The 139,755-nt window shown below is 47.3% G+C and overlaps 7 protein-coding genes across 11 annotated transcripts in view; 2 read left to right on the top strand and 5 right to left on the bottom strand.

Annotated features, from left to right (window-relative positions):
• The window catches only part of B9D2 (B9 domain containing 2), a 6,348-nt gene extending 361 nt beyond the window's left edge, over nucleotides 1-5,987 (bottom strand). The window contains exons 1-3 of the mRNA XM_070949797.1: nucleotides 5,749-5,987; nucleotides 4,515-4,640; nucleotides 1-196 (exon numbers count right to left, since the gene is read on the bottom strand). The exon at nucleotides 1-196 is cut by the window's left edge and continues 361 nt beyond it. Of these exons, the coding sequence (XP_070805898.1) occupies nucleotides 1-196; nucleotides 4,515-4,640; nucleotides 5,749-5,836 (410 nt within the window). The 5' untranslated portion in view covers nucleotides 5,837-5,987. The remainder of the gene's footprint in view (nucleotides 197-4,514; nucleotides 4,641-5,748) is intronic.
• A 17,125-nt stretch (nucleotides 5,988-23,112) lies between these two features.
• On the top strand, nucleotides 23,113-40,630 carry TMEM91 (transmembrane protein 91). Its single transcript, XM_070949870.1, has 4 exons — nucleotides 23,113-23,194; nucleotides 35,529-36,004; nucleotides 38,350-38,493; nucleotides 39,957-40,630. The coding sequence occupies exons 2-4, from the start codon at nucleotides 35,588-35,590 to the stop codon at nucleotides 40,113-40,115; spliced, it is 720 nt and encodes a 239-aa protein (XP_070805971.1). The 5' UTR covers nucleotides 23,113-23,194; nucleotides 35,529-35,587; the 3' UTR covers nucleotides 40,116-40,630.
• A 9,332-nt stretch (nucleotides 40,631-49,962) lies between these two features.
• EXOSC5 (exosome component 5) lies at nucleotides 49,963-69,280 on the bottom strand. Its single transcript, XM_070949588.1, has 6 exons — nucleotides 69,133-69,280; nucleotides 67,266-67,379; nucleotides 63,971-64,092; nucleotides 61,507-61,647; nucleotides 59,020-59,109; nucleotides 49,963-51,261 (listed from the first exon to the last, which is right to left on the bottom strand). Exons 1-6 carry the CDS (start codon nucleotides 69,278-69,280, stop codon nucleotides 51,169-51,171), a joined length of 708 nt encoding a protein of 235 aa, XP_070805689.1. The 3' UTR covers nucleotides 49,963-51,168.
• Nucleotides 69,281-70,968: 1,688 nt separating this feature from the next.
• BCKDHA (branched chain keto acid dehydrogenase E1 subunit alpha) lies at nucleotides 70,969-88,067 on the top strand. The gene is made up of 9 exons (XM_070949441.1): nucleotides 70,969-71,064; nucleotides 75,607-75,783; nucleotides 77,513-77,599; nucleotides 78,648-78,756; nucleotides 81,872-82,033; nucleotides 82,505-82,711; nucleotides 83,888-84,029; nucleotides 84,147-84,318; nucleotides 85,877-88,067. The coding sequence occupies exons 1-9, from the start codon at nucleotides 70,969-70,971 to the stop codon at nucleotides 86,045-86,047; spliced, it is 1,323 nt and encodes a 440-aa protein (XP_070805542.1). The 3' UTR covers nucleotides 86,048-88,067.
• Nucleotides 88,068-88,517: 450 nt separating this feature from the next.
• Nucleotides 88,518-110,844, bottom strand: B3GNT8 (UDP-GlcNAc:betaGal beta-1,3-N-acetylglucosaminyltransferase 8). Of its 5 annotated transcripts, XM_070949820.1 has the most exons (3): nucleotides 99,459-99,556; nucleotides 98,674-98,817; nucleotides 88,518-91,914 (listed from the first exon to the last, which is right to left on the bottom strand). In XM_070949820.1, the coding sequence occupies exon 3, from the start codon at nucleotides 91,902-91,904 to the stop codon at nucleotides 90,630-90,632; it is 1,275 nt and encodes a 424-aa protein (XP_070805921.1). In that variant the 5' UTR covers nucleotides 91,905-91,914; nucleotides 98,674-98,817; nucleotides 99,459-99,556; the 3' UTR covers nucleotides 88,518-90,629. The 5 variants fall into 5 exon arrangements, with proteins under 5 accessions (XP_070805921.1, XP_070805922.1, XP_070805925.1 ...); XM_070949821.1 differs by lacking the exons at nucleotides 98,674-98,817; nucleotides 99,459-99,556 and adding an exon at nucleotides 110,272-110,844; XM_070949824.1 differs by lacking the exons at nucleotides 98,674-98,817; nucleotides 99,459-99,556 and adding an exon at nucleotides 109,724-109,752.
• Nucleotides 110,845-110,985: 141 nt separating this feature from the next.
• Nucleotides 110,986-119,988, bottom strand: DMAC2 (distal membrane arm assembly component 2). The gene is made up of 6 exons (XM_070949850.1): nucleotides 119,938-119,988; nucleotides 116,941-117,128; nucleotides 115,810-115,890; nucleotides 115,252-115,391; nucleotides 113,504-113,666; nucleotides 110,986-111,242 (listed from the first exon to the last, which is right to left on the bottom strand). The coding sequence occupies exons 1-6, from the start codon at nucleotides 119,953-119,955 to the stop codon at nucleotides 111,056-111,058; spliced, it is 777 nt and encodes a 258-aa protein (XP_070805951.1). The 5' UTR covers nucleotides 119,956-119,988; the 3' UTR covers nucleotides 110,986-111,055.
• Nucleotides 119,989-125,160: 5,172 nt separating this feature from the next.
• Nucleotides 125,161-139,615, bottom strand: PRSS16 (serine protease 16). The gene is made up of 12 exons (XM_070949992.1): nucleotides 139,549-139,615; nucleotides 136,163-136,356; nucleotides 134,985-135,084; nucleotides 133,737-133,866; nucleotides 132,448-132,571; nucleotides 131,772-131,849; nucleotides 131,521-131,568; nucleotides 129,614-129,886; nucleotides 127,777-127,918; nucleotides 127,290-127,469; nucleotides 126,368-126,513; nucleotides 125,161-125,543 (listed from the first exon to the last, which is right to left on the bottom strand). Exons 1-12 carry the CDS (start codon nucleotides 139,613-139,615, stop codon nucleotides 125,493-125,495), a joined length of 1,533 nt encoding a protein of 510 aa, XP_070806093.1. The 3' UTR covers nucleotides 125,161-125,492.
• Nucleotides 139,616-139,755: the final 140 nt, after the last annotated feature.

Raw genomic sequence — 139,755 nt, 5'->3', positions numbered from 1 at the left:
CTGCTGATGAGCTGAGGGCCCCCTCCCACGAAACACTGGGACAGCTGCTCCTGCCAAGAGCCCAGCGGGCGCCAGGTGACGCAGTCCAGCTGGTGGAAGCCGGGGCTGGAGGGCACGTGGCAGAAGCCGTAGCCGTACAGTTCGATGCGCCCAAAAGCATCCTGGTGCCACACCTGGACATGGAGCTTGGGCCAACCTGCCAGAGAACGAGAAAAAAAAACAGACTGCCCGTCATGTCAGTTTTTAGGTTAGGTTTAAGTTTAGGTTTATTTGATTTGTATACCGCCCTACTCCCAAAGGACTCAGGGCGGTGAACAGCCAACAATAAAATACATAAATACAAAAAATTTAAAAACCAAATAAAATCAAATTAAATCATTTTGGCCCAGACAGATTAAAACACCCCAATAATTTAAAAACAGATTAAAATTTACATATTTAAAAAAGGGAAGAAATTAGGCCAAGCCCGCCTGATGGAATAAAAAGGTCTTCACAGCACGGCGGAAGGAGCGCAGATCCGGGATTCTCCGTATCTCCGGGGGGAGCTCATTCCAGATGGTAGGTGCCCCCACAGAGAAGGCTCTCCCCCTAGGGGCCGCCAGTCAACACTGTTTGGCTGACGGCACCCGGAGGTAATTGTAAACTTTTTTATTCTGATTTTGATGGCTTTTTAAAGCACGCTTGAACTTTTATTATGTTGTAAGTTGCTGACAATTGCCGTATTGGTGGGATGGGTGGCTTAGAAATTCAAGAAAGGAAGGAAGGAGGGAAGGAAGGAAGGAAAAGGAGGGAGGGGGGGAGGGAGGAAGGAAGGAAAAGGAGGGAGGGGGGGGAGGGAGGGAAGGAGGAAGGAAGGAGGGAGGGAGGGGAGGAACAAAGGAAGGAAGAGTGAGGGAAGGAAGGAACAAAGGAAGGAAGAGGGAGAGAGGGAAGGAGGAAGGAAAAAGAGGGAGGGAAGGAAGGAGGAAGGAAGGAAAGCGAGGGAGGGAGGGAAGGAAGAAGGAAGGAAAAGGAGGGAGGGAGGGAAGGAAGGAAGGAAAGGAGGGAGGGAGGAAGGGAGGAAAAGGAGGGAGGGAAGGAAGGTGGAAGGAAGGGAGGAAGGAAGGAAAAGGAGGGAGGGAGGGAAGGAAGGAAGGAAGAGGGAGGGAGGGAAGGAACAAAGGAAGGAAGAGGGAGGGAGGGAAGTAGGAAGGAAAGGAGGGAGGGAAGGAAGGAGGAAGGAAGAAAAAAGAGGGAGGGAAGGAAGGAAGGTGGAAGGAAGGAAAAGGAGGGAGGGAGGGAAGGAGGGAGAGAGGGAAGAAAGAAGGAAGGAAGGAAGAGGGAGGGAAGAAAGGAACGAAGGAGGGAGGGAGGGAGGGGAGGCACCATGCTGACTGGGGAAGTCTGGGAATTGTAGTCCACACGTCTTGAAGTGGTTAAAGCTGAGAAACTCTGGTTCAACCACTTCCACAAGGCAGACTTTCAAGACAAGCAGTGGCTGATAACAACAAAAACCACAACGACCCCCATCCACGGGCCATTCAGCGACAACTTCAGCTTCTTCTGTCTTCTCAGCCAAATTTCCTTGGGCCCACCCCCGTCCTCTCCCCTTCCCATTTCTCGTTCAGCTCCTCTTTCATAATTAGGACCATTTAAATATATATATATATATATATTTACAGTTTTTTCTTTGACATACACGAGTGCTTGGTGAACAGAGCATCGTCTTGTTCAGTTTACTTTACAGACAATACTAATAACAATTAATTGGATTTTAATATTGTTTTAAATTTTGTATCTGTGTATTTTATTTGCTGGCTGTTCACCGCCCCGAGTCCCTCGGGAGAGGGGGGCGGTATATAAATATAATAAACTAACTAACTAACTAACTAACTAACTAACTAACAATGATAATACTGCTTTAAGTATACACAATAATAACCTTTCAACTTGGAACATTTACGTATACATTGTAGTTAAAATGTAGTCCATTATGTAGCAGTACACAGAGTAGTATTTCCCCAAATTTCTACTTTCTACCTCTTTTTTTTTTATTTTATTTGATTTGATTTATATGCCGCCCTTCTCCGGAGACTCAGGGCGGCTTACAATGCGTTAAGCAATAGCCTTCATCCTTTTGTATATTTTTATACAAAGTCAGCTTATTGCCCCCACAAACTGGGTCCTCAATTTACCCACCTTAGAAAGGATGGAAGGCTGAGTCAACCTTGAGCCTGGGGAGATTCGAACTTACAATAATTGCAGGCAGCTGGTGTTAAATTACAGAGCTCTGTCTGTTGAACTATCCAGGCTCTTTTTCTAACCCCTAATGAAGCAATTCCCCTATTGAGAGGTATTATGTCTCTATCCATCATCTCTTGCCCTTTTTAGTATTTCAACTCTTTATTAACTTTTTGACAAATCTCCCCGTCTTCTCCCTTTCCCATTTCTAGTCCGGTTCCTCTTTGATAATTAGAACCAATTTTAGGGGGTTTTTTTTGATTCACTGGCACAAAATGTATCATCTTCCCCAAGCACGACGTCCCCGAACAAATAAAGGGGACTGCAGAGGCCAGTTTTAATTATTGTGCATTGTCCATTCAGCTAGGAAGAAAAAAAGGCAGTTTTTTATTCATCTGTTGAAAGGAAGAGTCAAAAAAGTCATTTTTTTGACTCCAGATGTCCAAGGAAAGGCCTGGCTCCCCCTTTTTTTCTAAACCTGCCTTGTGCCGACAAACAGCTTCAAAATCAAACTCCCCCAAAGACAAACAGCTCTGCCATTGGGCTCACGCTGAGAAACTTAATTTGGAAGCTGCTTGCCTCCAGATTTATAATCCCTTTGCAATATTTATTGCATCGGTTGTTTTATTCCACGCCTGTGCCGCGCTTCGTATTAAGCACCTAATAAATAAAACCATTACGAATGGCCGCTACTAACTTCAGGGATCTGATGCCACCTGGATGCCTGGAATTAATAACGGAATGATGGAAGGGCCTTTGAAGGGGGAGGGGGGGAAATGGGGCCTCTCTGTGCCAGTGCAGTCTACCTTTGAATTCCAAAAGGAGGGGGGGCTTTCTATATACCCCCTTTTGGGACTTTTTCTGAAGCCATGTACTGAAAAAGAGCACCAAGGAACCCATACTTCGATGATGCCATTGGGATATTTTTTAAAAAAATTGTATCCTGCTTTTATTATTTTTACAAATGACTCAAGGCAGCAAACAAATCCTACACACTTTCCTCCTCTTATTTTCCTCACAACAACAGCCCTAAGAGGTAGGTTGGGCTGAGGGGGAAGGACTGGCCCAAGGTTCCCCCAGCTGGCTCTCCTGCCTAAAGTGGGACTAGAACTCCCAGTCTCCTGGTGAACGACCCAAAGTCACCCAGCTGGCTTTCCTTCCTAAGGCGGGACTAGAACTCCCAGTCTCCTGGTGAAAGACCCAAAGTCACCCAGCTGGCTTTCCTTCCTAAGGCGGGACTAGAACTCCCAGTCTCCTGGTGAACGACCCAAAGTCACCCAGCTGGCTTTCCTTCCTAAGGCGGGACTAGAACTCCCAGTCTCCTGGTGAAAGACCCAAAGTCACCCAGCTGGCTTTCCTTCCTAAGGCGGGACTAGAACTCCCAGTCTCCTGGTGAAAGACCCAAAGTCACCCAGCTGGCTTTCCTTCCTAAGGCGGGACTAGAACTCCCAGTCTCCTGGTGAAAGACCCAAAGTCACCCAGCTGGCTTTCCTTCCTAAGGCGGGACTAGAACTCCCAGTCTCCTGGTGAAAGACCCAAAGTCACCCAGCTGGCTTTCCTTCCTAAGGCGGGACTAGAACTCCCAGTCTCCTGGTGAAAGACCCAAAGTCACCCAGCTGGCTTTCCTTCCTAAGGCGGGACTAGAACTCCCAGTCTCCTGGTGAAAGACCCAAAGTCACCCAGCTGGCTTTCCTTCCTAAGGCGGGACTAGAACTCCCAGTCTCCTGGTGAAAGACCCAAAGTCACCCAGCTGGCTTTCCTTCCTAAGGCGGGACTAGAACTCCCAGTCCCCTGGTTTTTAGCTTGGCACCTTAATCCCTAGACCAAACTAGGCTTGCAAGTACAGTGTTTCCCCGAAAATAAGACCCTGTCTTATATTTTTTTTTTGAGCCCCGAAATAAACGCTTGGTCTTATTATTATTATTATGCCGCCCAGAGTCCTCGGAGAGTGGGCGGCATAGAAATATGACTAATAAATAAATAAATAAAATAAATTTCGGGGCGCGTGGAGCAAGACTGGGGCTCCTCTTGCCGTCTTACCTGATTTCCATCTCTGTCTCCCTAACCCTAACCAGAGGAAATGGCCGGGACCGGCTAGGCATGCAGTTAAATATTTGGGGGGGAAGGGGCTTATTTTAGCGCATGCACTCAAAAGCCCGATTGGGCTTATTATCCGGGGAGAGGTCTTATTTTCGGGGAAACAGGATAACCAGGATGTCATTCACGGCTATCAGCCACGGTCATCCAGAAATATAAAAATATATCACTCTCCCCTCCCACTCCCTCCTCCTTACCTTGCAGGCCTTTGGTGGCGAAGTGGACATCGATGGGGTGGCACCAATAAGCCACGTCGTCTATCTGGGGATGGTCAACCTGGGTCTGCCCTTCCCGAAGACCTGACAGCAGTTTCCAGGCTCCCCCTGAGAGAGGCACCCAGCAGTCGTTAAAGAGAGCAACAAGGATCCCCACAAGCCAACCTGACATTCCTTTTTCTTTTGGCAATCTTAGCCTTTAAGAATAACAGAGTTGGAGGGGGACCTCAGAGGTCTTCTAGTCCAACCCCCATCAGACCCCCCCCCCCACTGCTTTCGTTCACCGAGTTGCAGATCTCTTGATCACAGGAAAAGAGAAAGGGGCTTTTTTCTTGGGGTGCCTTTCAGCTCCCCAAAGGGGGCCTTTCCTGGTAGTCTCCCATCCAAGTCCAGGATGCCTGCATACCCTGCCCTGCTTCCAGCATTGGAGGGGACCTCAGAGGTCTTCTAGTCTAGGCCCCCCCCCCCGGCACTTTCATTCACCAAGTTGTGGATGTCATGATCGCAATACAAGAGTAAGAGTTGCCCTTCAGCCCCCCCAAAGGGGCCTTTTCTGGTGGTCTCCCATCCAAGTCCAGGATATTAAGGAGTAAGGGCTCTTTTCTTGGGGGTGCCTTTCAGCTCCCCAAAGGGGCCTTTCCTGGTGGTCTCCCATCCAAGTCCAGGATATTAAGGAGTAAGGGTCTCTTTTCTTGGGGGGCCTTTTAGCTCCCCAAAGGGGCCTTTCCTGGGGGTCTCCCATCCAAGTCCAGGATATTAAGGAGTAAGGGTCTCTTTTCTTGGGGGTGCCTTTTAGCTCCTCAAAGGGGCCTTTCCTGGTGGTCTCCCATCCAAGTCCAGGATGCCTGCATACCCTGCCCTGCTTCCAGCATTGGAGGGGACCTCAGAGGTCTTCTAGTCCAGCCCCCCCCCCCCCGGCGCTTTCATTCACCAAGTTGTGGATCTCTTGATCGCAATACAAGAGTAAGAGTTGCCCTTCAGCCCCCCCAAAGGGGCCTTTCCTGGTGGTCTCCCATCCAAGTCCAGGATATCCCTGCCCTGAATCTAGCGTTTCCCTTCCCCACTGAATACCCAGCCCTCCCTTTCTTGGGGGAGGGGCCCTGCAAGCGGGGACCCCCCCCTCCCAAAACTCACAAGGGCTGCACCTTTCCCCTCCCCACCTGTGTGTCTCCCCCCCCACAGAGAGACCCCCCCGCTTCCCCCCCCCCGCACACACCTGTGTGGATCCCCCATTTGCAAAACAAGGAACTGCTGGGGAATCCACTGGCTCCCACGATCTGGCCAATGACGTGCACTTCGGCCATGGCCCTTGGCGGGTTGGAGGGGCTGGTGGGGGGGGAGGCCGCCGGATTGCAGAAACCGGGCTTGGCACCGGCCTTTAGATGAGGCGGGCTAACCCGGGTTAGGATCGGTCCGGAACCCGCTTCGGAGCGAGAATTGCACGGATTTGCAACGGTTTCAGACGGCGCAGCGACGGTGAGAAGGGCGGGGGGGGGGGGAGGGAGGGAAGAGGGGGCGGAGCCTCCCCGCGGTAGTCAAGACGCCTCGCCCTTCCCGCCTTCCTGATTGGCACGTGGGGTAGGAGGCGTGGCCGAGAGGGGGGTATAAATACAGGGGCCGGCGGGCGGTGTTTGGGCAGAAGGCGTGGGCGGCGCTGGAGTGAGGGCTGCGTTTATTTCATTTTTTCCCTCCCCCCTCTTCTTCATTGAATGGGTAATTTCCCTCCTTCCTTGGGTTTAGGGAAGTAGAAATCAGACTGCAGCCTATTTCTTTGTGAAGTTTTGAGGCTGCCCATCTCACTCCCAGAGGGACCACAATTAAAAACACACACACACATATATATAAAATAAATCAATATAAAATTGAAATATAGAGAGATAGATAGAGGTAGATGATTGACAGATGATATAGATATGATAGATTAGAGATAGAGAGATTTTATATATATATATATATATATATATAATAGATGATAGAGATAGATCAAGATAAGAGATAGAGATTACAGATAGATGTTATTTATTTGTGAAGTTTTGAGGCTGCCCATGTCACTCCCAGAGGGACTGCAATTAACCAAGACACTTCCAATTTTACGTGGGAGAAGACCCGAATAACCAAAGACCTACATACAAACACCCGCGAAAACCTGAGAAAATATATATATATATATATATATATATATATATATATATATATATATATATATATATATATATATATATATATATATATATATATATATATATAATAGATGATAGAGATAGATCAAGATATAGATAGAGATTATAGATAGATGTTAGGGATATAAATAGATAAAGATACATGAATTTCAATCTATATTTCAAAAGCTTGCTTTCTCTCAAATGCGGGAAGGTACCAAGATAGATAGATAGATAGATAGAGATATGTAGAATTTGTATGGAAAGATACTCGCACAAGTACGAAGCCAAAGACGCCAGCCTGAAGATGACGAGTGGGACCTCGTCGAAACGTCACCAAGATACTCTCAATCTTACACGGAAAAAGACCCGAATTCAAATTGGGTTGTTTGTGTCCCGATTGTGCCCTGCTTCACCCACTTGCAAGGAGAAGCGGATGCTTTCTTTTCCCATATAAATGTAATAAAGAAATGAATAGAGAGAGTCCTTGACTTAACAAGAGTTTGTTTAGGGACCGTTCAACGGCGTTGAAAAAAAGCGACTTGGGACTGTTTTTCACACTTAACGACTGTCGGGGGGGGGCGTCTCTGTGATCACATGATCAAAATTCAGAGGCTTGGCAGCTGACTCATATTTATGACTGTGGCAATGTCCCGGGGTCACTTTTTGCGACCTCTTAATTTAATTTAATTTAATATTTAAATTTACATACTGCCTTTCTCCCGAAGGACTCAGGGCAGTGAACAGCCAGAAGTAAAAAACATCAAAAACAAAATATAAAAACAATTTAAAAATGAATTAAACAATTTGGCCCGACAGTTAAAATCCCCCATTAAAAATCCAAATTAAAATACACAATTGGAGAGATTAGGCCAGCCCGACTTGATGAAATAAAAAGGTTTTAAGGGCCCGACGGAAAGTACGTAAGTCCGGGATCGTCCGTATCTCCGGAGGGAGCTCGTTCCAGAGGGCAGGTGCTCCCACAGAGAAAGCTCTCCCCCTGGGGGTCACCAGTCGGCATTGTTTGGCTGACAGCACCCGGAGGAGCCGCTCTCTGTGGGAGCGTACTGGCCGGTGGGAGGCTCTCGGTGGCAGAAGGCGGTCCCGTAAATATCCCGGCCCTAAGCCATGGAGCGCTCTAAATGTGGTCACCAACACCTTGAATCGCACCTGGAGGACCACCGGGAGCCAGTGCAGCTCACGCAGGAGAGGTGTTACATGGGAGCACCATGACGCTCCCATAATCACCCGCGCGGCCGCATTCTGCACCAGTTGGAGCCTCCAGGTGCTCTTCAAGGGGAGCCCCATGCGGAGAGCATTGCAGTAGTCCAGGCGGGAAGTGACGAGGGCATGAGTGACCGTGCGTAAGGAGTCCCGATCCAGAAAGGGACGCAACTGGCGAATCAGGCGAACCTGATAAAAAGCCCCCCTGGCCTCAGCCGTCAAGTGCTCTTCTAAAGACAGCCGTGCATCCAGGAGGACGCCCAAGTTGCGAGCCCTCTCCGTGGGGGCCAACGACTCGCCCCCAATAGTCAGAGATGGCACCAACTGACTATGTCGGGATGCCGGAAGCCATAGCCACTCTTGACAAGCAAAGTCAACAGGGAAGACAGATTTCACTTAACAAACATTTTACTAACTTAACTGCAGTGCTTCGCTTAGCAACTGGCAGGAAAGGTCGTAAAACGGAGCCGAAATTCACTGTCTCGCTTAGCGACAGAGATGTTAGGCTCCATGGTGGTCATATGTCAAGGACTACCGGTATATTTCCTTGTCCTTTTGGCCCCGCGTGGAGCTGAGCTGGGCCGTAGGAGGGGTCAGGATGCACCTTTGGTGGCTTTTCTGCGGAGAACAATTTCAATTTTGTCTTCAGCTCCTGAGTTCTTGTGATTTTTTTTTTTTTTTACACTTCAGGCACTTGAGAGGCGAGCGAGAGGCTCGGATTTTTATCTCGTGGATTCGGTTTTATTTAGAAAAACGTGGGAGTTGATCCAAAAAACCCTATGCGTTTAAATGTCAGTGGCTTTTTGCTGTCCTGGCGCAACCATGGGGGCAGCTTCCAGAGACAGCAATGCGGTTTGATTTACCGAGATGCATCTCGGCGCCTTCATTTTTGCACAATTCAAAAGCAGGGGGCATAAAATATTGAGATTTTTTTTTTTTTTAAATTATCCCCATATGCTGTTGCATCTTGCAGGAATACTGGTTCCTAGGTGACAGGAAGAGGCTTCTGAGTTGGATGTATTTTAAGCCTCTAAAAAAACCATGCCAAAATAAAAATGTATATTTACTGTAGAAAATGTGTTTGCTTTTTTTTTTTAAAGGTTGAAAAAGAACGGGAAGCCAAACACTTGATCCTGATGGGAAATCAAGATGATTTCTTGATTTATGATCTCGTGTGGAGTTTAAAAAGCAGCCGGAAGCGATTGAGAGGAAGAGCTCATCGTCAACATTGACAGATTATTTTGTGAAATTGGAGAGCGAGGAAAATCAATTACGATTGTTACTTCAGCAGGGATGTTTTTTTGGCATCTTTCTCGCCCCATTAAAGCTCGCAACAACATCAAGTGAAGGCTTTGCATGTCAATATTGTTGAATTAAGAGGTCGGCGGATTTCAAAGCCCCTCCCCCATCCTCAAACCAAGATAAAACGAATCCACAGGAACCCCTTGACTTAACAGTCACAGATTTCTGTCGCTAAGTGAGAGACCGTTGTTAAGCGAGGTTGGCCCTACTTGATGACCATTCTGGCCACACTTGTCAAGTGAGTCCCTTGCAAATGTTAAATTAGTAACCTGGTTGTTAAGTGAATCTGGGTTTCCTCGTTGACTTTGCTAGTGAGAAGACTGTAAAAGACGGAGGGGCGGGAATCACAGCATCCCTGGGACACGGCAACCGTCGTAAATATGAATCGGTGGCCAAGCCTCTGAATTTTGATCATGTGACCACGGGGATGCTGCGACGGTCGTAAGTGTGAAAAAACGATCCTAGGTCACTTTTTTCGGCGCCGTTGTGAATTCGAATGATTGGAAAAATAATTACCACCTTCCTGATTATTATTTCCTAACATAGCCTTACACAGCTAGCCTTTGACAATATACGCTTCTGTTTCCCTATCAGTTCGCAAACATGAGTGCATCACGCATGTGCCTAGCCTTCCGCACATGTGCTTAGCTCACTCACACGCCTTCCGCACATTCACCCGGCTTCAAAAATGTGCCTAAGTAGAATGGCATAGAGCCAGGGTGGGTTTCTGCTACTGGTTAAGACCGGTTTGACTGAACCGGTTTGGACCAGTTTGCCTGAACCGGTTTAGACCGGTTTGACCGAACCAGCTGAATACGATCTCTGTTCTGTGGGTCTGCAGAAGGAAAACAGCAGATTAATTATGCAACCTTTTTCTCAACTTCAGCAATTTTAAGGCGTATGAACTTCAAAAACATGTTGGCTGGGGAATTCTGGGAGTTGAAGTCCACCGGTCTTTAAGTTGCCGAAGTGGAGAAATTCTGGCCTAATGAAGAATCGAAAACATCTTTTCTCTGCCTCTTTGGAGGTTTTTTCCTCAGGCTTGGAGAGCTTAAATGTCCCGTGTTTGTTCTTTCTTCCTCTCTACTTTCTTTTTTTTCACTCTTTGTTCTAATTGCTCTGCAGAAAAGCAGAGAGGCAGGATTGAAGCGGAAGACAAGGTGTGGGAAAAGTCATTTATCAAAGCACTCAGCAGCTACTCTAAGGCCAGATAGGAAGGAAAAGTGGAAATCTTTAAGGAGGTGACGTTTAATCAACACCAGGACAGGTGGGGGCTTTTAATGCAGAAGGAATTGCATCTTATTGTCATTCTTCAACTCTTCGTCTTATTATTAAGTATAATAATTGGGCCAGTTACTCTGACTCTGTCTCTCACTAGAATCCTGTATCCAGTTTTGGTCACCGCACTATAAAAAAGATGTGGAGACTCTAGAAAGAGTGCAGAGAAGAGCAACCAGGATGATGAGGGGACTGGAGGCTAAAACATACGATCAACGGTTGCAGGAACTGGGCATGGCTGGTCTAGTGAAGAGAAGGACCAGGGGAGACAGGAGAGCAGTCTTCCAATACTTGAGGGGCTGCCACAGAAAGGAGGGGGTCAAGCTGTTTTCCAAAACACCCGAAGGCCAGACAAGGAATAATGGATGGAAACTGAACAAGGAGAGATTCAACCTAGAAATAATGAGGAATTTCCTACAGTAAGAACAATCAACCCATGGAACAGAAGTTGCCTTCAGAAGTTGTGGGAGCTTCATCACTGGAGGCTTTTAAGAAGAGACTGGACTGCCATCTGTCAGAAATGGTGTAGTAGGGTCTCCTGCTTGGGTGCGGGGTTGGACTAGATGACTTCCAAGGTCCCTCTGTTATTTTATTCTATTTTGTCAACCCAATCCACTGCACAGGGCTGTTATTGTGGGGAAAACAAGAGGAGGAAGTTTGTGCTAGATATCTTAGCTGCCTTGACTTGCGACTGGTCCTCATACCTACGACTGTCGCAGCACCTCTGTCATCAAAATTCAGGTGCTTGGCAACAGGACAGGTACTGATAAAGGTTGTAGCATCCCGGGGTACGCTGATCGCCATTTGTGATCTTGCCAGCAGGCTTCCGACAAGTAAAGTCTTGGTAGTACAGTGGTCTAAAGCACCCTGTTATTAAGACCAGCTGCCTGCAATTACTGCAGGTTCGAATCTCACCAGGCTCAAGGTCGACTCAGCCTTCCATCCTTTCTAAGGTAGGTGAAATGAGGACCCAGTTTGTGGGGGCAATAAGCTGACTTTGTATAAATATACAAAAGTATGAAGGCTATTGCTGAGCACATTGTAAGCCCCCCTGAGTCTCCGGAGAAGGGCGGCATATAAATCAAATTAAAAAAAAAAAAAAAAGTCAACGAAGGCAGCTGGATTCATTTAATGACCACACGTTTCATTTAACAACTGCAGCAATTCACTTCACAGCCATGGCAAAGAAGGTCGGAGAAGCGGGCACGATTCGCCTCGCTTAACAACAGAAATCCCAGTTCCCGATTCTTTGTCGTAAGTCAAGGACTTGTTTCTATCTTGCTAAATGTATTTGGTCCGAATGCCTGGGGCACAATTCGAACTCAGTTCAGGGCTGTGGGTTGTGTGCCTTTTGGGTGGCTGAGACAAGCCGCTTTTCCAGCCAAGAGACTTCGGGTGCCAATGTCAGTGATTATAAAACAAAACTAAAAAAAAAAAATCCAACAACTCCAAAAAAAAATAAAAATCCAGAATGTAATTGCCCTAAATCACTCACGCATTCGCTGCACTACTAGATTGTAGAACAAAATGCTCGGTGTTTTACAAAACAGCATCAAGAAAGGAAAGGGGGAAAAATACAATTTTACAAAACAACATCAAGAAGGGAAGAGGGGGGAAAAAAATACAATTAAGGCTCAGGCCAAGAAATTTACAATTTAAATCAGCACCACCTCATTAAAACCGGAGCCTCTCTTCCTCCATGGATTCTGATTTTCCCCCTCTCCAGCTTCTGCGATGCAGCATCCGATGAATATGAAATTCAGAATTTCAGTCACGTCCAGCTTCTCCGGGGGATGCCAGTCTGAAATCAAAAAACACAGGTAACAGATGGGGGGTTCCATCTGTCCTTTATCCTTTCCTACCTGGGCAGTAATCGAGTGTAATCACCTTGGGCGCTCGTAAAGTGAGTTTTCTATATGGGATTTTTTTCCCCCCCAGCCTTTAGTTCATGGCCCTCAATTAACCGAAACTTTTTCTTGGTTCAGATAAACATGCTGTAAAAAAAATATATGAGCCTTCTGGTGTTACTTGAAGCCCTTGGCTCTGACTGACCCCGTTCGACTCTTATTTCGAAGACTGGGCTTATGGGTTTTGTTAGGTACATTTCTTAATTGGTAAAATATCCTAATTAAATGTCAGGGGTTAAACCCCAAAGAAGAGGAGGGGGGGTGTCAACCTATTCTCCAAAGCCCCAGAAGGCAGGACAAGAAGCAACAGATGGAAAATAACCAAGGAGAGAAGCAACATGGAATTAAGGAAGAATTTTCCTGCCAGTGAGAACAATTAATCAGTGGAACGACTTGCCACCAGAAGTTGTGGATGCTCCAACACTGGAAGTTTTTATGAAGAGATTGGACAACCATTTGACTGAAATGGGGTTTATTCCGATTATTTTTAAAACAAGTATTTCTGAACCGTCTCAGCTGATGAGAGAAAGACATGCTGTTTTTTTTTTCCCCCAGCAATAAGGTCTAGAAACTTGATCCTTGTCAAATCAAAATAACTACCCAAAGGCAGATTAAGCTACCATGCCTTGTTTTATTTTGATTCTTAAGTCGTGTTTCCAAATGCCACAAGGCTTGGTGCTTAGCTAACTTTCTGAGTTGATGGGGAAATAGAAAATATATCTTGAGCCTACTCAAATCTCCATTTGGTAACCGATATTATGAATGCTCAAGGAAGAGCCTTTTGTGTTTAAAACAATAAAGGTAAAATTATTGAGTCAGACTCAACTCCTGAAGAATTAATGCTATTTTCTTGGCAGACTATTATATCTTCTTTATTTTATTTTTTAAAAAATTTCTCCTGTTCAGTCGGGTCTAATTCTCGGAGGAAAAATCCATGCAATTTTCTTAGCAAGGTTTTTCAGAAGTGGTTTGTCATTTGCTTCCTTCCTAGGGCTGAGAGAATGTGGCTGGTCCAAAGTCACCCGGCCAACTTTGATGCCTAAGACAGGACTCGAACTCCCAGTCTCCTGGTGATTGGCTCAAAGTCACCCAGCCAGCTTTGATGCCTAAGGCAGGACTAGAACTCACAATCTCCTAGTGATTGGCCCAAAGTCACCAACTAGCTTTCATGCCTAGGATGGGACTAGAATTCACCATATCCTGGTGATTGGCCCAAACTAGCTTTCATGCCTAAGGCAGGACTATAATTCCCAGTCTCCTGGTGATTGGCGCAAAGTCATCCAGCCAACTTTGATACCTAAGACAGGACTAGAACTCACCATATCCTGGTGATTGGCCCAAAGTCACCAACTAGCTTTCATGCTTAAGGTGGGACTAGAACTCCCAGTCTCCTGGTGATTGGCCCAAAGTCACCCAACTGGCTTTGATGCCTAAGGTGGAACTAGAACTCACAGTCTCCTGGTGATTGATCCAAACTCACCTATCTGGCTTTCATGCCTAAGGCGAGACTAGAACTCACAGCCTCCCAGTTTCTGGCCCACTACACATAACGTAACATCTCCACCCTCTTCAACTTTCCATTCTCCTCCACAACCCTGGAATTTTTGAGGGTCCCCCACTCCTCATCCAAACAGCAGCCACGTCGGACCTTCCTTCTTCGCCTTTCGAAGCCGGCCAAAGGCAGGGAGATGCGCTGACTCAGCAGCACACCTGTCCCAGGTACGGTACCTGCGCTCCCTCCCTCCCAGCCTATGACTTCCTTGACTCCAAAGTTTGCACCTAGCCTCAAACAGACTGATGGTGGCCCTCTGGGACTCGCGGGTTCTTTCGTTGCTCGAAACGAACGCGGCGCAGCACTTCTCAACCTTTTAACGGGTCCCCGTGTTGTGATGACTCTCCAGTTTTCTGGATGACGCCCCCACCCTGCTCCGCTTTGCCAGCCCAGCTGCCGCAGAGGCACAACAGAGACAGCGGCGTCAGCACAATCTCTCCAGCGGCAGCATCTTCCAAAATTACTACCTTTAATTACGCCCGCACAATCATTTTCCAGGACACGGACCCTGTCGCTCTCCTGCAGAGCCTCCAGGGGGCGCTGCGTTGGCGTGTCAAAAACCTAATTGGGAAGATTGGATTTTCGCATCGATTTTTTTCTTTTCTTTTCTTTTTTTTCTTCTTTCTGTCTGGGTCTTCACTGGGTTGGGAAAAAAGAAAAGACTTAAGGTCAGATCGTTCCTGCTACTGATCTTCATTTCTCCGGCACATCCTAAGAAACGTGGGGGACTTTGTTTATTTGTTTATTTATTTATTTTATTTCTATACTGCCCTTCTCCCGAAGGACTCAGGGTGGTGTACAGCCTGATTAAAAGCACAAAGACAGACAAAATTTAAAAATAATTAAAATTATTAAATGATAGGTTCAATTTTAAACCCCAAATTTAAAATCCCGTTTAAAATTTCCATTTCTTCCACAGGTGAAGGGGAAAAACGAAACAGGTTTTTTTCCAGGTGATAGGCCATAAAGAAGCTGCTATCAAAGGATCTGATTTATTTTCAATTTCAAGGATCTGCAAGCAGAATCCTGGAAGCCTGTCCCTCTGTTGGGTATGTCTAGTGAAGAGAAGGACCAGGGGAGACAGGAGAGCATCTTCCAATATTTGAGGGGCTGCCCAAGAGAGGAGGAAGGGCGTCAAGCTATTTTCCAAAGCACCTGAAGGCCAGACAAGGAATAATGGATGGAAACTGACCAAGGAGAGATTCAACCTGGAAATAAAGGAGACATTTTCCGACAGGGAGAACAATCAACCCATGGAACAGAAGTTGCCTTCAGAAGTTGTGGGAGCTTCATCATTGGAAGCTTTCAAGAAGAGACTGGACTGCCATCGGTCAGAAATGGTGTGGGGACTCCTGTTTGGGCAGTGGGGTTGGACTAGATGACCTACAAGGTCCCTTCCACCTCTGTTCATCTGTTAAAGAAGAGGGGGTCAACCTATTCTCCAAAGCACCCACAACTTCTGAAGGCACAACTTCCACCGATGAACTGTCCTCACTGCTAGGAAGTTTCTCCTTAATTCCAGATTGCTTCTCTCCTTGATTCGTTTCCGTCCCTTGTTGGCCAGGAGGATGCTAGGATGGTTGTAAGTGCGGAAAACGGTCATAAGTCACTTTTTGCAGTGCCGTTGAACGGTCACAAAACAAATCGTTGTAAGTCGGGGACTATGTGTATTCACAAAAACACTGCTTGTTGTCACCGAGGCGTCGGGAAAATAAGATAAACGACTGGCCCGTGAGAGCAGAAAACGTCTTGCTCGTGGCCTCTGTATGGCCCACAAGTTTCTAGTCCTCTTGAGAGGGTAGAAATGCCCGAGAACCGTAAACAGGGTTACCTGCTTCTCAGGGGTTGTCTGAATGAGACAGAACACTTGCATTTCTCAACGGGAACAAGGAGATGCTTGCAATAACCTTTAACATCATGGCAAGGATCGGTGTCTGAATGTATCCGGTCCTCTCACCTGCCTGCCTCCAACCTCCATTATTACTCATTGCTGAATACAAGAGTTTGTATTCCACTCAGGGCTTTCCAGAGATTTATAACCCATGACAAGGCGTGTTTCTTTCAGTGAGGGCAGGATATAATGGCCCTGCAATAAGTTAGCCACCGTTCTTTTGACGGGAGAGGTGTGAAAAACCTGCCCTGGAGACCAAAGAATCGATCTTCAGAATCCAGCCTAGCCAAGAAGTCTTCTTCTTCTTCTTCTTCTTCTTCTTCTTCTTCTTCTTCTTCTTCTTCTTCTTCTTCTTCTTCTTCTTCTTCTTCTTCTTCTTCTTCTTCTTCTTCTTCTTCTTCTTCTTCTTCTTCTACTTCTTCTTCTTCTTCTTCTTCTTCTTTTTCTTCTTCTTCTTCTTCTTCTTCTTCTTCTTCTTTTCCTCCTCCTCCTCCTCCTGTTCTTCCTCTTTTTCTTCTCCTTGTCCTCCTCTCCTCTTCTTCCTCTTCTTCTTCTTCCTCTTCCTCTCTTCTTCTCCTCCTGCTCCAGCTCCTCCTCTTTTTTCTTCTTCTTCCTCTTCCTCTTCTTCTTCTCTTCTTCTTTTCCTCCTCCTCCTCCTCCTGTTCTTCCTCTTTTTCTTCTCCTTGTCCTCCTCTCCTCTTCTTCTTCTTCCTCTTCCTCTTCCTCTCTTCTTCTCCTCCTGCTCCTGCTCCAGCTCCTCCTCTTTTTTCTTCTTCTTCCTCTTCTTCCTCCTCTCTTCCTCTTCCTCTTCTTCTTCTTCTCCTCTTCTTCTCCTCCTCCTCTTCCTCTTCTTCTCCTTCTTTTCTTCTTCTCCTCCTGCTCCTGCTCCTCTTTTTCTTCTTCTTCTTCTTCCTCTTCCTCTTCTTCTTCCTCCTCTCTTCCTCTTCTTCTCTTCTTCCTCTTCCTCTTCTTCTTCTTCTCCTCTTCTTCTCCTCCTCCTCTTCCTCTTCTTCTCCTTCTTTTCTTCTTCTCCTCCTGCTCCTGCTCCTCTTTTTCTTCTTCTTCTTCTTCCTCTTCCTCTTCTTCTTCCTCCTCTCTTCCTCTTCCTCTTCTTCTCTTCTTCTCCTTGTCCTCTTCCTCGTCCTCCTCCTCTTCTTCTTCTCCTTCTTCTTCCATATCCATCATTGGACATTGGCAATCATGTTGGCGATCCTATTTTTATCAACAGCTGCACGAAAAAGTGCTGCTGAGTTTGTCCAAATCAGTCGCTTTGATTTTTAAGCCATGATGTTCTTCTGCCTGGACCTCGATTGCCTTCAATCTTTCCCTGGAGGAATAAGTGAAGGATGCCATATTTTTCCGAGTGTCGCATCACCTGTCCGAAATATTCTAACATCTGCTTTTTAATGGTTTTGATGATTTCGCTTGCCTTTCCCAGGCGGCTTATCCCCTCCTCCTTTCCGATTTTGTTAACCCAGCTTAGACGTAAAAGCCGCCTGTAAATCCACATTTCAAATGCTTCTGGTCTCTTCAAGTGGCTTTCTGCCAAGAGCCCAACTCTCCCCTCCGAAGAGGTACCGTCCGAACAGCTTTATTATTCACGCCTTCACAAATCAGGTGGAAGGGGAAATGGGAAGAGAAAAGGAACCGGCGAGACATGAGTTTGGATCTGGTTTGAAAAGCTACCGTTTAATTTGCCCATTACGTTTAATTTGCCCATTAAGTTTAATTTGCCCATTACATTTTGTTATTAATGACCAAATTACTTGCCCGCCAAAGAGTTCACTCTTCAGATTTGTACGTGGAGAGTTTCTTGAAGGTGGAGAAATTAATAGAATAGAATAGAATAGAATTAGGAATAGAATTAAGAATAGAATAGAATAGAATAGAATAGAATAGAATAGAATAGAATAGAATAGAATTAGGAATAGAATTAAGAATAGAATAGAATAGAATAGAATAGAATTAGGAATAGAATTAAGAATAGAATAGAATAGAATAGAATAGAATAGAATAGAATAGAATAGAATAGAATCAGAGTTGGAAGGGACCTTGGAGGTCATCTAGTCCAACCTCCTGCATAGGCAGGAAACTCTACACCACTTCAGACAAATGGTTGTCCAACATCTTCTTAAAAACTTCCAGTGTTGGAGCATTTACAACTTCTGGAGGCAAGTTGTTACACTAATTAATTGTCCTAATTAATGGCATGAAAAGACAGGTCGTTTTCATGCCAGTCTCTATTAGGTCTGCCTTTCCAATAGGATGTGACAAGAGGGGGCACACTCTGGGGCCTGTCTGTTAAACAGGGTCATCTATTTTTTTTTTATTGAAAAGTTTTATAAGAAATACAAACATTTCCCCCCCACACCCTTTCCCCCTCCCCTCCTTCCCCCCACCCCCCTCCCTAGACTTCCCAGAACAGGCACAGGGTATAGCATTCACAAACATAAAGCTAAAATATGCTAACAAATTAGCATGTCTACGGCCTTGCTTCTGACAGACAGGTAAGCCCTTCCCCCCTCCCTTCTTTCCTTCCTTTTTCTCTTCCTCCCTCTTTTCCTTCCTCTCTCCTTCCTCTCGCCCTTTCTCTCCTTCCTTTTTTCTTCCTCTCTCCTTCCCTTCCTCTCGCCTTTTCTTCCTCCCTCTTCTCTCCTTTTTTCTCTTCCTCCCTCTTTTCCTCCCTCTCTTCTTCCTTCCTCCCTCCCTCTTTCCCTTCCTCTCTCCTTCCTCCCTCCCTCCTTTCCTTCCTTTTTTCTTCCTTCCTCCTTCCCTTCCTCTCCCCTTTTCTTCCTCCCTCCCTTTTCTCTCCTTTTTTCTCTTCCTCCCTCTTTTCCTTCCTCTGTTCTTCCTTCCTTCCTCCCTCCTTTCTCTCCTTCCTTTTTTTCTTCCTCCCTCCTTCCCTTCCTCTTGCCTTTTCTTTCTCCCTCCCTTTTCTCTTCCTCTTTTTCTTCCTCTCTTCTTCCTTCCTTCCTTCCTCCCTCCCTCCCTCCCTTCTTTCTCTTCCTTTTTTCTTCCTCCTTCCCTCCTTTCTCTCCTCCCTCCCTCCCTCCCTCCCACTCTCCCTCTCACTCTCCCTCTCTCCCTTTTCACAACATCAGTTCTTCAAACCAGACCTAAAAGGGAAACACTCCCCAGCCAGATCCCATAAAAGAAACATCCCAGTCTCTTTCCACGAACAAATGAAAACTCCCTTCTCTTGCTCGGCTGCAATCCCATCGTTTCTCTCCTCTTCCTCTCAAACAGGAGCTGCTCCCACCCACCCATCCACCCCCACCTCCAAAGGATGCAGTCAGCAATTCTCCTTATTTGCCCTCCTGCCACGGCAAAGAAACTTCCAGAAGTCTCATCAATCCCACCCACCTTGCAGTTAAGAGCTGCATTAACACCCCGGCCACCCACACACTGAGCTGAAACCTAGTTTTGGCCAAGACAAGACACCTCAGCTCACGATAACAAGCTTCATCATCACACCTCTCTCCTTTTCTTTTTTTTTTTCACGCAGGGTTTATTTTATTCTTGTTTTCTTTTTTGTGACACTCTGGTTCACACCAAATTGACCCCCCCCCTCCATCCGCCTTTGGGGGTGCAAACAAACTCCAGCGCGAAGCCACCGAAGGGTGTGAGCCCCCTCCAAGGTTTTTTATTTTGCCTTTGTCATTTCGGTCAAGTTGTCAACCCATCCGCCAGACAAGAACATTGGGGAGAGAAAAACCATCTGAATTGTCAGCGAGAGAACATGTTGCACACTACACGAAGCAAAGAACAAACCCATAATACAACGCACATCATTTTGGTTTTTTTTATATATATATATATATATACAGCAAGCTGCAAATGAGCTCCTGAAGAACGTACGTTGCGTCACCGGTAGCATATTGTCAGGAAAGAAATGATTTTACAAACGCTTTTGTTTTGCGGCTTGGATTTTCACGTTTCCCTCCCCCCACCTTATCTTCACCCATGCCAACTTTAAAATATATTGCAAACCCCAGATAAGAGGAAGCCTGAATCTCCTGAGCCTCCGAGCTTTAAAATCGTGAAATAGAGCTTGGGCCATCTGAGCTGACTCTGAATACAACTTCTGCTGAAATAAAAATCCATGGATAATTAAGACAGCCTTTTGCAACCTGGTGTATCCCTGCTCTGTATCTTTATGGAACAATGGCTCCCCAAATTTGCCTGCCTGCAGCAGCCGTCGATTTCCAACACCCTGTCTCACAATTAAAGCCTTCAAGCTGCAAAAAGCTTGATTTTTTTTTAATACGGGCGTTGGATGGAAACTTTCACTGTGGGATTCCCAGAAATAAAATGGCTGGTACTGAATTGAGATCTCTTAAAACCCACGGAATAATGGGGCAAACTTTTTCCCAGCTTCGAAACATATTATTGGGCCAGCAAAGCAGAGAATGAGGGCTCTGGATTGGTCTTTCCTAGCCTGCCCACGGTCTCCATCACAAGCCCCCACGGCTGTTCTGGGTTCTCCAAAACAACAGGAAAAGGTTCGGGAAGAGAAAATAAAGAGAGAACGTTTTGGAAAGGCACGGCCGGAAGAGAATATTTGTAGTTCGGGGTTGGACTGTGGGGTCCTTGGTGCTCTCTGAGCTTGGTGGTTTTTCTGGCAGACGTTTCATGACCCAGTTAGGGAACATCATCAGTGCTAGAAGGGAGTGGGGTTTGTAGAGAGGAGGAGGAGGAGGAGGAGGAGGAGGAGGAGGAGGAGGAGGAGGAGGAGGAGAACTGTGGGGTCCTTGATGCTCTCTGAGCTTGGTTTTTTTCTTGCAGACGTTTCATTACCCAGGTAGGGAACATCATCAGTGTTAGAAGGGAGTGGGGTTTTCTCTCTGTTTATATACAGTCCCTTCTTGCACTGATGATGTTCCCTAGTTGGGTCATTAAATGTCTGCAAGAAAACTACCAAGCTCAGAGAGCGCCAAGGACCTCACAGTCTTCCTTCCTTTTCCTCACTTCATTCCTTCTTACTCTTACTCTTTCCCTCCTCTTCCTCCTCCTCCTCCTCTCCACAAACCGCCCCAGCCCTGATGATGTTCCCTAGTTGGGTCATGAGACGTCTGCCAGAAAAACCACCAAGCTCAGAGACCACCAAGGACCCCTGCAGTTCATATGAACATTCTCTTCTATTGACATCCCTTCCTCCCTGCGAATCGAAAGGGATGCTGGTTTGTCTCCTGCTGGCTACAACCGCAAACCACAAAGATTGGCACCCAAGGAACCCAGATATCTGCAGGTATTCACCACAGGGAGTGGGGCTCTCTCTCTCTCTGTCCCCTTCCTTCCTCCATTCTCCAGGGCTCCGAAAGAGATGCCCTGCTTGGGGGGGCAGTCAGTGGGCTTGGAAAGGAAGAAAGGAGCTTTGGGAAGGACCAGGCTGGCATTCTTGGCTCCTTGAAAGCCAAACCGGAGATTTGAGTCACCCAGAGCCGCGCAGGCAGAAAAGTAGGTCATGATGAAGGATTAATAAGTCAGGACGAATGGAAGAAGGGAGGCTACGGGTGAGGAGGGAGGGAAGTGGGATTGGAGAGGGAGAATGGAGGGAAAAAGCCAAACGTCTCAGAAGAGTCTGTCTTTCCCTCCCCCCTTCCCTCCCCCCCCCTCTACTGTCTAAGCAATCCTGGTTACCTCCAGGCTGTGTCGGCCCTGCGCTGGGATAGATTTTATCCGAAGCACAATGTTGGGTTATTATTATTATTATTAAAATTATTATTAAATTTATTTTATTTAGTGTAGGGTTGGTCACACACAGTATTAAAGCACTTCATTTTTTACAGGTTTAAAAAACAATTAAAACAATAAAAAAAAAGCAGTAAGGAAACCTAAAAGGAAAACAGAAATAACATTTCAAAGTTTAATGTCGAGTTTGGAGAGCCAGTCAGTAGATTTTTTTTTATTATTTAAAAAAAAAAGAGGAAAGAGTCACCTCCCATTAGGCTCCCCGATAGACATCACGTCAGAAAGAAAATGGGGAGGGTGCCTCCTTTCTGGATTTCTTCAAACTTCCCCGACGGGATTTCTGGGTGGTCTCCTTTCCCCTCCTACGGTTTGAAATGCGTAGGCCAGCCCAAGCCTCCCCGATGCCGGGATTGCAAGGGGTTTATTTAACCCCTCAACATACACACATCCCTACCCCACCTCCGCCTTTTTTCCTAGACTTTTCCCAAGCGGGTCGAAGGAACATGGGAATCGGTCCCCGTTTTGACTCGGAGCCTGCGAGGGAAGGGCGAGGGTTTGGGGGGAGGGGGAAGGGGGTGGGAAAAAGGGGTCGAAAGGATCCGGCGCTTCATTTCCCACGTCTGCCCTAGTTTAAGAAACCTCACCCGGGGTGGATCGCTCCTGCTCGATCCCAGCTAAACTGGGCAAGGATCCTTGGGCAAAGAGCCTTGATAGTACAGGGGTTTAGTGCACCCTGTTATTAACACAGCTGCCTACAATTACTGCAGGTTCGAATCTCACCAGGCTCAAGGTTGACTGAGCCTTCCATCCTTTCTAAGGTAGGTGAAATGAGGACCCAGTTTGTGGGGGCAATAAGCTGACTTTGTATAAATATACAAAAGGATGAAGGCTATTGCTTAACGCATTGTAAGCCCCCCTGAGTTTCTGGAGAAGGGCGGCATATAAATCAAATTTAAAAAAAAAAAAAGATCCCTTCGGGTCGAGAAGCCTGGAAGGGGGCAACGAAGTCTGGTTAGAGGTGTGGGGGGGGGGGGAGGCGTCTCTACTCTCCCTCCCTTTCCATCCTCGGGTAGGGATCCATCCCCAGGTTGCTTATCGCAGGCAAACAGACTTCTCCTCCCCCCCCCCCAAGAAAGGGAGGGGCCGCAAAGAAAGGCTGGGAAAAGCGACTCCGTCGTTGTGCCTCCCTTCCTGGCTCGGAGCCGAGCGAGCCTTTCTTTCCCCCCCCCCCCCACCCACGACCCTTGCCCGCCCCAGATCTTGGGGGGAGGGGAGGCTCCACCCTCCCTCCCTCCTCCTCCCCCCTTCCCTCCCCACGCGCATCTGAGCCGCGGGCGCCAGGTTGCCGGAAAGGAAGGCGGTGGTGGTGGGTGCTTGGCCGAAGAGGGCGAGGGACCCCCCTCCACACACCTGGCCGCTGGCTGGGCGCAGAGAGGGAAGGGAGGGAGGGAGGGGAGAGACCCCCGCCGCCGCCTCCCCCCCCTCCTCCCGCCACGGCGTCCTCCTTCCCCGCCAGCAGCAGGCTGGAGGTGGGGGGGGGGTCTCTCCACGCAGCTGCCGACCCCCCCTCCGAGCCGAGGGAGATGGAGCCCGCTGCCCCGCAGGCGGACAAGCGAAGACTTACCTGGCCACACCTGGACGCCGCCGGCAACTAAGCGGTGAGTGCCTCCCCCCTCCTCCCCCCAGGCTCAGCCCGGGTTACAAGCCCCCTGCGTGCGACCCCCCTTTCCTGGCGCCCTCGGACTACAACGCCCAGGCTCCCCCGCCAGCCGACTACAACGCCCAGGCTCCCCAGCCGTTCCCGGAGCTGATGATCTCCCACGCGCCGCGTCTTCCCGGCGTTTCCAAACTCCGCTTCGCACGATCGGGGGTCTCTCTCGCGCTCTCCGGCGGCCACAGCAGCGAGACGAAGCCCCGGGAGGCTCACGAGTGGATCCGTTCGGATCCTTTCCTCTCCTCCCCCACACACAAGAAAGCAGAAGCCCCAGGCGATCACGAATGGATCCATTTGGATTCTTTCCTCTCTCCCCACCTCCAAGAAAGCAGAAGCCCCGGGTGGCTCACGAGTGGATCCATTTGGATCCTTTCCTCTCTCCCCACCCCCAAGGAAGCAGAAGCCCCGGGTGGCTCACGAGTGGATCCGCCTGGATCCCTTCCTGTCGTGACCCCCCCCCCCCATCCCGAGAAAGAAGAGGGAAGCGGTTTCTCTCCTTTGCTCGATTCCCTCTCTCCATTCACACGTTCCCCGGGATCCCCCCCTCCCACCCACCTTGACTCGGGGGTTCCTCCGTCACCGCCTCCCTCCCTGGTGGGAAAGTCGCCACGGGGGCTCCGTCGGGCGCGGAGTGGACCAAGCTCCGCCGTTTGTCCCGAGGAGGCGGGTGGGTTGTGTGAATGCTGGCCGGCTGGAGCGAAAACGCAGCCACGCGGTTCCGCTAAACCCGGGTTAGCAACCGCGCGTGGAACTCCGGCTGGAGCGGGCAGGAGAGGGAGACCGCGGTGAGTTTTGCGCGTCTTGGCGGGTCTGTGGGGAAACGCTCCGGGATCGGTTTGGATGCCCTCCGTCCACCTCGTGTCCCCCACCCCTTTTGTCACCAGAGACCCCCTCCCCAATTAGCCCACCCCGAAACCCGCTGACCGCTAGGCTGGCCGGTCAAAGCAGAGCCGCCAAGCCGCGTCTTTGCTACCTCGGGAGATTTTGACACTCTCCAAGCAGATGGGGGGGCTCAGAAGGATGGGGGGCTGAGGAGGATGGGAGACGGGGGTCTCTCTCCCCGTTTCCCCAAATTCTTGGACTTGGCTTCTTCCCTGGGGGAAGGAACCCACACTTGGGATCTTCTTGGAGCAAGAAGGCTCTGGGATGGCCCCATATTAAGCTAAGGGAGCAGGCAGGGGTATACTGAGGTCATCTATTCCACTCCCCCTTTGGGTGGTGATCCGTGGAGGATCACAAGCAAGGATTCTTCTGGGTTGATGAAGATGAGCAGCTTGGGGAGTCCTGGAGAACTGAGGACCAGCAGGGACTCTGTAGTCTCTCTGACCCAGCATGGACCAGTTTTTGGGGAAGGGGAAAGTGATACCCCCCCCTCAGTTTCCTTCCCTAAAATGACCCAAAAGCCCATTTCTCTTGGGCTTTTCATATCCTCTACCTATGCTCATTACAGCCAGCCCCATTTCACACAAACCCCCCACCCCATTCTTAGAATTTATTTATTTATTTATTTATTGGTTCCATTTATATGCCACCTTTTTCCCGAGACTCAGGGCGGCTTACAATGCATTAAGCAATAACCATCATACTTTTGTATATACCTGCTTAGTAGGGCTTTCACCCCCCCCCCCCCCGAGCGGTGTTCTTTTTTATACAAAGTCAGCTTATTGCCCCCACAATCCGGGTCCTCATTTTACCTACCTCGAAAGGATGGAAGGCTGAGTCAACCTGGAGCCTGGTGAGATTTGAACTTGCAGTATTTGCAAGCAGCTGGTGCTACTTAACAGTGCTTTAGTCTGCTGCGCCACCAAGGCTTCTTGCCAATTCTTGCCACCAAGAAATGGCAAGGGGTTTCCGTCGGAAGGTCTTTTAACCCTAAACCGATGAACAGCCAGCCGGCGGAACAGGCTGCCACTGGATAAGGCGAGGTCTTCTTCAATGGAGACCTTCGGTGGAGAGGCTGAATGGGCCATTTGTCGAATCCTGCCCGGAGCAGGGGTTGGACTAGATAACCTCTAAGGTTCCCTCCGACTCGGCTTTTATCCTTTCCCTGCTCCGGCTTGGATTGCAACTCCCTTTTTGCCCAGAGATGCCGTTGGCCATAAGGAATTTCAAGAGGTTGTTTTAATCGCCAGAGTGATCAGAAAAAGGCTATCTCATTTTAAGACTTGTGTTTGTTTGTTTTTGCAATATTTATAAAGTTTAAATGTATGTTTGTGACTGTTTTTTTCCTCCTTTGGCACTAATGCTGTTCACCAACGGTGCATGGGGGGGGGGGAGGGAGCTGCTTAAGGAGAAAACATCTCAAACTTAACTTTTTTGTTTTTTTTAAAACCCCTCCAATCATATCCCAAACTAACCTAAATGAAATCTGTACGGCCTGCAAAATCAACCCATTGCAACAACTAGTGACTAGTGTTATCATTTTAAGCCAGCATTCCTAGTCAGAAACGAGGTCTAACTGATGCTAGTCAGAAACGAGGTCTAACTGAGCTGCCCCATTCCTAGCCCTGTCAACATGACTAGGTGGCTCAGTGGCTAAGACACTGAGCTTGTCGCTCAGAAATGCCTTGGTGGTACAGTGGACTAAACTACTGTTAAAGTAATATTTAGCTGCCAGCTGCCTGCAATTACTGCGAGTTCAATTCTCACCAGGCTCAAGGTTGACTCAGCCTTCCATCCTTCCGAGGTAGGTAAAATGAGGACCTGGTTTGTGGGGGCAACAAGCTGACTTTGTATAAAATAGAACACCGCTGGGGGGGGGTGTGCAAAAGCCCTACTAAGCAGGTATATACAAAAGTATGAAGGCTATTGCTTAAAGGCACTGTCAGCCGCCCTGAGTCTCCGGAGAAGGGCGGCATATAAATCAAACTAATAAAACAAATAATAAATAATAAATAAAAGTTGGCGGTTCGAATCCCTAAGTACAGGCCTCTTGCCTGAGCTGGGGGTTGGACTAGATGACCTCGAAGATCCCTTCCAACTCTGTTCCTGACATAAATCTGAGTTTATTTATTTTAAATTTATATACCGCCCTTCTCCCTGAGGACTCAGGGCGGTGTACAGCCAGAATTAAAAAACATAAAATACAAATATTAAAAAACAATTAAAATATATATAAATTTGGCCCCAAATTAAAAATACAAACCAATTAAAACATTTAAAATTTCTTCTTTCGTGTTACGTCGGTGCTAGGATTGACTTTGGGTTGTTTTATTTTATTATTTTTTTGCCCCTGAGCAAATGACAACTATCTTTCACACTCTTAACGTTTTCACACAACCTCTTGTGCCGAGGGAGAAGTACCTTCGTGTGAATGGGGGTGGAGGAGAGTTTGGTTCCGGCTACGCCAAACAAATTTGTGACCCAACGCAGGCCGGCTAGGCTGCCCTGAAAACATTTGATTCAGACAAGCCTACATTGCTTGCCACGCGACGCCCCAAACTGCTATTCTCAGATCTATCCTGGTTTGATATTCCGGTTAGCAAATGACTTGCTTTGGAAGTTGATCCTCGCATCCGGTTTGATGGACCCACAAGCTCTCTTTCTCTAGATAGCGACAGGTGTTAAGGGAGGGGAGGGGGGGGGACAGGCGGTGGGGGAGGTTTTAACAACCCAACAAATACCCCGGCGTGTTTTTGGCACGAAGCCAAGAGGTTTTTGTCCTATTTTTACTTCTGTGAAATAGCTGCCGTACTCTGAAAAGCGGGAGGAAAAAAATCCGCTGAATACGTAAGCGCAATTAGCGATGCTGCAGGGAAGTGGGGAAGAAGAAAGAATAATAATAATAATAATAATAATAATAATAATAATAATAATAATAATAATAATAATAATGCCTTGGAGAAATTGCTGGCGATGAAGAGATGGCGGGGGGGGGGGGGAAACAAAACACTCCACAATTCGGCTTAATTCTCCCAGGAAATGATTTTCTGATGACTCACAAATTCCGCTCACCCTCCTCCTTTCTGGGCCTCTTAAGAAGTCAACTTACGGCCTGTGCCTCCTCCGGTGGCTCAGCTACCTGTAGCCCCGTCGCCAGGTGGCCGTGGCTTGATAGGTGCTTTACATACAGACACACACACACACACACACACACACACACACAGCCCCAACACAGAAAAACACACACGCAGACACACACTTCTGAAGGCCCCCCCCCCAGACAGTAAAAAGCAGGGGAGGTTATTGAATCAGATTTTGCTGGAGAGCAGATGGTTTCTGCTCACCCCCACGGATATTCCCAGAGAGCTTGGCTAGGCAAAGTAATTTTTCTATCTATCTATCATCCATCCATCTATCTATCTATCATCTATGCATATCTATCTATCCATCCATCCATCCATCTATCCATCCATCCATCATCTGCCTGCCTGCCTGCCTGTCTCTCTCTCTCTCTCCCTACCTATCTATCATCTCGATTTCTCTCTTTACCTACCTACCTACCTACCTACCGTGTTTCCCCGAAAATAAGACCATCTTACATTTTTTTGAACCCTGAAATAAGCGCTTGGCCTTATTGCCATGCACTCAAAAGTCCGATTGGGCTTATTATCAGGGGATGTCTTATTTGGGGGGAAACAGGGTATGTATCCATCATCTACGCATATCCATCCATCCATCCATCCATCCATCCATCCATCCATCCATCTACCTGCTTAGTAGGGCTTTCGCCCCCCCCAAGCGGTGTTCTTTTTTTATACAAAGTCAGCTTATTGCCCCCACAATCCGGGTCCTCATTTTATCTACCTCGAAAGGATGGAAGGCTGAGTCAACCTTGAGCCTGGTGAGATTTGAACTCGCAGTCATTGCAGGCAGCTGGTGCTACTTAACAGCACTTTAGTCTGCTGCGCCACCAAGGCTCTTAAATTTCCTAATGGTGAGAACAGTCGACCAATGGAATAGCTTGCTTTCATTTTATTTCATTGTACTTATTTTATTTTATTGTACTTATTTTATTTTATTGTGCTTATTTTATTGTACTTATTTTTTTATTTTATTTTATTTTATTTATTCATTCATTTATTATTTTATTTTATTTATTCATTCATTTATTATTTTATTTTATTCATTCATTCATTCATTATTTTATTTTAGGGTAGGTCTGATTTAATGAAAAGAAGGACCAGGGGTGAGAGGATAACAGTGTCCCAATATCTCAGGGGTTGCCATAAAGAAGAGGGGGTCAACTTATTCTCCAAAGCACCGGAGGGCAGGACAAGAAGCCACGGATGGAAACTAATCAAGGAGAGAAGCAACTTAGAACTAAGGAGAAATTTCCTGACAGTTGGAACAATTAATCAGTGGAACAACTTAGAACATAGAATAATAAGGGTTGGAAGGAACTTTGGCGGTCTTCTATTCCAACCTCTTGCTCGAACAGGAGACCCTAATACCATATGGTTGTCCCATCTCTTTTTGAAAGCAGACAAGACACTGTAATTTAACACCAGCTGCCTGCAATTACTGCAGGTTCGAATCTCGCCAGGCTCAAGGTTGACTCAGCCTTCCATCCTTTCTAAGGTAGGTGAAATGAGGACCCAGTTTGTGGGGGCAATAAGCTGACTTTGTATAAATATACAAAAGGATGAAGGCTATTGCTGAGCGCATTGTAAGCCGCCCTGAGTCTCCGGAGAAGGGCGGCATATAAATCAAATTTAAAATAAGTAAAAAAGCCTGCAGCAATGGAGCATCCACAACTCGGCTGCTCCATCAGCCATTTGTTCAGAATGCTATAAGCTTTACTGCTCAAGCAAAGGGTTGGACTAGAAGATCTCCAAGGTCCCTTCCATTATTATTCTATGTTTTGTGCTTCTTCTCCCAGCGTTCAGGCCAAGCCGAAGGAAAAGATTTTTCCAAAGCGTTGAGGTGTTGTTTCCTTGGCCAGGGCTTTGCACGGAAGCGAAGCTAAAATGAACATTCTCCAGGAACTACTCCAGATCCAAGCTGGCTGTTAATTCCTTTTTTTCTCTCCCTTCCCCTGTGCTATAATTTAAAGCCCTCTAGGAGTCCCACAGGAACAAAGTTGCACAGCTTGTACTGAGAAAGTTGAATTTTAATTTAACTGGATTTTGGCTTTGTGGGGGGGGGGAGCAGTGATGGCCAGGATTTGATTGCGACAGTAAATATATCTGTCCTTGTTTTGGGGACCAGCAGTGGGTATCATGGTTAGCCTATAATGGATTGTAATTTTAGTATAGTTAGACCAGTGATGGCTAAACTTTTCCGGACCGAGTGCCCAAAGCGCACGCCCGAACCCCAAAATGCAGTGCGCGCGTGGCCTCCTGTGCATGTGCCTCGCCCCCTGCGTGCACCCCGCCCCCGTGCATGCACACATGCCTCCCCACGTATGCCCTATGCATGCACAGCAGAGACCTGAAGACCAGCTCATTGGCGGGCGGTGGCCGCACATCAGTGGTGAAATCCAAATTGTTTTACTACCGGTTCTGTGGGCGTGGCTTGGTGGGCGTGGCAGGGGAAGGATACTGCAAAATCTCCATTCCCACTCCACTCCAGGGGAAAGGATATTGCAAAATCTCCATTCCCACCCCACTCTGGGGCCAGCCAGAGGTGGTATTTGCCGGTCCCAAGCTGGCTGGGGAATTCTGGGAATTGAAGTCCACAGGCCTTAAAGTTCCCAAGCTGGCTGGGGAATTCTGGGAATTGAAGTCCACAGGCCTTAAAGTTCCCAAGCTGGCTGGGGAATTCTGGGAATTGAAGTCCACAGGCCTTAAAGTTCCCAAGCTGGCTGGGGAATTCTGGGAATTGAAGTCCACAGCTCTTAAAGTTGCCAAGATGGCTGGGGAATTCTGGGAATTGAAGTCCACAGCTCTTAAAGTTGCCAAGATGGCTGGGGAATTCTGGGAATTGAAGTCCGCAGGCCTTAAAGTTCCCAAGCTGGCTGGGGAATTCTGGGAATTGAAGTCCACAGCTCTTAAAGTTGCCAAGGTTGGACTCCCCTGCTTTGGGGAACCACAACTGTAGTTCCCCACCCTTGGTTTAAATTTCCAGAATCCCCCTGACTTCAGAGGAATTCTGGGACTTGGAGTTTTGAACAGCTGGAGAGCACCAGATTGCAGGAAGTTGGTCGCGGTATTTTGGCAACCTGATGGTGCACTGCAGGATCTGTGTGTCAGTGCGAATGCGGCCAAGAAGGACTGAGATCTTGTGATGCCCGGGTGTGTATTTTTTGGCGTCGTTCTTTCAAGTGTGCTCTTTTCTCGTTTTTCACACAGCTGTCCTTTAGTGCTTAACCAAAGGTTAAGCATGTGAGTATGTGGGTCCCCCACTTCGTTGTCTCTGATGCTAGATTGATTTAATAATTTCTGGGCTTCCTCCCCCCTTCCTTTGTTTAAAAAAAGACAGTCTCCCTCCCCATACATCCCGCAGCTCTTTTGCTGCAAGGGAATCAATCCGTTCTTGATTGAGGAAAAACAAAATCAAAGGAAGGAACTCGTACGAGGAACATAAAGCATAGGAATTAGGGCCAAAACGGTTGAGCCGGAGATAATTAAAAGGAGCAAAGGGGGGGGGGGGTCTGGGGACAGGAAAAATAACTCATTCCTTAAGATGATCAGTAGCCAGAATACCTACAAAAACCGGAGGGAAACAAAAGAGCTTGCTAATCGATAAATTGCACTACTCAGTGTTAATTCTGCAAAAAAAAAAAAAAAAGCCATTTGGCTTCACATTTTCCATCTCATTTACCGGCTCGAGATAAGCACTTTGAAATGACTTAATGCAAACTGTTTGTAACTTCTGTTAGCAAGAGGCTCAGTTGGGGCTCATTAAATTCTCGAATCCGGTCTCTTTCTCGCCCCTGGTATTGGCTGTATGCTAGCATTCTCAGCAGCCTGTTTGAGAGAACAAAGCCCAGAGCTCACTTTTTAAATTTAGATTTATTTATTCATTGGCATCCTGCCTTTATTGTTATTAGAAATAACTCAAGGCAGCAAACATATGCGATACACCTTTCCGTCTGGTCCACAACAACATCCCTGTGAGGTAGGTTGGACTGAGAGAGAGAGGGGGGGACTGATCTGAATTCATCCGGTTGGCTTTTGTGCCTAAGGCGGGACTAGAACTCACCGTCTCCTGGTGATTGGCTCAAAGTCACCCAACTAGCTTTCATGCCTAAGGCAGATCTAGAATTCACCGTCTCCTGGTGATTGGCCCAAAGTCACCCAGTAGGCTTTCAGGTCTAAGGCAGATCTAGAATTCACCGTCTCCTGGTGATTGGCCCAAAGTCACCCAGTAGGCTTTCAGGTCTAAGGTGGGACTAGAACTCACTGTCTCCTGGTGATTGGCCCAAAGTCACCCAGTAGGCTTTCAGGTCTAAGGTGGGACTAGAACTCACTGTCTCCTGGTGATTGGCCCAAAGTCACCCAGTAGGCGTTCAGGTCTAAGATGGGACTAGAACTCACCGTCTCCTGGTGATTGGCCCAAAGTCACCCAGTAGGCTTTCAGGTCTAAGGTGGGACTAGAACTCACCGTCTCCTGGTGATTGGCTCAAAGTCACCCAACTAGCTTTCATGCCTAAGGCAGATCTAGAATTCACCGTCTCCTGGTGATTGGCCCAAAGTCACCCAGTAGGCTTTCAGGTCTAAGGTGGGACTAGAACTCACCGTCTCCTGGTGATTGGCTCAAATTCACCTAACTAGCTTTCAGGCCTAAGGCAGATCTAGAATTCACTGTCTCCTGGTGATTGGCCCAAAGTTATCCATCCGGCTCTCATGCCTAATGTGGGACTAGAACTCACAGTCTCCTGCTTCCTAGTCTGGTGCCTTAACTACTAGACCAAACTGATTTTCAAGAAGCCATGATACCACCATGGTCATCTACAAATATAAAGGGGAACCCTTTCCCAGATTGCTGGCTGGGGAATTCTGAAGAGTTTGAAGTCCATCCATCTTAAAGTTCCTGAGGTTGTGAAACACTGATTTACCTGATTTATAATGGATTTATAATTTATAAACACCGATTTATAATGGACGTTATAACCGTTGTGAACCAGTAGTAAAGGTAAGTAGAACTCACCCCTGATGCATAAGCGTCTGCAGTTCGTCAGCCCTCAAGATACTCTGCGCAGGCTCAGAGGTTAGATCCTCGCCCTCAAATCACAATTTAGGCAAATGGGGGCCTCCTTTCCCTAAAATTCGTAACTCCACACTTCAAACATGCCGCAATTTAAGCGCTGTTTTTAAAAGGGCAATTCGGTTGAAGAGCATCGAGACTTAATGAGATCCTGGCCTGACTGCCTACATGCACGGTTGAGTTACAAGCCATAATGGCTTGCTAAAGGAGAGCCCATCCCTACAAGTTGTTCTGTCCATCTCTATCGCTCCCACCACTGCAGGCAAAGGGAATGACGCAATCTCCACCCACCCCCAACTTGTCAGTTGCAATTAAACCATCATCTGTGCAAGTCAAACACAAGGCAGGCATGATTAAATACTGTACTGCCAGCACACACACACACACCACACACAAAAAATACACACGCCAGCCTCCCCCTTGGTGAATTAGGCGGAAAAGTCAGAATAGCAAAATAACAAGAGTTGGAAGGGACCTTAGAGGTCTTCTAGTCCAACCCCCTGCCCAGGCAGGGAAACCCTACACCACTTCAGATAAAATGGTTATCCAACATCTTCTTAAAAGCATCCAGTGTTGGAGCATTCACAACTTCTGGTGGCAAGTTGTTCCACTGGTTAATTGTCCTCACTGTCAGGAAATTTCTCCTTAGTTCTAGGTTGCTTCTCTCCTTGGTTAATTTCCACCCGTTGCTTCTTGTCCTGCCCTCAGAATCAGAGGTGGGTTTCAGCAGGTTCTGACCAAGTTCTGGAGAACCAGTAGCGGAAATTTTGAGCAATTCAGAGAACCGGTAGTAAAAATTCTGACTGTTGCCCCTACCCCATCTATTCTCTGCCTCTGATCGGGAGGAAAATTGAGATTTTGCAATAACCTTCCCCTGGATTGGGGAGGGAATGGAGATTTTACAGTATCCTTCCCATGCCACGCCCCCCCAAGCCACACCTACAGAATCGGTAATAAAAAAATTTGAAACCCACCACTGCCTCAGATGCTTTGGAGACTAGCTTGACTCCCTCTTCTTTGGGGCAGCCCCTGAGATATCGGAAGACTGTTATCATGTCTCCCTTAGTCCTTCTTTTCATCAGACTAGACATACCCAGTTCCTGCAACCGTTCTTCATATGTTTTAGCCTCCAGTCCCCTAAATTCATTTCTCAATATAAGCATTCACCAGTTGAACCCACTGGAATATTGGGGAGGGGGGGAGAAGCTTTTATTTTTGCTGGCAGGACCTTCGAAGACTTCTTAGTTTCCCCACAAATTCTTCGATCAGCAAAGCTGCATTTTCCTTCCCGGGAAGAAGAGGAGCTGGAGGTGGGTGGAAAGCAGCTCCCCCAACCCTCACCAGCAGCAACTCTTGTCCGTGATTTGGGTGCAAAAGGCAAGAGAGATTTTCCTGGGCCTTTTGTGTTTGCAAGGGGGTCTTGTTACACACCCACGCAAACCCATTTACACTCACTGCCACGTCCTCACTTGGACAATAATCTCCGAGCAGCATCTCCCATCCTGGCTGGTCTTTTCTCCGGTAGAGTCAGTTGTGGTGCAGGGTTTTAAGGATTCACAAGACCAACCACAAGAGGGGGAATCTGATAGGCCTTGTGACGGAGAAGCTGGGCAGGGGGAGATCAATCAAAGGGAGAGGGGTCTCTGTAGATGGAAGGGGGGGTTAAGAGATTTCTTTAATGGGAAGTGAATCATCTCCTCTCCTGGGGGGGGCGGATGAGTGTATCAGTTGCAAAGCAGAAGAGAGAGAGAGAGAAAGGGGAAAAAATTCTTTCTTATGGAGATTAGATCCCTTTTCGCCTTCGCAGAAGCTTAGCTTGCCTCTGAAATAGCAAAATAGAAAATCGAAACTCGGGGGACTCGGTGTTGTTTATGGATGGCTACGACGTGTTGCAACAAACGGAGCCCGATATATATATATATAATTCCCAGAACTCCCTGCTGGCTGCTGTTGGAAGAAATGTCCATCTGGGTTCAGTTCCAAGCGGGGAGAAAGACACTGGAAATACGGAGGCTGCTTGGAACGATGGTTTAATGGTGGATAGGACCACATGGTTTTAAGGTCCTGGGCAAAAAAAGCACATGGGTGAGAGAGAGAGAGAGAGAGAGGGAGAGAGAGGGAGAGGGAGAGGAGAGAGAGAGAGAGAGAGAGAGAGAGAGAGAGAGAGAGAGAGAGAGAGAGAGAGAGATATTTATACCCTCTGATGGACTTTGAGTTTGAGCTTGTATTCTGATTGGGTGTCAGACTCCCATGGGGCCATGCAGGGGTACCTTTGTAGGTTGTCTGTGTCCCAGGCTTAGTTGAGCCTTGCTAGGTGATGCAATCTCTCCAGGTGCCATGTGGTGACTTCTGTTGCTAGATAGGTAGAGGGCTAATCCTATCTTTTTTGAATCTTGGATGAGGGCATTTGTTTATGAATAGACCTAGCTATCTTTTTATCGTTTAAGTGCTGACATCTGCTGTGGGCTATTGAGGAGCGTGGGAGCTATTAAGAGTGAGTCTGCTTCCTGCCTCAAAAAACATGTTTCTCCATTTCTCATCCAGGGAAATATAATATTTTGCCTTTTAAATATTTCCTAGAATATTTCATTCTTCTAGGAGAGGGGTGGGTGCTAACTTCCTACACTGCGACTCGCAGAATTACTGCTATAAATCAAGAGGATGAATATGGATAATACTCTCCCTTTGAGGTGAGTTGGACTGAGGGACTAGTCCAAAGTCACCCAGATGGTTTTTATGGCTAAGGTGGAACGCACCGTTTACTGGTGTTTCATCCAAAGTTAACTAGCTGGCTTTTATACCCAAAATGGAACTAGAACTCACCATCTCCTGGTGATTGATCGAAAGTCACCCAGCCGGCTTTCATGCCTAAGGCAGGACTAGAACTCACCGTCTCCTGGTGATTGACCCAAAGTCACCCTTTGGGCTTTCATGCCCAAGATGGAACTACAACTCACTGTCTCCTGGTGATTGACCGAAAGTCACCCAGCTGGCTTTCACGAGTACAGCAGGACTGGAACTCCCTGTCTCCTAGTTTCTAGGCCAGCACCTTCTATAAGTGAAATAAGTCAGTTATAGCTGTACCGGCTAGGAATTCTGGGAGCTGTAGTCCCGGTGCTTCCAGAGGATGCCAGATTGGGGAAGGTTGGCCCTTTGCAACGGATGTCTCTTTCAAATTGCTTTTCCAGGTAACCGAAGGGCGAGGAGGACCACTTAAGCAAGAAGCACCCAGAATTTCCCCCACACAATGGAGAATATCCACGAACTACAACATCCGCTCCTGGGAAACCCCCCGAGCAAAACCCTGCTCCCTGGAGGGATGCTCAGCTGGGCCAGTCCCCAGGATCCCTCTGGATTGCTGTCCCACCGCATGCCATCCAACCTCTCCTGGCTCTCCCCTGGCACTGATCTTCTTCCCAAGCAGCTCCTGAATCCCCGCAGCCTGTCCAGGACCATCGTCCCCTCCTCCAACCTTCCTGAATCGAAGCTCTACCCAGAACTGTGGAAATGCAGCAACCCCCAAAACTGGAGGAAGAAAGATTATATCGAAACTGCCTTCGGGGACAGCAAAGCAGCGGGCGAACTGCCACGCAAGATCGCCCTCGAGACGGATATTCACACGGTTTGCTACGAGGTGGGGGACATGGAGCTGCCCGAGGTGGAGGTAGGAGCTGGGAGGGAGACGGGTCTATGACAATTCAGCATGGACAACTCTACCATGGCCAACTCCCCATGGCCAATTCCCCATGGCTAACTCCCCACGGCCAACTTCCCATGGCCAACTCCCCATGGCCAACTCTCCATGGCCAACTTCCCATGGCCAACTCTCCATGACCAACTCTCCATGGCCAACTTCCCATGGCCAACTTCCCATGGCCAACTCTCCATGACCAACTCTCCATGGCCAACTTCCCATGGCCAACTCCCCATGGCCAACTCCCCTTGGCCAACTTCCCATGGCCAACTTCCCATGGCCAACTCCCCATAGCCAACTCCCCATGGCCAACTCCATGGCCAACTCCCCACGGTCAACTTCCCATGGCCAACTCTCCACAGCCAGCTCCCCACATCCAACTCCCCACGGCCATAGTCAATCTTGCCCTTTCAGCGAACTCCCATGAACTTCTGCAGCCATTCGTCTATAGCAGGAATCAAAGCCTCCTTTCATTTTTGCGCATAGTCATCTGACAGGTTTTCCGAGCAATCCCCCTTCCTGTGCAAACGACCAATGTTTCGGTGGGTCCTAATTTTAATTTTAATTTTATTAATGCCGAATCGCTCTGATGAAAAGCCATTTATTCAGGCGGCTTTGTTATCTCGGTGATATTTTGCGAGGCTGACCTACTTCGGTTCGAGGGAGTAGCATTGGTGAAAAGTATTTTGGCTCGGCTTTTCAAGTTATCTGGCTTCCAGTTTGGAGAGGGGAGGGCCGTTTTGCTTAAGTGGGTTCTGTGCCCTTATTCGATTCTTTGCGCAAAAGGGAAACTGAGGCGTCAAACCCTCTCCCTCGACAAGAGGGGCAGGCCAGAAGGGGAGGAGAGGGGAAACGGGGCTCTGGTTCACAGGAGTATTGCAGTAATATTTCTTTTCTTTCCCCACCCCAGTCATTTTTAAAAATTAGTTTATAGTATAAAGTAATAAAGGTAGTCCTCAATGTACGACTGAAATTGAGCCCAAAATTTATGTTGTTGAGTGAAAAAAATCCACAACATCTGGAGGCAAGTTCTTCTGTTGATGAATTGATTCATGAACAACTTGCCTCCAGAAGTTGTGAAGTCTCCAACGCTGGAAGTTTTTAAGAAGAGATTGGACAGCCATTTGTCTGAAATGGTACAAGGTTTCCTGGTTGAGCAGGGGGTTGGACTAGAAGATCTCCAAGGTCCCTTCCAACTCTTATTCTATTCTATTCTATTCTATTCTATTCTATTCTATTCTATTCTATTCTATTCTATTCTATTCTATTCTATTCTCTATGTTCTATTCTCTATTTTCTCTATCTCTCCTCTTCTCTATATTCTTTTCTATATTCTATTCTATATATTCTATTCTATATTTTCTATATTCTATTCTATTCTATTCTATTCTACTCTATTCTATTCTACTCTATTCTATTCTATTCTCTATGTTCTATTCTCTATTTTCTCTATCTCTTCTCTTCTCTATATTATTTTCTATATTCTATTCTATATATTCTATTCTGTATTTTCTATATTCTATTCTATTCTATTCTATTCTATTCTATTCTATTCTATTCTATTCTATTCTATTCTATTCTACTCTAATTCTATTCTATTCTCTTTGTTCTATTCTCTATTTTCTTTATCTCTTCTCTTCTCTTCTCTTCTCTTCTCTTCTAAATTGTTTCACCATCAGGAAATTTCTCCTTAGTTCTAGGTTGCTTCTCTCCTTGATTCGTTTCCATCCGTTGCTTCTTGTCCTGCCTTCAGGGGCTTTGGAGAATAGCTTGACACTCTGTCCTCTTCTTTGGGGCAGCCCCCTTTCCTGGGTCATGTTCCAAATTATGCTCACAAATTGCTTTTGGAAATGAAAGTGTTCTTTAAAACGAGTGGAGCAGCAACTTGTTTTATTGACCAAGCCTTTGCTGCGAATCCCAAAGGATGACTCGGGGCTGATGATGTCATCAAAGGGTGACTTGGGGGCTGATAATGTCATCAAAGGATGGCTTGGGACTGATGACATCATCAAAGGATGGCTTGATGTCATCAAAGGATGTCTTGGAGGTGATGACATCATCAAAGGATGTCTTGGGGGCTGATGATGTCACCAAAGGGAGACTTGGGGCTGATGATGTCATCAAAGGGTGAATTGGGGGATCAGTGACATCATCAAAGGATGACTTGGGCTGATGACATCATCAAAGGGTGACTTGGTGGCTGATGACATCATCAACCCAAATTGCTATGACGTCATCGCACGCAGCATTTACACGAGGTCATCGTTACGTGGGGGTCCTCACTGAAAATCCGTGTCCTCCCCACCCCTCTCCAGAACGACTCCTCGAGCGACAGCGACACCGAGAGCGAAAACAGCTTCTCCATGTTGCAGCCTCAGGATTATCTGGGCCTGGCGGTTTTCTCCATGCTGTGCTGCTTCTGGCCACTAGGCATTGCTGCCTTCTACCTGTCGCAGAAGGTGAGTGTTAAGGACCGGGAAGGAAGAGAGAGGACAGAGGAGCTTCGGGAGGTGGACAGGACATCCAGACTGGGACCAAATGGGAGAGATCGGTCCTTCTAATCAAAGTTAAACCTGGAAAAGGGTAGATTATGAGTAGAAATTGCTAAACTGGGGGATATAATAATATTATTATGCTAAATTAGGAGTTATTATATAATGTTACAGTTGAATGTTATTTTGAAATGTATAGTATAAGGGGGATATAATAATATTATTAGAAAGAAAAGGTCAGCGTATGGGGGTGGAGCAAAGGGATGGTAAAGTATTATATAATCTGTTATGAATTTGGGTTTTATTTTGGAGAAGCCACAGGGGGAAGGGAGGGAGGGTGAGGGGGGGGGTTAGGGAGGAGGGGGGAAAAAAGGGGGAAAAATTTGTATTTGAAAAACTTTTTCAATTAAAAAAAAAAAAAAAGCTAAACCTGGAGGCCACATATCTCCACGAAGCTCCAGCAGAAATATTTTCTTCATTTATTTCCATCCCATTTTTCTTTCTTTTTTACAAATAACGCGAGGCGTCAAACATATCCGACACACCGTCCTCCTCCTCTTTTCCCCAGAACAACACCCTTGTGAGGTGGATTGGGCTGAGAGAGAGAGAGGGGATTGGCTAAAGATCACCCAGCTGGCTTTCATGGCTAAAAGCAGGACTAGAACTCACAGTCTCCTGGTTTCTAGCTGAGGTGCCTTCACCACTAGACCAAAGTGCCCAGGGGAAGCTGCAAAATAGGGATCTCAACTGTCAGGTCCTTGGTGCTCTCTGAGCTTAGTGGTTTTCTTGCAGACGTTTCATGGCCTAAGTAGGTAATATTATCAGTGCTAGAAGGCACTGGGGTTTGCAGGGAGGAGGAGGAGGAGGAGGAGGAGGAGGAGGAGGAGGAGGAGGAGGAGGAGGAGGAGGAGGAGGAGGAGGAGGAGGAGGAGGAGGAGGACAATGATGACGACAACTGTGGGGTTCTTGATGCTCTCCGAGTTTGGCGGTTTTTTCCAGACATTTTATTATCAAACTAGGTATCAACATCAGTCCTAGAAGGAGGAGCAGAAGGAGAAGCAGGAGGTCCTTAGTGTTCTTTCAGCTTGGTTATCTTTCAGACATTTCATGACCCAACTAGGTAACCTCATCAGTGCTAGAAGGCAGCGGGGTTTATAAACAGAAAACAAACCTCACTCCCTTCTAGCACTGATGAGGTTATCTAGTTGGCTCATGCAATGTCTGCAAAGAAAGCCACCAAGCTCCGAAAGCACCAAGGACCCTCTCGGTTCAATCCTGAGCCACAAATATTCTGACAAATGAATACCAATCCAAATATTCTCTTATATTGGAGAACTCAACGTCTGGACTCAACTCTTCTATTGGAGAACTCAACATCTGGACACTAACTTGACGTTCTTCTTTCTCTCTCCCCTCCCTACTCCTTGCAGACCAACAAAGCTTCAGCCATAGGCGATTATCCCAGAGCGTGGACCGCCTCCCGTCAAACGTTTGCCCTGGCGGTCTTGTCCATCATCCTTGGCATTTGCACCTACATCGGTGCCGTGGTGGCACTCATTGCCTATCTCTCTAACAAGGCCCCCACCTAACCCTTTCTCCCCACCCCCTCAACGAGCCACCCGTCACCCTGTTCCTTGCCTCCCCATGGAGTAGGAAAGGGAAGGGGGTGACCGAATGCAGACATTATTACGACATGAAGACCTACTCCCATACCCTGGTCTTGTGAAGAAGGAAACCAACCCAACTGGGTTGAGTTGAGACGGACCATTTCTTGGACCCGAGAGGACACGGTGGCAGGTTCGCTTGCAAGAAACCGAAAAATGGACCGAGGAGGCTAGCAGAAACTTGGAAAAGAGCAGCTGTTGAGCTGAGGTTCAACTTCATGGGACCTCTCCAGTTGAGAGGCATCAACCAGTCCTTGGAGCTTTGAGGAGGGACTGTCCAGCCGAGGAGAACTCAAGGGACTTTGAAGAAGCAGGTTGAGCATTGATCTGGAGGAGGGCATCAGCTTAGAGATGTTTGTTTCGCTTGCCCGGACCCCCTTACGAAGCCCCCAATTATCTGTGCCCCTCGGTCATGCCTCCTTTTCTACTGAGCTACTCAATCCGCCATGCCTGTGATGGTCTGATCATCAGGGCTTCTCAATAAAGGGTCGAAGCCCTGCTCCCCCCTTTCCCAGTTCAGTGTCCTCGTTGTGCCGAGCAACACCCACAAAGCAAAATCTCTAGGGCCGTGATGGCGAACCTATGGCACGCGTGCCACCGGTGGCACGTGGAGCCATATCGGTGGGCACGCAAGCATTGCCCTAGCTCAGCTCCAGCGCACATGTGTGTGTCAGCCAACTGATTTTTGGGTCTTCCGGGCCCACAGGAAGTCAGGAAACGGGGGAAGGCTGTTTTCACCCTCCCCAGGCTCCCAGAAAGCCTCTGGAGCCTGGGGGAGGGCGAAAAACGGGCCTTCCGGTCCCACCATGCCATCGTGTGAAAAAGCGGGGGGAGCACGGAGGTGGGTTCGTATGCTCATGTGTGGGGGGGGAGCAGGGAGCATTGAATTATGGGTATGGGCACGCGCACACATGATCCCCCCACGCTTCCCCCGTTTTTGGCACGCGACGGCAAAAGGTTAGCCATCACTGGTCTAAGGCAAGGATGTCAAACTCAATTCCCGCGGGCCGGATCCAGATTACCGGGTGCTTAAATCTGGCCCTCAAGGCCAGCCTGCAACGCTGGCTGGGGGATTCTGGGAGTTGAAGTCCACCCATCTTCAAGCTTCCTAGGTTGAGAAACACTGGTCTAAGGGCTATTGCTATGAGTTTTGCCCTATTTTATGACCTTTCTTGCCAAGTTGTTAAGTGAATCACCGCAGTTGTGAAATTAGCAAGATGGTCATTAAGTGAATCTGGCTTCCCCCCTTGACTTCTCTCGTCACAAGGTCGCAAAAACCGATCATGTGACCCCGGGATACTGCAACTGTCATAAATAGGAGTCCGTTGCCAAGCGTCTGAATTTTGACCATGTGGTAATGGGGAATGCTGCAACGGTCGTGACTTATGACCGTTTTCCACAATTATGACCATTGCCGCACCCCAGGGTCACGTGATCAAAATGGAGACACTTGGCCATGGATTCCTATTTATGACGGTTGCAGTGTTCCCGGCGACCTTCCGACTAGCAAAATCAAGGGGGGAAGCCAGATTCGTTTAACGACCGTGTCACTAACTGAACAACTGCAGTGTTTCGCTTCAGAGGTTTGGCCCAGAAAGGCCGTAAAACGCGACGAAAACTCGCTTAGCAAAAGTCTTGCTTAGCAACAGTAATTTTGGCCTCGATTCTGGTCGTAAATCGAGGACTACCTGTAAGTAGGTCAGGAAGAAGAATCAACCCGATTCCTTCCAGGGGGATCTCATTCCTGCTGGGCCAGCTGGACGTGGTGAAGCCACCTAGGCAGAGCCAAAATCTCTTCCCCCTTTCTGTCTCCTTTCCTCCCTCCCTCCCTCCCTCCGTTCCGTTCCTTCCTTGTTCTCTCGCTTTTCTCCAAAACAGCTATGAATTATTAAGGTTGCTTTATGACGTATTTATGCAGGGTCCCCGAGCAGCTTTCTCTAGAACGCACAATCGTTTCCGTCACTGCTCAGATGAAAAGACGGGGGTATAAGGACAGAAAGCAAGAGGTCACCTTTTTTGGGGGGGGGTCTTCGGAGGGGGAGGCCGGCTGTTCTGACCCAGCTCCCCAAACACGACAAATCCTCTGTAGCTGAAGCAATGATTCCTTTATTAGGAGCGCCAGCAGCCCCCGGCAAAAAGTTTCTCACCGCAGGCTAACAAGTCTGTCCGGCAGGGGAGATGAATCGTTGTCTGCCACATCTATTCATCTCTGCCCCCTGCCTTTTATCCCCAGAGGTAGGGTGGGGTTTTGCTAGCAGCGGTGGCTCTTCCGTCCCAAGGACCGGCTCAGAGATTTCCACTGCTCTCCTCTCCTCTGTTGTCTCGCATCTGCATGTCAGGCACTGGACTCAGCTGTTTCTACTCTTCCTCATCCTCATCAGCCACCTCCAGACCTGGGGGCTGTTGACTCTCCATCTGTGTTCTGTCCCCGTCCCACTCACGCACCCCCACAGACGGCCCGGAGTTAATAAGCCGCACGACAAAATTCTTTGAAAATAAAGCTGGCAGCAACCCAGTGGCTAGCTGCCAATTCAGACTTTACTCACACAAAACAAAGATTAGACTGCCAGCATTCTGAAAAAACAGGCAGAGTGTCAACAATACAAGGATTAATCCAAATGCAGTCTGATAAAGCAGGCAAAGTCCAGTAACGCAGAGATCATGGAGTATTTCTAGTTTTTGCTCGTCACAAACTGAACCGGCCACCACACCCACATTTATACCCTGTGGCGTGTGGTCCAGTGACTCAGCTAATCTCTGGCACGTCTTCCCCTCTGCTGCGCACGCTTCTCCCTGCGCCTCTGGCAAGGGTCCAGCCAGCACTTATCTCCTTCATCGCTGTCCACCTGTAGCTGCGGGGACGTGCTTGGCTCTGAGCCTATCTTTTGGCCTTCGGTGTCCTCCGGAGACATTGCCAGAGAGGAGGGTCCTGGAGAGGGAGGCCTTGCCAACTCCTCTTCCTCACTCTCAGAGTCTGCATCTGTCGATAGCCCAGGCTCAGGCAACGGAGCCACAACAATCTGAGGGCTGACGGACGGCCCAGGCTGAGCCTCTGTCTCTCTCTCTCTGCCAGCTCCATTCCCTCTTCCTCCTCAGAGCTCTCAGGTTGCCTTGATGCTGACCCTGTCTCCCACGCCTCCTCCTCCTCCTCTGATTCGGCTGCTGGGGGGCTGGCAGCCAACAGACCATAACATCAACTTTTAATTTTGGGGGTTGAACATGTTAAAAGTGACCAAGGTCAAGAAACAACGGAATAGATAGTCTGAATGTGAGAAGGGAGCCACAGCTCATCAATGTTGATGCCTTTAAATCAGGGGTCTCCAACTCCGGGGCCAGGGCCCAGCAGCGGGCCACGGCATGCCAAAAACCAGGCAGCGCAAAGAAGCGAAGCCCCATCCGTGGGATGCAGGCAGCACGTGAAACCACGGCCCTTCCGATCCACTGAAAAACCGCTTTGCACGGAACTGGTCCCTGGTGCCCCGAAAGTTGGGGACCGCTTGCTTTAAATGGTATTTGAAAGAAGGCTGCCACTCGCCCGCCTGGTTTTTGCCAAGGTTGTTGCCCGCATACCCGCTACCGATTGCTCCAGACTCGCGTAGTTTAGGTTTCGTTCATTTAAATCTCCGTTATTGCTCTGCGTCAGGATGCAGCGGGCAGCGTTCACGGCGGCGATGGGCCAGACTGGATGCGAAATGATTTCATGCGACTGGATGAGATGATGCATTCGAGAAACGGCAGGGCGGGAAGACTCACAAACTAAATCTGGGTTTTGTTTGGGGATGGAAAGGGACAAGGTCACCCCGTCCTTTAATTGCGTGCAGGGTAGAAGGAACAAGTGGCTGGGCACACGCACACGTGAGGCTCTGTAAGAAGTGTTTCTGGCACCCCTGGCACCTGTAAAATGCGTGGATTTCAACTCCCACAAGTCCACACAGATGCCATGCTGGGAGCTGAAGCCCACGCAGCTTAAAGCATGCTGGCTGGGGAATTCTGGGAGTCCAAAGATCTTAAAACATGCAGACTGGGGAATTCCGGGAATTGACATCTATGCACCTTAAAACACGCTGGCTAGGGAATTCTGGGAGCTGAAGCCCATGTAGCTTAAAGCATGATGGTTGGGGAATTCTGGGAATTGAAGTCCATCCATCTTAAAACATGCTGGCTGGGGAATTCTGGGAATTGAAGTCCATGCAGCTTAAAGCATGCTGGTTGGGAAATTCTGGAGTTGGAGTTGGAGTTGCAGTCCATAGATCTTAAAACACGCTGGCTGGGGAATTCTGGGAGTTGAAGTTGCAGTCCATAGATCTTAAAACACGCTGGCTGGGGAATTCTGGGAGTTGAGCTCCACCCATTTTAAACATGCAGACTGGGGAATTCTGGGAATTGAAGTCTATGCAACTTAAAACACGCTGGCTGGGGAATTCTGGGAGTTGAAATTTCTGCATCTTAAAACACGCTGGCTGGGGAATTCTGGGAGTTGAAGCCCACCCCTCTGAAAAAGTTCCAAGGTTGAGAAACCCAACTTGTCCTTGTGAAAGAAACTTTGCAACGAGGTCAAAGCTGGCTTCAGCGCAGGAAAAACAGCTCTAATTTCATCCGTGCCGTGAGACTCATTAATTAAAAGCAAAGGATGGCTCGCCTCCCCTGGCCAGCTATGAAGGTGACAAGACGTTCAGGACTCTGAGAAGCAAACAGAGGTGGGGAGGGAGGGGGGAACGATGGGGAAAGAGAGATAAACAAGCTTGCCAGGGAGCTCTTGCAAGCCTGCCCCGGAGGTGAGGAGCTGTCAGTTTTAAGGCAAATGAGAAATGATATGCTTAACCAGAAGCTGCTGCAATCCGACACGGTTGCAGACGATATTCTACGCTTTAATGCAAGCGTATCTGTCGCACGACAGCCGAATTCTCCCTTTTTGGAATAGGGTAGAATAACAAGAGTGAGAAGGGACCTTGGAGGTCTTCTAGTCCAACCCCCTGCTTAGACAGGAAACCAGGGGTGAAATCCAGCAGGTTCTGACAGGTTCTGGAGAACCGGTAGCGGAAATTTTGAGCAGTTCGGAGAACCAGCAAATACCACCTCTGGCTGGCCCCAGAGTGGGGTGGGAATGGAGATTTTGCAGTATCCTTCCCCTGGAGTGAGAATGGAGATTTTGCAGTATCCTTCCCCTGGAGTGGGGAGGGAATGGCGATTTTGCAGTATCCTTCCCCTGGAGTGGGAATGGAGATTTTGCAGTATCCATCCCCCAGGAGTCGGGAGGGAATGGGGATTTTTACAATATCCTTCCCCTGGAGTGGGGTGGGAAATGGAGATTTTGCAGTATCCTTCCACTGCCACGCCCACCAAGCCACGCCCACAGAACCGGTAGTAAAAAAAATTGGATTTCACCACTGCAGGAAACCCTACAGCACTTCAGACAAAATGGTTATCCAATCTCTTCTTTAAAACTTCCAGTGTTGGAGCATTCACAACTTCTGGAAGCCAAGTTGTTTTGAGCAAGACTTTCCTCTTAAGGATTTGGGTTTGATGATTTGTGGCGGGTAGTGTCATCTTTAGCAAGCCATCATCGCTTGCCCGAGCCCTGCTGGCAGTCCTTGACTTACAACTGTCTGCTTAGTGACCGTTCAAAGTAATGACATCACGGAAAAAAGTCATTTTTTCACACTTATGAAAAGCACTGCTTCCCCACGGTCACGTGAATCAAAATTCAGACGCTCGGCAACCGGTTCGCACTTACGACCGTCGCAATGTTCCCAAGGTCACGCAATCCCCTTTCACAACCTTCCGGTGAGCAAAGTCAACGGGGCATTCACGGATTCCCTTCACATCCGGTGTGACTAACTTAACGGGAGCGATTCGCTTAACGACAGGGTCGTAAACATGGGACAAACCTCCCCGAACAAAATGTCTCGCCTAACGACAGAAATGTTGGGCTCCCTCGCGGTCGTAAGTCGAGGACTATCTGTATTTTTTCTTTTTGAGAAAAATCAAAAGGCCAATCAAAATCCAGGCTTCTCTTTTAAGGTCGAGGATGCTCGGTTTTGGGGCAAGGACTTCCCAAAACGGCTCTTAGAAGGAATGCAGAGAGGTCCAATCTTTCTACCGTCCAATGAAGTCTCTTGCAACTTTATTGCGGGGTGGGTAGGTGGTGATAAAGGGGTGGGGAGGGAATAATTAAAAAGCTAAAATGCTGCATTCAGCTAATTATTAAGAAAACATCCCTCCCCCTTCCTGGAAGGAGGAAAATATTCTTCTTTTCTAAAATCCGCAGTCCTGGAATTCAGGAAGGAGGCATTTTAGCTCTCCCCAAAACTCTAGCAGCGATTGGGGGGGGGGGGAGGCTGAAATATCGGATTTAATTCTTGGGGGAGGCGCCAGAGGGGTGGGTGGGTGGGAGTCCTTTGGGAGATCACAATTGCTTTCCTAGCTGCCCCTACCCCAGCCGTTGCCGCGTGCCAAGGCCATGATTGCAAAGCGGATTGCTCGTTGGCAACCGGCCCCCACGCTCTTCGCGCCCTGCTTGCCAAAAATGCCAAATTAAAAAAAAAAAAAAACCACACACAAGCTGGAAAGTTCCAGAGAATAATAATGAGCCAAATACGGTACAGAGATTCCAGACACTCCATCACAACTCACGGTTTTGTCATCAAGGTGACAAAGGGAGGGAGGAAGAGAGGGAGGGAGGGAGGGAAAGCTGGAGGAAAAATCTTCTGTCGGTGAATTGCAACAGCCGGATCAAAGCCACGAAGCAGATTCCAAACTCAGCAACGGATGAAAGTTGCGTTTGCAGGTTTCATGTTGACATCCAGGTAGTCCTCGACTTACAACCGTTCATTTAGCGACCGTCCAAAGTTACCATGGCACCGGGGAAAAAAAGGGGCTTATAGAATAGAATAGAATAGAATAGAACAGAACAGAACAGAACAGAATAGAATAGAATAGAATAGAACAGAACAGGACAGGACAGGACAGAACAGGACAGGACAGGACAGGATAGGATAGGATAGGATAGAATAGAATTCTTTATTGGCCAAGTCTTGGTGCCTATGCTCTCAGTATACATAAAAGAAAAGATACGTTCGTCAAGAATCATAAGGTACAACACTTAATGATAGTCACAGGGTACAAATAAGCAATCAGGAAACAATATCAATATAAATCTTAAGGATACCAGCAACAAGATTACAGTCATGCAGTCATTAAGTGGGAGGAGATGGGTGATGGGAACGATGAGAAGATTAATAGTAGTGCAGACTTAGTAAATAGTTTGACAGTGTTGAGGGAATTATTTGTTGAGCAGAGTGATGGTGTTCGGGAAAAAACTGTCCTTGTGTCTAGTTGTTCTGGTGTGCAGTGCTCTATAGTGTCGTTTTGAGGGTAGGAGTCGAAACAGTTTATGTCCAAGATGCGAGGGGTCTGTAAATATTTTCACAGCCCTTTTTTTGACTCGTGCAGTATACAGGTCCTCCATGGAAGGCAGGTTGGTAGTAATTGTTTTTTCTGCAGTAAAAAACTGCAATAGCACTTAAGACTTATATACCCCTTCATAGTGCTTTTACAGTCTAAGCGGTTTACAGAGTCAGCCTATTGCCCCCCAACAATCTGCGTCCTAATTTGACCCACCTCGGAAGGACGGAAGGCTGAGTCAACTTTGAGCCCGGTGAGATTTGAACTGCCAAATTGCAGGCGGTCGGCAGTCAGCAGAAGTAGCCTGCAGTACCGCACTCTTAACCACTGCGCCACCGTGGCTCATACCTTTTTTGTGGGACTGTCGTGGATACCAAACACATGAGATGAGAAAGAAATCAAGCTTCTCATCCTTGGGCTATTAGTCCTGAATTTATTTTGCCTTGTTTTCTGTAATCCTCGACTTACAACAATTTGTTTAGTGACCTTCGAAGTTACAACGGCACTGGAAAAAGTAACCCATGGCTGTTTTTCACACTTACGACCACATCACAGGATCAACATTGGCGACCGACTCGTATTTATGACGGTTGCAGTCCCCATTTTGCGACCTTTTGACAAATCATGGGGCAAGCCGGGTTCGCCTTCACAAGCGTGGCGAGAAAAGTCGTAAAATGAGGGCAAAGCTCACTTAAGAAATGTCTCGCTGAAGAACAGAAAATTTGGACTCGATTGGCGTCGTATGTCGAGGATTCCCTGTACTGAATTATCCTAATTTCAGGCATTTGGCCATTGCACAGAACTCTGCAGCAACCAAACAAGGTGGATTTGCATAAGGTGGTCAGCCAGAGAAAAACAAGGTAAAATGAAGAAAGCTCTCGCGGGAACCGGTTGCTGATAGATCCTTAAATAAACCCTGAAGGATAAACACAATCAGTGTCGGAATTCATGCATCACATCCCATCACAATTATGTTCTGCTCACAGCTTAGGGCAACGTTTCCCAACCTCAGCCACTTTAGAATAGAATAGAATAGAATAGAATAGAATAGAATAGAATAGAATAGAATAGAATAGAATAGGAGTGGAACTGAATTGAATTAGAGTGGAACAGAATAGGATAGAATGAAGAATTAGAGTAGAATAGAATAGAATAGAATAGAATAGAATAGAATAGAATAGAATAGGAGTGGAATTGAATTGAATTAGAGTGGAACAGAATAGAATAGAATGAAGAATTAGAATAGAATAGAATAGAATAGAATAGAATAGAATAGAATAGAATAGAATAGGAGTGGAATTGAATTGAATTAGAGTGGAACAGAATAGAATAGAATGAAGAATTAGAGTAGAATAGAATAGAATAGAATAGAATAGAATAGAATAGAATAGAATAGAATAGAATTGAATTAGAGTGGAACAGAATAGAATAGAATGAAGAATTAGAGTAGAATAGAACAGAACAGAACAGAACAGAACAGAACAGAATAGAATTAGAGTGGAACAGAATAGATTAGAATAGAATAGAATAGGAGTGGAACAGAATAGAATAGAATGAAGAATTAGAGTAGAATAGAATAGGAGTGGAATAGGAGTGGAATAGGAGTGGAATAGAATAGAATAGAATAGAATAGAATAGAATAGAATAGAATAGAATAGAATAGAATAGAATAGAATAGAATAGAGAGTGGAACAGAATAGAATAGAATGAAGAATTAGAGTGGAACAGAATAGAATAGAATGAAGAATTAGAGTGGAATAGAATAGAATAGAATAGAATAGAATAGAATAGAATAGAATAGAATAGAATAGAATAGAATAGAATAGAATAGAATAGAATAGAATGAAGAATTAGAGTGGAACAGACTAGAATAGAACAGATGCTTTTTAAAAGAAAAAAAAAAGCCTCTGATGATCGTGCGACTCAGCTGAGCATGGTGGTGGGGCACAGGGATTTTTGCTACCGGTTCTCCTAACCACCCGCCGCCATCGCTACCAGATCGGGCAATCCGGTCCGAACCGGGAGCTTTTCACCCCTGCTTCGGGGATATGGACTTAACAGACTATAACAAACGAGCGGTCCGAAGAGATTTCCGATTTATTTGTATGTTGGGGGGGATGCTGCAGTTCCTCTTTGGCGCGTGAGGGTCTCTGCGGAGAGCGGTTCAAAAAAAGGCAAGATGGCAGACCCGACATGTGACGGAGGCCCTGCCCCCCCCTTTTTTTAATGTGTCGTCATGTGTATAAAATGTGCACCACCACCATCACTTGATCTCACCCACCGTCGATCTGCCGTGGTCCGCAAAATCTTTCCAAGAGAACAAAGTTTCACTCCAAAAAATACAACAGGGCTGAGCTGAGATTTCCTCTTTGCTATTTTATTTGTGACATTCATTTCTTTACAGAGGCAGCAAAAGTCCAGAGTCCTCAATCAACGGCAGTTTTTTTTTCCTTCATTAATAGAGGGAGTCACAGGCCTGAAATTCTTCTGTTGGTGTTACAGCTCCCTCTACCGATTAGGAAAAGCTTTTTTTAAAAAATTGGAATTGGGGGGGAAGAGAAACAAAACTTAACAGGTCATTCTTGAAGTCCTGTTATCTGTTTCTCCCACCTTCAATAGCCCAAAATTTATTTATTTTTTTAAAAAATGGCTTGGAGATTTACGTCTCGAAAAGGGGTGCGAGCAAGATGACGTTTTTGCACAGAAACTGGCCCTTTCCAGGTGATCCATTCAAGGCTGGTGAACCTTGGCCCAGCATGCTGCTTCTCCAACCAAGTGGAATAGAATAACAGAATAAAGGAAGGGACCTTGGAGGTCTTCTAGTCCAACCCCCTGCCATCAAACCGGCCAATCAAAATTGGTAGTTTCCGGTGATGTATGAGCTAGACTAATAACTGACATGCAAGATATAAAAAAAAAAATGGCGAGCATTAAGCAAACGAGGATGAATTCTTCCTTTAAGCAAACCAGGATAAATTAAGGAAATCTTGATAAATTCTTCCTTTAAGCAATCCAGGATGAATTTTTCCTTTAAGCAAACCAGGATAAATTCTTCCTTTAAGCAATCCAGGATGAATTTTTCCTTTAAGCAAATCCAGGATGAATTTTTCCTTTAAGCAAACCAGGATGAATTTTTCCTTGGCTTCTTCCTGGTCATGGCAGGGAAGATGACGATGTGTGGCTGGCTTTGCCAAAACCCAGCCTGATAATTTCAGGCAGGAGACAAGGAGAAAAGAGAAATAGCGAAGAAGAGAACAGGATGGGCCGAATCAGTTGTGCAGAAAAAAATGTAGATAAAATCGAGCAAGAATCGAACTGGATCCGGAAACATTTTCTGGAGACAGGAAGGGGAGGTTTAACATGCGTTTTGGAAATCCTGGATGCTGAGGTTCGTCGGTGTTGGCCAGCATTCCTAGCTTGTTGGCGTCCCACCTGCCAGCTGCTTCTCCAACCTGGGTTAACAGCAGCCCACGCACATCTGGAAAGCAAAGTCCGCTGCTGGAAAGGTTTTGGGTGCGTTAGCCCCTCCTCTTTAGGAATGTCCCATTGCACTGGTGATGGTGGTGGGGAGCAGTTACCACTTCGAGTACTTCCTGCACGCGGCATCTCGGTAGAAGCGGAAGATGGTTTCAGCCGCTCGCTGCGCGGTGGCGATGCATTGCTGAAGCTGCAGAGATCAAGGGAAGGGGAGATGGTTAAAAGCAGGAAAGAGGGAAGGAAAAGACCCCTTCCAAACAGATTTGGGGTGGGGGCAGCACAGGCCATGCTCACTGCCTCTCCCTGATAGGACCACCGTCCCAGGTCTCAATTACGTCCATGGCACAGTCTTCAATTAAAGAGATAGTCCTTGCCCTACAACCGTTCAAAGTTTCAGCTGTCTTGGGAAAAGGGACTTACGACTGTTTTTCACACTTAACGACCATTGCAGCCTCTCCCACGGTCACGTGATCGAAGTTCAGATCACCTGACCCTATGAGTTGGTCACGAAGCATCTGATTTTTGATCACATGACCACGGAGAGACTGCAACAGTCTGGTGAAAAATGAGCACAAGTCGCTTTTTTCAGGGCCGCGGTCACTTCGAACGGTCGCTAAACGAACTGTTGCAAGTCAAGGACTACCTGTATGCAAGAACGGCCTCGGGAAACAGACAGATGCAGCCTCGCGTATGGTAAGATAAAAGGAGCCAGAAGCCCTCAGCTGCATAACAGACAGAGGAAAAATAAAACTCAGAAAAGATTTCCCTTTCCTAATCAAGTGATAAAAAGAAGAGTGGCGCAGTGGCCTAGAGGTGGAGCTCTCGCCTCACAATCAGGAGGCTGTGAGTTCGATCCTAGGTAGAGGCAGATATTTCTCTCTTTCTCGGCACCATGAGAAAATCTCTGCTGAACAAAAACTCCGCACTGGCGACAGGAAAGGCATCCGGCCATTAAAAAAAACACTCTGCTAGCTTCACTCAGTTGCCCAGTCTCTACCCCGCAATGATTTATGGGGTCGTTAAAAGATTATGATGATGGTGATGATAAAAAGAGACTTGTGGGAGATTGGTACTTTCAGGCTTGCAAGTTCTGTTAATGCAGCCTGACCATAAAGGACAATTAGCTCATCTTTTCCAATTTTCTTATCTGGTCTACTCGCCAGGCTGTGTTTTAATTAGTCAATTTATATGCAAAGGAAGCCATCCATTCTCCCCACTCCCACCTCCACCCCATGTATGGAGGGAACTAGCAATCCAGTTCTCCGTGCCACCCCCATCCTCCTCCTCCTCTTCCTCCATGTCAGCCAACGTGGAGCTGTCAAAAACTGTCTAGCTCGCTTACGCCTTTTCAGCTCAATTACCAGCGGCACACGGCATGGCCGGAGTGCGTGAGTCCGCAGCCGGCGGGAAGGCTGACAAGCGGCTACAAATAAGGAATCAGTTCAGCCCTCCTGCTCAATTCAACGGGCCATCAATCTACTCGGGTGCACGCGCCAAACAGGTGCGGTGATGCGGGAACCATCGCGGGTAAACGGAGAATTCTCCTCGCCGATCGGTCCTGCTCGGTCTTGGCCAAACCGAAATAATAATTGAAAAATCTCTGGAAGAAAACATCTTCCCGAGCGCAGAATTTTTTTTCTTTCCTATCCCATCCTCTTTGTCTTGTCGAGGCCGATGTGGTTTTTAACATCTCCGAAGATGGGTTTGAAACTATCCACATGAATTCCGGAAATTACGTTTCTGCGCAAAACCAGAATGGAAGAAAACTTGTGTGTTTCCACCGTGTCTCCTTTGGCTATGTTTTCCGATGTTTTTCTTACTGGATCAAATCTGGCAAGTAGGGATGAGTGGAGGGGTGAAATCTACTTACCTTCCTTACCGGTTCGGAAGAGACACTCTGCGCATGCACAGAGGGTAAAAAACACATTACTTCCTGGTTAAAACCAGGAAGTAACGACACCCAGGTGGGTGGGCGGAGCCTCGCACCGCCATCGCTACCGGTTCTCCGAACCACCTGCCACAATCGTTACCGGATCGCCCGATCTGGTCTGAATCGGGAATATTTCACCCCTGGATGAGCTGTAATACCCCTTTTGCCAACAGAGGAGAATATTTGTAGCTCGGGGTTTGAATTCTTTAAGTGTGCTTTTCAGACATTTCATGACCCAACTAGGTAACATTGTCAGTACTAGAAGGAAGTAGCGTTTACTCTCTGTTAATAACCCCCCCCTTCCTTCTAGAGCTGATGATGTAACCTAGTTGGGTCATGAAATGTCTGGAAGAAAATTATCAAGTTCAGAGAACTCCAAGAATCCCTCAGTCCTCCTCCTGCTTCCTTCCTCCACCTCCTCCTCACCGCAAAACCCATTCCCTTCTAGCACTGATGATGTTACCTACTTTGGTTGGGAAACTTCTGCAAGGAAACAACCAAGCTCGGAGAGCACCAAGATTATATCTTTGCCTTGGGAACACAAAGAGAGCATTTTGACACCCGAGGACAGCCAATGTCCGTGCATCGCCGCGAGATCACCAAACCAGAGTTTGCGGAACCAGAGTCCCATGAAAATACTGAAACCTCAACCCGCAGCTTCCCAACCACAGTGGAGTCAATTCACACAATACCCTTAATTGTGTAATAAACACGATGCAAACCGACTCTGGGCCCAGCACCTTGGTGGGTGAGACCACAATCCCGTGCTCAAAACTTTCCCAGCTGGCTTCTGACCAGCAAAGTCAGTGGGGGACAAAGCTGGATTTGCTTAACAACCGTGTAATCTGCTTAACGACTGTACCATTCAGTTAATGATCCCGGTTTTAAAAAAAAAAAAAAGAGCATAAAAAGATCATAAAATCAACTACATCGCTTAGCAAAACATGTTCCAGACTCAATTGTGGCTCCTGAGTCAAGAACCACCTAATCTAATATCCCCACGATTTGGGCAATGACTTTCCTCCAAGCAAAGGTTCGATAAAGCAGCAAAAACCTTGCACCATGTTGCATCAAGGGGTAAAATGCTCCCGGTTCGGACCGGATCGCCCAATCCGGTAGCGATGGCAGCGGGTGGTTCGGAGAACCGGTAGCAAAAATTCCGTTCCGTTTGGGAACGGAAGCTGTGACAAAAGCACATATTTTTGTGCCTTCCAGATAATGGGCAATTGCAGAAGCCAAATTAAATGTGCTGTGAAAAGCAATCCACCGTGTCCAGCCACCGGTTACCCCCCCCCCGTCCCCATTCCCCCCCCCCCACACACACTCCCGGCCCAAGGGCTTTGGCGTGGTCGTCTGGAACACCAGGCAGCCATGGAAGGAAACCCATTTCAAATAGCTTTGCAATTTGCAATTTGCACGAATGCTTTCCTCAACCCTCCGTGAGGGAGAAAACAGCCTACCCTGGAATCTGTAGGCCCCTCCAAAGGCTGGAAACGGGCCCATTTCCAGACTTCCAGAACTTCTGGGAGGCCCATTTTTCGTCCTCCCCAGCCTTCAGAGGGGATGGGGAAAATGGGGGGGGCGTAAATGTAAAACCGAGGCCAGACCTCAGACGCAGGGCGATGTTTGTCAGGCTTCCGCGGAGCCTGGCCTGATTAAAATGGACGCGTAGTTGTGCCCCCTCCGCTCTCCGTCACCTAAGTGCCGATTTTAGCCAGAGGCGCTGGAGGTTGTGATGAATGCTTAAAGAGGTGGAGACAATGCTGGCGAAGACCCCCAAAGGTGAGCTTCTGCTAAATGGGGGTGGGGGTGGGGGGGGAGAGAGGAAACATTACAGCAGGGCTCACATCAAGCCTGAAAACAATTTTTTTTAAAATAAAAAAAAAATCAAAGACCCAGCAGCATGAAAGCAGACAAATGGAGCAAAGCACGAAAGAACTGCAGAGTTTGACATTCATCGACAGCAGGGAAATCTTCCAGCTGATAGGCACAAAAAAAAAAGAAAACAACACTTTCACGAGAAAAACTACAACGGGTCCTTGATTTATGACCAAAATTGAGCCGGGAATTATGGCCGTAAGTCTACGGCAGTCATTAAGTGGATCACACCGCGTGATCAAGCTCAATTTTACGTCTTTATTAAAATTAGGAAGAAGAAATATTATGGTAAAAAAAAAAAGAATGTATAAAACTGCGTCAAAGATGAACACAAATTTGTAAACCTGTATGATTCAGAAAAGATGCATTGTATGTTGGTTTGTGTGTTTTAAAAATAAAAAAAAAACTTTTATTAAAAAAAAAAAAGCTCAATTTTATGTCGTCGTCACGCAAATGCAGTGGTTGTTAAGTGAGCACAGCTGTCATTAAGTGAGATTCCGGGCATTTTTTTTTTTTGCTGAAAACTATAAGCAATTCGGAAGGGGGGAATGGGGACTCTACTGCTGGCTGGGGAATTCTGGGAGAAGGAACAGGCCAACCTCAGCCCAAGAGGAACCTGATTTGATGTTCTTCCTAGGCTGCTGGCCAATAATTCTGTTTTTTTCAAGAGCCCCGATTTATTACAATTCAGCCCGAAATGAAAACGCAGCCATCTCCACCCTGACACTGGATCTAATTAATGGCGCCTGGCCACCTGCGCCGTTCAATAGCGCATTAACGTTCCTAATTGTCCCTTCGGAGGAGGACGGGCTCGGTGTTCGGGGCCATTTGCCGAGACGGTAATGAGAAATGACTCGGCGCGCCTCGCGTGGAATGCTAATGGCCTTTGGTCGATGTGTAGCCACAAGGGTACAAAAAAACACCACCACCACCACAAAAACCCCAGAACAGAATAACTGAGTTGGAAGGGATCTCGGAGGTCTTCTAGTCCAACCCTCTGCTCAGGCAGAAATATTATACCATTTCAGGCAAATGGTTGCCCAGTCTTTTCTTGAAAGCCTCCAGTGATGGAGCACCCACAACTTCTGGTGGCAAGCAGTTCCACTGGCTAATTGTTTTAACTGTGAGGAAATTTCTCCTTAATTCCAGGTTGCTTCTCTCCTGGATTAGTTTCTATCCGTTGCTTCTTGTCAGGGTGGATAAAAATAAATGATTTTTTTTAAAAAAAAATCAAAAAAATCGGATTTTTTGGATTTAAATCGGATTTTTTTGATTTAAATCGGATTTTTTTTAATTTTTATCGAATTTATTTTAATAAAAAACTTTGGGGGTAAAAATCTATCGTAAGATAGTTTTCTATTTAAGATACATAAACAATTTAGTTTATTCAGCATGAAATGGAGCTTAGTTATGGAGCAGGAGGCTGTCTATTCTGCAACACTGGGACTATCGGTGAGTCAACAGCGGGTCAAAGGAGGAGCAGAGATGACAGTTGCTCTTTAAAAATTATGATTTAAATCGAGTTGATTTAAATCAAGCCTTTTTACTAGTGATTTAAATCATGATTTAAATCGTGATTTAAATCGAGTTGATTTAAATCAAATCCACCCTGCTTCTTGTCCTGCCTTCAGGGGCTTTGGAGAATAGGTTGAGGCCAAGATGGCCTCCGTGACGGTGGAGGATGATTTTTAGGGGGTCCAGACTTGTGCTGAAGGCTTCGTTTGGCTAGGCCAGGGGTGTCAAACTCAGGGCCCAGATCCGGCCGGTAGAGTGCTTAGATCTGGCCCGCAGGGCTGTCCTAGAAACAGCGAAGGAACCGGCCCACGGTGGCTCTGCCAGTGAAAACGGAGCTCTGTTTTCGGCTGTGATGCCCTCCTGCAACCCTCTGCCAGCGAAAATGGCGCTTGGGAGGGCCACCACAAGCATCCCTGACATGAATTACGTCCATCTGGCCGTGCCCACCTGGCCTCCAGAGGTCAAACGCAACCTTGATGGCAGCCCTCAATGAAATTGAGTTTGACACATCTGGGCTAGGCAAAACCTCAAATCGGCTGTTCACCGCCCTGAGTCCCTAGGGGGAGAAGGGCGGTATATAAATTCAAATATAAATAAATAAAAAATAAATAAAAATCAAAACAAACGCCCCAAAATCAATTCAATTCAGAATCGTCTTCTACTCCCAACCCGCTGCTCGAGCATGAGACGCTATTTCAGACAAGTGTCTGTCCAGTCTCTTGTTAAAAAGCCTCCAGGTGATGAAGTACCCGCAACTTCTGGTGGCAAGTTGTTCCATTGGCTAATTGTTTTGAAATTTCTCTTTAATTCCAGGTTGCTTCTCTCTTTAAGTTTCTTAAGATTAAGTTAAGTTTCCATCCCGTTGCTTCTTGCCCTGCCTTCGGGGGCTTTGGAGAATTAGGCTGAGGTCAAGACGACCTCAAAACGGCGCAGGTTGAAACTTCGCCTGACTTTTAGATGCTCTTGTCTTGATATTAAAAAAAAAAAATCAAGAGCACCTAAAAGTCAGGCGAAGTTTCAACCTGCACCGTTTTTTTTAACCGTGCCCTACAGATATCCCTGACACACATAACGAGATTGGCGGATCAGTCCTCAAAGAGGCGATCATGAGCTGATGGATGGGGTGGCGCAGGTACTTCAGCCGATTCGGATGGATACCCCCAATTAAGGGGGTTGCCAGCAAGCTGAGACGCTTGCCAGAAAAACACACGGTCGGAGGGCGGTTGGAGGGGGGACGGAGGCGTTGTTGGAGGAAGAGAAATATTGACAAATTGCTTTGTCAAGCAACCTCGTCGGCGTGTCCAATATCCACAGTAACCACACACCTCCTTGTGCCAGGCGCTGATTTATTATTATTAATATTATTGAAATTATTTTGGCCTGCTTCTTCATATGAAGCAGCTTCTACGCCAGTGTTTCTCAACCTTGGCCGCTGGACGATGTGTGGACTTCAATTCTCAGAATTCCCCAGCCAGCAGAGCTGGCTGGGGAATTCTGGGAGTTGAAGTCCACACATCGTCCAGGGGCCAAGGTTGAGAAACACTGTTCTACGCAGTCGGAAATCCTTCAAAAACACACCCAGAGGAAAGGATTACGGAGGGAAATCCATTCACGATCCCACTGGTGTACAAAAACCCAGATTACATTTAAATCCTCATTTAAAAAAAAAATAAAATAAAAATTACAACACGTCTTTGGCCTTGCGGTTTCAACTGAACTGGCTTGTTTTTAAAAATTGGCCTAGAGATTTTTCCTCGCTTTGATTTTACACAGTTTTCCCAGCTCTGAATCCCTCAGCAATTGAAGAGCTGCGTTTTCTCACAATCGCGCGCTGTTTGGAGTGACAACGGCGCTCAAAAAATTGATTTATGACCGTTTTTTTAAAAAACCCTTACGGCCGTTGCAATGCGACCCATGGTCGCGTGATCGAAATTCAGGCGCTCGGGCAACCGACTTGCAGTTATGACGGTTGCAGTGTGATTTCCCCTTTTGTGACCTTCTGAGGAGCCAAGTCAATTGAGGAAGCTGGATTCACTTAAACAACCGTGGCAAGAAAGGTCGTAAAAATGGGGCAAAACTCACTGAACAAATGTCTCGCTTAGCAACAGAAATGTTGGGCTTGTCCGAAGGTCGCAAAAGTGGGTGCCATGAGCCCGACACACTGCCACCGTCATAAATGTGAATCAGCTGTCAAGCATCCGAATGTAAGGTAGGTGACCATGAGGATGCTGCGACGGTCATAAGGGTGAAAAACGGTCATAAGTTACTTTTTTTCAGTACCGTGTCAACTTCGGTCACTATCAGTGAACTGTTGTAAAGTGGAGCATTACCTGTACTTCTAGATTTTCGAGTTTCTGCAAACAGCACCTGAACTAATACACCTAATACAATGAACCTACATACACCTAATAATTAATTAATATAATAATAATTAATACACCTAATAAAATGAACTAATACAGTCCTTGACTGGACTACCTCGCAAAGCTAACCTCCAGCGACGCTGATGAAAAATTTGCAGGAGACAAAACAGATGTTGAAAACAAAACGCTCAACTAACACCCCCCTCAGACAAACGGGGGTTGAAGTCCAGATTTGGCCATACCCATCGGCCGTCACCCTCACCTGTTCTTCGGAACACGTCCCCTTCATGGTGGACATCAGGATTTTCTTCTCAACACTGTCGATGGCGAAGGTCAACACCGCAGGGGCGTCCTGCAGAAAGAAAGAACGTCGTATTCACTGAGGCCAAAGAATGTCTTAATTTCGATATCAGTTGGAACTGGACTTCCCAACCCTGGCCTGCTACAACACCCCTAATTCTCAGGAAAGCTGGGAACCATGAAAAATGCAGCTAAAATAATTAGGGTTATGTACGCGGTGGCTCAGTGGCTAAGACGCTGAGCTTGTCGATCTAAAGGTCAGCAGTTCAGCGGTTCGAATCTCTAGAGCTGCGTAACGGGGTGAGCTCCTGTTCCTTGTCCTAGCTTCTGAGAGGGAGGGAGAGGGAGAAAGGAAGAGGGAGAGAGAGGATAGAGGATAGAGGGAGGGGAAAAGGGAGGGGGAGACAGAGGGAGAAGGAGAGGGAGAGAGATAGAGAAAGGGAGAAAAGGAGAAAGAGAGAATGAGGGAGGGGGAAAAGGGAGGGAAAGACAGAGGGAAAGAGGAGGAGAGAGGGAGAGGGGGAGACAGGGAAAGAGAGGAGAGGGAGAAAAAGAGGGAAAGAGATAGAGATAGAGAGAAAGAGAGAAGGAGAGAGAGGGGAAGAAGTGAGGGAGAAACAGGGAAAGAGAACAAGAGAGAAGGAGAGGGAGAGAGATAGAGAGAGGGAGAAAGAGAGAGAATGAGGGAGGGGGAAAAGGGAGGGAAAGAGAGGGAAAGAGGAGGAGAGAGGGAGAGGGGGAGACAGGGAAAGAGAGGAGAGGGAGAAAAAGAGGGAAAGAGATAGAGATAGAGAGCAAGAGAGAGGGAGAGAGAGGGGAAGAAGTGAGGGAGAAACAGGGAAAGAGAACAAGAGAGAAGGAGAGGGAGAGAGATAGAGAGAGGGAGAAAGAGAGAGAATGAGGGAGGGGGAAAAGGGAGGGAAAGACAGAGGGAAAGAGGAGGAGAGAGGGAGAGGGGGAGACAGGGAAAGAGAGGAGAGGGAGAAAAAGAGGGAAAGAGATAGAGAGAAAGAGAGAGGGAGAGAGAGGGGAAGAAGTGAGAGAGAAACAGGGAAAGAGAACAAGAGAGCGAGAAAGGGAGAGGGAGAGGGAGAGGGAGGGGGAGACAGAGGGAAAAAGAGGGAGAAAGGGAGAGCGAGAAAGGGAAAGGGAGGGGGAGACAGAGGGAAAGAGAGGGAGAGAGAGGGAGAAAGAAAGGGCGGAGAGAGAAGAGAGGGAGAGTGGAAAAGGGAGGGAGAGACAGAGGGAGAGAGGAGACAGAGGAAGAGAGAGAGGGAGACGGAGAAAGGGAGGGAGAAAAAGAGAGAGAGAGAGAAAGGGAGAAGGAGAGAGAGAGAACGAGGGAGAGGGGAAAAGGGAGGGAGAGACAGAGGGAAAGAGAGGGAAAGAGAGGAGAGGGAGAAAAAGAGGGAAAGATATAGAGAGGGAGAAAGGGAGAGGAGAGGGAAAAAGGACGGGAGAAACAGGGAAAGAGAGAGACAGAGAGCGAGAAAGGGAGAGGGAGACAGAGGGAAAGAGAGGGAAAGAGAGGAGAGGGAGAAAAAGAGGGAAAGATATAGAGAGGGAGAAAGGGAGAGGAGAGGGAAAAAGGAAGGGAGAAACAGGGAAAGAGAGAGACAGAGAGCGAGAAAGAGAGAGGGAGACAGAGGGAAAGAGAGGAAGAAAGGGAGAGGGAGAGAAGAGAGGGAGAGAGAGGAAAAGAGAGGGGGAAACAGAGGGAGAGGAGACAAGAGGGAGAGGGAGGCGAGCGATGGAGAGCATCCAGCCAATGATTTAAACCCAGCAAAAAGCATTCAGAAAGGCTTACAGATTTGGTGGTCCAGAAGAAAGAGCTTTGATCGCTGCCAAGTCCGAAGAAGCAAATTACCTGCTGCGGCCCTTTGACTGGACTTGGCATCGTGACCAGACGAAAGATTGACGGGCCAAGTGCCCCAAAGCCAAGGCTTCCCTCCCTGGCAGCCGCACCAGCTCGAATCTGGACCACGGAAGGCCCACATTTCCCTACTGAATGCCTCCCACAGGGCTGGAGATCAGAGTTGGCCTCCGTTGCCGTACGGCTGGACTACAATTCCTATCCTCCCCAGCCGGCCTGGGATTAGACTTCCATCCTTCAGGAGGGGGCTGATGGTGCTACAAATCCAAGCGTGTGAGTCCATTGGGGTGAATGTTTCTTCACTTCTGCACCTTTAAGAGGAGCAGACTTCAATTCCCAGAATTCCCTAGCCAGCAACGCTGGCTGGGGAATTCTGGGAGTTGAAGTCCACTCCTCTTAAAGGTACAGAAGTGGAGAAACAATGGCTGTTCCGTTAGTGATAAGAGCAGATTTTTTACCAAATCTTTGCACATGTTGTCTTCCTGCCTGCTCCTTCCCAGTTCCCCCCCCCTTGGGGCCTTTGGTACTCCCTGCCACCAGCGTTTTATCCAGCCCGGAATGAACGAGGATTCCCACCTTTTCTTGCTTTGCGGTGGGGTCCAAGAGGATGTTTCCATCGGCATCCAAGGCGCAGGTCACGCCGCAGAACAAGGCGCTCATGGGCAGCCCCGCGTCCATCAGTCCCACGCAGGCGGCATTCAAACAGCTGGACAGCAGCTTTTTCGGGCAGAGATTTTGATTCAAGGAAAACAAGAACAATCCAACAGGTGCAGACAAGGAAGGGGCCTAGCGGATAAACCGGGCCGGATCTGCAATTCCCAGCTACCCAGTCTCGCCAGGAAATCGGATGGCAATATATATATTTTAATAACAATGTTCTGCAATTCCCAGCTACCCAGTCTCGCCGGAAAATCGGAAAATATATATATATTTTAATAACAATGTTCTCTATATGCAGACAAGTCTTCAACTTACGACCGTCCGTTTAGCGACCACTGATAAAAGGGACTTATGTCCCGGTTCTCATCCTGATAACCGTCATGCATTTCCACAGACACAGGATCAAAATGTGGGTTGCTTGGCAACCATCAAATTTATTAGTAACAGCTGCAGCATCCTGGGGTCTTGGAATAAGTCTTTTGCATCCTTCCCAGCTGGCTCCCATCAAAACAAAGTCATTGGTAGAAAGCAAGTTCACCTAACGACGGCACGATTCACTTAACAAAAAAAAAACCCCGTGTGACTCACTGAAGAACTGCCTTGCACAGCAAATGGAAATTCTGGTTTCAATTTTGGTCGTATGTCGAGGATTACCCTGTTCGGATTCCAGAATGGAAAAAGCTAGCTATCTCAAAAGGAAGGATCTTAATATTTTGATCTCGGGGCAATCCATTCTCCCTACTATCTCTCCATTTTCCCCCATCCCTGGGACGTATAAGGAATTTCTCTTTTCTCCTGCCAATTCTTCCTTCCGGCTTCAACTGCTTTCAAGGGGAGAAAGTGAGAGCCTGGAAGGGGGGGGGAATTGGGGAGGGGCGTGTGAAGGCAGGAGCCCTGCAATGCCAATTGCTCATCAGGCTGTCCGTTTTAACATGCAAAAGGGTTGCCAGCCTCTCTTCTCTTCGTTCTCAAGGTTTCCTGCTCTCTGCCAATGCTTCATTGCCCTCTGCGGGCTGCAGATAAGTAGCTACCTGTGGATTGACTGGCAAGGCTTTAAAAAAAAAGAGTTTTAAGGCCGCTGCTGCCCTCTGCCACCCTCTGCTTTGCCCAATTATTTCATCTCTGTGGCAGCCCAGAAACCTTTGGAAGTAGAAGAAGAGAGAAGAGGAAGAAAATCCTCAACCCACAGGGAAAATAAATAAATAAATAAAGGAGGTGAGCCTAACCTAACTCTCACAAGCCATCATGCCAGCAGGAGCCTGGCAGAGGGGAAACCGGGTTAAAGACAGGACAAGCCATATTCTCTCACCCCACGCTAAAGTCTCTTTATTGCCATTTTTTTTTTTAATGGCTTAGTTAGGTCAGGAGCTCCGGGTTAGTCCGGCTGTTTTTTTCCTTCTAATTGATTCAAATCACACCGTGCCTTGGAAAACAGACAAGAAGTCCCTTCTCTAGGCCGATATATCCCAGGGCTGGCTGGGGGTGATGGGCACCGTAGTTCAATGGATCTTGGAAGGTTCCCTCCCACCTCTGGGACTTCAACTCCCAGAATTCTCCAGCTAGCACGCATGAACTTCAACTCCCAGAATTCCCCAGCTAGCACGCATGGACTTCAACTCCCAGAATTCTCCAGCTGGCACGCATGGACTTCAACTCCCAGAATTCCCCAGCTAGCATATATGGACCTCCCCAGAATTCTCCAGCTAGCACGCATGGACTTCAATTCCCAGAATTCCCCAGCTAGCACGCATGGACTTCAACTCCCAGAATTCCCCAGCTGGCACGCATAGACTTCAACTCCCAGAATTCCCCAGCTAGCATATATGGACCTCCCCAGAATTCTCCAGCTAGCACGCATGGACTTCAACTCCCAGAATTCCCCAGCTAGCACGCATGGACTTCAACTCCCAGAATTCCCCAGCTGGCACACATAGACTTCAACTCCCAGAATTCCCCAGCTAGCACGCATGAACTTCAACTCCCAGAATTCCCCAGTCAGCAGGTATGGACCTCCCCAGAATTCCCCAGCTAGCATGCTAGAGCACTTTAAGAGGTGTGGACTTCGACTGCCAGGATTACCCAGGCAGCAGGCTGGCTAGGGAATTCTGGGAATTGAAGTCCATACATCTTAAAAATACAAAGCTGAGAAACATTATATTAACTAGGGGACAGATTGTAGGTAAGTACAAAGAAATTGTAATCCAGCCCCCATCGGAATTCACAAGTCCACACCAAGTGCCAATTGAACATCTATCCACATTTGGGTTTTGGGGCAGTGTGTGTATAACACAGAGCAGCAAAAAGTTCCCTCAACTCCCCCCCTCCCCTGCCATTTCCTGTCCCCCTTCAAAATACCTTTTTTTTTTTCTAAAAAGGATACAGATCCAGCATCTGTAATCACCTGGAGAACAACCGTAATAGAGGAACGGGGATGCAGGGTGCCCAAAATCACTGCCTCACAAGTTTTCTTAATCATCTGTTCTCTGCTTTTTTCGTAGACCCCTGCAAAAGAGGTATGTGTGTGTGTCAGAAGGCTTAGAAATTTGCTAAAATATCACAATACAGAAAAGAATCAAACAGAGGCAGCCCACGGCTTACGATCCAACAATGGGGACCAAAATTTCCTTTTTCCTAAGCAAGGCGGTTAGTTCAGCGATTCGTGCTCGATTTCTTTTTTTTTTACAACTTTTTCGATTATTAAGCAAGACACTGTCGCTCTTAAATGAATCACGAGGTCCTTAAGCGGATCCGGCTTTCCCCCATTGGCTTTGCTGGCTAGGAAGATCGCGAACGGCATTCACACGACCCTGGGATGCTATAATACTATTAGTCATAGTTATTACTTTCAATCCAATTTATATATTTCTAACAATAATACATATTTATATAAAGTGGCAATCTATCCTTACTCAATTATTCCATGTTTTCTCTTATTACTCTTATTTTATTATATTCTAATACAAATACGACTAATAGCATTAGTCATAGTTATTACTTTCAATCCAACTTATATATTTCTAACAATAATACATATTTATATAAAGTGGCAATCTATCCTTATTCAATTATTCCATGTTTTCTCTTATTACTCTTATTTTATTATATTCTAATACAAATAAGACTAATAGCATTAGTCATAGTTATTACTTTCAATCCAACTTATATATTTCTAGTAGTTATATATGTGTGTGTGTGTGTGTGTGTGTGTGTGTGTGTGTGTGTGTGTGTGTACAGTTAATATTTCGGGTTTCTTCCCGCGTAATTGTGAACATATCCCTAAAAGGATACCCTTTTAGGGATATGTTCACAATTACGCGGGAAGAAACCCGAAATATTAACTGTACAGACATATATACCCGTGAAAAATTACATAGACAAATATATATATATATTATATTTGTCTATGTCATATATATATATGAGAAAACATGGAATAATTGAATAATGAAAGATTGCAATTTTATATAAATATATATCACTATTAGCTTCTATCTTGTTTCCCCGAAAATAAGACCCTGTCTTATATTTTTTTGAAACCTGAAATAAGCGCTTGGCCTTATTGCCATGCGCTCAAAAGCCCGATTGGGCTTATTATCAGGGGAATGTCTTATTTGGGGGGGAAACAGGGTACCGTAATTTTCTGTGATCCAACGGGTGGGTCCGTAAGATCTTTCAGAAGAGCTTTTCTCGTTCCTCTACAAGGAAATAAATCCAGTTGTGTTTTTTTTCTCCAATGGCACAACTGCACAATTTTCAGCAAAGCCAGCTTCTCCAGAGACTCTGAGTGTCAGAATTGAAAAGAGTCTTGGAGAAGGGAATTTTTGCTTTTGTGTTTGTTTCCTTCTCCGCTTGCCAAAGATATTCTTTTGTCAGCTCCTGGCAGAGGGAACAAAATACCAGATGGCGTTCTTGCTGAGATTCCAGATGGCCTGCTTGATTAATGAAGATAACAGATCACTCACCTTTGGATCGTGTTCCCTTTAAGAAACAGGTGGGGGAGGAAGGGGGAAGGCGCCCAAGAATTTAAATCAGAGGAAGAGCTGGACGCAGCGGCCACACTCCAACAATTCACAAATGTAACAACAGCAGTAGCAATAGCGCTGAAGACTTATATACTGCTTCATAGTGCTTTACAGCTCTCTAAACGGTTTACAGAGTCAGCATCCTGTCCCCAACAATCTGCTTCCTCATTTTACCCGCCTGGGAAGGATGGAAGGCTGAGTCCAACCTTGAGCCGGTCAGAATCGAACTGCCGGCAGTTGCCAGAATTAGCCTTCAATGCTGCATTCTAACAGGAAGGAAGGAAGGAAGAAAGGAAGGAAGGAAGGAAGGAAGGAAGGAAGGAAGGAAGGAAGGAAGGAAGGTAGGTTGGTTTACAGAGTCAGCCTATTGCCCCCAACAATCTGGGTCTTCATTTGACCCACCTCAGAAGGATGGAAGGCTGAGTCAACCTTGAGCCGGTCAGAATCGAACTGCCGGCAGTTGGCAGAATTAGCCTTCAATGCTGCATTCTAACCACAAGGAAGGAAGGAAGGAAGGAAGGAAGGAAGGAAGGAAGGAAGGAAGGAAGGAAGGAAGGAAGGAAGGAAGGAAGGAAGGAAGGAAGGTTGGATGGTTGGTTTACAGAGTCAGCCTATTGCCCCCAACAATCTGGGTCCTCATTTCACCCACTTCGGAACGATGGAGGGCTGAGTCAACCTTGAGCCTGGTGAGATTCGAACTGCCAAATAGCAGGCTGCCTGCAGTCAGCAGAAGCAGCCTGCAATACTGCATTCTAACCACTGTGCCACCACGGTTCATGTTGGTGGCTCATCGTAGGTTATGTTACACCTTCCCTGGACTTGCATATCCATCCCTCCTGGGAAGCCAACCTAAATTACAGTTAGTCCTCGACTTACAATTGCAATGGAATCTGGAATCATGGTCTAAAATGCACGGCGGTTATTAAACAGATCACCCACGTGACTTAGTTAAAGGAGTAATATTCTTGTCTTTCTAATGTGCTTCTCAAGGATAAAATAAGAAAAGAGCATGAGCATGCGAAGTTCCAAATCTATACGAATTCATTTCAGTGAATACACACACGAGAATATACACATAGCAGCCCCAATAGTGCCAATAAGTGAAGCAGGAGACTGGGAGTCCTGCCTTAGGCACGAAAGCTGGTTGGGTGACTTTGGGCCGATCACCAGGCGATGGAGAGTTCTAGTCCTGATTTAGGCATGAAAGCCAACTGGGTTACTTTTGGCCGATCACCAGGCGATGGAGAGTTCTAGTCCTGCTTTAGGCATGAAAGCCAACTGAGTGCCTTTGGGCCGATCACCAGGAGACGTTGAGTTCTAGTCCCGCTTTAGGCACGAAAGCCAACTGAGTGACTTTGGGCCGATCACCAGGAGACGGTGAGTTCTAGTCCCACTTTAGGTACGAGAGCCGACTGGGTGACTTTGAGCCAATCACACACTCTCTCCGCCCAACCCTCCTCAGAGAGTTGTTGGGGGGAAAACAGGAGGAAGGCATGTTAGATATGTTCGTCACCTTGAGCTTTTTGTCAAAGTAATAAAGGCAAGGATACAAATACATACATACATATTGTACCCCCAGCATTTATCAGGCCAAAAAAACCCCCCTCAAAGAACCCACCCTTTGGGGTGATCTCTAACACAGGGTCCCCTCACCTGGCAGGCCGACCTTCGGTCTTAGCAGCACCTCCAGAGTCGCTTTATCGTAGATTTCCTTGCTGACCTTCACTTCTGTGGGTCCGTACACGCCGACTAACACAGAGGTATCCCCTGGAAATAATAATAATATAAAGGGAGGCTCTAAGCATACTACTTTCAGTTGAATTATAGAAAATGATAGAATTACAGAAATGTCTCTATTCTAAATCCCCCTTTTTGTGTGGGAGACTGGACTGCAGCACAAATATGTTGAATTGATAATAATGGGGGCAGGGGAGGGGAGGATGTAGCAAGATAGTTATCCAAAGCAGGGGTCTCCGACGTTGGCCACGTTAATCCTGGCGGACTTCAACTCCCAGAATTCCCCAGCCAGCAAAGCTGGCTGGGGAATTCTGGGAATTGAAGTCCGCCAGGATTAACATGGCCAACGTCGGAGACCCCTGATCCAAAGGTCTATGGAGATTCTTAAGTCACCCAGGTTGTAGTTGTCCCAAAAATGCTTTTTCAAGACCCCAACTGGACTTTCTGGTTTTTCCTTGAAGACATTTCGCTTCTCATCCAAGAAGCTTCTTCAGCTTCTTCGATGCAAACCCTTTCCATTCCGTACCCTCCAGTCAGAGTTGAAGAAGCTTCTTGGATGAGAAGCGAAACGTCTTCAAAGAAAACCCAGAAAGTCCAGTTTTGCCTCTTGGAAAAAAAGAAAAGCACTTTTGGGACAGTTATCCCAACTTTTGGCAATCCTCCATCATTTTTTTAAAAAAGGGTGTGTGCCGAGAATAACCCTGGGAGTTGAAGTCCACACCTCCTAAAATGGTCATGTTTGAGTAAAAAAAAAAAGTTTTAAATCAGGGGGTCTCCAAATTTGACCACTTTAAGAATTGTAGACTATGCTGGATAAGAAATTCTGGGAGTTGACGTCTACAAGTCTTAAAAGTGGCCAAGGTTGGAGACCCCTAGTTTAAACCAGGGGTGAAATCCAGCAGGTTCTGACCGGTTCTGGAGAACCGGTAGAGGAAATTTTGACTAGTTCGGAGAACCGGCAAATACCACCTCTGGCTGGCCCCAGAGTGGGCTGGGAATGGAGATTTTGCAATATCCTTCCCCCAGGAGTGGGGAAGGAATGGAGATTTTGCAGTATCCTTCCCCTGGAGTGGGGAGGGAATGGGGATTTTGCAATATCCTTCCCCCAGGAGTGGGATGGGAATGGAGATTTTGCAATATCCTTTCCCCAGGAGTGGGGAGGGAATGGAGATTTTGCAGTATCCTTCCCCTGGAGTGGGGAGGGAATGGGGATTTTGCAGTATCCTTCCCCCAGTAGTGGGGAGGGAATGTGGATTTTGCAGTATCCTTTCCCTGGAGTGGGGAGGGAATGGGGATTTTGCAGTACCCTTCCTCCAAGAGTGGGGTGGGAATGGAGATTTTGCACTATCCTTCCCCTGCCACGCCCACCAAGCCACGCCCACAGAACCGGTAGTTTTAAAAAAATGAATTCTACCACTGGTTTAAACCATCTTTTAACGCCAGGGAAAGAAATCAGCCATGACACATATCCAACCACAACACCCCTCTGAGCACCACTGGAATTGAACTCTACATTTTTTTTCTGGAATTAAAAGGAATTCTTCCAGAATTCTTCACAATGCCCCTGGCTCGGCTCCCATCCTGCCTGACACCGCACAGACCTGCGAGAATGGGAGTTGGAGTCCAGCCTATCCCGAAGGCGCCTGATTTATTGAGAAAGGTGATCCCAACCCCTACACAAAAAAAAAAAAAAAAATCCCGGAAAAAGCACCACGAGGAGATCAAGAGGAGGGTGGGGGAGGGGGGGCAGCTAGGAGGGAGGACAGCCAGCCGCGCTGCGCACCCTGCATCCAAGAGACGGAGCCGTCGGGACGGGAGATCGGCCCTTGCTCGCACACGATCCGGCGCAAAGAAGGCAGATCGCCGGAGTCGAAGCGCCGCTGCTCGAGCTCCATCCTGCCCACGTGGTTGCCTTCGCGGCACTTCCGCATCCGGGTTTTTTTCTTTCCCCCCCTCCCCCGAGCCTGGCGTAGGGACGGCTGATTGGCGGTTGGGCGCCACGCCACGCCCCCGCGCCCTGTAGGGCCCGCCCCCCCCGTGGCTTTTGCAACACAGATAGAAGTTCTGTTATTTTGTGGTTTTCCCTATTTATTTATTTTATTTTTATTCAATTTATGAGAGTTTCTACTCCAGAAGAGTCTCCCAATCTAACCGTTATATCTATGTAGCTTTATCTCTCTGTCTCCATTCCTATCTCTCTCTCTCTCTCCCCCGTTTTCCCCAAAATAAGACCTCCCCCGAATAATAAGCCCAATCGGGATTTTGAGTGCATGGCAATAAGGCCAAGCGCTTATTTCAGGGTTCAAAAAATATAAAACCGGGTCTTATTTTCAGGAAAACACGGGTATCTATCTATCTATCTATTTATCATCTCTATCTCTATCTATCTTTATCTATCTATCTTTATCCATTCCCTTATTTATCATCCATCTATCTATCTATCTATCTATCTATCCATCCATCCATCCATCCATCCATCCATCCATCCATCCATCCATCCATCCATCCATTTATTTATTTATTTATTTATTTATTTATTTATTTATTTATTTATTTATTTATTTATTTATTTATTTATTTATTAAATTTATGTGCTGCCCTCTCCAGAGACTCAGGGCGGCTCACAATACATTTAAGAAAAAAAACCATTCTAAAAACATTTAAAAGATTAAAAAACATTAAACCTTAGAATGCATTCACACCATTCATGGCCGGATCTCGCCAAATCGCAAAGCGAGATCAACGGCCCCATTTATTTATCATCTGTCTGTCTGTCTATATCTATCTATCTATCTATCTATCTATCTATCTATCTATCTGATCTCTATATCATCTATCATTTATCTACCTATCATCCATCTCTCTCTCTCTCCATTCCCTTATTTATTTATCATCTGTCTGTCTATATCTATCTATCTATCTATCTCTATCATTTATCTACCTATCATCCATCCATCTATCTATCTATCTAATCTCTATATCATCTATCATTTATCTACCTATTATCTATCTATCTATCTATCTATCTATCATCTATCTATCTACCTAATCTCTATATCTATCATCTATCCACCCACCCACCCATCTATCTTATCTATATCTATCTAATCCCCATATCATCGATCTATCCAATCTATCTAATCTATCTCTATCTGATCTCTATATCTATCGTCTATATCTCTATCGTCTATCAATCTCTCCTTTATCCCTCCCTCCCTCCCTCTTTCTAGATATCCATTTCTCCATCCATCCATCCATCCTTCATCTCCCCCTTATATATCGGCCTCTCTCTCTCTCTCTCTCTTGCAGGCTGGTGGGAGACTTGCAGAGGGGCGAAGGGGGCCCGGGGGGGGGGGGTGACGGGAGTCCATGCCCACCTTCCTCGCCCATCACCTGAAGGATAAAGGCTCCCATAAAGCCCCCCCCCCACACCCCTTCCCGCAGTCTCCCCCAACCGGGCGCCCTCCAGGGGCCTGGCACAATCGCCCCCACCGTCCCTAGAGGGGCTCCGGGGGAGGCTGCCAGGCGCCCCTGCTTTGCCCAGGACAGAGAAGGAGGAGGCGACTCCGCTCCGCCCGTTCCCGGGCGCGGCTTGCTGGCTCTCCGCCTCTCCGGCAAGATGGCAGCGGCGGCGGTGGGTCGAGCCGGGCTGGGCTTCCTGCGGGGGCTTCGACTCCCCGGCCCGGCCGGAGTCCGGGGGCTGCGCGCAGGAGGGGTGAGTCTGGGGAGGGGGGCTTCCTAGGGGAGGGGGCTTCCTGGGGGGGGGCTGCAATTGCAAGGGGGGGGTGTTTGGGGTGTCAAGGGCTCCAAGAAGTGGGGGGAGATGGGGGGGTCTCCATAGGTGGCCATTGGGTCGGTGGTCGTGGTGAGTGAACTGCCCTGGCCAGTGAATTGGGGGAGAGTTATGGGGGTGGGGGTGGGGCTTCCCCAGATGGGAGGGAGGAATGTTGGGGAGGGGGCTCCCCTTAAACAGATGAAGGGGGGGTGTTATTTGGGGTTCCCCAAAAGTCTTTGCAAAGTTCTTGACCGAGACCCCCCAGAAGGAGGGGGGGGAAATGACCTGACGTAATGAGAAATGATCCAATTTGGGATCCGAGGAGCGATTAGACAAGGCTGATGACCCATTGTCCCCTGGAGCAGAGGGACTACAGTCCCCACACTCCCCAGCCGAGGAGATTGGGTATTGTTTGTCCTGCAACCTTGGAGGGTACCACCTTGTGGTCAAGGGAGGGCCGGAATCTCTGCAAGATGAGATATACACACCCTTTCCCCCCCAAAAAAAGATCTGGCAAGACCGACCCCCTCATCTTTTAAAACAGAGCTGTCCAAACTTGGGAACTTGAAGACGTGGGGACTTCAACTCCCAGAATTCCCCAGCTGGCCAGCTGGGGAATTCTGGGAGTTGAAGTCCCCACGTCTTCAAATCCCCAAGTTTGGAGAGCCCTGCTTTAAAGAGAGGGAAAGGAGTGTGGGCTGGAGATCCGAGGACCCTTAACACCTCTGTGTGTAATGTGTTGCACGTATGTGTGCAAATGATGTGTTGCACATATGTGCAAAGGTTGTTTTTTCCCCACTGGCCGCTGCCCAGTGTCAGTTGTTGAGGTGGGCGGCTATACTGCAGAAATCAAACAAATAATTCCATAAATAAGAGAGATTGGGCCATCCGCCATCGATCTGGTGGAGAACACCTGCAAAGTTGGGCGTGAAACTAGATTTCCCAGTTCTTCAGCTCCCTTGTCCAAGACTTTAACCCAGAGTTTCTCAACTTTATAAGATTTATGGACTTCAACTCCCAGAATTCCCTAGTTAGGTTATTGAAAAAAACATTGGGTTAAGTAGATGGGGATGCAACCTCAAAGATAAATAAATAATCTCACAATTCTTGAGGTGGTGATTGAGAAGGGAGGCTTGTTTGAAATCAGATGCATGTAGCTCTGTGTGTTTGTGTGTATGTGTGTGTCCATGTACACATGTATTGTGTATGTAACCTTTCCTTATCTTTTGCCCTGAAGGCCTGTTGAATTGCAATGCCCCTTGTTCTACTAGATCCATGCAGCACAATTGATTTCGTTTATTTATAAATAACTCAAGGCAGTGAGCATATTTAGTATTTCTTCCTCGTGCTGTTTTCTCTACAACCTTGTGAGTTGGGTTGGGCTGAGAAAGAGGCACTACTGGACCCAAATCACACAGCCGGCTTTTCTGCCTAGGGCAGGACTAGAACTCCCAGTCTCCTGGGGATTGGCCCAAAGTCATCCAGCTGGCTTCCATGCTTGAGGTGGGACTAGAACTCCCAGTCTCCTGGGGATTGGCCCAAAGTCACCCAGCTGGCTTCCATGCTTGAGGTGGGACTAGAACTCCCAGTCTCCTGATGATTGGCCGAAAGTCACCCAGCTGGCTTCCATGCTTGAGGTGGGACTAGAACTCCCAGTCTCCTGGGGATTGGCCGAAAGTCACCCAGCTGGCTTCCAGTCTCCTGGTGATTGGCCCAAAGTCACCCAGCTGGCTTCCATGCTTGAGGTGGGACTAGAACTCCCAATCTCCTGGTGATTGGCCCAAAGTCACGCAGCAGATTTCCATGCTTGAGGTGGGACTAGAACTCCCAGTCTCCTGATGATTGGCCGAAAGTCACCCAGCTGGCTTCCATGCTTGAGGTGGGACTAGAACTCCCAGTCTCCTGGTGATTGGCCCAAAGTCATCCAGCTGGCTTCCAGTCTCCTGGTGATTGGCCCAAAGTCACCCAGCTGGCTTCCATGCTTGAGGTGGGACTAGAACTCCCAATCTCCTGGTGATTGGCCCAAAGTCATCCAGATGGCTTCCAGTCTCCTGGTGATTGGCCCAAAGTCACCCAGTTGGCTTTCATGCTTAAGGTAGGACTAGAACTCTCCATCTTCTAGACCTAGTCGCTAGGTTGGTCCTTAGACCACATCTCCTAGTCACTAGGCCACATCTGAATGGGATGCTGTTTGTCCCATCTCTGGCGCATTCGATGTGGCCTCCGATGTGCTGGCAGTCATGCAACCACAGGCAAAAACCAAAAACCCATCGGTTTTTTTGCACTGAATATTTGGATGAACTACCCTACCCTTTGCACGTGAGAACCTGCAATGGTGGACAGGCTTCCAGGGGGAGTGAGCCCCACTGAAATTCAGTGGGATTGGCTTCTGAGAAAGCACTGCCAACTGGCCCCGGGCTCAAGCGCACCCCTCCCATGCAAAAATGCAAAAATCAGTTTAACTCTGGAATTAGCGGAAGCCTTGTGCAGAAAATGCCCAGTTTGCTTTTAAAGAATGTCCTTTCCACAAAGGCATTTTCAATTGCAGGCAGGGGGTGTCACCCGCCGGTGGGCCAGCCTTGGGTTTCTTGGCAGAAGGGAGGAGGGGAGACGGTGCCCTTGGGAGCGCCTCCTGCGATGATTGGTCCGTTTCAAGGGGCGTGTTGGAGGCAGGTCAGGCTTCTCCCTGGCGCTACCCGGGCACCCACGATCGGCATCAAGCTTATTTACCGGACGGCAATCCAGCTTTTCCTGGTGGGAATGGAGAGAGAGGGTTTCCCCTTTGTGGGCATTTTTATGCCCACAAAGATGTTTTGGTTTGTGAATTCAAGATTCTGCCCTCCTGCAAGCGAAACTCTTCATCTGGAAAAACTGGGAGAGTTTTCAGTTTGGACGGCCTTGGGAGAGAATTTGGAGCAGGCTGAAACAATAGCAGACCTGTTCATCTAGTTTATAAGGTTGCGGAATTATTCTCATAGAGGCTGTCTTTCCAGTAAAAAGGATCAATCTTTCTCTTTTTCTCTTTCTTTCTTTCTTTCTTTCTTTCTTTCTTTCTTTCTTTCTTTCTTTCTTTCTTTCTTTCTTTCTTGTGGAATTATTCTCATAGAGGCTGTCTTTCCAGTAAAAAGGATCAATCTTTCTCTTTTTCTCTTTCTTTCTTTCTTTCTTTCTTTCTTTCTTTCTTTCTTTCTTTCTTGTGGAATTATTCTCATAGAGGCTGTCTTTCCAGTATAAAGGATCAATCTTTCTCTTTTTCTCTTTCTTTCTTTCTTTCTTTCTTTCTTTCTTTCTTTCTTTCTTTCTTTCTTTCTTTCCTTCCTTCCTTCCTTCCTTCTTTCTTTCTTTCTTTCTTTCTTTCCTTCCTTCCTTCTTTCTTTTTCTTTCTTTCTTTTTCTCTTCCTATCCTTTCCTTCTTTTCTCTTTTTCTCCCTCCCTCCCTCCTTTCCTCCCTCCCTCCTTTCTTTCTTTCCTTCTTTTCTTCCTTCCTTCTTCTTTTTCTTTCTTTCTTTTTTCTTTCTTTCTTTTTTCTTTCTTTCTTTCTTTCATAATAATAATAATAATAATAATAATAATAATAATAATAATAATAATAATAATAATTTTATTGTCATCGTACATGTATACACAGTATACCCATACAACAAAATTCATTTAACACCCAAAGACCAGGTCCAACACACATAACAATCCCCAAACACACTTCCACCCACCACAAATTCCCCGCCCCTAAACCACCCAAATATCCACACAACAGACCAAGTAATGCTGTCCAACAGCTCACTGATGGTGGCCCTTTAGTTCATTGTTGAGTGCAATTATAGCTCTGGGATAAAGAGCTATTCTTTCTTTCTTTCTTTCTTTCTTTCTTTCTTTCTTTCTTTCTTTCTTTCTTTCTCTTTCTTTCTCTTTCTTTCTCTTGCTTGCTTGCTTTTTCTCCCTCCTTCCTTCCTTTCTACCCATTTTGCTTTTTTCCTTCCTTCCTTCCTTCCTTCCTTCCTTCCTTCCTTCCTTCCTTCCTTCCTTCCTTCCCTCCCTCCCTCCCTCCCTCCTTCCTTCCTTCCTTCCTTCCTTTTTTGCTTCCTCCTTCCCTCCCTCCCTTTTCTATCTATCTCCTATCTAATCCTGATTAATCTTTTTAAAAAATCCAAGCATAGACTGACCTGGTTAAGGTTTGGATAGGATACCGTGCCATCACCAGCTGTTGAACTTCAAAGAATCTCTACTGAACTGGTTAGAATAAAAAAAATAAAATGAAAGCTAGCTTCTTTCATTCTGTCACAGCCCAAAGCTGCGTCTCTCAGCTTTGGCACCTTGAAGATGCGTGGTACTTGCAACTCCCAGAATTCCCCAGGCAGCCACAAAGCGAGCGGTCGTAAGGTCGAGGACTCCCTCTAAATCTGATCGGTGGGTCGCCCTCCTGAGCCAGTTGGGGGGCAGCTCTGCTCACCCCTTCATGCACACCTATTTCTGCTCTTTCCCCAGGGGGGTCTTCGGCAACAGGAATTCACCTCCCTGGAGGAGAAGCCCCAGTTCCCGGGAGCCTCGGCCGTGTTTATCGACAAGCTGGAATTCATCCAACCCAACGTCATTTCGGGGATCCCCATCTACCGGGTCATGGACCGGCAGGGGCAGATTGTCAACCCCAGTGAGGATCCCCAGGTGAGATCTAGGCCTCAGGGGTCCCCAACCTGGGCCACTTTAAGACTTGTGGCCTTCAACTCCCAGAATTCCTCAGCCAACCTTGGCAACTTTAAGACTTGAGGCCTTCAACTCCCAGAATTCCTCAGTCAACCTTGGCCAGTTTAAGACTTGAGGCCTTCAACTCCCAGAATTCCTCAGCCAACCTTGCCCACTTTAAGACTTGAGGCCTTCAACTCCCAGAATTCCTCAGTCAACCTTGGCCACTTTAAGACTTGAGGCCTTCAACTCCCAGAATTCCTCAGTCAACCTTGGCCACTTTAAGACTTGAGGCCTTCAACTCCCAGAATTCCTCAGTCAACCTTGGCCACTTTAAGACTTGAGGCCTTCAACTCCCAGAATTCCTCAGCCTACCTTGCCCACTTTAAGACTTGAGGCCTTCAACTCCCAGAATTCCTCAGTCAACCTTGGCCACTTTAAGACTTGAGGCCTTCAACTCCCAGAATTCCTCAGTCAACCTTGGCCACTTTAAGACTTGAGGCCTTCAACTCCCAGAATTCCTCAGTCAACCTTGCCCACTTTAAGACTTGAGGCCTTCAACTCCCAGAATTCCTCAGTCAACCTTGGCCACTTTAAGACTTGTGGACTTCAACTCCCAGAATTCCTCAGCCAACCTTGGCCACTTTAAGACTTGTGGACTTCATCTCCCAGAATTCCTCAGTCAACCTTGTCCACTTTAAGACTTGTGGACTTCAACTCTCAGAATTCCTCAGTCAACCTTGTCCACTTTAAGACTTGTGGACTTCAACTCCCAGAATTCCTCAGTCAACCTTGTCCACTTTAAGACTTGTGGACTTCAACTCCCAGAATTCCTCAGTCAACCTTGTCCACTTTAAGACTTGTGGACTTCAACTCCCAGAATTCCTCAGTCAACCTTGGCCACTATAAGACTTGAGGCCTTCAACTCCCAGAATTCCTCAGTCAACCTTGGCCACTATAAGACTTGAGGCCTTCAACTCCCAGAATTCCTCAGCCAACCTTGGCCACTTTAAGACTTGAGGCCTTCAACTCCCAGAATTCCTCAGCCAACCTTGGCCGTTTTAAGACTTGAGGCCTTCAACTCCCAGAATTCCTCAGCCAACCTTGGCAACTTTAAGTCTTGTGGCCTTCAACTCCCAGAATTCCTCAGCCAACCTTGGCAACTTTGACTTGAGGCCTTCAACTCCCAGAATTCCTCAGCCAACCTTGGCAACTTTAAGTCTTGTGGCCTTCAACTCCCAGAATTCCTCAGCCAACCTTGTCCGCTTTAAGACTTGAGGCCTTCAACTCCCAGAATTCCTCAGCCAACCTTGGCCACTTTAAGACTTGAGGCCTTCAACTCCCAGAATTCCTCAGCCAACCTTGGCAACTTTAAGACTTGAGGCCTTCAACTCCCAGAATTCCTCAGTCAACCTTGGCCACTTTAAGACTTGAGGCCTTCAACTCCCAGAATTCCTCAGCCAGCCACAAGTCTTAAAGTGGCCAAGGTTGGAGACCCCTGATTTAGAGCAGGGGTCTCCAAAGTTGTAACTTTGAAGACTTGTGGACTTCCACATGCTGGCTGAGGAATTCTGGGAGTTGAAGTCCACCAGTCTTAAAGTTGCCCAGGTTGGAGACCCCTTTTTTAGGCTTCCACCTCCCTCTTACCTGCTCCCTCCCCCCCCAAATAGCCGGCCTTTCACTTTTCACCCCGTCTTTCCTCCCTCTGCAGATTTCCCAGGAGGAAGTGCTGAAGTTATACAAGAGCATGACGCTACTCAATACCATGGATCGCATCCTGTACGAGTCCCAGAGACAGGTGGGAGGATGGCAGGGAGGGAGGGAGGGAGGGAGGGGCCAGGGCCGGGGAGCTTTGGATGGCCCCGCATGGCAACACCTCCCCCCCCCCCGTTTTTGAGATATTAGATTTTTAATTGTTAATTTTTAATGGGTTTTAGTCGTAAGGTTCTTAAATTTTTGGCCAAAGGGTATAATTCTTTTATATTTTTAAATTTTGTATTGGATGTTTTTTACTTGGCTGTGCACCTCCCTGAGTCCACTAGGAGAAGGGCGGTCTACAAATTTAAATAAAATAAAATAAAATAAAATAAAAACACCATTGGGGTGACAGTTTGCATCCAGGACCAAGACAAGGGGTTGGCGGTCCCGCAGAAAAATTATTTGCATTTTTTTATATTGTACTAAATACTATTTATCTTTTTAAAAAATGCATATTGGTGGTCCGTGGGATTTAAAATTAAGAATTTTGAGGTCCGAAAGGTGACCTAGAAAGCCTTACCTGGCATGGGGTCTGGGTGCCAAAATACAAACTGACAGCAAACTGCACTCCTTATTAGCACTGATAACGTTACCTGGTTTGGTAATGAAACGTCTGGAAGAAAACAAGCAAGGTCAGAGAGTAGCAAGGATCCCACAGTCGTCGTCCTCCTCCTCCTCTTCCTCCTCCTCCTCTCCACAGACACCACCCTCTTGTAGCACTGATGATGTTACCTAGTTTGGTAATGAAATGTCTGGAAGAAAACAAGCTCAGAGGGCACCAAGGACCCCATAGTCCTTCTCCTCTTGTTCCTCCCCCTCCCCCTCTCTTCCTCCTCCTGCTCCTCCTCCCTCTCCTCCCTCTCCTCCTCCTCTCCACAAACACCACTCCATTATAGCACTGATAATGTTACCTAGTTTGGTAATGAAACGTCTGGAAGAAAACAGTGAATCTCAGAGAGCACCAAGGTCCCTTTCATTCATGGCGCCCCTGAGCTCCCAATATTCTCCTTTATTAGCATCTTTTAGGCTTCGGATCTGAAGCCCTGGCCAGCATTCACAGCCCCGCCCTCTTTTTTTTTTATTCCCAGGGCCGAATTTCCTTTTATATGACCAACTACGGGGAAGAAGGGACGCACGTGGGCAGCATCGCAGCTCTGGATGACGCTGACCTGGTCTTCGGACAGTATCGAGAAGCAGGTGGTCCTTTGCAAGGCGTTTTTTTTTTCTTCTTCTTCTTCTTCTTCGCCCTTAGCTAAGCAGCCACCAGGGGGCAGCATTTCACAGCAGAGGACTAGAATCTTGGTTTTATGAGCTTGGTGTGGCCTGCGTATTTCCACCTTTTTTTCTTTATTCTGCCTGGTTGGTTTGTCTCCCGCCTTTATTATTTTGACAAATAAGGCAGCGAACGTCTCCAACACACCTTCCTCCTCCTATTTTTCCCCACAATGACAACCTTGTGAGGTGGGTCAGGATGAAAGAGAGTGATTTGCTGAAAGGCTTTCTTTTATGACTAAGGCGGGACTAGAACTCACCGTCTCCTGGTGATTGGCCCAAAGTCACCCAGTTAACTTTCATACCTAAGGTGGAACTAGAACTCACCCTCTCCTGGTGATTGGCCCAAAGTCACCCAGCTGGCTTTCATGGCTAAAATGGGACTAGAACTCACCCCCTCCTGGTGATTGGCCCAAAGTTACTCAGTCAGTTTTCATGCTTAAGGCAGGACTAGAACTCACCCTCTCCTGGTGAGTAGCCCAAAGTCACCCAGCTGGCTTTCATGGCTAAGGTGGGACTAGAACTCACCCTCTCCTGGTGATTGGCCCAAAGTCACCCAGTTAACTTTCATACCTAAGGTGGAACTAGAACTCACCCTCTCCTGGTGATTGGCCCAAAGTCACCCAGCTGGCTTTCATGGCTAAGGTGGGACTAGAACTCACCCTCTCCTGGTGATTGGCCCAAAGTCACCTAGCCGGCTTTCATGCCTAAAATGGGACTAGAACTCACCCCCTCCTGGTGATTGGCCCAAAGTTACTCAGTCAGTTTTCATGCTTAAGGCAGGACTAGAACTCACCCTCTCCTGGTGATTAGCCCAAAGTCACCCAGCTGGCTTTCATGGCTAAGGTGGGACTAGAACTCACCCTCTCCTGGTGATTGGCCCAAAGTCACCCAGTTAACTTTCATACCTAAGGTGGAACTAGAACTCACCCTCTCCTGGTGATTGGCCCAAAGTCACCCAGCTGGCTTTCATGGCTAAGGTGGGACTAGAATTCACCGTCTCCTGGTGATTGGCCCAAAGTTACTCAGCCAGTTTTCATGCTTAAGGCAGGACTAGAACTCACCCTCTCCTGGTGATTGGCCCAAAGTCACCCAGCTGGCTTTCATGGCTAAGGTGGGACTAGAACTCACCCTCTCCTGGTGATTGGCCCAAAGTCACCTAGCCGGCTTTCATGCCTAAAATGGGACTAGAACTCACCCCCTCCTGGTGATTGGCCCAAAGTTACTCAGTCAGTTTTCATGCTTAAGGCAGGACTAGAACTCACCCTCTCCTGGTGATTAGCCCAAAGTCACCCAGCTGGCTTTCATGGCTAAGGTGGGACTAGAACTCACCCTCTCCTGGTGATTGGCCCAAAGTCACCCAGTTAACTTTCATACCTAAGGTGGAACTAGAACTCACCCTCTCCTGGTGATTGGCCCAAAGTCACCCAGCTGGCTTTCATGGCTAAGGTGGGACTAGAATTCACCGTCTCCTGGTGATTGGCCCAAAGTTACTCAGCCAGTTTTCATGCTTAAGGCAGGACTAGAACTCACCCTCTCCTGGTGATTGGCTCAAAGTCACCTAGCCGGCTTTTATAGCTGAAGTGGCACTAGAACTCACATCTCCTCGTTTATAAGCGTTTCCTTAACCACTAGGCCAGTGTTTCTCAACCTTGGAAGCTTGAAGATGGGTGGACTTCAACTCCCAGAATCCCCCAGCCAGCGCTGCTGGCTGGGGGCTTCTGGGAGTTGAAGTCCACCCATCTTCAAGCTACCAAGGTTGAGAAACACTGCACTAGACCGAACTGCCCAACCTTGACCTTCCTTCCCCCTTACGTTGTTAGTATCTTGAGCCTAGAGATACGCAACGCATGGATCCGAAACCTAGAAGGTGTTTTGGAAGGAGGCATGGAAGGGTGCATGTAGTTACCAGCTGGCACCTCTTTAAAGCAGCCGCGTTTTCCATGATAGCCTCTTGAACCCAGGATAAAGGCTTGTTGGCGTGAGTCAATGTCAGAGGACTTCATATCTGTCATTGACCAACCTGGCTTGTTTTGAACTGAGGAGGTACCAGGAACGTAGAGAGATCAAACGCAGCGTGGCTTCCGATTGGCACCTTCTGAACCGAGATCTCTGTTTCCCGGAATCCAGCAGCTTCGTTTAGGGGGAAATGTATCCCCTCTTTAAGGAAGCGCCAACAGCAGAAGTTGGTGAATTACAGGCAGTTGAAAAGGGAGAGGCATTAATCGGGCAGCTAGTTGTTTTGGACAGGCTGTAGAGGGGTTTTTTGGGGGGGTTTCTAATAAGAGGAATTGCAGTAAATGTGTATGTATGCTACTCAAAGCTAGTAGCAATTGGGGGGGGGAGAAAGAAAAGGGAAAGGAAAAAGAGAAAGAAAAAGAAAGAGAAAGAAAGAAAGAAAGAAGAAAGAAAGAAGAAGGACGAAAAAGGAAGGAAAGAGAAAAAGAAAAAGAAAGAAAAAAGAAAAAGAGAAAAAGGAAGGAAGGGAAAGAGAGAGAAGGAAAGAAAGAAAGAGAAAGAAAGAAAGAAAAAAGGAAAAGAAAAAGAAAGAAAAAGGAAGGAAGGGAAAGAGAGAGAGAAGGAAAGAAAGAGGAAAGAGAAAGAAAGAAAGAAAGAAAGAAAGGAGGGAGGGAGGGAAGGAAGGAAGGAAGGAAGGAAGGAAGGAAGGAAGGAAGGAAAACAATAGAAAGAAAAAAGAAAAAGAAGAAGGAAAGAGAAAGAGAAAGAAAGAAAGAGAGGGAGGGAGGGAGGAAGAGAGGGAAGGAAGGAAAAAAAGAGATAGAAAAGAAAGAGGAAGGGAGAAAGGAAAAGGAAGGAAGGGAAGGGAAAAAGGGAAGAGGGAGGGAAGAAGAAAGAAATCTCAGCTTATTACTATTATTTTGTGATTTTTCTCTCATATATATCTTTTATTCTTTTGATTACTTCCCCTCCCTCCCCCTCCACAAACAAGTTGACCACAACACCTGGCACAGTGCCAATGCCAACCTAGTGCCAGAAGCCACCCGAAGCCTCTAACCTGGTCTCTCTTCCTTTCTCCCAGGCGTCCTGATGCACAGGGGGTACCCTCTGGATATGTTTATGGCCCAATGCTACGGCAACACCAGCGACCCCGGGAAAGGCCGCCAGATGCCGGTGCATTACGGCTGCAAAGATTTAAACTTTGTCACCATCTCCTCCCCGCTGGCCACCCAGATCCCACAAGGTGAGCCACCGTCAGAGGCCAGCTTCTTCTCAAGACCCCGGCAGCAGTGGTAGGATTCAGCCGGTTCGGCCCGCTTCATGCGATCCGGTTGTTAAATTGCTGACTGGCCACGCCCCTCCCCTCCCCTCCCCTTCCAGGAGTCCCCACACGCCCCGTTTTGGCTCCCAGGTAAGTGTAGGGAGGCCTACTAGGCCCAAAACGGGGTGCGGGAGGTACGGCGCACTCCCATGGCCCGTTTTTGCTCCCCACAGGCTGCAGGAGGCCGAGTGCTGGGCCCTGGCCACGCCCACCATGGCCACGCCCACCCAGCCGGTCATTAGGGCAGAGAACCGGTTGTTAAATTATTTGAATCCCACCATTGCCCGGCAGACATCCCAGCTCCCCCCCCAAACGGAGCAACCCAAGTCAAAGCAAGCTCTTATATTTGAGGAAACCCCCCCGCCCCAAAATTAACTCTCCTTCCCTTTCTAGCGGTGGGGGCCGCCTACGCCTTCAAGCGGACGAACACAAACCGCGTCGTCATCTGCTACTTCGGCGAAGGAACGTCCAGCGAGGGGGATGCCCACGCGGGCTTCAATTTTGCCGCCACCCTCGAGTGCCCGGTGATATTTTTCTGCCGGAACAACGGCTACGCCATCTCCACTCCGACATCCGAACAATACCGGGGCGACGGAATCGGTGAGGCGGCTTGCTTGGTCCCCGACTTACGACCAGCGTTGGGCCCGAAATTTATGTCATTAAGTGAGACGGCGGTTTGGTTGAGTTTTGCCCCATTTTACGCCTCGCCTCGTTTGTTAAGTGGATCCCCTGCAGTTCTTAAACTTCCCCCGCTGACGTGGCTTGTCAGAAGGTCGCCAGTGGGAGTATTCAGCCGGTTCGGTATTCAGTGGGGGTATTCAGAAGGTCACAAAAGGGGATCGCGTGAGCCCCCCGGGGACGCTGCCCCCATCATAAATGTGAGTCAGTTGTCAATCATTCGAATGCATGGTAAATCGCATGACTGCGGGGAATGCTACAAGGATCATAAATGCGAAAAATGGTCCTAGGCCCCTTTTTCTGGTGCCGTTGTTAACTTCAAACAGGTCACTAAATGAACTGTTGTAAGTCGAGGACGACCTGTACGTACACACAATCCTCATGATGTTACAGGTCGTCCTCAACTTACAACAGTTCATTCAGCGACCGTTGGAAGTTACAATGCCATTGAAAGAAAGTGACTTGGGACTCGCACTTATAACCATCGCAGCATGTGATGTGATCCAAATTTAGGTGCTTGGCAAACCGGCATGTATTTACGACGGTTATACAGCATCCGGAGATCATGTGATCGCCATTCGCAGCCGGCTTCGAACCGGGGAAGCCAAATTGGCTTAACGACTGCACGAGTTGCTGCCGTTGTTAAGTGAATTGGCTCAGTGACCGTGGCAACAATGATGGTAAAATTGGGCGCCGATGATCTAACAATCGTCTTGCTTAGCAACGCAAATTCTTGGTCTTAATTCTGGTCGTAAGTTGAGGACTTCTATCCGTGTTTTAAGTTGTGCCCGTTAATCCTAAGGAAGTTAGAAGTAGCCCTCTCTATGGCTGTGGGGATGCTGCAACGGTCGTAAGTGTGAAACAGGATCATAACTCCCTTTTTTCAGTGCCGAAAAACGGTCGTAAGTGGAGGACTACCTGAATTCTTGTTTTAGAAACCACTTCAGCCAAACCGGCTGAATCGTGAATCCGGAAACCTTCCTGGATCTAGATTTTAAGTTTAAATTTAAAAATGTAAATTAAACAAAAATTAGCAGGAGGGGTCTGGAAAAGACAAGAGTCCCAGTGTGGTGATAGCTCTTCTTGAAACCCCCCCAGCCGCCCGGGGTCCCGGTTACGGCATCCAGTCTATCCGAGTGGATGGCAACGACGTCTTTGCCGTGTATAACGCCACCAAGGAGGCCCGACGCCGAGCCATTGCCGAAAACCAGCCGTTCCTCATCGAGGCCATGACCTACAGGTAGGTTGGGAGGCGAAAGCTGGAATGGAGGTCAGTCCAAGGGGGTGGAGGGAGGTGGGGAGGGGTCCAGCCAAAATCTTCTTTGCCCCCACCGCCTCCCCTGGTTTGTTCTCCCAGGATCGGGCACCACAGCACAAGCGACGACAGCTCAGCCTACCGCTCGGTGGACGAAGTCAATTATTGGGACAAGCAAGACCATCCCATCTCGCGACTCCGCCACTACATGGCGAACCGGAATTGGTGGGACGAGGAGCAGGAGAAGAGCTGGCGGAAGAAATCGCGCAAACGGGTCAGTGGCTGAGCCGAACGTCCTCCCTCCCGTCCCGCCTGGGTACCGGTAGGGCCAAGGGCGGGCAATTAATTCCCCCAAAGTCCCAGATAATTCTCAGTCCATCCAGTTTTTTTTTTTAATTGAATTTGTATACCGCCCTACTCCCGAAGGACTCAGGGCGGTGAACAGCCATAGAATAAAACATGTAGATACAAAATTTAAAATAAACTAAAACGAATTAAATAATTTGGCTGAACAAATTTAAAACCCCAATAATTTAAAAACAAATTTAAAATTTCCATTTAAAAAGGGGAAAGACTTAGGTCAGGCCAGCTTGATGAAATAAGAAAGTCTTGAGCGCACGACGGAAGGTGCGCAGATCCGGGATCCTCCGTATCTCCGGGGGGAGCTCGTTCCAGATCGTAGGTGCCCCCACAGAGAAGGCTCTCCCCCTGGGGGCCACCAGTCGACATTGTTTGGCCGACGACACCCGGAGGAGCCCCTCTCTATGGGAGCGTACTGGTCGGTGGGAGGCTATTGGTGGTAGCAGGCGGTCCCGTAAAGAGTTGTCCCAAAGATCCTTTTTCAAGAGGCATCCCCTGGGAATAACCCCCTCCTCCCAAAAAAAGGAAGGTTACTTCAGCTGAATTGTAGAAAAATGAATAGAATTACAGAAATTTCTCTACTCTGAATCCCCCCTTTTGGGTGGGGGACCGGCCTGCAGCACAAATAAATTGAATTGCTAATAATGGGGGCAGGGAGAGGCAGAATGTAGCAAAACAGTTATCCAAAATTCTATAGATCAAGGGTGTCAAGCTCAATTTCATCAGGGCTGTGGTTGACCTGGGGTGGGGGAGGGGCGTGGCCGACTGGGTGGGTGTGGCCAGCTTGACACCACTCCCCAAACTGCTGGCATGTTTCCTCTGGGTAGGCGGGGCCGAAGCCAGGCTGGCCTGATGTTTCCTCTTCACATTGGGTAGATCCAGTGGTGGGCTGCTGCCGGTTTGGACCAGTTCAGGCAAACCGGTAGTTGCAACCTGCGGGGGGGGGGCATCCCCCCTCTCTGGCACTATGTCATCCTATTTAGCCGCATTTTTAAGCTATGCGCATGCATGCAAGCCGCAAGAGAGCGCAAAACGCCTGTGTGGGTGCTCACATTTTCTGTGCTGGGCGAACCGTTTGTTAATTCATGTCCCACCTCTGGGTAGATCGGGTTGAAGCGACGCTGGCCGACCCCTTACATTTTCCACGACGGCCCCGCGGCCCGGATCCGACCACATTGCAGGCTGGATCCGACTCACAGGCCTTGTGTTTGACACCCCTGCTGTAGAGATTCTCTGTCATCCAGGTCACAGGTTGTCCCAAAGGTGCTTTTTCCAAGCACCTATAATGCCCAGGTCTACTCTAAGGGAAGTTTTCCAACCTTGGTCACTTTAAGATGGGTGGACTTCAACTCCCAGAATTCCCCAGCCAGCATTGTTTCTCAACCTAGAAGAGGACTAGAAGATCTGAAAGATCCCTTCCAACTCTGTGATTTTGCTTCATTGTCACGTTCCCTCCACCCGTCTATCTCCAGGTGATGGAGGCCCTCGAGGAGGCTGAGCGGAAGCTGAAGCCCAAAGTTCAGCTCCTCTTCTCGGATGTCTACAGTGAGATGCCCTGGCACATCGCCAAACAGCAGACTTCCTTGGAGCGCCATCTGAAACAATACGGAGAACATTACCCTCTGGATCACTTCGAGAAATGAATCTCGGTGTCAGCGTCTCAGCACTGACATAGAAAAGGGAGGATGAAGCCTAGTGGGACGCTCTCCTCACGTCCCATTTCCCCCAACCCCGAGGGCTGGTGCCCCCCCTCCAGGGTGCCAGATGGGCCTGTTGGCATCTCCAGCACCCATCCCCAGTTGCCCCCCCCCCCCAAAAAATCTCTTTCCTTTCATTGTGGGGATGCCCACCCGACTTTCCATCCATCCATCCATTCTTCGTTTTTACTTTCGGCCGGAGTAATCTCTGCATCCCGCCGAGATTTTTCTTACGAAAGGGCCGCTTAGCTTTCTGTCGTTCGACTGCCTTTCATTTTTCTTTTTTTTCTTTTCCTTTTAAAGGCCAGCCCACAAGAAGAGAAACAGACCCCCATTCAGGGGCTTGGTGTGGGGCAAGAGACTTAAGTGGGGATTGGGGACCCCCACAGTTAAAAAGGATTGTTTAATGCATTGCTAGGTGCATTTTTGTACTTGCCCGGTGGGGCGAGGTGGACTCTCTCCGGCTATTGCTACTTCATTCTAACGCGTTCAAGGATTTAATTTAGAACTTGGGGGGGGGGGGTGTCCTTTTGGCCTGCTTTAATCTTCGAAAGATTTCGCCTTGAATTTGCTTTCTGGATCAAGTGACGCTTCGTCTCCTTCTGGGTTTGTTGGAAAATATAGAGATGGGCTGGCACTATTTGGGGTCAGAGAGATAGTCTGGTATTGGGGCACCGCCTGGCATTCTGTTTCTTGAGCCACATATTCATTTTTTTTAATGATTCAGACTGGCCCCTCATCACCCTAGCTGTCAATTTTTGATTGTTACTCCCATCTGTCTTCATGGGCCTTTAAGAAAATTTCCTTTCCCCCTAATTTTTAAAGCAAAGGGGAGTTTCTTCCTTGTAACTACTACTTTGTCACTATAGCAATAGTCAGAGGGCCTAACAGCAGTAACTGTGGTTAGGGGTTTTTACAGGAGGGTGGTGGGAACCGAGATTTAAAAATTAACATTCAAGGATTGAATAATCTCAAGTGATCCGGCATGGGTTATATTTTTTTGCACAAAAAGGTGGGGAAAGCCGCAGATACCTTCCTTAAAAGCACAGAAATCTCTCCCAGCTCAATGGAGATGGACTGCAGTTGCCTTAAATTTGCTGCTTTCTAGACTAAAGAGCCTTTCTGGGTTTTGACACGTTCGCAACCTTCCTCGCTGATCAGCCCTCAAAATTCAGCTAGCACATCGGGTGTCACCTTAAGCGTCCCGCTGTGGGAAAGGGTTAAATTTGTCCGATTGCTCTCCGGAGGGGAATGAATCTCTCTTTAGGAAAATCCATAGAGGGGGCTGAAAGCTTGAAGTCCCAAAGAATGGTATTTACTTACTTTCCCTACTGGTACGCAAATGTGAGTGCGTGCGTTTGCAGCCTCAAAAACCTGCCTCAATAGGATGGCATAGAGCCGGCGATTTCCGTTACTGGTTCGGGCGAACCGCTCCGAACCAGATGAATACCACCTCTGCGCCCCCTCTCCCACACATATTCCACTGTGGAAAGAGACATGATAAATTTATTTCTTTGCCGGGGCACAGAGATCGGCCTCGAATGAAGTGCCGGCTAATTTATCAAAACACTAAAGGGGTGTCTTACCGAGAAAACGGTTGTCAAGGATTCATGTTTGTGGATTTTCTTTGGGACGGAAATTACTTTGAGCAAGGGGGGAGAAGGCCGGAAAACTTTGCACCGGGGTGGGGGGGGTGGGGGGCTTTAGAAATGAATATGTTTGGAGTTGCGAGAACGTGACGCAGAGTTCGATCGTCTCCTTGTGGATGTTTGGTGCATTTTTTATTTTTCCAGCGCCCTCCTAAAGCGGAATTCACGCTGTTCTGTTACTCTTACTCAAAAGCTGTTACAACTGAAAATAACGATTATTGTGGGTGAAAAGGGAATAACGGGAAGATGCCAGCCTATCTAATCGCACATATGGGGCAAGTTGGAAAATCAATAAATATTTTTCTTTTGGCCAACGGCGCCCGTGTGTGAGAATACCTGTTGAGAGACACCATCTGCCCCGCGACGTATCAGAATGTTCTTCCCAGCGTGTTTTTTTTTTGTGTGTGTATGTGTTTTGGCACAGTTTTCCTGGCTGCCTCCATGGAAAAAAATCAGAGTTTTTACTGGAGATGCTCTGCAGGAAATGCAGGTAGTCCTCGACTTAACAACAGTTCATTGAGTGACCGTTCCAAGTTACAACGGCACGGGAAAAAAGCGACCGATGATCATCTTTCACACTTATGACCGTTGCATCATCCCTCATCCCCCTGGTCACGTGATCAGAATTCAGATTTCCTTGGCAACTGACTCATATTTTATGACGGTTGGAGCGTCCCAAGGTCTCGTGATCCCCTTTTGCGACCTCCCAACAAGCAAAGACAATGGGGAAGAAGCCAGATTCACATAACAACTGGGCGACTAACTTAACCATGGCCTTGATTCACTAAGATTCACTTAGTGGCAAGTGAAATCGTAAAAGGAGGGAAACTCGGATGTGTCACTTAGCAACGGAAATTTTTTAATGGTGGCCATAAATTGAGGACTACCTGTAATCTGCTGCTTTGAAGGATCCAAGCCCAACGTTTCCCCCAAAAAAAACACCTGTTCAAAAATCACCAGTCGACGTTCTCCAAGACCGACAGTACCCGAGTCACATTTTTATTACAGCAGGAGGTTGTTACAGTGTGGGTGGCGCACAGAGCCATATCTGTGGGCACATGAGCATTGCCCTTGCTCAGCTCCAGCGTCCATGTGGGTGCCGGCCAGCTGATTTTCTGGCCTTCTGGGCCCACCGGAAGTCGGGAAATGGGCCTCCGGGGGGGGTGGGGAAGGTCGTTTTCACCCTCCCCAGGCTCCTAAAAAGCCTTTGGAGCCTGGTGAGGGTGAAAAATGTGCCATCGTGTGCCAAAAGGGGGAGCACTGGGGGTGGGGCGCATTGAATTATGGGTGTGGGCACGCGCACCCCCCCACTCCACCTGCTTTTGGCATGCGACAGCAAAAAGGTTAGCCATCAGTGTTCTAAGGCATCCTCCGTAAGTAGAATAGTGGAGGCACAGAAATCAGCTGTGCCACGCGAATAGGCTGAGTCAGAATGAAAGAAATATAGGACAAGATAGGGCAGGAGTGGGTGGGCGGGGCCAGCTGATTATAACTAACGGTTCGGCTGAACCGGCAGCAGCCCACACTGATGTCGAAGTTTTCTGACCAATTTACAGATTCTCCCCTTTCCTATCTCAGCTTCTTAGACTTACAGAACCTGAACACTACATGAAACTCTTTGACAGCTGAAGGATAATATGGGTCTGGACCAGGGGTGAAATCCAGCAGGTTCTGACGAACCGGTAGTGGAAATTTTGAGTACTTCGTAGAACCGGCAAATGCCACCTCTGGCTGGCCCCAGTGGGGTGGGATGGAGATTTTGCAATGTCCTTCCCCCAGGAGTGGGGAGGGAATGGGGATTTTGCAGTATCCTTCCCCTGCCATGCCCACCAAGCCACGCCCATCAAGCTACACCACGCCCACCAAGCCACGCCCACAGAACCGGTAGTAAAAAAAAATTGGATTTCACCACTGGTCTGAATATCTAAAGTGCATGAACAAGGAATTTTTCTAGAGATGAGATACAGAAATGGTCAATGAGTCAAAAGGCTTAAGGATCGGTGGAACAGAGAAGGTGATCCTATCAGGCACCAAAACTATCCTGGGGTCCAAATTACATTACCAATAGCATCTTGGCCCCCACACCCAACAATCTGGGTCCTCATTTGACCGACCTCGGAAGGACGGAAGGCTGAGTCAACCATGAGCCGGTCAGGATCAAACTGCTGGCAGTCGGCAGAGTTAGCCTGTAATACTGCATTCTCGCCACTGCGCCGCCAAGGCTATCCTCACTTCCGATGATAATTCTACATGGCCTTATTTCCACTTTTCTTTCGCCACGTTGAAACACTCCATGGTTATTTAGAGTCGGCTTCATGCCTCAGTTTCTTGGTTTATCCAGTTATGGGAGGGGGATTGGCCCCCAAAGATTTGGGCCCCAGAGAAAAAAATAAAACACTTGTGGACAATACTCTCTGCAATCCAGGCAGGTTGGGCCAGCTAGCCAGGCGTTTCTCTTCCAGGATTCTCTATAAGTTGCCTTCAGATGTGGAGGAAGGTTCCACTTAGAAATCCAGCCGTTGCAGGCCTACTGGGAGGGCACTGGGTAGGGGAAGCAAACTTGAAGGCCTGGCATTCTCAGCTAAGGCCAGGTGGATGCTGTGGCCCTTTTCTGATCATAAGGACGGTTCTTAGATCTGTAAATGGCACTTCCTGGACTGTTGGTACGGTTCTGCCTTCCACCGGGATATCTCAGAAAGGATATCTCACAAAGAACAGCAATTTCAGAAGAGGCCCAAAGGGAGTGCCCATCCCCAGCTCCTGTCCTTCAAAAGTTGGGGTGTCCCCTCTGAAACATTCTGATGGGATTTGGGCCTGAGCATCTCCCCGTTGCAGTCCAGAGGACCGAAAAGTTCCACGTGGTCCATTCCCCAGTTTGGTCAAAATCCTGGCGGCTTCTCCGGTTGGGGGTTCAACGCCTCAGGTCCGCATCGGAGATTTGGATCGGTGATTTGCTTCCAAAGATGGAGGGTCTGTCGGGGGCTGCGCCGATGGACCAAGAGCAGCTGGCTGTGCACGCAGGGGTTTTCCCGGTCCTTCTCGGCGATATCGAAGGTCATGAAGCCGGCGTGGGGCTGAGGGGGGATGCCCAGAGCTTGGAAGCAGAGCCCCGTGTAAACGTCGTCGATGGGGTAGAAGGCCACGTGCTGAGAAATGAGGAGGAGCAACGGGGCCAGGGGTCCGGAGAAGATGTAGCCCCCACCTCCCGCATAAGCTGGATACGGCCCCACATAAAATGATTCTGGCACGTAGTATTTACTTTTCTGGAACCGAAAGGGAGAGGCGTTGGACATCACCTGCCCCGTGTAGAGAGGCTTGTTGGCATCCACCGAGCTTAGATACCCCAAGACTTTCGGGGTGTTGATAAACACGTCATCGTCCCCTTTGAGAATGAAACGGACATGCCGACAGTAGTCCAACGTCCAGTGCAGGAAGAGGGAGTCCTTCAGAGTCAGGTTGAAGAAAGTGTCCTCAAAATCCCACATCAAGATGTCCCCAAAACTCCGACTCTCGAAATGGACCAGGTGTTGCAGGTGGGGTCCAAACCGTCCCTCAGCCGTGCCCAGCAAGAAGACGGTACGGATGGCTAGCCCGCCGAGTTCTCCTTCTTGCCCCCAAGTGTCCCGCACGGCTTGGCGAGCGGCAAAATTGCCGGGCACGGATTTGATGGCCAAGAGCAAGAAGGTGTTGTTCTTCGTATCGGCACATTTACGGGGTTCATTGATCAGGAGGGAATAATTCCTGCAGTCCCCGTAGAGAATGAAATTCTTATAAAGCTCCGGATACGAGTTGAAATGTTTGATCTTGGTAGCCAGTTCCTCCACACTGGCACTGGGGCATTTATTCCAGGAAGCGTTGGCCACCGAACCTTCTTCCAACGCCCGGAAATGTTTGTATTGTTTATCGTTCCAGTAAGCTTTGGCCCGCGGGATGCTGTGGCGGAATTGTTGCAAGGAGGCGTTAAAGCGATGATAGACCAAGGACGGCGGGATTTCCTCGAAGGGCTGGAAGGGCGGGATGGAGACGCTTTGCCAACGAGTGATGTGGGGCATGGGGTATCGTTCCTCCTGCTCGGTCGTCCATTCGATGTAGGCCTTGAGAGCCACCAGGGTTAGCAACGCCGTGGCGATCGAGAGGCACCGGGAAATATTCATTTTTCTCTTCCTGGTGGGGGAGAACAAGCAGCCGACATGTAAAGAGAGAAGAAAGACAGATAATGAAATTCGCGTTACGATTAGAGACTGGGCTCATACAACCATATCAACAGTAAACTAGGTTAATACAGATAGTTAACTTACCAACCATATCAACAGTAAACCAGGGTTAATACAGATAGCCCTCGACTTACCAACCAGGTTGACAGTAAACCAGGGTTAATACAGGTAGTCCTCAACTTACCAACCAGGTTCACAGTAAACCAGGGTTAATACAGATAGTCAATTTACCAACCATATCAACAGTAAACCAGGGTTAATACAGGTAGCCCTCGACTTACCAACCAGGTTGACAGTAAACCAGGCTTAATACAGGTAGTCCTCAACTTACCAACCAGGTTCACAGTAAACCAGGGTTAACACAGATAGTCAATTTACCAACCATATCAACAGTAAACCAGGGTTAATACAGGTAGCCCTCGACTTACCAACCAGGTTCACAGTAAACCAGGGTTAACACAGATAGTCAATTTACCAACCATATCAACAGTAAACCAGGGTTAATACAGGTAGCCCTCGACTTACCAACCAGGTTGACAGTAAACCAGGCTTAATACAGGTAGTCCTCAACTTACCAACCAGGTTCACAGTAAACCAGGGTTAACACAGATAGTCAATTTACCAACCATATCAACAGTAAACCAGGGTTAATACAGGTAGCCCTCGACTTACCAACCAGGTTGACAGTAAACCAGGCTTAATACAGGTAGTCCTCAACTTACCAACCAGGTTCACAGTAAACCAGGGTTAACACAGATAGTCAATTTACCAACCAGATTGACAGTAAACCAGGGTTAATACAGGTAGTCCTCAACTTACAACAGTTCACTTAGTGGACTTTTCAACGTTACGACGGCACTGAAAAAAGGGACTTATGACCGTTTTTCACAGTTATGACCTTTGCAGCATCCCCCTGGTTACATTTGGATACTTGGCAACTGATGCGCATTTATGATGGTTCCAGTGTCCCTAGGTCACGTGATTCCCTTTTGCGACCTTCCAACAAGCAAAGTCAATGGGGAAACCAGATTCACTTAACGACCGGGTGACTAATTTAAGATCTGCAATGATTCACTTAAGAAATGTGACGAGAAAAGTTGTAAAAGAGGGGAAAATTAACGAATTTCTCACTCGGCAACCTACATTTTGGGCTCAATTGTGGTCGTAAATACCTGTAATCTGCCGTTACAAGGTTCACCTAAGAGGACGCGGGAACCTACAAAGTTGTTTTAAAATAAGTCAATTCTTCCTTGTCACTTTGGGGGATTCTAGGAATAGAATAGAAATGAGCTGGAAGGGACCTTAGAGATCTTCTAGTCCAGCCCCCTGTTCAAGCAGGAGAACCTGTCCTATACCATTTCAGACAAGTGACTGTCCAGTCTCTTCTTAAAAGCATCCAGTGATAGAGCGCCCACGATTTCTGGTGGCAAGCTGTTCCACTGGTTAATTGTCCTACCTGTTAGGAAGTTTCTCCTTAATTCCAAGTTGCTTCTCTCTTTGATTAATTTCCATCCATTGTTTCTTGTCCTGCCTTCTGGTGCTTTGAAGAATAATTTGACCCCCTCCTCTTCTTTGTGGCAGCCCCTCAAATACTGGAACACTGCTATCATGTCACCCCTAATTTTTCTTTTCTCTAACACTGCTGCTTAGCCCATAAAAGTGGTTTTTGAGAGAAGACTAAAGAGCTTGCAAGCAAGCTGCGATCCCATTACGCCTTCCTACTAACTCTCTCCACCCCAAACGTAGTCATTAAATGCAGGATGTCGTAACAGGAAGAATATTCTAATGGCTCCTTAAGCCAAGTTTCTTTGCTAAATGACGGTTACGTAACCATTAGAATATTCTTAATATTCTTAACGCAAACATCCGTTTCAAATGCAGCTTTGCCCCCACTTTTGGACAAGATCAGCTCTTCTCCAAAGTCGATCAAAACTTTTCCACCACTGTGGTGGCCCTCAGCCTCCGTCGAGTCAGTCTTGGCTAGAAGATTTTGCAAAAGCGAGAACCAGTTCCAGAGAAAACAATTAACTGGAATTCCACCTTCCTTAACAACTGTGATTATATCGTTAAAGTTTCGTGTTGCCAATTGAAAGCTGAATAGCCTCCTCCTACCCGTGCCAACATGGCACTCGACTGGCACAGATTTTAAAACTAGGCTTTTCTATAAGGTGAAGGCATCTGGTAAATTAACAGCAAATACATCTGAAAGAGCAAATTTAAAGAACAGGGAGTCCCCAACTTACAACGGTTCATATAGTGACTTCCGAGGTTACAACGGCACCGAAGAAAGTGACTTACGACCATTTTTTCACACTTAATGACTGTTGCAGCGTCCCCGTGGTCCTGTGATTTTATGTTCGGAAGCTTGACAACCGACTCGTGTTTATGACTATTGTAGCGTCCTGGAATCCTTCGGACCAGAAAAATCAATGTTGGGAAATCAGACTTGTTTAACAACGGTGTTACCGATTTAACAACTGCGAGGATTCCGTTGACAAATGCAACAAAGGTCACTCAACAGATGTCTCACTTAGCAACGTAAGTGTTGGGCTCCATTGTGGTCGTAAGTCGAGGACTAGCTGTACAGGAAGAGTTTTCGTAAAGTGGCTCTTTCCCAGAAAGAGTTCTTCCTTTTCTGAAATTTGGGAGAAAGTCTTACCAGAAGCCAGAATGAGATATCCAACTGTCGGTCTCTTTGATTCCTACGCATAGACCCAGTTAGACAAATATAACCGGAAAAGTTGGTTTCTATGTTGAAAAGCCCTGCAGCTTTCAGCCAAAAACCCACAGCTTGGTTCTCTCAGCTTTGCAAGAAGTATATTCCTTTTTCAACGGGACTGGCAACGTGGCCATTAAGCGAAGCAGTTGCTAAGTGAAACTGCCACTGTGCTTATGATCTTCCTTCGCTTTTACAGCGGTGCTTGTCAATCTCAGCAACAAAGAGGGGGGGACTCCAACTCCCAGAATCCCCCAGCCGGCTTCCATCTCAGCAACTGGAAGAGGGATGGACTCCAACGCCCAGAATTCCTCCACCATCTCCAATCTCAGCAACTGGAAAAGGTGTGGACTCCAACTCCCAGAATCCCCCAGCCAGCCTCAAATCTCAACAGCTGGAAGAGATGGCTGGGGAATTCTGGGAGTTGAAGTCCACCCCTCTTCCAGTGGCTGAGATTAACCAACGCCATTCTACAGACCTACGACAGCCGTAAAGGCGAGGATTGGTCGAAAAATTACTCCTTCCTCACCGTTGTAAGCAAGAACCGTTGCTAAACGAAGCTGGTATTCATTTAATATTCTCTGTGGGGGCACTACCCTCTGGAATCAGTTGCCCCCAGAGATAAGGAGAATCCAAGACCTTAGCGCCTTCCGCCGTGCCCTTAAAACCCACTTTTTCCAGCAAGCCGGGCTGGCTTAAGAAGAAATTTTAAATGTTTTAATTGGTTTGTATTTTTAATTTTGGGCCAAATTTATATATATTTTAATTGTTTTTAATATTTGTATTCCATGTTTTTTAATTCTGGCTGTACACCACCCTGAGTCCTCAGGGAGAAGGGCGGTATATAAATTTAAAATAAAATAAAAAATAAATAAATAAAACAACTGCTGCAAAACCAAAAAAGGTAAAATTATGGACAGTGATGTGATCCTTAACCGCTGACACAACTTTTGACCACAATTCTGGGCTCAATTACAGTTGTAAGTCAAGGATCATTTGTATCTTTCTTCCCCACCTCCCAAAGAGCTACGCCTATTTTTCCAAAAATGGAACCATCCCAGCTTATCTGCAGAATCCCTCCAGAGGCTGCTTGGTCCGAGTCGGCCTCCGATGCACACGGGCAGCGTTCTAAGGGCTGGTATCTGAGGGCACGGTGCCAGGATGGTGGGAGGGGAGCCCAGAGGAATCTGACAGGCGTCAAGGAAAAAACTTCCTATCAGGAGAGCTTTTTTGGGAAAGGAATGTGTCAGTGGGGGAAGTTTATGGCCAGCCAGATATCTTTCCTGGACATAAATAAAATAGGTCAAATTGAAAAGAACATTGGAACTGTCTGGAGAAGAGTTAAAAACCAACCAATCTTTCTGTAAATGAGTCTGTTGGACTTTGGATGGGTGGATGGAAGGAAGGAAAGAAGGGGAACAAAAACAGAGGGAGGGAGGGAAGAGAAGGAAGGATAGAAGGAAGGAAGGAAGGAAGGAAGGAAGGAAGGAAGGAAGGAAGGAAGGAAGGAAGGAAGGAAGGAAGGAAGGAGAACAAGAACAGAGGCAGAGAGGAAGGAAAGGAAGGAAGGAAGGAAGGAGGAAGGAAGGAAGGAGGAGAACAGAGGCAGAGAGGAAGGAAGGAGAACAAGAACAGAGGCAGGGAGGAAGGAAAGGAAGGAAGAAGGAAGGAAGGAAGGAAAAGGAGAACAGAGGCAGAGAGGAAGGAAAGGAAGGAAGGAAGAAGGAAGGAAGGAGAATAAGAACAGAAGCAGAGAGGAAGAAAGGAAGGAGAACAAAAACAGGCAGGGAGGAAGGAAAGGAAGGAAGAAAGGAAGAAGGAAGGAAGGAAGGAGAAGGAGAACAGAGGCAGAGAGGAAGGAAAGGAAGGAAGGAAGAAGGAAGGAAGGAGAACAGAGGCAGAGAGGAAGGAAGGAAGGAGAACAAGAACAGAGGCAGAGAGGAAAGAAAGGAAGGAAGGAGAACAGGAACAGATGCAGAGAGGGAGGGAAGGGGAGGAAGGAAGGAAAGGAAGGAGAACAAGAACAGAGGCAGAGAGGAAAGAAAGGAAGGAAGGAAGGAGAACAGGAACAGATGCAGAGAAGGAGGGAAGGAAGGACGGAAGGAAAGGAAGGAAGGAGAACAAGAACAGAGGCAGTGAGGAAGGAAGGAAGGTCATAAGTCACCTTTTCCCCTGCCGTTGTAACTTCAATCGGTCACTAAACAAACAGTTCTTGATGGAGAACTACCTATGTACCAAAGCAGGTCACGCTGGCCAAACCCATCACAGCCACCAAAGTGTCCAAACCCTTATTCCTGGATCTACCCTCACGCTCCTCCCAAACCCCAAATCAACCCCACCGCCTATCCGCGTGTTCCCCTTCCTGGAAGCGGCATAAAGGAACTGGACCTGGGCTGGGCTGGCACAAAGCATCTGTCTAAAAAAGCCGACTCTAATTCTTTCCCACCACTTTTCCCTCAGAGAAAGGGGCCTCCGAGGTTAATGGAGGAAGGAAAGTGGTGGCTGAATCAAAGGCTCTGCCTCGCCTGGAAGACGGTTGGGGTTGCTAAGTGCTCTTTGAGAAGTCATTTCCTAGCCTGATGGGACTTGGGATTTGGCCGTGTTTTGTTTTTCGTTCCTTGGCACGGGAACGGAATCCATCTCCAACGAAAACAACAAGCCCGAGTCCATTAGTCTGTTTCCCCCGTTCTGGGCCAGTACGGCTGCGAATACAGGAAAGTCCTCCACTTACGACCAAAATGGAGCCCAACATTTCAGATGGATGCTAAGTGAAGTATTGGTTAAGGGAGTTTTGCTCCAATTTGCGACTTTTCTGGCCATAGATATTAAGCAGGGGTGAAATTTACTTACCTTCCCTACCGGTTCGGAAGTGCGCGCTCCACACGCATTATGTGCGATTTTGGACCCTTTGCGCATGCACAGAGGGTAAAAAACAGGTTACTTCCTGGTTAAAACCAGGAAGTAATGATGTCTGGGTGGGTGGGCGGAGCCTTGCACTGCCGCCGCTACTGGTTCTCCGAACCACCACCTGCCGCTACCAGTTCGGCTGAACCGGTCCGAACAGGTAGCATTTCACCCCTGATATTAAGTGAATTCCCTGCAGTTGTTAAGTTAGCAACATGTTTACTAAGCAAACTCAGAGAGCACCAAAGACCCTACAATCCTCCTCCTCCTCCCTTTCTTATTTCCCATCTTTCTCCTTCTCATCCTTTTCCTTCATTCCTCCTCCTTCTCCTCCTCCTCCTCCTCCTCCTCCTTCTTCTTCTTCTCCTCCTCCTTCTTCTCCTCCTCCTTCTTCCTCCTCCTTCCTCCTCCTCCTTCTCCTCCTCCTCCTTCTTTCTTCTTCTCCTCCTCCTTCTCCTCCTCCTCCTCCTCCTCCTCCTCCTTCTCCTCCTCCTCTCCTCCTTCTCCTCCTCCTCTCCGCAAATCCCTTCTAGCACCGATGATGTAACCTAGCTGGATAATGAAGCGTCTGCAAGAAAACTCAGACAGCACCCACAAGTTCAACCCTTGACCTACGCATATTCTGCTTTTATTGCATTTTATCTGTTTATCAAATGTTTACTCCACCCATCTTCCCTTATGCAGGCGACTCCTTATAACCTCTTACAGGTTATACAACATGCATTAAACGGGGGCCGTATCTTCCCCCAGCGCACTGATGGCCTTTTGTGGGAAAGAACTTGGGACAATTTTAAAAGCCACTTCAAAGCCAGTTTTTGTTTCATTTCTCTCCCACGGAGCCTCCTCCTCCTCCTCCTCCTCCTCCTCCTCCTCCTCCTCCTCCTCCTCCTCCTCCTCCTCCTCCTCCTCCCGATGCCAAGGACGATGACTCCTCCCTGGCTCTGGAGAGGAAGACTCGGCAACCTTCATCATCGTCTTCCTAAGAAACCCAAGAAGCCTCTCCACTTTCCCTTCTACCTCCTTGGACCTCTCAAAGGTCAGGCATCTTCTGACATATCTTTAATTTCCCCCCCCCCGAGAGTTCCTTACCTCCACCAACTTCCTCCTCTCTCCGTCGAACGCAGGGGCTGTCTTAACGCATGATGGGCCCTTGTCCGTGGGCCCTAGGAGCCCCATACTAATCTGTGCATGTTAAACCCTTCCATGCACCTTGCATCATACAAATACAGCAACCTGTATTTGTAGAAATTAAATAGAAATTAAAAAATTAAAACCACCAACCTGTTTATTACATTTTACTGCACTTATGAAAATTCATACGGACTTGCCAATAAAATAAATACGTGTTTCATTTTATCGACCGTTTACATTTTTATTCCTGTGAGTAGTTGCCGTAGTAGGGGGTCCCAGACAGTACACTGATTTGCCTGGTTGAGGGGGGGGCATAATGCTGTTAAGACGGCCCCCTGCCTCGAAGAGAGCATCCTTCCCTACTTTCTGATCTCAGAAGCTCCAGCAGGTTCTGGATCTTTTGGTCTTCAACTTTAAACCTTCCCAGCTGGCCTTCTCTCTAATTTGGAAGGGGCTGGGGCTGGAGGTGGGGGGGTGGGGGGCTTCTTGAGAGACCCTCTCCCGACCAAGGAGGCGTCATGTCATCGTCTCTGGCATCACCAAGTCCAAAATAACGCTAAGCAGATCGGCTTCTTCCCATCCAAACCTCCCCCCTCTCCCAACCCATTGAAGGGTCTTCAGGCTGAAGACCACCCAAAATCGGAAAAAGCAAAGCAAAGCCTTGGTTTGGGGTCTGGGAAGGGGGTCTTTTCTGCAGGAACGGAGTAGAAGCCCCCCCCCCAGGTTAAAGTCCCCAGACTTACATAGTGGATGGGGCGGATTGATTCCAGAGCGGGTCCTTGCCCCTCCCCAGGGCTTGAATCCTAGGAGACCCGCCGGGCAGGGCTGCGAAGTGGCTCCCTCCGTCTGGCCGGCTGCCTTGTGAGCGCACCGCGCACGGAGGGAGTGGAAGGGAGAAGCGAGGGTGGGGCTCACCTGAATCGCAGGGAGAATCGGGGCGGTTGCGACGTCCGGGGCCCTCCTCCTCCTCCTCCTCCTTTTCCTCTTTTCTTCTTTCTCCTTCTCTATCTCCTTCCCCCTTTTCTACTCCTACCTTTTCCCCTTCTCTTCCTCCTCCTCCTCTCCTCCTTTTCTTTCTCTCCCTCCTTCTTTTCCTCTATTGTCTTCTTTATCCTTCTATCTACTCCTTCCTTTTCCCCTTCTCCTCCTCTCCTCCTTTTCTTTCTCTCACTCCTTCTTTTCCTCTATTCTTCTTTATCTTTCTATCTCCTTCCCTCTTTTCCCCTTTTCTACTCCTTCCTTTTCCTTCTCTTCCTCCTCTTCCTCTCCTCCTTTTCGTTCTCTCACTCCTTCTTTTCCTCTATTGTCTTCTTTATCCTTCTATCTCCTTCCCCCTTTTCCCCTTTTCTACCCCTTCCTTTTTCCCTTCTCCTCCTCTCCTCCTTTTCTTTCTCTCACTCCTTCTTTTCCTCTATTGTCTTCTTTATCCTTCTGTCTCCTTCCCCCTTTTCCCCTTTTCTACTCTTTCCTTTTTCCCTTCTTTTCCTCCTCCTCCTCTTCTTTCTCTTTCTCCCTATCTTTTTCTTTCTCCTTCCCCTTTTCCCTTTCCTACTCCTTCCTTTTTCCCTCCTCCTCCTCTATCTGCTTCCCTTTTCACCTTCTCCCCTCCCCTCCTCTTTTTCTTTCTCCTTCTCCTCTTCCTCTATTTTTTTTCCCTACCCTTCTCAACCTCCTTCCCCCTTTTCTCTTCCTTCTCTCCTTTCCTCCTCCTCCTATCTCCTTCCCTTTTTCCTTCTCCTCCTTCTTTCCTTCTCCTCCTCTTCCTCTATTTTTCTCTCTCCTTCCCCTTTTTTCCTCCTCCTTCCTCCTTTCTTCTTCCCTCCTTCTATCTCCTTCCTTTTCTCCTTTTCCTTCCTTCTCCTCCTCTCCTTTTCTTTTTCCTTCTCTTTATCTTCTGCTTCTCAATCCTTCTCTTTCTCCTTCTCTCCTTCCTTCCTCCTCCTCTCTATTTCCTTCCCTTTCTCCTTCCTTCTCCCTTCCTCTCCTTTTCCTTCTCTTCTCCTATCCTTCTGTATCTCCTTCCCCCCCTTTCCCTTTTCTCATCCTTCCTTTTTCTGTTCCTTCCTCCTCCTCCTCCTCCCCCCCCCCCGCTGCCTGAGCCTCTCCCGCAGGAATACCCTGGAGACGCGCTTCTGCCAGTACCGCTGCCGGGGCGAAGCTCCGATGCAGCCCTTCAAAGGGGGGGGGGACACACAGGAAACCCCCCCCCCGCCCCAGCCTTTGGGCGAAACATCTGAGTCTCTCTTGGGGGGCTCGCCAGACGTCGCGGGGGAACCTCCGGCAGCTGTTTAAAGCTGACCGGTTGGAATCTGGCGCTAGTCCTCATGATTACATCTGAAGGAGCAGAAAGGAGGGGGGAGCCAGGTGCCTGAGCTTGTAGAACAGGGGGGACAAGGCCAAATTGGTTCTTTAATTCATTTTTAGGAATTGACCCATGGGCCTTTCCAGTTCTAACTCTTTTGGGCTTAACTTGGAAGCACTCTGTACATACCCAGAAAAGCTCTTTCTCCTTATTTGACACAGCCTGCTGGTAAACGCCCACCCTTTAGAGTGCCAGCCACCAAACCAGAAGCCGAAGGAGCAAATTAAATAGGCCTTTCAAGTCAAGCTCAGTCAAGTAGTAGGAAAACAAACATTTTCTAATAAAGTTTTTGTTCTCTCTCTGTCCCAGCAAGAAGCCAAATTTGGACGGGCTCTAAGGTTAAAGCTGAGTCAAATGCTAAGAAAACAACATATTTTCTAATAGGCTTTCGACTTCTAAGTGCTCCTTTTCACACACACACACCCAAAAATAAACTTTCAAAAAGAAAACAGGAACATTCAACATTTAGTCCTCTTTCCAAATTAAGCCGGCCTTTGAGAAGGTAAATCCAGCAACAATCCGCTTTCTGCAATTAAACCACTGGAACAACTTGTGGATTCTCCATCACTGGAGGCTTTTAAGAAGAGACTGGGCAGCCCGTTGTCTGAAGTGGGTACAGGCTTTCCTGCCTGAGTAGGGGGGTGGACTAGAAGACCTCCAAGGTCCCTTCCAGCTTGGATATTCTATGTTCTATGCTCTGCTCAGAACCAAGTTCCCCAAAGCTGGGAAGAGGAGTGTTTTGTAAACCACGAGACCCTGAGTTCTACTCCCACCTTAGGCATGAGGCCAGTTGGGTGACTTTCAGCCAGTCACTCTCTTTCAGACCTAGGGAGGAGGCAATGGCAAACCAGTAAGGGGGAAAAAACCTGTTCCAATAAAATTGCAGGAATCTGTCCAGATAGTTGCCAGGAGCCTACACTGACTTGAAGGCATTAAAAAATGATATATATCTATATCATCCACCCACCCACTCATATCAATCTATCTATCTATCTATCATCTATCTATCTATCTATCTATCTATCTATCTATCTATCTATCTATCTACCTACCTACCTACCTACCTATCATGCATTCATTCCTCTCTATCCTTCTATCATCCATTCATCTTCCATCCATTCCTCTATCTACCTATTCTATATCATCTGTCTGTCTGTCTGTCTGTCTGTCTGTCTATCTATCTATCTATCTATCTATCTATCTATCTATCTATCTATCTATCTACCTATCTATCATGCATTCATTCCTCTCTATCTTTCAACCATCCATTCATCTTCCATCTATTCTATCTACCTATTCTAAATCTGTCTCTGTCTGTCTGTCTATCTATCTATCTATCTATCATCTATCTATCTATCTATCTATCTATCTACCTACCTACCTATCTATCATGCATTCATTCCTCTCTATCTTTCAACCATCCATTCATCTTCCATCTATTCTATCTACCTATTCTAAATCTGTCTCTGTCTGTCTGTCTGTCTGTCTATCTATCTATCTATCTATCTATCTATCTATCTATCTATCTACCTACCTATCTATCATGCATTCATTCCTCTCTATCTTTCAACCATCCATTCATCTTCCATCTATTCTATCTACCTATTCTAAATCTGTCTCTGTCTATCTATCTATCTGTCTATCTGTCTGTCTATCTATCTATCATGCATTCATTCCTCTCTTTCAACCATCCATTCATCTTCCTTCCATCCATTCTTCTATCTACCTATTCTATATCTGTCTCTTTCTGTCTGTCTGTCTATCTATCAATCATGCATTCATTCCTCTCTATCTTTCAACCATCCATTCATCTTCCATCCATTCTTCTACCTACCTATTCTATATCTGTCTCTGTCTGTCTGTCTGTCTATCCTGCATTCATTCCTATCTATCTTTCTATCAACCATTCATCTAACCATCTATCCATCTTCTATCCATTCCTCTATCTACCTATCCTATATCATCTATCTATCTATCTATCTATCTATCTATCTATCTATCTATCTATCCAGCCATCCATCTATCCAGCCATCCAACATCCATCCATTACTCTCTCTGTTTGTCTATCCTCCATCCATCCCTCCCCCTCTCTCCCTTTCCCTCCCTCTCTCTTTCTCTCATCTACCTACCGGATCATTCATCTATCTATCTATCATCTATCTATCTATCATCTATCTATCTATCTATCTATCTATCTATCTATCTATCTATCTATCTGTCCATTCATTCCATATCCACCCATGCCCCCACCCCCCACATTATTTTTAATTACAGCACCTGGCTTTTAATAGTCTTCTACAGGAGAACTATCTATCCACCAGAAACCGCAGAGACTGAGCCAAGCGTGCAAATAAAACTCCTAACCAAGTTTTTAGTTCTTATTTTTAGAGATTTCTTTTTTTTCCCCCGCCTAGAGAGCGCGACTTCTTCCTAACCACTCACAGCGTGGGAAGAACCTTTTTAGCAAGCCGCCTACTCAACCTGCTGGTTTCTTCAGAGTTGTGTGTCTGTTGCTATGCTGGTTTTGTCACGCAAGGGAGAGCGCCCCAGACGCGGCTTGGCCTATTGCCAAGGAATGGGCTCTGTCTCTTTCCACGGTTCGAGTCTGATAAATTCAATGTTTTAGATATTGAGGAAGTCATTCGGATATCAACCTTGAGCTGGTCAGGATTGAACTCCTGGCAGTAGGCAGAGTTTCCCTGCAATACTGCATTCTGATAGAAAGGAAGGAAGGAAGGAAGGAAGGAAGGAAGGAAGGAAGGAAGGAAGGAAGGAAGGAAGGAAGGAAGGAAGGAAGGAAGGAAATCCCCGGCTGGAGATTTTCAGGAGCCCTCAAAAATGCACCTATTCCCAAGCCAAACCATTCTGGAGGATTTTTCTTGCAAATTTCCCAGCATGAATTTCTTAAAGTCACTCGCTTACGGAATGAATTTCCCGTTTTCAAAAGTTAAAAGCCGGTATGTGTAATGTAATCCCTTGAACAAATCTTACGTAGCAATAGGATTAGCAATAGCACTTAGATTTATAGACCGGTTCACAGTGCTTATCAGCCCTCTCTAAGCGGTTTACAGAGTCAGCATCTTAGCCCCAACAATCTGGGTCCTCATTTTACCCACCTCGGAAGGATGGAAGGCTGAGTCCACCTTGAGCCGGTCAGGATCGAACTACTGGCAGTTGGCAGAGTTAGCCTGCAATATTGCATTCTGCCGGTTTTGTGCCTTTTCAGCAGGGGTGAAATCCACCAGGTTCTGGAGAACCGGTAGCGGAAATTTTGAGTAGTTCAGAGAACCGGCAAATACCACCTCTGGCTGGTCCCAGAGTGGGGTGGGAATGGGGATTTTGCAGTATCCTTCCCCCAGGAATGGGGAGAGAATGGGGATTTTGCAGTATCCTTCCCCTGAAGTGTGGTGGGAATGGAGATTTTGCAGTATCCTTCCCCTGCCATGCCCATGCACACAGAAGTAAAAAAGTAGTAAAAAAAATTGTGTTTCACCACTGCTTTTCAGCCAATTTCTAGCAAAAGCGCCCATAGGGATACATTGATTCGCTTAATGGCCACAACATTCATTTAACGACGACCACAAAAAAGTTGTCACATGGGTGCCTCGACTTACGATGGGAATTCTGGGCTCCATTAGGGTCGTAAGTCGAGGACAACCTGTCACGCGTTGCCAGGTAAGGTTTAAACTCTTATTATTTTGGAAGGAAAGGAAGCGAAAAGTCAAAACTGGTAGCCCACACTGAAATCCTGGCAGCCTCGCGGAGAACGCTTGCTGGGAATTTCCAGCAGAATTTCTGCCTGGAGAGATGGACGATCAGGGTGGACAATGCAGGAAAGACCGCAGGCCATCCGATTCAGTCAAACCAGTTGAGCTCCCCGGAGGCAGAAAAACGTTTCAGGAATTAAAAGGTCACTCTCGACTGCTCCCCCAACCATCCTGGCCCTAAAAGCTGGAGAACCAGATTTGCAAAAATCGTCTAGCAGAGATGGGGTAAAACAGGGGTCCCCAAATCCAGGACTCCACCCCACTGTTTGAAACCGGGTGCTCACCACTGCGAGCGCTTGCCACTCGCAAAACTTTGCTTGCCAGAAGTTCACGCAAAAAAAAATAAAATGGTTTTCATAAAAATCATAAAAAGAGGACCTGACCTGGGGGCGCTCACATTGCAGCACTGGTCCACAGGTGTAGAGCAACAGGTGTCGTTTTTAAACTATTCCAAAAAGCAAAACATCTGGGAAAGAAACGTAATTCCATCCCGATTCTGCGGTTAACTTTCCGCTTTATTCTGCTCTTTGGGATGACTAAGGAATCGATTGGTCATCACATTTGGGTTTCAGGATTTTTCCACCTGCCCAGTCATTAAAAATAAAGATGATCATCGGGCTAATTCATTCAAATTTTCCAATGATAATTAAGTATTGCGGAAGGATTTAGGATTGGGACATTCTCGTCAGCAACGGGAATGTGCCTCTTTCAGGGGTGAAATTCAGCAGGTTCTGACAGGTTCTGGAGAACCGGTAGCGGAAATTTTGAGTACTTCAGAGAACTGGCAAATACCACCTCTGGTTGGCCCCAATCTCAGCAACTAGAAGTGTGGACTCCAACGCCCAGAATCCCCCAGCCAGCCTCAATCTCAGCAACTAGAAGAAGTGTGGACTCCAACGCCCAGAATCCCCCAGCCAGCCTCAATCTCAGCAACTAGAAGAAGTGTGGACTCCAACTCCCAGAATCCCCCAGCCAGCCTCAATCTCAGCAACTAGAAATGTGGACTCCAACGCCCAGAATCCCCCAGCCAGCCTCAATCTCAGCAACTAGAAGAAGTGTGGACTCCAACTCCCAGAATCCTCCAGCCAGCCTCAATCTCAGCAACTAGAAATGTGGACTCCAACGCCCAAAATCCCCCAGCCAGCCTCCATCTCAGCAACTAGAAGTGTGGACTCCAACGCCCAGAATCCCCCAGCCAGCCTCAATCTCAGCAACTAGAAGTGTGGACTCCAACGCCCAAAATCCCCCAGCCAGCCTCAATCTCAGCAACTAGAAGTGTGGACTCCAACGCCCAGAATCCCCCAGCCAGCCTCAATCTCAGCAACTAGAAGAAGTGTGAACTCCAACTCCCAGAATCCCCCAGCCAGCCTCAATCTCAGCAACTAGAAGAAGTGTGAACTCCAACTCCCAGAATCCTCCAGCCAGCCTTAATCTCAACCACTGGAAGAGGTGGCTGAAGAATTCTGGGAGTTGAAGTCCACGTCTCTTCCAGTGGCTGATATTCAGGTTGGCTGGGGGTTTCTGGGAGTTGAAGTCCACCCCTCTTTTAAAGTTGCCAGGGTTGAGAAAACACTCGTGTGCTCTTGTCAAGCTTACCTCTTCATTTAGCTGTCCATCATCGAGTAATAAAACAAGACTGCCCGGATCTCTTATCAACCTTTAATTGTGTTCTTCCTCACACAAAGTGTGCGTTTGCAGTGTGTTATTTTGCTATCTCATCTGGAAAAAGACGCGAGCCTCCTAAACGAGGGCGAAAGACTTTGCCAAGAACTCTGAAAAGCACTTAGCGAATGCTTTATATATTTGCGTGATGAGGTTTTTATAGTGCTAAAAAGGAAAATAGATGGGAAAAATGGAGATTCCCAAGGGGGCCATGACAGATCAAGAACAGGGCATCGTAGTTTAGCAGGGTGGGGTAAGCAAGGACGAACCGGGCGATGAGATTGGGCATGATTCAGTTTAATGAGTTTAGGATCTTACTGTTTTATTAGATTTTTAGATCCTGCCTTTTATTGTTTTCTAAGTAAATCAAGGTAGTAAACATATATAATACATCTTCCTCCTCCTATTTTCCCCACAACAATGTTGTGAGGTGGGTTGGGCTGAGGGAGGGACTGGCCCAAAGTCACTCATTTACTTTCGCGCCTGAGGTGAAACTAGAACTCACTATCTCCTGGTGATTGATCCAAGGTTATCCAACTAGCTTTTTCTACCTAAAGCGGGACTAGAACTCACCGTCTCCTGGTGTTTGACCCAAGGTCACCCAGCTGGTTTTCATGCCAAAGATGGGGACTAGAAACAATGGCTTATGACAATTTTTCACACTTATGACCGTTAACAGCAGTCAGGTGATCAAAATTTAGCAGCTCGGCAACTGACTCATACTTATGACAGTTGCCGCATCCTGGGGTCACACGACCCCCTTTTGTGACCTGCTGATAAGCCAAGTCAATGGGGAAGCTGGATTCGTTTAATAACCGTGTGACTAATTTAACGACTCCAGTGATTCACTTAACAACGGTGGCACGAAAGGTTCTAAAACGGGGCCCCAAATCACTTAACAACCGTCTCACTTAGCAACAGGCATTTTGGGCTCGATTTTGGTCATAAGTCGAGGACTACCTGTATCACTCTTCCTGAGGAAAAATTGAAGCAGCTCTTCTAATGAAGAAATGCCCCCAAATGACAGAAACCAAGAATGACAACGAAGAGCTGCTTAAAGATGAATTTCAGAAGGTGCCCAGAACAGTCGGCAGAGACACTCCTGAGGAAACCAAGGAGCCGTGGGTGTGAGGTGTGACAAAAAAAATTCCATTTTTAGTGACTCGCTTTATTTTCCTGGCAAAACTTCACATATAACACATCTTCTTTTTTAAAAAAAGAAAAAAAAGAAAACCCACACAAACCTGTCAGCTGTCAAATCGCAGAAGGCCTGCTAAGAATTTTTAAAAAGAGAAAGAGAGAAAGAAAGAAGGAAAGAAAGAAAGAGAGGGAGGGAGAGAGAGGGAAGAAGGGAAAGGAGGAAGGACAGGGAGGGAGGGAGGAAGAAAGGAGAAAAAGGAGGAAGAGAAGAATGAAGGAAGAAAGGAAGGAAGGAAGGGATGGATGGAGATGGAAATAGGAGGGAGGAGGGAGGGAGGAAGGAAGGAGAGGGAAAAGGAGGAAGGACAGGGAGGGGAAGGAAGAAATTAGGAGGAAGAGAGGAAGGAAGGAAGGGATGGAGATGGAAATAGGGAGGGAGGGAAGGAAGGAAGAAAGGAAGGAAGGGAAGGGAAGGAGCAGGGAAAATCCATAAAATGGGAGTCCCACCTTGGGAGTTTGCATTGTCGAGCTGTGCAATGAAAGAGGCGTGTTTGTGTGGCAAGAACATGAAGAGGAAGAGAAGAAGGAAGGAAGGGATGGATGGATGGAGATGGAAATAGAAGGGAGGGAGGGAGGAGAGGGAAGAAGGGAAAGGAGGAAGGAAGGAAGGAAGGAGAAGGAAGGAAGGAAGAAATTAGGAGGAAGAGAAGAAGGAAGGAAGGAAGGAAGGAAGGAAGGAAGGAAAGAAGGAAGGAAGGACGGAAGGGAGCAGGGAATATCTGGAAAATGGGAGTCCCACCTTGGGAGTTTGCATTGTCGAGCTGTGCAATGAAAGAGGTGTGTTTGTGTGGCGAGAACATGTCTGGGCACACCTGAAGAGGAAGAGAAGGAGGAAAGAAGGGATGGATGGATGGATGGATGGATGGAGATGGAAATATAAGGGAAGGAGGGAGGGAAGGAGGGAGGGAGGAGAGGGAAGAAGGGAAAGGAGGAAGGAAGGAAGGAAGGAAGGAAGGAAGGAAGGAAGGAAGGAAGGAAGGAAGGAAGGAAGGAAGAAATTGGGAGGAAGAGAAGAAGGAACGAAGAGAAGAAGGAAGGAAGGAAGGAAGGAAGGAAGGAAGGAAGGAAGGAAGGAAGGAAGGAAGGAAGGAAGGAAGGAAGGAAGGATCCGAGGTCTCACAAGGCATCTGGCGGTCTAAGGCAGGGCGTGTGTCAGAGGAGCCACATGCTCGTTACACAATTTAATCACCTACAATTTTAACACCTCTATTTCAGAACCAGCCAGAACCAAAGGAGGCATTAAGAAGGACTGTGACCTGGGCAGGTGGGAGAAGATGCAGGCGGTTAAAAATAAGGGGTGACAACATTTAGCTCTTTCTCTAGAATGAGGGAGAACTCACAGCTCAAAAGGGATAAATCTATAACACACACACACACACACGATTAATCTTGCAGTGGGAATGCAGAGACCCAGAGAAGAGGGACTGGCATCATTTAGGGCAGGGCCGGAGAACTACAGAACTAATACAGTAGCAGTCCTCGACTCACGACCACAAGGGAGCCCAACATTTCTGTCGTCAAGCGAGACGCTTGTTCAGTGAGCCTTGCCCCGTTTTACGACCTCTCTTGCCACCGTCGTTAAGCGAATCACTGCAGTTGATTCAGTTAGCAACCCGGTTGTTAAGTGAATCCGGCTTCCCCGTCGACATTGCTCGTCAGAAAAGGTCGCAAAAAGAGAATCGTGTGAGCCCCGGGACATAAATATAAGCGTCATAATTCTGATCATGGGGAAGCTGCAACGGTCTTAAAAGTGTGAAAACCGGTCGTAACTTTGCTTTTTTCAGTGCCGTTGTAACTTTGGTCGCTAAACGAACGGTCGTTAAGTTGAGGACTAGCTGCAATTAAAAGCAATAGGAGCCAAGGAGCTCCAAGAAGCCCCACTAAGTCTTAATCATCACCTTGCAAGGTGGCTTAAATTGAAAAGCTCACCTGCGTACAGGTGATGCGTTGCCTGAAATGAGGAGGATTTCTGCAGGCTGAATCCACCCAGCGCCCCTGTCGTTACGGATTCTCCTACCTTCACGTATCCCACACGCCTCTGGGAGAGGAGACCGAAGCCGTGTGTGAAGTGTTGCACGCGTGTGTGCGTAAAGAACACACAGAATGGCATGCTCAGGCTACACAGCCTCACGCCTTCTCCCTTACTCCGCTGTTGCAAAGGGCAGATTTGTGCAAATCCGGCTGCTTGCCGGGCTGCCACCGAGGCATGTTCCCGCTTGCAAAAAAAAAATGGATTGTTTTCATCAACTGCCTGCAGCGGATGGCAGCTCAGGTGGTTTGCAGCTGCGGCTTTCCACCCCAGAGCTATCAACCAGGCCCCCTGATGGAAGCTTCCACCTGATGAAAATGACGAAAAGGGCAGGTCTTTGTAAAATGAGATGAGTAAAGCACGGATTATGTGTAGGGGGGGGGAAAGGGCAGAAAGGAGCCAGGATAAACAAGCAGCTATTTGCATATGTAAAAGAGCGAGGAAGAAATGAAAGCATTTTCCCTTCCCCAGGTAAGAGGGTTCAAGGTGAGTCAGCTGCTCCCAGCTGCATCCTGAAAAAGCAGCACTTGCCCTACCTCTTAACACCAGCTGCCAGCTCCTCCTCCGAGAAGAACCTCCTTATTCAGAGGGAGTCTACCTGCCAATCTGAGTCCTTCCCTGAGAGATAAAAGTAGATTCTGGGGGATTCTTTTTTTTTCTTCTTTAATTCTCTTCCAGCAAATTTCGTTTTTAAAAGTTCAAATCCAAAAGTGACGATCCACCGTCTTCGAGGACATTTTTCTCGTCTCCGTCTCTCTAGCTGTTAAGACGTCCGAAACTCATTCAATTCAGCCCATTTGGTAATAAGATACATTTGGGAATCGTTCAACTTTTCAGTTCATTAAATCAAAGGTGCAACATATATATATATATATATGTTGGGGAAAAGTGATCTGTTCAAAAAGTGGGAAACGAGCCTCTTCAGCGTTGACTCGCCACCTAAAGAGGGAAACCCCATTTATTATCCAGCTGCCATTAAAAAAAAAAAAATGAACTAATTGGCATCTTTTAGAAGTTCCTTCCCCTGGTGCCACATCAGTTGTGCCGACTTTGACTCATACAATCCACAACGAGCTCGGTCAACAACCGTCGGCTTTAAAACAACGGTGTCCGTGTATGTCTATCCAAGGAGTGCAGAGCAGGGACACGAAGGTTTAAAGCAATGTTTCTCAACCTTGGCCGCTGGACGATGTGTGGACTTCAACTCCCAGAATTCCCCAGGCTGGGGAATTCTGGGAGTTGAAGTCCACACATCGTCCAGCAGCCAAGGTTGAGAAACACACTGCTTTAAAGAATTATTTCGGTTTTGTCCGTTCCGTTTCAAGTGGAGAGCTTGCTGGGTGTCGGGAAAATCCACTCTTTTTCTCGTTCGGTGGGAGAGTCCGCGTTCTCCTGGTCGTCCATCCCCAAAATATAACACTGGGGCAACATTTCTTCCAGGAGAATCCGAATTAGCAGAGGATGAGAAACAGAAGGGAGGTTGGTGACATCCAAGCTTTCCAAACTTCTGCAAGAGAATGAATAGAGGGGTTTTTTCCCATTGCTTCCGTTAACCCCTCTTCCCTGAAAAGAGAAGCCTGACGTTTCCTTATTTACCGTATTTTTCGGAGTATAAGATGCTCCGGGCTATAAGACGCACCTACCTTTTTTGCGGGAGGAAAACAAAGGGGAAAAAAAATCTGCTTCTGCCTCCCAGCAATTTGCCTCCTTGCAGCAAAGAGCCTGTTTCATTTTCATTTTCAGCACAGCCTGATTAGCACAAGAAAAAAAAGAATCTGCCTCTTGCCTCCCAGCAATTTGCTTCCTTGCAGCAAACAGCAAACAGAGGGGCGCACGGAGGCAGCAATAGGCTATGGCAATCCCTGCAGCCTGAAACAGCTGATGGTTGGGAGGCCGATCGAACCAACAATCAGCTGCTTGTTCTAATCAGGCTGTGCTGAAGCTGAAATGGGCTGTTTGCTGTTAGGAGGCAAATTGTTGGGAGGCAGAGGCCAAAGGGTGGGGGCCGGCGGGTGGGCGGGGCTACGTTCAGTGTATAAGATGCACCCAAATTTTCACCCTCTTTTAGGGGGGGAAAAAGTGCGTCTTATACTCCGAAAAATACAGTGATTTTTATTTCTAGCCTGCCTGGTGATTGGCTCAAAGTCACCCAGCCAGTTTTCCATGCCTAAAATGGGACTAGAACTCACCAACTCCTGGTGACTGGCTCAAAGTCATCTACCTGGCTTTCATCCTTAAGGTGGGACTAGAACTCCCTGTCGCCTGGTGATTGGCCCGAAGTCACCAAAATGTCTTTCATGCCTACGGCAAGACTAGAATTCACCATCCCCTGGTGATCGGCCCAAAGTCCCCCAGCCGGCTTTTATACCGAATTGGTAATATTTAGCCTCGCCCCCAACTTGGCGTTTCTTCCAAAATTTTCAAAAGTGAAATATCAGAGCCCATTCTGAACTAGTGGTAAAGGCACCAGGCTAGAAGCCAGGAGACTGAGAGTTCTAGTCCTGTCTTAGACATGAAAGCCAGCTGGGTGACTCTGAGCCAATCATCAGGAGACTGGGAGTTCTAGTCCAGCCTTAGGCATGAAAATCAGCTGGGTGACTTTGGGCCAATCACAAGGAGGCTGTGAGTTGTAGTCCCGCTTTAGGCATGAAAATCAGCTGGGTGACTTTGGGCCAATCACAAGGAGGCTGTGAGTTGTAGTCCTGCCTTAGGCATGAAAATCAGCTGGGTGTCTTTGGGCCAATCACAAGGAGGCTGTGAGTTGTAGTCCCGCCTTAGGCATGAAAATCAGCTGGGTGTCTTTGGGCCAATCACAAGGAGGCTGTGAGTTGTAGTCCCGCTTTAGGCATGAAAATCAGCTGGGTGTCTTTGGGCCAATCACTAGGAAGCCGGGAGTTCTAGTCCCGCCTTTGATAGAAAAGCCAGCTGGTGACCTTATGCCAGTCCCTCCCTCTCAGCCCAGCCCACCTCTCAGGGTTGTTGTGAGGAAAACAGGAGGAAGCTGTGTTGGATATGTCTGCTGTCTCGAGTTATTTATAAAAATAATAAAGACGGGATGCAAAAAAGAAATAATCTAAATCTCCCAGAGGTGCCAGAGTGTACCCCTCTGGCTCACAGACTTGAGTTTATGCTGGAAGACTTCAAAATTCAAGATGAGTCTGTTGCAGTGGGTGCGGAATATTGGGTTGGACTATATGACCTTTAAAGCTCCCTTCCAACTCAAGGACGCAGTGACTCACGCCACCATCTCAGGTGCTTGGAAAAATCCCAGCTCGGCTTCTCTCTCTCTCTTTTCCCAGCCCCGGAGTGAAGAAGGCAGTGGTGGGTTCCTCCCGGTTCGGTTCGGTCCGGTTCGGCCAAGCCAGTAGCGGTGACGATATGATGTCACCGAACCGGTTCTCCCCACCCCCCCACCCCCCCACGTTCTTCTTACCTTTTATTTGGCCCCACCCCCAATCTATTGCTGCCTCCTGAGTCCCAGCTGATGACTAGAGGGGAAAAACCTGTTTAAACTCTTGCCCCAGGGCTTCAAAGAGCCGTCCTACAGCTGATCAGTGTTAAAAGCAAACAAATGAGTTGGGTCGTAAGTGCGAGGACCTTCCAGAAATGACTCTGACCAGCTAGCCACGCCCACCTAGTCACATGACCTCCAAGCCACGCCCACAAAATAAGCCACACCCACAGAACCGGTAGTAAAAAAATTTAGAACCCACCCCTGGAAGAAGCTCCCCCTGGGATGGAGACCAGCTGCTACTCGGCCACACTTACTCAAAGTGGTGGAGACAAGGCAGCCCTTTCTCCGTGATCCGGGGACAGCCGGCCAAAGACAAGGTTTGCAGGGTGCCCGCAAAGGGATGCAGCTGGGTCAGGCACCAGTCGTCGATGAGGGGGCATCTGCTCAGGTCCAGATGCTTCAGACCTCTCAGGTTCGCTGCGGGGAAGATCCAGGAGATTGAAGGAGATTGAAAAACGGGCACGGAATCCAACACATGAAATCCAGCAGGTTCTGGAGAACCCGTAGCGGAAATTTTGAGTAGTTCGGAGAAGCGGCAAATGCCACCTCTGGCTGGTTCCAGAGTGGGGAGGGAATGGGGATTTTGCAGTATCCTTCCCCCAGGAATGAGGAGGGGATGGGGATTTTGCAGTATCCTTCCCCCAGGAGTGGGGGTGGGAATGGGGATTTTGCAGTATCCTTCCCCCAGGAGTGGGGGTGGGAATGGAGATTTTGCAATATCCTTCCCCCAGGAGTTGGGAGGGAATGGAGATTTTGCAGTATCCTTCCCCCAGGAGTGGGGAGGGAATGGGAATTTTGCAGTATCCTTCCCTCAGGAGTTGGGAGGGAATGCAGATTTTGCAGTATCCTTCCCCCAGGAATGAGGAGGGAATGGGAATTTTGCAGTATCCTTCCCTCAGGAGTTGGGAGGGAATGCAGATTTTGCAGTATCCTTCCCCCAGGAATGAGGAGGGAATGGGGATTTTGCAGTATCCTTCCCCCAGGAGTGGGGAAGGAATGGAGATTTTGCAGTATCCTTCCCCGGCCATGGCCACCAAGCCACACAACACCCACCAAGCCACGCCCACAGAACCGGTAGTAAAGAAATTTGGATTTCACAACTCAAAGCCTGGGATAATTTGCGTTAAAAAAGAAGATACAGGGCAAAGGTTGCAGATGGCCCTATAACTCACAGAGGGCAGAAGAATGAGATGTAATTAAAGTTTATGGTGTTACCCCACCCAGCTAGGGTGTCGTAAAGGCTGTGGTGCCAGGCTGGGAGTGGCACCCCCACCCACCCCTGCCATGAAAGTTTAGCAAGTGAGGTCTGAGCTGTCATTCTCACTGTCATCGCACCTCACAAAGACGCTGCAGGGCGTAATAAAGAATGGGAATCTGCTACGTAAGCAGGGTATAAAATCAATGAATCAGAGGAGGAGGGGGGAGAAGGAAGAGAGAGAGGAGGAAGGGGAGGGGGAGGAGGGGAGGGGGAGGAGGAGGAAGGAAGGAACGGGGAGGGGGAAGAGAAGGAGGGGAAACAATGGAAGGAGGAAGAGGGGTGGGTGGGTAAGGAGGAAGGAGAGGAATGGGGAGGGGGACAAAGGGGAGGGGGAGGGGGAGGAGGGGCAGGAGAGGAATGGGAGAGGGAGAGGGAGGAAGAGGGAGTGGAAGAGGAGGAGGGAATATAGGAAGGAAGAAGAGGAGGGGAGAGAGAGGAAGAGGGGAGGAGTGGCAGGGAGAAGGAGAGGAATGGGGGAGGGGGACAAGGGGGAGAGGGAGGAGCGGGGAGAGGAGGAGAAGGGGGAGATATGGGAAGGAGGAAGAGATGAGGAGATGGGGAGGAGGAAGAGGGGGAAGAGGAGGGGCAGGGGGAAGGAGGAAGGGGAGGAAGGGGGGAGGGGGACAGGGGGGAGAGGGAAGAGGAAGAGGGGGAAGAGGAGGGAAGGACGGGGAAGAGAGGAGGGGCAAGGGGTTACTGCCACCCAAACTTTCCTAGGCCCCAAACGGAACGCCGATTTCTCACCGAGGTTTTTCAGGCCGATGTAACTGACGAAGGAGCCGCTGAGATCGATGGCTTCCAAGGACTTCCCACAATACTCCTGAAAATCCCTGCTTTCTTCCTCTTTAGGGTTCGTGCGATGCCAGTCCATTTGGTCCTGGAAACTAGAGCAAAATAAATCTCTATTGCATGGTGTGAGTGGGAATAATAATAAAAATAAAAATCTCCTGATCTCAACACAGGCTCTCCTCGACTCCCGGCCCCAATTGAGCCCCAGATGTCTGTTCTTAAGGGAGACATTTGCTAAGTGAGTTTTGTCTCATTGTCCCAAAATTTGATCATGTGAGTGTGGGAGTGGCGCGACGTTCGGAAGAAAAACGTTTGTAGGTCCCTTTTTGCAGTGCCGTTGTTTTAACTTTGAACGGTCACTAAATGAAGTGTCGTAACTCGAGGACGACAAATTGCAACTCTCCAGACATTTGGGGCTGCTGGGATACGAAACCCACAAGGCGTCTGGAAGGGAGGAAAGGATACAACCCTCCCCGCAATGCAGTGGTGGATAAAAATAGGCGTTGCACATACCGAATGGCTCCTTGCAGCTTCAGGACAAAGATGGCGGCTCCGATATCACTGCCATAATGCTCGTGTAGTTTAGCGTCATACCTGTGCATGGAAAAGGTATATCAAAAACCACCTTGAGAAACTCTCGTCGGTTATGGAAGACTTCCATATGGCATGGGTGGAGTTCAATTCCCAGAGTTCCCCAGTCAGCATGCTTAAAAATGCCTGGACTTTAATTCCCAGAATTCCCCAGTCAGCATGCTTAAAAATGTCTGGACTTTAATTCCCAGAATTCCCCAGTCAGCATGCTTAAAAATGCCTGGACTTCAATTTCCAGAATTCCCCAGTCAGCATGCTTAAAGATGCAAGGACTTCAATTTCCAGAATTCCCCAGTCAGCATGCTTAAAGATGCAAGGACTGCAATTCCCAGAGTTCCCCAGTCAGCATGCTTAAAGATGCAAGGACTGCAATTCCCAGAGTTCCCCAGTCAGCATGCTTAAAGATGCAAGGACTGCAATTCCCAGAATTCCCCAGTCAGCACACTTAAAGATGCAAGGACTTCAATGCCCAAAATTCCCCAGTCAGCATGCTTAAAGATGCAAGGACTGCAATTCCCAGAGTTCCCCAGTCAGCATGCTTAAAGATGCAAGGACTGCAATTCCCAGAATTCCCCAGTCAGCACACTTAAAGATGTAAGGATTTCAATGCCCAGAATTCCCAAGTCAGCACACTTAAAGATGCCTGAACTTCAATGCCCAGAATTCCCCAGTCAGCATGCTTAAAGATGCAAGGACTTCAATTCCCAGAGTTCCCCAGTCAGCATGCTTAAAGATGCAAGGACTGCAATTCCCAGAATTCCCCAGTCAGCATGCTTAAAGATGCCTGGACTTCAATTCCCAGAATTCCCCAGTCAGCATGCTTAAAGATGCCTGGACTTCAATTCCCAGAATTCCCCAGTCAGCATGCTTAAAGATGCAAGGACTTCAATTCCCAGAATTCCCTAGTCAGCATGCTTAAAGATGCCTGAACTTCAATTCCCAGAATTCCCTAGCTAGCATGCTGGGATCTAATCCATCTCTGTCCAACGGAAGAATCCACAACTACAGCAAGAATTATAGGGAGATTCTTAGATTCCCCCCAGGTACACTTACTTGTTTCCTTTTTCCATTTTCCATCTTTTAAACTTCCGGCTGACTTCGACAAAGGTTTCAATGTCGTAGAAGCGGCTGGACAGATATTGAAATATCCCACCTTTCCGGGGATTTGAAGAAAGGCCTTCGGAAGTGCTGCCAAACCGACAGTTGATGTATAAGGACATCAACTGTTTGCTTTGCCGGAGCTGGAAAGAAAACGAAGCAGAAGCAAAAATTTCTACCAAAAAGGAAACTCTGGTTTCTTGAGCTAAGAAGTGGCAGGAAAAGCTAGTTCCGTTTTCTTAAATCACACACCTCCTGCAGGTCTCTAACCTCGTTACGGGTAGTCCTCGATTTACGACCACAGTTGGGATCATAGTTTCCACTGCTAAGCAAGGCAGCTCTTCGGTGAGTTGTGTGTCTGATTTGACAACCCTTCTTGCCTCTGTGGTTAAGCGTTATCGCTGCCGTTGAGTGAACCAGGTAGTCGTTAAGCGTTAATCTGGCTTTCCCCCTCGTGGACTTTGCTTGTTGGAAGCCAGCTGGGAAGGTTGCAAATGGGGATCACATGATCCCAGGGCAGAGGAACTGTCGTAAGTACATGCCAGTTGCCAAGCAAGGTCAATGGGGGAAGCCAGATTCATTTAACGACGGTATGATTTGCTTAACAACCACAGCAAAAATAGTTGCACTGATAAAGGAGAATACTTGCAGCTCAGGGTTGAAATGAGGGATCCTTGGTGCTCTCTGAGCTTGCAGACGTCTCATTACCCAACTAGGTAACATCATCAGTGCTAGAAAGGAGTGGGATTGCCTCTCATTTTATCATCAAGGAATCACCAAGAACACTCCCACCAATATGGACAGGGATACTAGATACAAAATGAGAGCAAACTTCACTCCCCTACTAGCATTGATGATGTTGCCTAGTTGGGTTATGAAATGTCTGCGAGAAAACAAGCAAGCTCAGAAAGCACCAAGGATCCCTCAGAAATAGTTGTAAAATTGGGCACAGTCATGTATGAGTTTCTCTTGAATGGTGCAGTGGCCTAGAGGTGGAGCTCTCGCCTCACAATCAGGAGGCTGTGAGTTCGATCCTAGGTAGAGGCAGATATTTCTCTCTCTGGGCACAATAAGAATATCTCTGCTGAACAAAACTCCGTATTGGTGACAGGAAGGGCATCCGGCCAGTAGACACTCTGCTAGCTCCATTCAGTTGCCCAGACGCCACACCACAAGGGATTATGGAGTCGTTAAATGAAGATAACGATGACTCACTTAACAACTGCATTATTTGGGATGGAAGTTCCAGCCACAATTGTGGTGGAAAGTCAAGGACTACCTGTATCCTGCAACAGGTGGGTTTTGTGGTTGTGGAACACACATAGGAGGATAAAGGATACAGCAACTACAAATTGGACGCAACCCTGCTTGGTTTCAGGCACAGGCTGCCCTCGGCTTTGACACTGAATTTTCCTCGAATTAACAGCACCACCAGCTGGTCAGCAATTTTAGCTACACAGCAAGTAAATATCGATGGAGATTCCCAGTCATCCAGGTCAGGATTGTCCCAAAAGTGCTTTTTCCAAAGGCAACTGGACTTTCTTGCTTTTTTTTCCTTGAAGACATTTCACTTCTCATCCAAGAAGCTTCAGAGCCAAAGAAGCTTCTTCTTGGATGAGAAAGCGAAACGTCTTCAAGGAAAAAAAACAAGAAAGTCCAGTTGCCTTTGGAAAAAGCACTTTTGGTACACAGCAAGTATTCTTGGAGCTCCACAAATCACTAATTTCTAGTCCCACCACAGGCACACAAAAAAACAGCTGGGTGACTTTGGGCCCCTCACTAGGAGACAGTGAGTTCTAGTCCCGTTTTAGGCACAAAAGCCTACTGGGTGACTTTGGGCCAATGACCAGGAGATGGTGAGTTCTAGACCTGCCTGAGATATGAAAGCCAGCTGGGTAGCTTTGGGCCAATCACCTGGAGATGGTGAGTTCTAGTCCCACCTTGGGCATGAAAGCCAACTGGGTGACTTTGGGCCAATGACCAGGAGATGGTGAGTTCTAGTCCTGCCTGAGGTATGAAAGCCGGCTGGGTGATTTTGGGTCAATCACCTGAAGATTATGAGTTCTAGTCCCATTTTGGGCATGAAAGCCAACTGGGTGACTTTGGGCCAATGACCAGGAGATGGTGAGTTCTAGACCTGCCTGAGATATGAAAGCCAGCTGGGTAGCTTTGGGCCAATCACCTGGAGATGGTGAGTTCTAGTCCCACCTTGGGCATGAAAGCCAACTGGGTGACTTTGGGCCAATGACCAGGAGATGGTGAGTTCTAGTCCTGCCTGAGGTATGAAAGCCGGCTGGGTGATTTTGGGTCAATCACCTGAAGATTATGAGTTCTAGTCCCATTTTGGGCATGAAAGCCAACTGGGTGACTTTGGGCCAATGACCAGGAGATGGTGAGTTCTAGACCTACCTGAGATATGAAAGCCAGCTGGGTAGCTTTGGGCCAATCACCTGGAGATGGTGAGTTCTAGTCCCACCTTGGGAATGAAAGCCAGCTGGGTGACTTTGGGCCAATGACCAGGAGATGGTGAGTTCTAGTCCTGCCTGAGGTATGAAAGCCGGCTGGGTGATTTTGGGTCAATCACCTGAAGATTATGAGTTCTAGTCCCATTTTGGGCATGAAAGCCAACTGGGTGACTTTGGGCCAATGACCAGGAGATGGTGAATTCTAGTTCCGCCTTAGGCTCCACGCACACTCGGGATGCCTGAATTTTGAAGCAACACACACACACACAGAGACACATAAATAAAGGCAAAATAAATATCTAATAATGCAAAATATCTGTGGACAAGGAGCTAAAGGAGAGGTTGACACCCCTGGGAGTCCTTTTGCTTCATTGCCCTTCATCGAAAACCGAGGTACCGAGTTCAAATCCGGTCTATTTGTGCTGAAATCGGTTTGCCACGAAAAGCAAAAATAAAAAATAAAAAAATCCCACTATAAACTACTCACCAGCATGGGGGCCGCCATCTTGAAGCGAGTCACGTGACTCCCGCCGGGCTCAAGACGGCCGAAAGGACCTTGCCGTGACCGGCTGAGACTGCGCATGTGTATGTATATCTTCGGGCATGCTCAGTAGTGAGAGGTGAAACTCCTCCCGCTCTTTCCTTGCCCTTACGTGGCATTAGCGCCTCTTGCGGCCTAACATTTGAATTGTTGGAATATGTGCATTCCAATAGCATTGAAAAGCGAAAGATAGTCCTTGATAATAATAAAAAAAAAGATGCAAAGCTAAATTAATCACATTGCCTTAACATCTAAGAGCAGCAATAAAAAGAAATATACCGTTCCTTCTAGTTACCCTAAATCAGGGGTCTCCAACCTTGGCAACTTTAAAGACTTGTGGACTTCAACTCCCAGAATTCCTCATCCAGCTTTGCAAACCTCGGGGATTTTGCAGTATCCTTCCCCCAGGAGTGGGGTGGGAATGGAGATTTTGCAATATCCTTCCCCCAGGAGTGGGGTGGGAATGGGGATTTTGCAATATCCTTCCCCCAGGAGTGGGGTGGGAATGGGGATTTTGCAATATCCTTCCTCCAGGAGTGGGGTGGGAATGGAGATTTTGCAATATCCTTCCCCGCCCCCCCCCCCGGAGTGGGGAGGGAATGGGGATTTTGCAGTATCCTTCCCCCAGGAGTGGGGTGGGAATGGAGATTTTGCAGTATCCTTCCCCTGCCACGCCCCACCAAGCCACGCCCACAGAACCGGCAGTAAAAAAATTTGAATTTCACCACTGCTTTGAACCATCCTTAAGCGAACTGTTGTAAGTTGAGGAGTGCCTTGTCCATGCACCCAATAAATCAACGAATCTGCCATTGTCCCTTTCTAGCTCTGAAAGGACTTGCTCTCCATGCATATCAAACAATCCCTTCTTGAGCCCTTGGCATCTTGGCATTCGGCGGCCGCCTGCATTCCTTTCAACCAACCATTCCTCTTTTGTGGTGTGATTATTCATAACTTTTTCCTTTTACTTTTGAAATTTATCGCTTTTCGCGTAAGATGTCCTTCCCTTCTCGTACAATGCAAGAGTTGTACTGCTTGGCACTGCCATCCTTCTGTCCTGCAACCTGGGGCGACTCCGCTCTCTCTCTCTCACACCTGGGAACCTGTGAACTTTGAATTAACTGCTCTGCTGGCATCCACGGAATTAGGTGTGGATTTTCAAAAGCACACAGAGGCATTTTCAGGACAAGCCCAGCAGGTAAACAACTCTCCAGGTTCAATGAAAGGTGAGTTTAGGTTGGTTGCTATGAGTAAGTTACCTGCTCAAATATAATTCCCCCATCTCTTCCCCTCCCAGTTCACTTTCAGAACTGGAGACCTTTAAGCAGGCTGTTCTTTCTTCCACAGCTAACGCCAGCGTGAACGGGGACCCCCGAATCCAGCCTCTAAAACAAAAATTAAATTAAATTAAAAACGGGCTGCCAGTTTTGACCACTTGGTTACTTCCTCTGGGAAAACGATTCCTGGGTTTGTTTGTTTTTCGGAGGGTGAAAATAGCTGAACATCCCATCCTGAAGAATTTGATGGGATGTCCTAAAATGGAATGAAAAGGCAAAGAATGGAATTGGGAAGGTAAGTTCTGATGGGTCAGAGCTGGGAAGCTTCAGAAAATCTTGCTCTATAAACTTTTGCTGAAGAGGAAATGAGGAATTTAGGAATTATTAGGGGTTATTTTAGGATCTCAAAGGGGTGCTTTTTTTCCCTGTCTTTCAAAAGGTAACTGGACTGGGTTTATTTAAGGAAGGAGAGGAAGACTAAATGCAACCGAACGCAAAAAAATTCACCCATCAGTTATAATTGGGGTGGGAAAGCACCTTTGAGACAAGCTAGGACCTGGATTACTAAGAATCTCCATAGATTATTTTAGGAATTTTCCTCTTTAAAAAACCCTCAAAAGCAGGGTCAAAATGGTGGCCACAACAGTAAGATTGAAACTCCAATTTTGGGGAGGGGGAGGGATCATGTGACAATCTACACAGGTCTCTTTGGCTTGGCAATTTCAGACAAATCCATATTAGGAATTTAATGTGGAATTATGATCCTTTGGCCATTGATTATTTTTACAGGGCATTCACCCTATGGCTCGCCTTATCCATTTTCAGCAACTGATTTTTTCCCCAAAAAAATGTTTAGGTGGTACCAATAAAGGAGAATATTTATTTATTTATTTATTGGTTCGATTGATATACCGCCCTTCTCCGGAGACTCAGGGCGCCTTACAATGTGTTAAGCAATTGTTAATTTGGGTTGAAATGAGGAGTCCTTGGTTCTCTCTGAGTTTGGTAGTTTTCTTGCAGACATTCCATGACCCAACTAGGTAACATTATCAGTGCTCTGTTTTTCGGTGGTCTAACTCTAACTAATCCAGTAATTAAATATCTAAAGGAGTGGAATTGTAGGCAGGTTGAATTGTTGTAGGACTGTAGCTTCGATCGGTACTGTAATAGGCATTTTAACAGATTAACAGAGTTGGAAGGGACCCTGCAGGTCATCGAGTCCAACCCCCTGCCCAAGCAGGGGATGCTACATCTGCCTCTACCTAGGATCGAACTCACAACCTTCTGATTGTGAGGCAAGAGCTCCACCTCTAGGCCACTAAGTCTTAAGTCCTTTTGGGGTGGAGAGGCAGTATCCTGTCACTCCAGAGTTGTGTGTGCGTGCGTTTTTGCAGCATTCACCTTCCTTTTGTTCCTTTGGTTAACTGAAATAAGAAACCAGCTCTGATTATAATGAAGTCATAATTATAGCAACAACCTGAGGAAGGGCTTTATAACAATCATGCAAGTTCTAAAAAGGCTGGGCCAAAAGAACGCACAAGTCACCGTGAGGTTAGCAACGTGAGGATGCTTTCCTTCAAAAATTTGCTAATTTGCATTTCTTGGCTTGTGTATGTGTAGGGTTAAGAGAAAGGATGGGAATTTTTAAAGAATAATAAGAATAACGCATTTTTTAAAAATAAGGATTTACTGCTCTGTTTTTCCACAGTTATTTCTGTCTCCCTGGGTGGATTTATTTGTTTTTCTTTTTTGCAGGGGAATAAAATCCATTAGGGAAGGAAATTCAGTATAGTGTTATTCCAGGATGTTTTCTCAACCTCCCTCTTCGGCCTTGGCATTTCCGGGTGGTTTTTAAGTTTGCTTATTCCAAGCCAACCAAATTTAGATGGTGCTGGCATTCATGTAAGGTTTGGCTTTTTCTCCTAAAAAGCTTCTTCCGTGTCGTATTTCATCATTGGAAGCTTTCAAGAAGATTGGACTGCCATTTGTCAGAAGTGGTGTAGGGTTTCCTGCTTGGGTGGGGGGTTGGACTAGATGACCTAAAATAGTGATGGCTAACCTTTTTGCCATCATGTGCCACCAGGATGGTTGTCTCCATACAGAGAAGGTTCTTCCAAAGAATGAACAACTTCTCTTCTCAGGTTGCTTTGAAAGAGGAACCAAACCAACCCATCTCGATGGACACCTGGACCAGGGAAGAAGAGGCACCTCCCTTCAAAGGGCTTCCCCCCTTACCTAAAGTGTTTTGGGGGGCTCCTCTGTCTCAAGAACCTCTCCCTGAGATGGCAGAGCAGGAAGAGACCGATTCCCCGGAGGGGGACCACATCAGCCTCCATGGAAAAATCTCCTGGCTGCAGAGAGAAATGGTGAGCTTCTCCACTTTCCGGTGGAGGCCTGAGAAGATGTTGTTTTCTAGAAGTCTTTTGATTGACCAAGTCAGTGTCTTCTCATAGCAATCATACAGGTAGATACCTGACTTAATAGCAGTAACTTGGTAGTACAGCCTTGGTAGTACAGTGGTCTAAAGCACCCTGTTATTAAGACCAGCTGCCTGCAATTACTGCAGGTTCGAATCTGGCCAAGACTCAAGGTTGACTCAGCCTTCCATCCTTTCTAAGGTAGGTAAATTGAGGACCCAGATTGTGGGGGCAATAAGCTGACTTTGTATAAATATACAAAAGAATGAAGGCTATTGCTTAGCGCATTGTAAGCCGCCCTGAATCTCCGGAGAAGGTGGCATATAAATCAAATTAAAAAAAACAACTGTGAGAGGGATCTTGGAGTCTTAGTGGACAACCAGTTAAATATGAGCCAGCAGTGTGCAACGGCAGGCAAAAAGCCAATGCAATCCTAAATTGCATGAACAGAGGGATACAATCAAGATCAAGGGAGATACTAATACCACTCTATAAAGCCTTAGTAAGACTACACCTAGAATACTGTATCCAGTTTTGGTCACCACACTACAAAATAGATGTTGAGACTCTAGAAAAAGTGCAGAGGAGAGCAACCAGGATGATGAGGGGGCTGGAGGCTAAAACATACGATGAACAGTTGCAGGAACTGGACATGGCTAGTCTAGTGAAGAGAAGGACCAGGGGAGACAGGATAGCCGTTTTCCAATATTTGAGGGGCTGGACTATTGTTTTACTATCTACTACTTTATCTGTGTATGACCTGGACTGTTTATTGGACTGTGCCTTACTATTTCCTGAAAGTAAACACAACTCAGTGTATCTGTATGTTGGCTGTGTTATTTCCTAACTACTTTCAATCGCTTTTCATTTGCACACCCTTGCTACTCAAGGGTTGCTCTGCGAATTCCTCAACAAAAACAACAATAAAAGTTATTCTTTCCAGAGAAGACTCCCCCCCCCCAAAAAAACCCCCACATCCCAGTCCTTGGTGAATAATAAAAGCTGTTTTGTTTGACCCCAGCTGCGTCTGCGAAGGAGTGACTTAGCCCTTTTCCGTCATCTCTACGTCCTTGCCCTGGAGATCCAAGATCTCAGCGAGTTACATCAGGAGATGGCGAACTTCTCAAAAGAGGAGCTGGCAGGAGAGGATGCCAACCGAGCCGGAGAGAGGAAAGCAACGGGGCAGAGCCAGCAGGAAGCAGCTTTTGAACTGACCATTTGAAAAAAAAAAAAGACACAGCTTCCTGTTTGAACCCACTGGACAAAACGTAACTGGACACCTACAGGTAGTCCCCAACTTGCAACAGCTTGTTGAGTGGCCATTCCAAGTTACAACGGCACTGAAAAAAGCGACTGAGGACCAGTCAGTCAGAGTGATGGCCAAGACCAAATGGAACTGGTATCCGGGTAGGGGTCCAATAAAGCTTTAACTACGGTTTTATCAAATTTATTTTTTTATTATTGTTATAAATGTACGTTTTGTCCCAACGGGCTGGGTTTCACACACAATGTAAATGAAAACCAACCCAACGAGGACTTCGTGCCGCAGGCTAAGTTAGCCGAGATCCACAGAGTTCATCTAATCTTCATTTTTTTTTAAAAAAATGTGCATTTGGAAAGCAGTGTGTGTAGTTTTTTTTAAAAAAAGTTTAAAAAGCAAGCCACGGTGGGCAAAAGAGGTAGTTTTGATGTGTGGCGAAGGAATTTGGTGAAAGTCTCTAAGTGAAGCTAAGTCCAAACAGCTTTGCTTTGTATCACTAGCTATACAAAATAGTCCAGCTACTTTTCTTTCTTGTGCACGGAGATTATCTCAGTGAATTTTTGCTAAATTCAGCCATTTGCCAACCCAGGAGGTAATTTGCTAAAGAAAGAAAGAAAAAGAAAAAAAAAAGAAGCAATTTTTACTAACTTCAAAGAAATATGAGTTTGTCTTCTCTGCCGATTCTTTGCCAATCTTCTCTTCTTACTTCTTTCCTCCTTTATTTATTCATTTCTGCCCCGTCTTTATTCTTTTTGATAAATAACTCAAGGCTGGGCAATATACAGAATACTCCTTCTCCTTCCCCTTTTCCCCAAAACAACAACCCTGTGAGGTGGCTTGGGCTGAGAGAGAGTGACTGGCCCAAAGTCATCCACCTGGTTTTCATGCCTAAGGCGGAACTAGAACTCTCACTCTCCTGGTGATTGGCCCAAAATCACCCAGCAGGCTTTCATGCTTAAGGCAGGACTAGAACTCACCATCTCCTGGTGATTGGCCCAAAATCACCCAGCTGGCTTTCATGCCTAAGGCAGGACTAGAATTCATGATCTCCTGGTGATTGGCCCAAAGTCACCCACCCGGGTTTCATGCCTAAAATGGGACTAGAACTCACCATCTCCTGGTGATTGGTTCAAAGTCACCCACTTGGCTTTTGTGCCTAAGGCGGGACTACAACCACTGTCTTCTATTTTTCTGGTCCAAAGCCACCCAGCCAGCTTTCATGCCTAAAGTAGAACTAGAACTCCCAGCCTCCCAGTTTCTAGCTATTTGAATAACTTTTATTACTTATTTTAATTTGGGAAAACTTCATCTTGCCCCAAATTGAAACCCTGATGGGAACACCTCACAAGGGTCTCCATTTCAGGCCGATTATTGATTGATTGATTGCTTGATTAATTATGCCACCCGCTGCATTTTCCTCTCACCTGTCTGGCCCGGATAAGAGACAAAGGATCTTCGAATCCGGGAGAATACATGTTGGCACAATGCGAAGTACCGTTGATTAAAATGGCCGGTTCGGAAGGGGACTCGTCCTTGAGGACGCTCAGGGGATACCAAGGATCAATGTCACCTGGGAAAGATTGGAAAAGAAAGTGAACGAAAGGGGGAAAAAAATCAGTCAGTCTCAGGCAGGGATTCTGGGCTCAATTACAGCCGTTAAATCGAGGACTGCCTGATGATACCAGGCATGAAATACATCTGGTACTGTGTTGGAAAACAAAATTGCTCGAAATCTGCAAAGGTCTCTTCCACACTGTGTCTTTTAGTGTTTTTTTAATGCTGATTTGAAGGGTCCTTGGTGGTCTCTGAGGTTGCTAGCTTTCTTGCAGACGTTTGTTTCATGACCCAAACTAGGGAACATCATCAGTGCTAGGAGTAGCACTGATGATGCTACCTAGTTGGGTCATGAAACGTCTGCAAGAAAACAAGCAAGCTCAGAGACCACCAAGGACCCCACATTATTCCTCCTCCTCTCTGCAAATCCCACTCCCTTCTAGCACTGATGATGCTACCTAGTTGGGTAATGAAACATTTGCAAGAAAACTACCAAGCTCAGAGACCACCAAGGACCCCTCCCATCAGCCCTGAGCTACAAATATCCTCCTTTATTATTAGTGAGCTGATGTGTTCTCCATTCTTAGCAAAATAAAATCCACTCTAGACATCAAGTTTGGCTGCTGGCAACTTCCCGTCCATCTCGGTGTCCATGCTGCCATGTCTTGGCAGAAAGGGTTTTTCAACCTTCCTAGGATTTCCTAGTGGTCTCCTCTCCTAACGTTCGCCGGTTCCAAAATCCCACTTAGCTTTTCAAAAGCAGAGGTCGCCCTTGGCGACTAACCCTCATACCGTTAACGAAAAGGACCCGGCTGGCTCTGGGATGGTCGGCCCCGTAGTAGTCGTTGGTGAAGGAGACGCCTTCGCTGATATTGCGATAGGAGATGTTGAAGACTTGAGTGCAGATATCCAACTGGGAGGCCAAGCTCATTCGGGGAGAGAAGGGGCAATCTGGGTCTTCACAGGTCTGGTCTGAAACAGAAGGAAAAGCCGTTTTGAAAAATGTTTACTATGCAGTTACACTGAGGGATAGAATCAAGATCAGGTGTTAGTATTATTATAATAATATAATAATTTATCATTATAATTTAAAATAATTTACAATTATAACAATTGATTATATACCCTGTTTGCATCCAGTTTTGGTCTCCACAATATAAAAAAGATGAGATTCGACAGCGAGAGGTAGATGTGCAGGCAAATGAAATATTGAGATTAAATATGAGGATAGAGGGTGGCTGAAAGGATGGCAAAAAATCAGAATTCTTTAAACACTCACAATAGCCAAATTCTGTGCAGGTCTGGAAGTACCATTGTCTCTCATTCAGATACGACATCTCAATACTGGTGTTGCGTAACTCCTCCAGAATTTCCTCGCGAGAGTTCTGCAGACACGGCATTCCCATATGGTGCAGGATTACCTACCCCAAGTAAGACCCACCAGTATCCTCGTGACTTAAGGACTGTCGGAATTCGGCCTCCGGGTTTGTTTTATCTATTCAATCGGTATCCCTCTTTGTTTACATCTACAAATAACTCAAGGCGGGGAACGTATCCAACACACTTTCTTCCTCGTCTTTTCCACATGACAACAACAACCCTGTGAGGGGGGGCTAGGCCGAGAGTGACTAGCCCAAAGTTACCCAGCTGGCTTTCATACCTAAGATGGGTCTAGAACTCCCAGTCGCCTGATGACTGGCCCAAGGTCATCCAACTGGCTTCTATGCCTAAGGCGGGACTAGAACTCACCGTCTCCTGGAGATTGGTCCAAAGTCACCCACCCACCCAGCTTTAATGGCTAAGGTGGGACTAGAACTCCCAGTCTCCGGGGGACTGGCCCAAGGTCACCCAGCTGGCTTCTATGCCTAAAGCGAGACTAGAACTCCTCATTTCCTGGGGATTGGTCCAAAGTCACCTAGCTGACTTTCATGGCTAAGGTGGGACTAGAAATCCCAGTCGCCTGATGACTGGCCCAAGGTCATCCAACTGGCTTCTATGCCTAAGGCGGGACTAGAACTCACCGTCTCCTAGAGATTGGTCCAAAGACACCCACCCACCCAGCTTTAATGGCTAAGGTGGGACTAGAACTCCCAGTCTCTGGGGGACTGGCCCAAGGTCATCCAGCTGGCTTCTATGCCTAAAGCGAGACTAGAACTCATCATCCCTTTCTAGATCGGGACTCCCTACACACAGTCACTCATGCCCTTGTCACCTCTCGTCTGGACTATTGTAATGCTCTCTACATGGGGCTCCCCTTGAGGTGCACTCGGAGGCTCCAACTGGCGCAGAGTGCGGCCCGCGCAGGTGGTTATGGGAGCAACGTGGAGCTCCCATGTAACACCTCTCCTGCGCGAGCTGCACTGGCTCCCGGTGGTCTTCCGAGTGCGCTTCAAGGTTCTGGTTACCACCTTTAAAGTGCTCCATGGCTTAGGACCTGGTTATCTACGGGACCGCCTGCTACCACCAATAGCCTCCCACCGGCCAATACGCTCCCATAGAGAGGGGCTCCTCCGGGTGCCGTCGGCCAAACAATGTCGACTGGCAGCCCCCAGGGGGAGAGCCTTCTCTGTGGGGGCACCTATGATCTGGAACGAGCTCCCCCCAGAGATACGGAGGATCCCGGATCTGCGCACCTTCCATTGCACGCTTAAAACGTTTTTATTTCATCAAGCTGGCCTGGCCTAAATCTTCTCCCTTTTAAAATTTTTAAATTTAAATTTTAAACACTAATTTTAATTTGTTTAATTATGGGATATTTTTAAAATTTAGCCAAATTGTTTAATCTGTTTTAATCTATTTTAAATTTTGTATCTCTGTGTTTTATCTTTTGGCTGTTCACCACCCTGAGTCCTTCGGGAGAAGGGCGGTATAGAAATTTAATAAAATAAATAAATTTCCTGGGGATTGGTCCAAAGTCACCTAGCTGACTTTCATGGCTAAGGTGGGACTAGAATTCCTCATTTCCTGGTCTCCTGGTTTTTAGCCTGGTGTTTTAACCACTAGCCCAAACTGGCTCTCTCTGCCCACGCTCATTACTGGTTCCACTGAAGTCACCAGTCAGGACCCAGGCCGTGGCCTTCTCTGTGGTGTCTCCCTCAGAAGTACAAATGCCTTACGAGATTGGCGACAACAAGCCTCCGATATGGAGAGCCGATGCTGCTGTTGGTCATAATGCTGCAGACACTGGCTACGGTGCCCCACTCGAGGGCTTCGTAGTTGTACTGCACGGCTCCCATGAAGATGTCGGCTAGGTTGGTGACCAGCACTTGGCAGTCCCTTTCCCCTTGCAAAGGGCTGCAGGAGTGGAAATCTATGCTGAGTTTTGCCAGCCATCCAGCATGCATCATGCGGTCCACGGAAGCGAAGGCCTCTCTCACTCTTTGCAGGCACTGCAGGAGAAAGCAGAGAAAGCCCCCAACCCAAGTTAGGAGGGTCCTTGGATGTGCGGGGGACATTCACGCATCCAGCAGCACAACTGGAGAATGCGCACGGAGTTAGGAGAAAAATTTGAGATCCGCACCCTGTCAAGTTTGCATTGCTGAATGGTGAGTTTCTAGCTAAATTTGGCTTCAGGAAGTACCGTATTTTTCGGAGTATAAGACGCACCTTTTTCCCCCCCAAAAAGAGTGAAAATCTGGCTGCGTCTTATACTCTGAATGTAGCTCCACCCAGCTTCTCAAACGGAGGTTTCAGAGGCTGAAAAAAGCATCAGAAACAAAGCTTCAGAAAAGAAGCCCCCAAACAGAGCTTCAGAGGCTTTTTTTCTGAAGCTGTTTCAGAGGCAGGAAAAAAAGTTTTTTCTGAAACAGAGTTTCAGAGGCAGAAAAAAAGAGCAAAAAAAAAAGCAAGGCACAGAGCTCACAACCAAGGAACCTGTTGCTAAAATTCTGGGAACAGCTGATTGGGGGTATTCCGAGAGGCAAATCCACCTGCCAATCAGCTTCTTTCTTATTTTCCTCCCCAAAACCTAAGGTGCGTCTTATACTCTGAAAAATACGATATGCTAAGCCATCGAGCTGAGCTAGCAAGCCAAGAGGTCTGGGTTCTGGGTTCAAATGCTGCGGAGGGTTCCGTGGTTGGAGGACAAAACACCATATGCACCGTCTTGTCAATTTGGACGCTCCTGCAAATACCCCTGTTGAAATTGCAGGTTTAGGTGTCAGGTGCGAATGGAGTTAAAGGATTCTAGTCTCGGTTTCCCTAGGATGCCAGATGGAGCAGCAGAAAGTAGATTGAGGGAAGCTAGTGAGAAATAGCCTTGCCAACCTCTTGAGATCCAGGGATATTGGGATCACAACATTCCTTGCCTTAAAAGTCAACAGGACCGTAAGTGATAGGGAATGTAAGCCCAGAGAGGCAAGAGTCAGACTTGTCAATTTGTTTGCTTTTGACTTTTTGCTGAAAATTGGGGGAAAAAGATGAACTTGTACTTTAGGGGTTCAGTGATTAGAAATGATTCTAATCATTTCAGATTAGACTATTGAAAAAAGGGGACCATGATGTATGCTTAGAAAGAAAGGTTAAAATATAAATGTATTTATATCTGCTGTAAAGAAGATTGGAAGCCCTTCCTTCCTGCCTGCCTTCCTTCTTTCCTTCCTTCCTTTCCTTCCTTCCTTCCCTCCTTCCTTCCTTTTCCTTCTTTCCTTCTTTCCTTCTTTCCTTCCTTCCTTCCTTCCTTCCTTCCCTCCTTCCTTCCTTTCCTTCCTTCCTTTTCCTTCCTTCCTTCCTTCCTTCCTTCCTTCCTTCCTTCCTTCCTTCCTTCCTTCTCCTTCTTTCTTTCTTTCCTTCCTTCCTTCCTTCCTTCCTTCCCTCCCTCCCTCCCTCCTTCCTTCCTTCCTATGCTGCCTGTCTCCCCAATAGAACAATTCCTTCTCTTCCTTCCCTCATCCCTTTCTCTTTCTTCCTTCCTATCACTTTTACTTCATTGTCTATTTCCTTACATTGGTATTGTTCTTACTTTACAAAACCCTTCTTAAAATAATTTTCTTTTAAAAATGTATTTTTTTTAAAGACAACTGACCTCTGTGGAGCCTTTGACCACTGGATTCGACAGACTTGCAGCGACAACCTAAAGAAATGGAAGCAAAAAAGGAAAAGTGACATTTATGGGATATCTCAAATGTATGATATATATTATATATATATAATCTCCTTTTCATAAAACTCTGCAGACCAGTCTGTTAATTTCTGATCAGCTGGGTTTAACCTCCAAATGATCACTTCAAAATTCAGAAGTTATTTTTTTTTGGGGGGGGGGCAGTAAAAGCTGACCTTGTTGTAGCCGGTGAAATCCATCTGGGCTCTAACTGGAGCGGATGATGCGATGGCAGCAAAGACCAGATGGGGAAACTGCAAGAAAGGATGGATGGAAGGAAGGTCAAGAAAGGAATGGAAAAAATATTGCCCTCTACGTTTTGGGATTCTTGGTGAGGGAAGAGAGGTGGCCACTTCAACTAACTCGGTTTCCCTGGCCCTTGACCTCCATAAAGCTGTTTCTGATGTGTAGAAGGAGCCATTAAGGTGCCCTCTCCTTCAATATTCCAGTTTCTGCAAGAAGAGTTTGATTCCCTACAGCTATAGGTGGTACTCAGCCGGTTCGGACCGGTTCACTCGAACCGGTAGCAGAAATCGCAGGTGGGCCCAGCCCTCCACCCCATTTGAGTCCATGTGCATGCGCGGAAGTGGCGCGTGTGAGCAAAGCGAGTGAATTTGCAAACCGGCAGGGAAAGTAAATGAATACCACTCCTGCCTACAGCAAATCCTCATTTAACGACCACAATTGAGATTGCAATCTCAGTCATGGAGCAAAGCAGTTGTAAAGCAAAATGTCTCGTGACGGCTTCCCTCAACGATCACAATCCCGGCAATTCTCTTGCAGTCGTTAAGCGGTCTCACGGATGGTTAAGCGAAGGGAGTCCTGTTATTTCGGCTGCTTTCCAGATCCTACCTTCAGCCTAAACCAGGCAGCCAAGGAACCAGGATACGAGCCTCCAAAGCAAATCCAGGTGTGATTTGCTCTCAGGTTGTACTTCTTGGTGATAAAATGGCGGAAGGCAGCCAGATCAGAGAGGCTGAAAGTGAGAAGGTTTAAGAGAGTATTAGCAAGACGGGACGGGTGTTTCTCCACCCCAAATCTTCCTGATTTTGTCTGGCATCCTAGACAAGGTGTTTAAGCTCTTCCTGCCCCCTGAAATGCTGCCTAAACTGGGCCTAAGTTCAGATCAATGCAATAAGCAGTTGCCAACAAAGCGCATCAAGTTTCTAGACCTCAAGGCAGTAAAAATAGACTTGAACAGACTGTTTAGAGCAGTGTTTCTCAACCTTGGGAACTTTAAGATGTGTGGACTTCAACTCCCAGAATTCCCCAGCATGGCTGGCTGGGGAATTCTGGGAGTTGAAGTCCACACATCTTAAAGTTCCCAACGTTGAGAAACACTGGTTTAGAGTCTGGTCAGAATAAAACAAGGCAGAGATGCTGAACTTCAAATCTGAAAACCAGGAATTGCAGAATTATAGTCCGGATATTTGGAGTTCTTTCTACACACATATCTAGAATAAGTCAACGTGTCCCATAAGTCAAATGACAGCAATAAAGGTTTTTAATTGCTGCAGGATTTTGATTATTTTGATGCTTTTTTATCATTTCATTTTGTGTTTTTAATATTGTTATAAGCCGCTTAGAGCCACTTGTCACTGAGATGGACAACATATAAATTTAAAATAAATTTATATATATATATATATATATATATATATATATATATTTATGTAGGTCTTTGGTTATTCGGGTTTTCTCCCGCGTAAAATTGGAGGTTTCTTGGCAACGTTTCGACGAAGTCTCATTCGTCATCTTCAGGCTGGTGTCTTCGGCTTCGTGCTTCTAGGAGCAAGTTTTTTATATTTTATATAAATTTATAAATTTATATAAAATAAAACAGCCTTTTTCTTTTTTTGCAAATAGACCAAAATAGAGAACCGATTGAGGATTTCTAGCTGTTTAAACCAGCATGTCCCAACCTTCCAATTTTAAGATAGGTGGACTTCAACTCCCAGAATTCCCCAGTCAAAAAAAACATGGCTGGCTGGGGAATTCTGGGAATTGAAGTCCACCTATCTTAAAAATGGCTCATGTTGGCAAACCCTGGTCTAAAACAGTCTAGCAAACTCCAGAAGGAGGATGAGGAGGAGGTTAGCCAGCCCTTCAAATGAAAACTGGTGAATCTGGGGGCAACTCACGCTTGCTGGCTAGACAAGAATTGAAGATTTTCATCCTGCAGACCATCAGGGTTAAGGCTGGCCCCGTAAAAGCGATGTTCCAAAGATACCACCATGGCTTTGTACTTCTGGGCCAAATCTACGTGATGGCCTGAAATCAGAATAAAATGCCAACAGGATAATGGGACAATTCAGCAGGGTCTCCTCACCCAACTGCAGCATCCAACCCAGAGGCCCAGAGGTGCTATTCAGCTGGTTCTGACCGGTTCTGGCGAACTGGTAGCAGAAATTTTGAGTAGTTCGGAGAACCGGCAAATACCATCTCTGGCTGGCCCCGCCCCCATCTATTCTCTGCCTCCCGAGTCCCAGCTGATCAGAGAACCAGCTGATCGGCTGAGTCTTCTTTTGTTGCCCTGCACAGGAGAATGGAGCTGGAAAGCAGGCTAGTGGGGTGGGGTGGGAATGGGGATTTTGCAGTATCCTTCCCCTGGAGTGGGGTGGAAATGGGGATTTTGCAGCATCCTTCCCCTGGAGCGGGGTGGCAATGGGGATTTTGCAGCATCCTTCCCCTGGAGTGGGGTGGGAATGGGGATTTTGTAGCATCCTTCCCCTGGAGTGGGGTGGAAATGGGGATTTTGCAGTATCCTTCCCCTGGAGTGGGGTGGGAATGAGGATTTTGCAGTATCCTTCCCCTGGAGTGGGGTGGGAATGGGGATTTTGCAGCATCCTTCCCCTGGAGTGGGGTGGGAATGGAGATTTTGCAGCATCCTTCCCCTGGATTGGGGTGGGAATGGGGATTTTGCAGCATCCTTCCCCTGGAGTGGGCTGGGAATGGGGATTTTGCAGTATCCTTCCCCTGGAGCTCCCCCTTGGTGCTCTCTGAGCTTGATGGTTTTCTTGAGGACGTTTCATTACCAAACTAGGTAACGTCATCAGTGCTAGAAGGGAGGGGGAGGAGGAGGAGAATTGTGCACAAGAAGGGGTATTTTCTTCCCGCACCCCAGGAGACTCTATGATAATTCTATGAGGCCCCTCCTGTATGAAGCCTCTCCTCTACAGGGCAGCTGGGAACTCTGCAGGGAAGGAGTCAAAAAAGTCAAGATGGCGGCCACAACGACATGATTTAAGTTTGCAAAGCCCGGGGGAACCTGCACCTTTCCCCGGCTGCCCATCCCAGCTTCGCTTCTTCCCAGGCAGAGAAAGCCAAGCTGAACGTTACTCTCCAGAGAATGGCCGCGTGGCTGCCACCGCTCAGCTCGACTCACTTACCGTCCTCCACAGAGAACTCCGAGAGGCTGCCTTCCCCTCCGATGTAGAGGAAAACGGGGCCTGTGGGACGCTGCCATAATTGCTCATTAATCCAGTAGCGCTGAAATTCAGAAAGGAAGGCAAAAGGGAACCAAATCACTGAATATGAAATTAGTAGTCAGGAAAAGCCGCTGAGAATTAAGAATGGGGCACTGTTCAAATTTGCATCCAATACTGCAGGGGTCTCCAAATATGGCAATTTTAAGATTTGGGGATTTTCAACTCCCAGAATTCTTCAGCCAACATAATTCTGGGAGTTGAAGTCCATAAATCTTAAAACTTCAATAGTACACTGGTTGGGGAATTCTGGGAATTGAAGTCCACATATTTTGACATTAAATATCTCACTGGCTGGGGAATTCTGGGAGTTGAAGTCTGCTCATCTTAACATTCAATAGATGAATAGAACACTGGTTGGGGAATTCCGGGAGTTGAAGTCCACATATCTTAGCATTCAATACCTCACTGACTAGGGAATTCTGGGAATTGAAGTCCATATATGTTAACATTAAATAGCTCACTGACTGGGGAATTCTGGGAGTTGAAGTTTGCTCATTTTAACATTCAATACAACACTGGTTGGGGAATTCTGGGAGTTGAAATTCATATGTCTTAACATTTAGTAACATACTGACTGGGGAATTCTGGGAGTTGAAGTTTGCTCATTTTAACATTCAATACAACACTGGTTGGGGAATTCTGGGAGTTGAAATTCATATGTCTTAACATTTAGTAACATACTGACTGGGGAATTCTGGGAGTTGAAGTCCACATATCTTAGCATTCAATAGCACAATGGCTAGGGAATTCTGGGAGTTGAAGTCCACATATCTTAACATTTAGTAATATACTGACTGGGGAATTCTAGGAGTTGAAGTTCACACATCTTAACATTCAATAGCAAATTGCTGGGGAATTCTGGGAGTAGCAATCCATATATGTTAACATTCAATAGCTCACTGACTGGGGAATTCTGGGAGTTGAAGTCCACATATCTTAACATTTAGTAATATACTGGCTAAGGAATTCTGGGAGCTGAAGTCCACACTTCTTAAATCCGCTAAGGTTGAGAAACACCACCAAGGCAGGGCCGATCTGAACGTACACAGCTGTCAGTTCTCAACCCGCATTTTTTTCACCTGGTTAAAGACGCGTCTCTCCTGTCGGTTGAAGTGATCCAGAGGTTGAGAGATGAGCCCCTCCTTAGCTGGGGTCCAATTTCGCATCGCTGGCCTAAATTGGCTCTGCAGCTGCCAACGAATCTGGACTTCCTTCATCGCTTGTTTTTCGCGTTGCCTCTGGACATGCCGGCGGAAGAGCCAGAAAACTTTGCCTAAAGGGAAAACAAATAAAGATTTTTTTTTTTAAAAAAAAGACCTTAACTTTCCACAATGCTTCAGTACAAACCCCGCCCAAACTCAAGGTGGTTTCCAGTTACCTAAATGCAATGCCTGGTTTCTTTGAACCCTGTTTGGCCTGCCCAGGCATTGTGGCTGGGAAATTACCTTCATGAATTAGCTGACGTTATCATATCAAGCTTGTTCGATGGAACTATACAGTTAATCCTCCACTTACGACCACAATTGAGCCCAACATTTCTGTTGCTAAGCGAGACAGCGGTTCAGTGGGGTTTTTTTGTTCCCTTTTACGACTTTTCTCGCCGTAGTCGTTAAGCGAATCGCCGCAGTGGATGAGTTAGTAACCCGGTTAATAAGTGAATCTGGCTCCCCCATTGACTTTGCTTGTCAGGAGGTCGCAAAAGGGGATATTTGTGACTGTCATAAAAATGAGATCGTTGCCAAGCATCCGAATTTTGATCCCTTGGCCAAGGAGGTGCTGCAACAGTTGTAGGTGTGAAAAACAGGTCTCTTTTTTTCAGCACCGTTGTAACTTTGAATGGTCGCTAAACGAACTGTTGTAAGTTAAGACTACCTGTAGTTTAATTGTGGCTTAGGGGGATCTTGGAGTCTTAGTGGACAACCAGTTAAATCCTGAGTTAGCATTGTGCGGCGGCAGCCAAAAAAGCTAATGCAATCCTAAATTGCATTAACAGAGGGATACAATCAAGATCAAGGGAGGTACTAATACCACTCTATCAAGCCTTAGTAAGACCACACCTAGAATACTGCATTCAGTTTTGGTCACCACGCTATAAAAAAGATGTTGAGACTCTAGAAAGAGTGCAGAGAAGAGCAACCAGGATGATTAGGGGACTGGAGGCTAAAACATACAATGAACGGTTGCAGGAACTGGGCCTGGCTGGTCTAGGGAAGAGAAGGACCAGGGGAGACAGGAGAGCATCTTCCAATATTTGAGGGGCTGCCATGGAGAGGAGGAAGGGGGTCAAGCTATTTCCCAAAGCACCCGAAGGCCAGACAAGGAATAATGGATGGAAACTGAACAAGGAGAGATTCAACCTGGAAATAAGGAGAAATTTTCTGACAGTGAGAACAATCAACCCATGGAACAGAAGATGCCTTCAGAAGTTGTGGGAGCTTCATCACTGGAAGCTTTCAAGAAGAGACTGGACTGCCATCGGTCAGAAATGGTGTAGGGTCTCCTGCTTGAGCGAAGGAGGGTTGGACTAGATGACCTCCAAGGTCCCTTCCAACTTTGTTAATCTGTTAATGTGGCTGCTTCGTTACATTTGTCTCTGGCAAGAGGCCCGTTCAGGCATCAATCCTTTCTCAAATTCCAAGCAACTCTGTTTTTTGTAATTACAAGCAACTTTTAGAAGAGGAAGGAAGAGACGCCCTTTTCAAGCTGCTTTTACAGAAATGAAACAGAGCAGGGAAGATGCGTTCCGGCTTCTCAATTCGCAGAAGCTAAAAATGCATCAAAAAGTCAGTCACAAGACACCCATTTCCTGAAAGTGACTCACCAATTTAATCAGCCACAATTCAAGGTTTATTTTTTATTTATTTTTATTTATTTGGCACCTGGGCAAGATAAACTCAGACTATATTGCACGGAAGAAATTCCATTTAACAAATAATACCGCTGTAAAACTGAGCCTCCCCTGGAATTTCTTTCCTAAGAAATCTGGCATCTTTTGTAAGTCTGGGAGATGGTGAGAAAGATAGGACACTCTGTGTATGCTCAAAGGAGCCACTAAACCTCCAACTAACCAAAGTTTCAAACTGTCAGGGAAAAGCAACAGCAGGATAACAACCTTCCGATGCAGGAGCAGTCTACCTTAATCAAACCTCACTTAGAGGAGGGAGGATGCTTTTACAATACTGCAAAACTGAGCCTCCCCTTGCCTGTGCACTCTACCACCAAATATCACCTGGTTAGGGCAGGCAGGGCTTATTAATTCAGCATGCTGGAAATGGAGGCGTTGCTGCTTTTTACCACAGCAAAAACTGAGCCTCCCCTTGCCGGTGCACTCTACCACCGAGTATCACCTGGCTGGGAAAGGACTGTGATTAAGCATGCTGACCTCCCCCCGCCACCTCTCTCTCCGCCTTTGAGTCCCCCCAGCAAACACTGAACTGGGAAACTGGAACTGAGCCCTGGTGGCGCAGCAGACTAAAGCATTGTTATTAACATCAGCTGCCTGCAATTACTGCAAGTTCAAATCTCACCAGGCTGAAGGTTGACTCAGCCTTCCATCCTTTAAAGGTAGGTAAAATGAGGACCCAGATTAGGGGGGCAATAAGATGACTTTGTATAAATATACAAAAGTATGAAGGCTATTGCTTAATGCATTGTAAGCCGCCCTGAGTCTCCGGAGAAGGGCGGCATATAAATCAAATAAAAAAAAAAAATTAATCACTCTGTGGTTAAGGCAAATCCAGCTCCCCAATTAACTTTGCTCATCCGAAGGTCCCAAGCCTTGGGGGGGACCCCAAAACCCCAGGACGCTGCCTGCAACCGTCCTAAGAGCCTTGGTGGTGCAGCGGACTAAAGTGCTGTTAAGTAGTATTTAGCTGCCAGCTGCCTGCAATTACTGCGAGTTCAAATCTCCCCAGGCTCAAGGTGGACCCAGCCTTCCATCCTTTCTAAGGTAGGTAAAATGAGGACCCAGATTGTGGGGGCAATAAGATGACTTTGTATAAATATACAAAAGGATGAAGGCTGTTGCTTAACGCATTGTAAGCCGCCCTGAGTCTCCAGAGAAGGGTGGCATATTTTATTTTTTTTAATTTGATTTATATGCTGCCCTTCTCCGGAGACTCAGGGTGGCTTACAGTGCGTTAAGCAACAGCCTTCATCCTTTTGTATATTTATACAAAGTCATCTTATTGCCCCCACAAACTGGGTCCTCAATTTACCTACCTTAGAAAGGATGGAAGGCTGAGTCAACCTTGAGCCTTGGCGAGATTCAAACCTGCAGTAATTACAGGCAGCTGGTCTTAATAACAGGGTGCTTTAGACCACTGTACTACTCATATAAATAAAATTAAAAAAAAAACAAAAACCCGCTGGTCCCAACCACAGAAGCCAAGCCAACGGAACGGAAAGGAGACCACCCGGTAATCCCAGCGGCCCACTTTTTTTTCTCGGAGACTTCCGAACTCACCTGCGTGAGCAAAGGCGAGCAGGGCGACTAAGAGCAGCCCGCAGGAGAGCCGGACCCGGGGCAGCATCTTCCAAGGCGATCCGGAGGGGGAAAGCGAAACCGAGCCGAGCCAAGCCAAGCCAAGTCAACCCAAGCGCTCGCCTCCAGGGCTAGAAAAAGCCTCGCTCACATGACCAGCTGCCCCACCCCGCCTCTTGGCCCTCCTCA

This window comes from Pituophis catenifer, unplaced genomic scaffold (assembly GCF_029215685.1).
Source record: "Pituophis catenifer annectens isolate HBS135680 unplaced genomic scaffold, rPitCat1.0.hap2 SCAF_9, whole genome shotgun sequence".
NCBI lineage: Eukaryota > Metazoa > Chordata > Lepidosauria > Squamata > Colubridae > Pituophis > Pituophis catenifer.
The sequence above is the reverse complement of the archived record's forward strand: the minus strand, read 5'-3'. Positions and strand labels throughout refer to the sequence as shown.

Excerpts from the sequence above, each read along its gene's own strand:
- BCKDHA (XM_070949441.1), top strand. The coding sequence starts at position 70,969 with ATGGCAGCGGCGGCGGTGGGTCGAGCCGGGCTGGGCTTCCTGCGGGGG. Across the intron at positions 82,034-82,504 it reads GGCCACCCAGATCCCACAAG|CGGTGGGGGCCGCCTACGCC; the intron begins GTGAGCCACCGT and ends TTCCCTTTCTAG. Across the intron at positions 84,030-84,146 it reads ATCGAGGCCATGACCTACAG|GATCGGGCACCACAGCACAA; the intron begins GTAGGTTGGGAG and ends TTGTTCTCCCAG.
- TMEM91 (XM_070949870.1), top strand. The coding sequence starts at position 35,588 with ATGGAGAATATCCACGAACTACAACATCCGCTCCTGGGAAACCCCCCG. Across the intron at positions 36,005-38,349 it reads TGGAGCTGCCCGAGGTGGAG|AACGACTCCTCGAGCGACAG; the intron begins GTAGGAGCTGGG and ends ACCCCTCTCCAG. Across the intron at positions 38,494-39,956 it reads CCTTCTACCTGTCGCAGAAG|ACCAACAAAGCTTCAGCCAT; the intron begins GTGAGTGTTAAG and ends TACTCCTTGCAG.
- PRSS16 (XM_070949992.1), bottom strand. The coding sequence starts at position 139,615 with ATGCTGCCCCGGGTCCGGCTCTCCTGCGGGCTGCTCTTAGTCGCCCTG. Across the intron at positions 136,357-139,548 it reads GCTCGCCTTTGCTCACGCAG|GCAAAGTTTTCTGGCTCTTC; the intron begins GTGAGTTCGGAA and ends TTTTCCCTTTAG. Across the intron at positions 129,887-131,520 it reads TGGTCAAAGGCTCCACAGAG|TGCCTGCAAAGAGTGAGAGA; the intron begins GTCAGTTGTCTT and ends TTTCTCCTGCAG.
- EXOSC5 (XM_070949588.1), bottom strand. The coding sequence starts at position 69,280 with ATGCGGAAGTGCCGCGAAGGCAACCACGTGGGCAGGATGGAGCTCGAG. Across the intron at positions 61,648-63,970 it reads TGATTACAGATGCTGGATCT|CTGCTGTCCAGCTGTTTGAA; the intron begins GTATCCTTTTTA and ends TGCCCGAAAAAG. Across the intron at positions 59,110-61,506 it reads CCACCGCAAAGCAAGAAAAG|GACGCCCCTGCGGTGTTGAC; the intron begins GTGGGAATCCTC and ends TTCTTTCTGCAG.
- DMAC2 (XM_070949850.1), bottom strand. Across the intron at positions 115,392-115,809 it reads AAGCTGCAAGGAGCCATTCG|TTTCCAGGACCAAATGGACT; the intron begins GTATGTGCAACG and ends ATTTTGCTCTAG. Across the intron at positions 113,667-115,251 it reads CATCGGCCTGAAAAACCTCG|CGAACCTGAGAGGTCTGAAG; the intron begins GTGAGAAATCGG and ends TCTTCCCCGCAG.